Here is a 140,581-nt window from a genome sequence, read left to right as displayed (position 1 = left end):
TTAAATTTTAATTGCTACTGCTGATTTTGTTCCCTAACATTTATAAGCAATTCTCACTCCCATTGATGTACGCAAGGGTCCTCTTCCCACACCATGGCCAGAACTGGATGTTATCTTTTTTATTCTTGCCAATAGATGGATGATAACGCTTACCTCATAAAACTGTTGTGAGGTTTAAATGAAAAATATGATATCTGGCACATAATAAGTCCTCAATAAATATGAGCCATTTATATAGCTCTGATGTCATCCTACTATCACATATCTCAGGAAAGCCTAGAATACATGATGACCTCTAGGTTCAGGAGAATGTTTTGTTTTTTTTTTTAAGTAGACCTGGATTCCAATCCAGCCTTCCCTGACCAGTTATGTGGCTCTCAGCTAGTCATTTAACCTCTCAGAGCCTCAGTGCTTCATCTGTAAAATGGGGACAATGAGTCCTGTGTGTTCTCCATCACAAGGAAATAATAGAGCTCAAATGAATTCATGAAGGTAAAGTCACCTTCGAGACCTCATGCAGGCGTGGAGGGTTATGCTCTCAGCTCCACTGATGACCAGACACGATCTCTGGGTGATTCCCAAAAGACATTTCTTCCTTTTTTTTTTTAAAGATTTTTTTTATTTTTTTTTTATTTTGGCTGTGCTGGGTCTTAGTTAGGCACGCAGGATCTTTTAGTTGTGGCACGTGGACTTCTTAGTTGCGGCATGCATGCGGGATCTAGTTCCCCGACCAGGGATCGAACCCGGGCCCCCTGCATTGGCAGCGTGGAGTCTTACCCACTGGACCACCAGGGAAGTCCCCCAAAAGACATTTCTTAGGAGACCAGAGACCTTCACAGTCAGAGAAGAGGGAGGAGGTCTCCTGACCCTTGGTCCTCAACTCTTCAACTGGGCATTCATGCTTCACACATCCTTGAGGACAAGGCAGATACATAAATATGAGCATGGGGTCATCTTAAGGGCCGCTAAAGAATCTCCTCCTAGCCACAAATGTCGCTAATCCAGGGGATATTGTTAGATGCCTGAAATTTCACCATTAGAGACTCATGCCTCCCTGCACCATTCCCTGGGGGAGCAAGTGTACTCCCAGGACTTCAAACATTGTTTACCAAACATTTCCTGAGCATGTGCTCTGTGCCCGGCACACATGGCACCTCGTGATCAACTCTACGCTTGACACCTATCAAAGGCCATCTCTCCCTCTCTGACTCCTCTCCGTGCTTCAGACCCACATTCCCATCCGTCTACTAGAAATCTCACCCTTAATAGCCCGCAAGCACCTGAAACTCAGCGTATCGCAAAGTGAATTTATCAGCCTCCTCCCTAAACCTGCCCCTCCCTCCTCTGCTTCCCCAACTCCAGGCCTGGCCTCTTCATCCTCTGGAGGCCTTAACACCAGAAGCCTCAGCATTCACCGCTGCAGAGAGTCCCGCTCCCTCACCACCTGCAATTCACCAGTTACAGCTTATAAGTTCAGCTGCCTTCCTCAACCCCCCGCCCCACCACAGGGTGTGGTGAGAGAGGCACATTTAAGGAGGCACTGTCAGATCCTTGCTAATGACAAACCCTGAAAGTGAGAGCTTCCTTAAATCTGGCTCCCTAGGAGCCCCACCCTCTAAATTATATCAGCTCAGTTCATTTTTCACTGCGCTAAAGCAGTAGCCAATTACCTGGCCGCCCTGCCTCCCTCCTTTCCACCTCCAATGATCCTCTTCCCTGTGACCAGATTAATCTTCCCAAGTCCCAGCTTCAATCAAATCACATCCTCAAGAACCTTTCAAGATTCACCATCACCTACTGAATGAAGTATCAAGACTTACATTCAACACAGGACAGGTCTGCCACCATGCAACCAACTTCTGTTTGAATCTCTGCTGCCAAAGGCTTCCAGCTCAGAGCTGACATCTGATTGGGCCACAAATGAGCACCTGACACAAGAGCAGCTCATCCACAGGCCACCTAATAGCCTATCACATGGCTTGACACAAAAAGCTCTACAAAGAGACTATGGTTATCAGCTGAGCCAATCAAATTTCTTCTCTCAGGAGCTTGGAACAGATGGGAAAAAAAAGAGAGAGAGAGAGAACTGCCTAACTGATAGCAAAGCAGAAAAAGCAGACACAAGGAACTGAACCTGAATTATGGTTTGTTTGGGTTTTTTATAAATTTATTTATTTTATTTATTTTTGTCTGCATTGGGTCTTCATTGCTGTACATGGGCTTTCTCTATTTGCAGCGAGCAGAGGCTATTCTTTGTTGCGGTGTACATGTTTCTCATTGCAGTGGCTTCACTTGTTGCGGAGCACGGGCTCTAGGCACCCCGGCTTCAGTAGTTGTGGCACCTGGGCTCAGTAGTTGTGGCTCGTGGGCTCAGTAGTTATGGCGCACGGGCTTAGTTGCTCCGTGGCGTGTGGGATCTTCCCAGACCAGGGCTCGAACCCGTGTCCCCTCCATTGGCAGGCGGATTCTTAACCACTGCGCCACCAGGGAAGCCCCTGAATCATGTTAATAGAGTTAATGAACTCCCTCCAGCTGTGGAGGTCCTGGAGCCGTATTATACCCAGTTCAGCTAAGTTTCCCAGCCCTATGGCAACTCCTGTTGGATTTCTAAAAGAGGGCCCTTATGATGCCACTAGGGTCTTGTGTGAAGGGCAGGAAAGGGAGTAGAGGGGGAGGCCTGCCTTTCCTGACCTCGCTGTCTGGCCCAGCCTGGCCTGGCACTGGGTCCCCATCCAGCTGGTGGGAAGGCTGGATCCCACCAGCTCGGGGCAGGAGCCAGCTGTCTAGCAAGAAATGTAAAACCCAGCCCCTGCTACACAGCCCTGAGCTTGGCTATGACACTCCCAGTCCCACGGGAAAAGGGACATCTGATGTTTCTGTGCAGTTCCAAAAAGCTGGAGACATCTCGCACCCACAAATAATAATCATGATTTTCTGTAATTATTATTTGTGTATTTTGCATAATTGTCATAATTATTATCATCAGCTCATCAGCCTCCCATCCCAGCATGCTCTCCTCCTGTCCTCAGCCCTGAAATCTGATCACATGGGGCACACTTGCCTGCCTCTGACTTCCTCATGAGAGCTGGTTCATAGGGATTCCTCCAGGAGATAAGATGGGACGCGCCTGAGGGTTCTTCTGCCTTGGTTATCCTTCCAGAATATTTCTGGGCCTCGGTGCTAACTCTGTGCAGGGCCCATGCTCAGTGCTGGGGCAGAAGACAAAGGGAAATGAGAGAGGCTTGCTCACCCACTCATTCTAGTAAGAGAAATAAGGCCTCCTTGCTCTCCTGCAACCAGTGGTGAGCTGGAGCCGGCTGGTCCCAGCTCAGGAGTTCAGACTATCAGCATCCCATCCCAGCTCCACATTCCGATGTCTGTCATCCCCTGGGGGGCTTGAAACCAATCATGCTGGAAGTATTTACATCACAGAAATTTGCAAAAGGGCTTTTTTTCCAGAGAGCTAGTTATTAAACATGTATCAGCCTACCCTCAAAGCCACCCTCCACATCACAGACAGGCCGTTCTCTAAGGCTGAAATATAACAATGTCACTCTCCTCCAACGGCTCCATGTTACCCATAGGTAAGGTCCAAACCCTTCAATGTAAGGCCTCCAGAGCCCTGTGTGACCCAGTCCAGTCCGCCACTCTGGCTTCCATCCTCTCCATCTCCCCATGGCCTTCCAGATGTCTCTGTGCCCCGGAGAGGTCATCTCCAGACCCCACGCTCTCTGGCCTCCAGTCTCCAGCACACGACATTCCCACCTGAACCACACTTCCTCCCTCAGTCTTGGCTTCAAGGCGGCATCTTTCTGGGAGGCCTTCACTGATTCTTGCTTGATGCCCCCCATACCCCACTCTCATGGCAGCACATACTTTCATCATGTGTCTACCAGCAAGTGGCCCCACTAAACTACTGACAGGAGTCAAGTCTAATTTGTTCATTCTTTTACCTTCAGCATCTGACACAGAGTCCAGCCATGTTGAACTCAATAGACTCAAATTGAGTTGAATCCAATGGAATCAACACCACAGCCCGAGACAGGCTGAGGTCAGTGCCCTCACAGAGCACAAATAGAGTGCTCTGGTTGGTCAGAGAGAGCAGGATGCTTCTGATGGATAAGTCAGACAGGTGTCCTGGACATGTCCCCAAGGAGGAATGCCAGGCCACACATTAGCAGCAGGGCGGCACCCGTGCCTTCTTTTCAGTGGCACTCTCTGCATCAGCCCTCCGGTTCCCTACCTGAGACCCCTCAGTAGGGAAGCCTCAGTAATGCCTCCTTGGTTCCCTATCTGCTCCTGCTTGGCCTACAGCTTCACACTACTTAGAGTACAGGAAGCTCCACATACACACACACACACACACACACACAGATCTCCAGCTTGGCCCCAAAACTGGCTGAGGCAGAATTTCCCAGATCCCCAGAGAAAAATGGGAGCTCAAGGTGAGTTAATAAAATCAGTGTGAAAGGTGGGAAATATACTATTTCTTGCATACTTAAGTATGCAGACTGATTCCTATATCATAGCTCACATTTACTGAGAACTGTCAGGGTGCAGAGGTCCCTTAAATAAAAAATAAAAAAAAAAAAAACCTGAGTGTTTTAACATGCTAGATGAAGGTCCATACACCAGAGAAGATAGTCAGTCACCAAGCAGTTTGCTGAAGGGGAAAATTCCGGGTTTTCTTTGCCAGAAAAAGGGGAGACAGCTGGTGGTGGTTCTGTTACTGAAGGATGAAAACTTACACTCCTCTGAGGACCTGCTCACAGGTCCAAAAAAATCTCCAGTTTGGCCCAGTAAGGAGCTGGCATGTATCATGTGGTGACAACAGCCTTCAGGTTTCTTTGTTTTTTTGTTTTTTTAATTGAAGTATAGTTAATTTACCATGTTGTGTTAATTTCTGCTGTACAGCAAAGTGATTCAGTTATCCATATACACATTCTTTTTCAGATTCTTTTCCATTATGGTTTATCCCAGGATACTGAATATAGTTCCCTGTGCTATACAGTAAGACCGACCTTGTTTATCCGTTCTATATGTTATAGTTTGCACCTGCTAATCTCAAACTCCCAGTCCTTCCCTCCCCCACGCCCCCTCCCCCTTGGCAACCACAAGTCTGTTCTCTATGTCTGTGAGTCTGTTTCTGTTTTGTAGATAAGTTCATTTGTGCCACATTTTAGATTTCACATATAAGTGATATCATAATAATGGGAGATACGATTCTTATCTCTACTTTACAGATGAGGCACAATGACTCACTTGCCATCCTACCAACGCCGCTGCACCCCAGGGTCTAAGTATCCTCAGTGTAGTACCCAGGCTCTGGGGAAATATAACACTGTTGTATTTCAGCCTTAAGAGGACATCCACTCTCATCGTGGCCGTCACTCAACAATGACTCCTATGGAGACACCACTGTCCTGGCCCCCAGGGCTCCTTCAGCTCCCCTACCAGCACCCTTGGCCAGGCTGGGAACCACACAGCGCCTGGGGACCCCACCTTCTCCAAGGTCCTTCCAGGAAATACACATGAGTCTCCTCCACCCGGGCAACCCCAGACTTCCCTCACTCCCAGTAAAGATTCTCCCTTTAGTCGGGAGGAATTCCTCGCTCCCATTTTTATTTTCTCTCCCCTCTCCCACCCAGACACCCTGCTTAATCCCCTAGAGAGGCTCCAGCTTTAGGGAAACAAAACCCCAACAGAGAAGTGTCTTCCAGATGTCTCAAAACGCAAACCTCCCTAGAGGCAAGGAAGCTCAGGCCAGCTGCCTGCCTAAATGGGGGAAAGAGAGGGAAGACATCACTCTCTCTGATCGTCACCCCCACTAGAGCATGGGTGGGCACTGGAGCCCCGCTCGGGGTGGGTCCCCCAGAAGTTGGAGTCTGGCCCAGGAGCATCCCTCAGGCAGCCCCAAAGGAAGCCACTGTTCGGTGGGGATACACAGCCCAGCTGACCATTACAATGCAGAGCAGGGAGCCTTAATGGAGGTTGTGAGTGAGGATTCAGCAATTCTGTATAGAAAGGGCAGAGAAGGCTTCCAAGGGGCTTGGCTAAGCTGGGTAAGGAGGAGGAAGCACCGGCCCGGAGGGGTAAGAGGTCCAGCAGAGGGAAGAGCTAGAGGCTTGACCTCACACTGGTGTCCAAGAAAACGGTGCCATAGTGAGCCTGGGGGGAGGGGTGGGTAGAGAGGCAGATGAGGGTCAGTTGTCAGCGGCCTGCGGCTTGGGGCTTGGCCTTCATATTATAGGCATTGAGGGGTCACTGAAGGGTTTGAAGTAAGGAGGGATATGCCCAGATTTGAGTTTTGGAGAAACATTTTGGCTGCAGCGTGGGGAAAGAATGGGGGGGGGGGGTGGGCAGAGAGGCAGGGAGGTCAGATGAGAAGCTATTGCAGTGGTTCAGATGGTGGAGGCCCAAATAGAGGCCTGGGGTGAGGGTGGGGAAGAAGACTCCACACAGGCAGGCTCGGGCCAGGGCAAAGTTTCAATGCCAACTGCCACCAACTGTCCCTCTTACCTAAAGGACTATTTCTTTCAGGGCCGACAGGACGCTGTTGGCCCCGCAAGAGCAGTATGGTTGGGACAGCAACAGGATGGAACCTGAGGCTGGAGAGGGGCCTTGGGGAGGCCTGCCCAAGGTTGGGCCAGCTCCAAAGCTAGGCTGGAGGGCTGAGACCTTGAACCTGTCTCCAAGAACCCCATTCACAGAATTGCATACTCACACCATACACTACACAGCCCCACACACCCAGGCACACCCCTTTCACCCAATCCAGCAGAAGGCACATACAACAAACACTCATAACTATACCCTGAGCAAACCATAATTCAAAAAGAGTCATGTACCACAATGTTCATTGCAGCTCTATTTACAATAGCCAGGACATGGAAGCAACCTAAGTGTCCATCGACAGATGAATGGATAAAGAAGATGTGGCACATATATACAATGGAATATTACTCAGCCATAAAAAGAAACGAAATTGAGTTATTTGTAGTGAGGTGGATGGACCTAGAGTCTGTCATACAGAGTGAAGGAAGTCAGAAAGAGAAAAACAAATACCGTATGCTAACACATATATATGGAATCTAAGAAAAAAAAAAAGGTCATGAAGAACCTAGGGGCAAGGCGGGAATAAAGACACAGACCTACTAGAGAATGGACTTGAGGATAGGAGGAGGGGGAAGGATAAGCTGTGACAAAGTGAGAGAGTGGCATGGACATATACACTACCAAATGTAAAATAGATAGCTAGTGGGAAGCAACCGCATAGCACAGGGAGATCAGCTCGGTGCTTTGTGACCACCTAGAGGGGTGGGATAGGGAGGGTGGGAGGGAGACGCAAGAGGGAGGAGATATGGGGATATATGTATATGTATAACTGATTCACTTTGTTATAAAGCAGAAACTAACACACCTTTGTAAAGCAATTATACTCCAATAAAGATGGTAAAAAAAAAACAAACACTCATAACGCCTGCCTCACCCTCACCATCCCTCCTCCCACACGTGACCACCACCCACACAAACCCATTCTTCACTACATGCAGACATCATATGTTCAGTTCATTACACACCCCACGCAGACCCACACGTCACACACCAGCCACACAAAACACAGTGGACACTTCACGCGTACAAACATCAGATAGACCACTAACACACGCACATCCAGTCCACACCACCCACCCAGAGCTGAGTGAGGCCAAGGGAGCGCTGAAGTCCCAACGAACCTCGACCCCCAAAGCTGTGCGTCCACAGGACTGAGGCGGCCTGAACGAGGCACCCTTTTCTAACTCACTACAAGGCAGTATTTATTCAGGTTAAACATGGCGTTGCAGAGCTGGCTGAAATTCTCAAACCAAATAATGCCTGATAGAGTCCCGTCTATGGGAACAAACTTCGTAACCACATCTATGTAAGTAATCTCCATCCTCAGAGTGAGAGATAATGCACCTCTGATTATAAATGACAGAAAAACTCTGATATCAAAAGCAACTCTAAATATATTAAGATGTCTGTGATGCTCGGTGCAGGCGATAAATCTCGTTTTTACTATAAGCAGATCACCGTTTTTATTAACAGAATATCACTTTTACCCCCTCCACTAAATAAATGTTGAACAAATATATAAAGAATATTAATATAAAGTGTGTCAATTTAATCAGCAGCCTGGGAGCCCTCGGGGCCCCATCTGGCCCTGAGTAGCTCCTTCCCACCTACGGCCTTTCCAAGATGCTGGCAGGGAGGGGCGGTGGGCCTGGCACATGCCGCGTGGGCTCTGAGCAGCTTCTCCCAGTGAGGCTGGCTGCCCACCTGGAGGCCGACTAAAGACACTGCCTGGAGGGGCTGTGGGTTTTCTAAACCCACACTTGACTCTGTCCACGCAGAACTCGCCTGTGTGTGGTCTTTGGGGAGGCTGCACGATCAAATGGGAAGGAGAGAGAGAAAGAGGAAAAATACCTTCAAAAGCAGAGCTTCAAATCCATCATCGGTTCCCAAGGACCCCAGACCATGAGCCAGCCCTGAGACAGCCTCACATGAGACACCGGGACGCAGAGACAAATGTGTATGTGCAAAGACACGCGTGTACTCAGAGAAACACCTGCAGGCACAGAGAAAGCTCACAGAGACGGGCAGGGAGCCACACTCGTGTGTACTGACACATACATGTAGCACAAAGGCAAGAGCATGCACGTCCACGCAGGCAGAACAGGCCCAGAGGTACCTGCACCTGCCCAGAGGAGAGACATCTCCACACATGCAGGTACCCAGCACCTTCACACCGAATGTGCCTGCCCACACACAGGGATGCTTATACATGTTCGTGGACACACACGCTACAGCCCGCTCTGAATGCCTCACCCTGGGGCAGGTGGGAACAGGTACCTCTTGTAGTGCGCCCTGCTCACCACCTTCTCTCAGCCTCGAGATGGCAGGAGCCAACTCCTGTGACATCGTGGTCACGCAATGTAAATGATGCAGATCTACTCCCAGGAGGGCAAAGAGGGCCCTGACATTTGTCCATTCACTCTCAAATCCCTGCAACCAGGTAGTTCAGTGTGCATTAGGACCATCAGGGGAGATTTTTTCATTGCTGGCCCTGGGCCCTGCCCCCGGAGACTCTGACTCAATTGATCTGGGGAGGGCACCAGGCAATGGGTATGTTTTTAACACTGCCCAGGTGATTCTAGTGTGCTTCCAGGGTTGAAATTACTGGAGCATCTGATCCGGACTCTGGGGTCCTACCGGCATTCTCGTCATCCGGCAGGACTGTCCTGAGGGTGTGACGGTGTCCCTACCCCTGCCCTTCAGCTCACCTAGGAAGGCCTTGATACACTGCGTCTGACCCCCGCCCTCCCAGAGACCCTTTCCAAAGTGCCAGTGGTGCAGAGCTGAGCCGTGGTGGCCAGACGCACTCATCCACGCACTGCGGCTGCCCCCTGCTGGACAGAGCCGGCCGAGCCCAGCTGTCTCTGTGACCTGCTTCTCCCCACCAGGGCTGATCCAGGCTGAGATATGGGGGCAGCCAGGAGCACACAGTCCTGAAAAGAAGTCCACAGATCCTCAGCTCTGCGCCCTCCTGCTAAGGCCCAGCCCCCTCTCTCATCCCAGCCATCTTGGGCCTGGGTGATCACAGAGGTCCTATCCTAGGTTCATCCGCTAGTGGTAGCCAGAAATGCCCATGACCTGGGCCAGGCAGGGTAGCTGGGGCTACAGAAATGAATGAGAAAGGGGACCAAGTGAGTAGGCGTCCCATCCAGCCTCCAATCATTGACCCAGCCACCTCCTTCAAGCTGACTGTGTCTTTGTCTACTCCACATACACCCCTCACCAGTTCTCCCACTGCCTTTAGGATAAAGCCCAGGCTCCTGAACACAGCTGACCCGGCCCCTCACAGCCTGCTCCTGATGCCCAGTCTCCCTAGAAAGACTTCCACCCTAGGGCCACCTGGAAAACTCTTCCTCACACTTCCATGTAATGCTTCTGCCCCCTCCTCCAGGAAGCCTTCCCGGACCTCCTCACTCCATCGCTCCCCACTCCCATTAGATGCTTCCTCCTCTTTTTTCTGAACATTATATTACCTGCCTTTTGTAATAATCTGTTTACATGTCTGCCTCCCCCTACCAGACTGGGGATCCCCAAGGGCAGGGACCAGGGGCTTGGAGTCAATAAAAATCTGTAGAATGAATGAAGCTTTCTCCAACCTGCCCAGTCCATAGGGAGCTCTCCCCAGTCTAGCTCCACCACACAGATGGACTGAGCCCCTCACTCAGGGGCACAATCCCTAGGACAAGGAAGAAAAGAAAAATAACACAAACACAAACAAAATACTAAGTGCCAGACGTATATTCAGTTCCAAGTGCTTACAGATATTAATTCATTTAACCCTCACAACATTATCCCCATTTTATAGATGGGAAAACTAAGATACAGAGCGGTTAAGCAACTTGCCCAAACAAACAGCTGGGCTGTCCGGAGCCAGGATTTCCAGAAGCCACACTGTTCACCACACTCCCTCTCAAGGGAAGAGAATGTAGGTGGAGAAGTCGTGTCCACTCTGGCCCAGGCCTGCCCCCTGGGCCTCTTGTGAGATGCTGGGGGAAGGGGTCTTCCCAGAAGAGGCCAAGCCCAGATTCCCTCTCCAGCCGGCAGTTCTAGGGCTGTGGCTTCTTTCACTTTCTTCTTAATTTTTCTGACAAGCACAGATGTCACTGCAGCTGACAACCAGCCTGTTGATGTGAGCGGGAAGGCAGACCCAGGCTCCCATTTGTCTGGTAAGAAAACGAAACTGGACAAGAAGGAAACTGAGCTTTGGGACACCTGAGGCTCAGGCGTGGTGGCAGGAACGGGAGGGCCCCCAACAGGTGGGGAAGGGGTACAGGGATGAGATGGGAGTTCTGAGATGCCCGCAGACCCTCGGGGCCAGCCCCTGCTTTGAATTGTTCCTCCCTTCCTCCCTCCTTTCCTCCTGTCCTTCCATCCAGACTTGGTGAACAACTACCATGCGCTGGGCCTCTGCTGGCTCCTGGGACACAAGGACCAAGAGATCACTATCGTTCTCAAGAGGAACCGGCAGGGACAGACCACCAAGTCCTGTCATGGGAAGTACTTTGATGAGGTAGGGCTCTGAGGCCCAGCTGCCGGGGTTCCTATCAGCCTCCCACTTCCCAACAGTGTGAATTGCACAGGGCCCTTTAAGTCCACATCTGTAAAATGGGATGCTAACGGCACGAGCTTCGTTGGGTGCCACAAGGATTAAACAAGTTCACACATGCAACTCATCTTGAACAGTGCCTAGCCCCCAGCAAGCCCTTCTCTCCGACACACCTAGCACCCCTCGCCAGACCCCAGGAGCCTCTATGCCCCTCTGTTGTTCCTCACACCCCTCACAATCCAGAAGTGCCCCCCAGAACCCAAACCACTATCCCTCCTGTTACAAGGCCCTTTTTACCATCCACAGCAGATATTTGCATGCACCACGCATAATGTGCTCCCCTGTGAGCTCACAGCTTCTCTGCCTAAGCCCACCAGAGGAGGGTCCTGGTGATTCTGAGACCCTGGTCTTGGAAGAGGGTGAGAGTTCTGCTTGGGCTGAAATGGCTCCCTGCCCCAAACCACCACCTCACCAGTAGCTCAGGCCTGGGGTGGTGAGTGGCACCCCTGGCTGCAGAAAGCTGGCTTCTCATGTGGACAGTTCTTCCTGACAGCTGGCCTCAGGCTCTCTAGCTGCAGTGCCAAGGGTCATGTTCTGGCAGAAGGGCTGCTGGGGAGATCTGCAGAAGACATTCTCCCTGACTCAGCCCCAGCCCTGCAGCCCAGGGTCCCAGGGAGCAAAGTAACAAGTCCGAGGATTTGGGGCACATCTCTGGCCTTAGCAGGTCCCTCAAAGGTGCAACACATCGGTGAATCTGGTGTAGTGAGTGTGTCTGGTGTTGGTCTTTGTCAGAGTGTTTCTGCGTGTGCATGACTCTGTGTGTGTGTGTGTGTGTGGATCTGTACATATCTGGGGGGCGGGGGGCAGTAACTGTGTGTTTGTATCTCTGTGCTGTGTATCGGAGCTCGCGTGTCTGTGCAAAACTGCCTCCAGGTACCTGCATGAGTTCGTCTATGTGTCCCTGGACATTGTCCTGGGCTAATCCCTTTGTTATTGTCACCAACACCAGCACTGCTCTCATCCACTGATGCTCTGCGCTCTGTGCTTTACCGACATGTTTTTATTTATTCCTCATAGAAAAAGCTTCCTGACTCCCACCCTTTCCCAAGTCACATGCATAGGGGTCCCAAAGGCTAGGTCAAGCACAAATTCCATGGTGTGATCTTTGAGGTCCCTCACAATCTAACCCAAAGCGATTTCTCTAGCTGTATCTCCCGCCCTCCCCTCTTCTCAGCCTGGAACCCTCCCTCCCCTCACATCCAGGAAACTACTACTCACCTTGCAAGACCCAGAAAACATGGCTTCCTCTTGGAAGTCCTTCCTGATGGCCCTGCCACCTCCTCCAGGAAGCCTTCCCTGACTTTCCAAGAATTGGCACCTTTAGCCTGAGTGCCGTTCCTCTGATTCCCCCCTGGATGGTCATTACTTCTTACACGTCCAACTCTCCATCTGACCGGGAGCCTGATTCCCCACTGAATCTCCAGCCTGGCACAGAGTAGGTAGCTCAGGAAATGTTGGCAGAGCGTGTGATGCTTGGCTGGCTAGGGGTAAGGGAAGCAGGCTGGTGGCCCAGCTTCCACTCCCTGAGGCTTAGCCAGCTTCGCTCAAGGATGTAGCTCTGCTCTCTCCCCTGAGAGGAGAGGATCTGTGAGGGTCAAGGTGTTTGGTCCAAAGCAGGCTGTGTGAAGCTGCCCATCTGGGCACGCCATAGGAAAGAACCCAGAGCAGCACAGACCTCTGCTTGTGATCCGACTCTCCTCTGCCTTCCCCAGAACAGCTGCGCCCCCCAGACCCAAGGCCAATCCCTGAGACCAGCTGAGGCCACCGTCCACCCCACCCCCAACCCAGCAGTCAATGCATCAGAATCAAAGAGGCCTCCCTCCCAAGGGGGTGGTGCAGAGGGAGGAGGAGTGAAGGGAGGTGGGCCAAAGAGGGAATAAAAGGCCAAAGGCGTAGGAGGGAAGGGAGGGAAAGAGGGGAGGGAAGAGGAAGGGGGGCTGACCATTTGCTTCTCTTTGTCTTTGCCGGCTGATGCTTCCCCCTCATTGACAATTGCACGGCCCCCAGCCCCTCCTAATTACCATGATTAGCACTGAGCAAGCTGCCATATTTTATGACTCTCCAAAACAAAAAAATAATTAAAGCAATTACTGTCATTAACATGCTGCCCTCTTCACCACCTTCTCTGAGAGTGGGCAGGAACAGGCCCCAGGGAGTCAGGATTGGGTGCCTTCCCCTCCCCATTTTGCACCCCACCACCACCACCACCTGCCCCCTCCAGAAGCACCAGCCTAGACAGCTCCAGCTGCCAGCAAGGCTGGGAGGCCTCAAGGAAGGGCCTCAGTGGAACCCCCGCAGACTCCCTGCACATCTGGAAAAGCCAGAGCCTGGCCTCTGGGAAACCACAGAGAGGGTGTCACCCTGGGCCAGGAGCCCACCAGGCCCAGTCACCCCAAGACCTGGCCTTGTCCCTCTGCAACTCCTCAGTGCCAGCCCCCCCAGGCCCACAGGCAGGACTCCCCCAAGCCCTGTTCTCTCTGGCTCCCCAATCTCCCATCAGAGCCCAGCCCAGCCCAATGCTCCACCACTCCCCAGCTGAGTGACCTGGTCATCCAAACCTCGGAGGCTTCTATTTCCTTGTCTGTAAAACGGGCTGTCTTAGTCAGCTTGGGCTGCTATAACAAAATACCACAGACTAGGTGAATTAAACAACAGACATTTATTTCCCACAGTCCTGGAGGCTGCAAGTCCAAGATCAAGGTGCCGACAGATTCAGTTCCCTGTGAGAGCCCTCTTCCTGGCTTGCCGACGGCCGCCTTCTCACTGTGTGCTCACATGGCTTTCCTTGGTTCATGATCAAGGGGTTGGAGGGGAAAGAAAAAGGAAGCAAACTCTCTTATGTCCCTTCTTGTAAGGGCACAAATCCTATAATGGGGGCCCCACCCTTAGGTCCTCACCTAAACCTAATTACCTCCCAAAGGCCCCATTCCAAATACCACCACATTGGGGTTTAGAGCTGCAACATATGAATTTGGGGTGGGGAAGACACAATTCATAGCATGAGCTTTGAAATGTCTGTGGAACAATCCCTTCCTCGTGAATGCCTTTGAAGACTGAGTGAAACAATCAACAGGAAGCACCTTGAGCCAAGCCCAGCACATAGTAGGTCCTCAATCACCAGTGGTTGTCTTCAGTGCTGCCCTGAAGCAGAGGATGACTGGGGTAGAGCAGGAGGATTTGCTGAGGAGGCTGAGGAGAGGGCCAGGCTCCAGGCTGTGATGATTTTGTAAAACATGATGCCTGTGACCCGGGGTCATTGCCATGGCCTCCTAACTGGTCTGCCTGCTTCTGTCCCTGCCCCTTACCCTTCAATTCATTCTCAACACATAAGCCACAGTGAAACTTTTAAAACGTTGAGTCAGAGAGCACAGAGGAGTGAAAATGCTCTGTGTGATCCTATAAGGATGGATACACGTCATTATACATTTGTCCAAACCCACAGAATATGCAACATCAAGAGTGAACCCGAAAAAAAAAAAAAAAAAAAGAGTGAACCCGGATTTCCCTGGTGGCGCAGTGGTTAAGAATCTGCCTGCCAATGCAGAGGACCCGGGTTCGATCCCTGGTCCAGGAAGATCTCCATGCCGCGGAGCAACTAAGCCCGTGTGCCACAACATATAAAACCGCACTCTGGAGCCCTCGAGACACAGCTACTGAGCCCACACGCCACAACTACTGAAGCCCACACACCTAGAGCCCGTGCTCCACAACAAAAGAAGCCACCGCAATGTGAAGCCCCCGCACCGCAACAGAGTAGCCCCTGCTCGCTGCAAGTAGAGAAAAGCTCACACGCAGCAACAAAGACCCAACGCAGCCAAAAATAAATAAATAAATAATTTTTTTAAAAAAAGAGTGAACCTTAATGTAAACTATGGTGTCTGAGTGATAATGGCATGTCACTGTAGGCTCATCGATTGTAACGAATGTCCCACTCTGTTGGGGGATGTTGATAATGGGGGACGCTTGCCTGTGTGGGGGCCGGAAATATATGAGAAATCTCTGTACCTTCCTCTCAATTTTGCTGTGAACCTAAAACTGCTCCAAAAAATAAAGTCTTTAAATTGCAAAAGTAATAAATACTTAAGTTAAAAAAAAAACAAACCACAAGTCAGATCAAGTCACTTCTCTGCTCAGAATCCTGCAGTGGATCCCCATCTCACTCAGGGTAAAAACCAAAGTCCTTATGATGGTCCCTAAGGCTTTGCTCTCCTGCTCCCATCCCCCTCACTCACTCTGACTTCAAACATATCCCAAATACTCCTGCCCATCTACCTGGAACTCTTCCTCCAGGGACAGCTCACCTCCTTCAAGACTTGATTCAAGGTCTTCCCAGTGATGCAGCTCTCACTCAACTCCCCACCACACACTCCCAATCCCCTTATCCTGTTTTATTCTTTCATCTTCCCATTGTGCTTAACACCTTTTAACATGCTTTGTAATTTATTGTTTACTGTGGTCCTTGTTTATTGTCTAGCCCCAGAAGGGCAGGGATCATTGTCTATTTTGTTCTGATGTTTTCCCAGGACCTAGCTCAATGCCTGGCACATAGTAGGCACTCAGTAAATATTTGTCCAATTTAATAGAGGAACTGTAATCTTAGCCAAGGCCTGTTGTTTCCTTTGGTAGATCTAGTGGCGCCCATGGAGGGATCTGAAACAACAGAGACATCAGCGTAGCAACAGGTGAGCGATGTCCTTCAGACTGTGCAGGACAAGTCTTCAACAGCGACACCATGTGGCAGGAACAAGCAACAGGAGCAAGGGCCCTTCTTGTTTCTTCTAGGAATGGTCCTGGAAGCAGAAATGACCTCATTTTGACTGCATCAGCCATAGAGATTCCTGGGCAATTGAAACTCAGGGAGAGAATCTCAATCAGACTTTCTTCTAATATCCAGTGACACTCAGCAATTATTTAAAAACTAAAACTTTTCACTTCACATCTATTAGGATGGCTATTATTTAAATCAACAACAAAATAAGTGTTGGCAAGCAGGTGGAGAAATTGAAACCCTTGTGCATTGCTGGTGGAAAGGTAAAATGGTGCAGCTACTGTGGAAAACAGTGCAGTGGTTCCTCAAAAAATTAAGCATAGAATTATGATATGATCCAGCAATCCCTTCTCTAGGAATGTACCCCCAAAGAATTGAAAGCAGGGATTTAAACAGATATTTGTGCACCCACGTGCACAGCAGCATTATTCACAATAGTCAAAAGGTAGAAATAACCCAAGTGTCCACTGATGGATGAAAGAATAAGCAAAATATAGTATATACATGCAATGAAATATTAATAAGCCTTAAAAAGGAATGAAGGGCGCAGAGCGGTTTGGTCGTTAGCCGGAGGAGCTTCTTCCATTAGCTCGGCAACTGCAGCTCTTTACTGGGCAGCAGGAGCGGCGCGGCGGTCCGAGAAGCGGTGTAAGACTTCGGCATTGGGTGAAAGAAAATGGCCTGAACCAAGCAGACTGCTCGTAAGTCCACGGGTGGCAAAGCGCCCCGCAAACGGCTGGCCACTAAAGCGGCCGGGAAAGCGCCCCCTTTACCGACGGGATGAGAAAACCTCATCGCTACAGGGCCGGGACCCTTGCTCTTGGAGAAATCCGTCGTTACCAGAGATCCACCGAGCTTCTGATCCGGAAGCTGCCGTTCCAGAGGTTGGTGAGGGAGATCGCCCAGGATTTCAAAACCGACTTGAGGTTTCAGAGTGCCGCCATTGGTGCGCTTCAGGAGGCTAGTGAAGCGTACCTGGTGGGTTTTATTTGAAGATACTAATCTGTGTGCCATCCACGCAAAGACAGTCACCATCATGCCCAAAGACATCCAGTTGGCTCGCCGGATACGGGGAGAGAGTGCTTAAGTGAAGGAAGTTTTTATGGTGTTTTGTAGTAAATTCTGTAAAATACTTCGGTTTACTTTGTGACTTCTTCTGTAAGAAATTGTTTATAATATGCTGCATTTGTACTTAAGTCATTCCATCTTTCACTCAGGATGAATGCGAAAAGTGACTGTTCACAGACCCCAGTGATATGAGCACTGTCGCTCAGGAGTGACAAGTTGCTAATATGCAGAAGGGATGGGTGATATTTCTTGCTTCTCATGATGCATGTTTCTGTATGTTAATGACTTGGTGGGTAGCTGTTAAGGTACTAGAATTGATAAATGTGTACAGGGTCCTTTTGCAGTAAACTGGTTATGACTTGATCCAAGTGTTTACAATTGGGGCTGTTAAGTCTGACCATACATCACTGTGATAGAATGTGGGCTTTTTCAAGGGTGAAGATACAAGTCTTAACCACAGTGTAACTTACAGTTTCCTTAAAAAAAAAAAAAAAAAGTAAACCTGCAGCTATAGAATACACTATGTGCACTTATAATAGCTATTTTATATATTGTAGTGTCAACATTTTTTAATTAAATGTTTTACATTCACATGTGGTGGGGAGTCTTGTCATTAAGGTGTGTGTGATACGGAGTCCGGTTGGTTTTCTCCTAATTAGACTGTACTTGTTTTTCATACGTAGTAAAATGCTTTGCACGTTATACCTTGCATAAGTCCTCATTTTACCACATGTTAACTAATCCTCTAGCTGATAATGCAGACACTTATGGGGGATTTATTTATAAGGGCTCTAGAATATAATACAAGTTATTCACACCAGCATCATCTATTACTAATATAGTAGTTAGTGCAGCTTTTCTTTGTGTTGTGGTTGGTCTCATAACTAGGTTGAGTTTTTCTCTACCAAGAGGGAACAATACCAAACTTCTTTTCCTTGTGGAGTTTGTATTATAATAACCCTTAGGGTAAACTTGCTGTAGGGGAGGGACACACAGCTTCAGCTCATGGAACCTCTGCCGGTTAAAATGGTGTCAGCTGGTATAAGGTCCTGGGAAAAATCACTTCATAGAGATGGCTTTCCAAGTGGTTTTAAAATTTATCCTTCTATTGAAGTTTTTAGGTCAATTATGTACGTTGACTAAATTTACAAATACACTTGTTTATCCAAAAAAAAAGGAATGAAGTCCTGATACATGACTACAATCGGGATAAACCTTAAAATTATGCTAAGTGAAATAAACCAGTCACAAAAAGACAAATACAGTATGGTTCCACTTATATAAGGTATCCAGAGTATTTGAATTGAGAGAGACGGAAAGTAGAATGGTCGTCGCCAGGAAGTAGGAGGAAGGGGTAATGGGGATCTGGTGTTTAATAGGTACAGAGTTTCAGTTTGGGATGATGAAAAAGTTGTGGAGATGGAAGGTGGTGATGGCTGTACAACAATGTGAATATACTTAATGCCACTGACCTGTACACTTTAAAAGTACTGAAATGGTAATTTTTATGTTATGTAAATATATATGTATATTTTACCACAATAAAAAATTTAGTTAAAAAAAAAAAGCAGGAAAAAGCCTCCAGAAAATAAAAAGGTTAGTGTAACTCTGAGTCCAAGGAGAGGTACTTCAAAACATGGCACAGGGGTGGGTACAGCCCATCTTCCCATCCCCACATAGAGACCACCAAGCCACTGGCACCAAATGACCCTTCTCTTATTTGCCCCACTTCACCTTAGTGGAAGTTGGACTCACATTTCTTTTCGGGGTCCATCTATAATGACTCTGAGCCCCCAACACTCAAATTCCCATTGTGCAAAGCACATTCGTCTAGGAGATTCCTTTCCCCTAGTCCTATTCAAAACTTGGAAATCGGCAAAAAGATGGCTGTGAGTCCTCTCCCCATCCTGTGACTTGGCCGACAAGCCCACCTAGAGTCAGCTGACTCTCTAGGGCCTGCAGCTTTGTTTGACATTCTAATTACTATTGATCAAGGCCCATGCTCTGTAAAGTTAGATGTTCACTTGTAGAAAACTGATAAGGTGCAAATGATTTCCATCCAGAGGAGAAAATAACCCCAAAGGTTAGGGTTTTATTGCCTTATAAGATATTAACCAATTTTGTATCTAATTTAGTCATCATATTCCATCATTGTTTTTCATACGAGTTTCTCATATGCTCCTTTGAATCAGCTTTGCTCAACTCTCATTGAGTTAAATAAAATTTTGATTGTGCTCACTCTCTATTGCCTGAGATTTATGTTTACAATATTTTAAGAATTGTACCTTGGCATCTGGAGAAGCTGGATAGGTGCTCGCGTGTTCCACACACAGTCCTGGGGGGCTGCTTGTCACCTCATTGGCTGCTCCTTCTCCTGGCTCCCCTCCCCCTCTTTCTTCTTCCTCTTCTTTCCCTTCTTCTTCTCCTCCTCTTTTTTCTCTCTCCCTCTCTCCCTCCCTCCCTCTCTCTCTCTCTCTCTCTCTCTCTCTCTCTCTCTTTCCCTCTCTCTCTCTCTCTCCACCTGAAAATCCCTATTCCCCTCTGCTGCTAGCCCAGGCAATAAAACCAGGTCACATCTAGAGCAAACCACTTAAATGCGGTCATTACAAAACAGAATAATTACCATCTTGGTTTGCCTTCCTGCACCTAGATTCCTTCTTCCAGGCCTCTTCCTAGAAAAACAGGTGGTATTTGCCTTACTTGTATAAAGGATCCATCCTGGTGATGTTCTTAAAAAGGGTGGGGGGAGGGGTCTTATTCAAGGTCATGTGCGTCTCCACCGCTAGAAACCAACTTGATTTCCACAAACCAACTATCCCCAAGTGCGCTTCCTCATGAAGTTACAGAAGGAAAAGTAAAAACCCTCTTCTCCAGGTAATCTGCTACAATATTTTTAAACTGATTATTGTTGTTATAGAAAAGAGCTTTTTTCTTATTTTGTTTCCGACATCTCACAAAACTCTTTTATTTGCCATAATTAATTGTTTTGAGTTAATTTTACTGGGTTTTCTAGTGATAAAATTGGGTCTTTGGCAAATGATGATAATTTTCCCATAGCTAAATTTTGTAATCATGCTTCCCATCTCATCACATCAGCTATAATATGTGTTCTTTTCTATGATTAAAGTTTTGGGCAGCTATCAAGAAAAATGCACTGTCAAGCAAAGAGGCTAGGGACTGAGTAAGCAGCTAAAAAAAACCCACAATGGTAGTAATTTAAATGTGGGGTCATGGGACAAGGCCTGGACCAGTATCACACCTGCAAAGGAAGAGATACAGGGAAGAGAGAGTTTAGATGCTGAACCAGCAATGAGGGCAGAAACCAACATGACTCCAGGTCTGCACGCCTGAAGCTCCATCGTCCGCTTGAGTGCCCAGGTATGGTGGGTGTCCATTCTACCTTCTCGTGTCCCACAGTGATTGTTTTTAGGGATGGACACTTGATCCAGACCTATGCCAAACAGACCCTGGCGTTCCCCATTCACATGGCCCAAGTTAGTCCAATCAGACATGAAGCTCAGGAATTTTGTTGGATGGTTGGCCGAAGGGACGCCCCTCTCTCTCCCAGCATTTGGAGGAAGAAGCCTAGGAACTATTGGTACCCAACATGGAGAAACAAGCCTGAGCATCAGGATTAACAAACTCTGGATCAAACCCATCTTGAAGTTCACGCTATCTTTGGACTTTCACATCACATAAAAACTACACCTTCCTTTTACTGGGTAAGCCAGTTTGTGCTGGGTCTTCTGTTACTTGCTATATAAAGAGTCCCAACTGATCTACCAGGAAATTGACAGTATTTTTAATAGCTACTATAATTCTCTCACAGTGTATTCATCTGAAAAGAGGTGTGACGGAGAAAAGTAATTAGAATTCTCAGTTTACAAACATTGCCTAAAATGTGAATTCAAGAGAGAAATTAGCAGATATTTTAATTGTCTACTCCATCTCCACATTCTCACACTTAATTTCTCTGCTCTCTAAATATATTAATTAACATTTTCATACTTTCCAGTTTACAATGCAACTTCACACACTGACTCATCTGGTTCCCATGATAAACAAGAGAGATGGGCGGTAACAGCAAGGCCTCATTTTGTGTAGCACTCAACAGTTTGCAAGGTGCTCTCTCTTAGTTTATTTTGTGTGATACTCACATGGTAGCTCTTGCAAGTTCTCGACTCCAGGAAAACTGATGTACTTGTAGTTCTCTTGGCCCACAGAAAACTGTTTCACATTTCCGTGTCTTCACCAGTGTCACTCAGTCAATATGGTCCTTCCCACCTTGCTCACCAGGTGAACTGCTATTCATACTTAAAAACCCATTTCAGATAGGGCGCATGGTGTCTCTCTCCCCTGAAAGATGGGCAGGTGGTGTTGTCCTCAAGAAGTGTATTGCCTTTGCCAGATTTGTCGAGGTCAGCCAGCTGGTTGTTGGGATAGAATGGGGGCTCTGGCCAACTGTTTTGTAGTTTGAGGTAAACTTCATCCATCACCAAAGGAAAGACAGCCTCTCTACCAGCCCCCTGGCCATAAGAACCCGCTGCAAGTTTGGCCAGATTTACTCTGTTATATGGAGGGAGAAGGGTCAATATCAGCCTTAGCCTTGGGACATTTTTATTGGTTTTATGCTACTGGTCATCAGGCCAACCCAGTCTTTAGGCCTTCAAACAGGCCTCAAAGATACTTACAAATAAACCTCAGGCTTCTCAAATTGGTCTCAGAGACCCTCACCTGCATCCTCAGACCTGCCTCAGATGCGACTCTTCTATGGGCACAGATCAGAGCACAGACCTGTATCAGGAAACCCCTTCCTCCAACCTCAGATGTTCCCTCAAAGACACCCTCCCAAGAGAGCCAGGACCCAGCTCCCACTGCCCACACCCCTGCTGGAGGTCTGTCTGGGGCCTGCAGGACTCTGTCCAGGAGCGCATCTGTGGGTCTGAAGCCCTGACTGGGGAAGACTAAGGCTGCTGGTGGTCGTCATGGTGACCAGCTAGATTTCCTAACTCAGAGTAGGTGGGACACTCGGCTTTCCTTGTCTTATTGCCGCGCTAGTGATTCTAGTAACCAGAGTGGTCCTCTTCACAGAATCAGGAGTCAGAGGGCAGAAGGGATGGGGAGAAAGCTGCCCCAGTGTAGGACAGAAAGAGTCACTTGAGGGGTGGGGGGGGTGGGATGGAGATGAAGGAAGCAAAAGAGGTCTCCCAGGCCCTTTCTCTGAAGCTATGAGGCCTGTTTTCCCAGGGCTGTGGCACCAGGGCCCAGTACTTACAGGATCAGGTTGTAAATGTCAGTGTGAAATCTACTTCCTGTGTCGTCAGCAGTCAGGTCCACACCTGCGGGTGAGCTGGCGTTGCCACACTGAACACCTCCACTTCCCCAACTTGCTCCTCCTCCAGGGCTCCCCAGCTCACAGGAGGGTCCCACATCCCTTTGACCACCCAACCTGAGGTCCTCAGCTCAGCCTGGACCAATGCCACCCCAACCAGGCTGGACTCTTCCTTTCCCTCCTACCAGCCTCCAGAATCAGTCTCCCAGAAATCACCTCTGAGCATATCAATCTGCTTTGGAACTTGCAGTGGATCTCCACTGCCCATGAGATAAAGTCCAACGAAGCTCCTCGTCCCACACTTCACAACCTGGCTGCCTCTGACCTCTCCAGAGTCCTCGGCTTGCACACACCGTACTTTCTGGCCAGATTCAGCCACGTCCACCTCTCACCTCCAGACCTTTGCTCCTGCCAGACCCCTGGCCTGGCTGCCTTTGCACTCTGCCTTTGCTGGTTTCACAAAGCCCTTCTCCGATGGTGAGCCCACCATGACTACCCGCCCCCCCTTGGATCCTGAAGCATTTTCACCATTTCTACAAAAAAAAAACAAGGGTCCTATGATAGGCGATAAGGACTCTGAGTGATTCACTGCTGAGTTTCCCCGAATGAAGTCATTCATTCGGTCATCGTGTGTTTGTGGAGCGCCTACCACACTCCTGGTTCTGTCTGGGGCCGGGGCACCGCCGTGATCAAAACAGGATGGGACTCATACTGTCCCGGGGGCGTTAATTCCCAAGTGAATCCTGGCTTCTGCAGAGACCTTAGCTTCTTTCACGGATGCCTCTCCAGATTCGGTGTCCAGCACCCCAGGAATCCAAAGCAGCCATTCCCTACCCCTGTTTGCTCATCCACACAATCGCCTGCCATCTGAATGTACAGAGCAGGTGTGCACACAGGCACCTGGGCATGGGGTCCTGGGGGCAGGGGATGGGGTGGTGAGGGCTGTATGTAAACGTGTGCGGGGCCGTCCGGGGTGCACAGTGGTGCTGGGCGGCCGCCGCCCTCCACGCCGCCTGTCTGCGCATCTCACTCAGCCCCCCGGACCTAATGGCTCCCAGCACACTGTGCTCCTGCTGCTTAATTTTGCTGAACACCGAGTTCCAACCCCGTGTTAACTGGTTTTGCTCCAGCCTTTTGTGCCTCCCATTAAATGAGGAAATGCCACCCATAAAATTTTAATTTTAAAAGCCAACTTGTTTGTTTTATGTTAAAATTCCCCAGGCAGCTCCAGCAGAGGGAAACAGACACGTTTTCATTTCATTAAAGCAACTTGAGTGAAGATAAAAAAAGAAGCTGAAAAATTAGATTTAAAAACAGAGCAAGAAGCATTTAAGGAAAATGAATGAAAAATGAGCTGCCGCGGAGGGCGGCGGGGATCAGGCTCCACTTCTGCCCGCCTGCGCCCCTGCAGGGAGATGGCGGAGCCAAAGACGGAGTCGGACAGCCTTGGCTGGCGCCCCCAAAAGGCCAGACTGTGGACTCCCTCCTCCTTGAAAGTTGCAAAGTGCTGCTCACTGTCTGATGAGTACCATTAGGAAGTCAGTGACATCTGCTTCAGCCACCAAAGCAGAATTTCCAGGTTCTGTGTCCTAGAGGAAGCAGGCTAGAGGGACTCCACCACTGGGCCAGCAGCATCCTCTTCCTCAAGGACAAACTGCATGATGGTTAAGCCAACTGGGTGGTCCTGGCTCTACCACTTACCAGCTGCATAATGGAGGGCAAGTGGCCTCAGTTTTCTCATCTGTAAAATGGGAATCATAATGTTACTTGGGGTTCATAGCGGGTGTTGTGAGGATTAAACAGGTTAATACACTGAAAACACTTAAAACAGAGGCTGGTATGCAGTAAGTGTTTAATTAATGGTAGCTTTTACTACTCTCATCCTGCCGCTACTCTTCCACTCCCTGCTCCCTTCCTCATCTACACATCCCCTCACCACTCAAAGGTCCTTTTAATGATGTCCCTGAGCTAAAGACAGCTAAGAGAGACTGGGGTGGGGGGCGGCGGGGGCGGGTGGAGAGGTCTGATGAAAGATTGGGAAACCCCATTCCATGACAATTCTTTTTTTTTTTTTCCGATTTATTTATTTTTGGCTGTGTTGGTCTTCACTGCTGCGTGCAGGCTTTCTCAAGATGCGGCAAGTGGGGCCTGCTCTTCGTTGCGGTGCACGGGCTTCTCATTGCAGTGGCTTCTCTTGTTGCAGAGCACAGGCTCTAGGTGTGCAGGCTTCAGTAGTTGTGGTACACGGGCTCAGTAGTTGTGGCTTGCGGGCTCTAGAGCGCAGGCTCAGTAGTTGTGGCGCACAGGCTTAGTTGCTCCGCGGCATGTGGGATCTTCTCGGACCAGGGCTCAAACCGGTGTCCCCTATATTGGCAGGCAGATTCTTAACCACTGTGCCACCAGGGAAGCCCCTATGGCAATTCTTGTGGGCAAAACCAATTCATTAAAATGTTATTATAATCCTATCAAGGGAAGCCAGGCTCCCTGGGTTCAAAGTCCAGCTCCACCACTTACCAGCTGTGTGTTCTTGGGCAAGAGTCTCCTGGGCCTCAGTCTCTGCATTAATAAAATGGGAACAATAAGTGGATCAGCCACACGTTGTCATGGAAATCTACTAAAGCAAGCTCTATGGAGTGTCCAGCACTGCTAAATGCCCAGTAAATGGCCGATGTTCTGCATCAGGTCTGGGGGTCCGAGGCTGTGGAGGTGGAGAAGGCGCAGCTGGGCAGGTGGTACCATAATAGTGACCTCACCTCCCTGTTCACGGCTGTAGCCATGGAGTCATTATTAATAGCGCTCCCTTTCATTCTCTAAAGTGTTCTAATCTGGATGACTAATTATATGGTCATCCTACTCCAAATCCCCCACACCAGTGAGGGGGGGCTCAGAGCTTGCCCCCCGGGGTTCTGGGGAAAAGGTCCTGACCCGTGACCTGTTTTCTGCCTGACTACAGAGTCCTAACCCGGAGCCCTAACCTCACACTTGGCTCAGGCTAAAGAAGCTCATTACCTCAGTCAGCGTGATGAAGAGTCAGGGTGGGGAGAGGCTGGGGAAAGGCCAAGGGTGCCCGGAAGGTGCTGGGAATGGAGGCTGGGATTCCGGGCCTCCTCTCTGCCGCTGAGGGCAACTTACGCAACTCCTGATGCTCAACTTCCTCTTCTCTCCAGGGAAGCTGGGGGTGGAGGGATTAGCCACAGCACTACCCTTACCAACAGTTGCAAAGATCAAATCAACCAGTGAATGGATGTGAAAGTATTTTGTAAACTGTGAAGTGTTGCTCACTTTTGACCATTGGAAAGTCAGTGACATCTACTTCAGCCACCAAAGCAGAATTTCCAGGTTCTCTTCCTGGAGGTGACCAGAGATGGGGACAGAGAGGGTCACAAAGGGGCACAAATGGGGAAGGGGTGATCTGGCCGGTGCCTTGGCACGCAGAAGTCCTGTAACTCACAGCCTGTGTCCTGCAGAGTCTGACCCACTACCCACAGGCCCCCAATACCTGCCCAGGGCCCTCTGGCCCCCTCAGAGACCCATTTTCCAGGCAGCAGCAACGGCTACCAGCAAGCTCCATCCCTCTGTCTGTGGGAGCTACCTTCTCAGAAAAGCTCAGAGAGGACATCTTAGTGGCTGCAAAGTGGCACCCTTTTTATTCTAGGCAGAATTCTTTTCCCGTAGTTCCCAAATGGTACACCAAGGAACACCTCCCTACTCCCACTCCCCACCCCTGGCAGGATTTAATGACAGTTCTGAGAGAGTAGGACCCAGTGGGTGGGGCTCCAGGCTCACTCTTGCCCCCTCCCCTTTCCCCTCCTCCCCCCTCCCCCCCTTCTTGCTCTCTTGAACCAGAGTAGCTCTATTTTACATACTCTTTCCAAGGTTTTGCTTGCACAAAAATTTCCACCGTTAAAATACTTTTTCTGCTCCTCCTCTTCTCTTTCTTCTTTCCTGAACCGTTCAGTCCGAAAACCATCAGGGGCAGCAGAGCAAGGGAGACATCTGCATGGGGGTGGGAGAACCACGGCGGACAGGAGGGGGGTGTCACAGCCGGGTGAGGAGGGGTCCACGTTGTGGGAGGCAGCCTGGCACAGGGTGTCAGAGCCCCAGCGGGGTGGGGAGAGTGTCTATCCTAAAGGGACAGCCTGGCCTGGAGTGTCTGAACACAAACGGGGTGAGGGGGCAGCCCGGGGTGGGGGTCAGAGCCTGATCAGGGTGAGTAGGGCAGCCATGTGGGGCAGATGGGCCCAGCGTGGGAAATCAGAGGCCAAGCTGGATGAGGAGGGGGATAGGCTGGGATCCTAAGGCAGTGTGAGGAGGGGGTCTAAATGGAGGGGGCAGTAACCCTCCCTGGGGACTCAGAGTCTGAAACAGGGCAGTTCAGAAAGAGGAGGGACAACCCAGATCACCACCACTCAAGCCTCCTTCTCCCCCTGCCCAAATCTATTCTAAAGCCAAGGAGGACCTGGAGCCCTTCCCAAATCAACTGAAGTTATCAAATACTCACTGAGCACTGGTGATGTGCTGGACAGCATGCTGGGTGCTGGAGGAGAGAGCCAGGACGGAGCACGACAGCCCAGAGGGCAGGATGGCTTGGAGCCCACCATCATAGGACAGGAGTGATGGGAGCACCTGGGGGACAGGGGGGCAGCAGGACCTCTCAGGGGCATCAGGAACTGTCCAGAGAAGAGGCAAGCTGAGCGGTGAAGGAAGATGACTTTGCCAAGTGGGCCGGGATGGGGGCAGCAATGACTCTGGACCTCGATTTCTCCCCCTGCCCATCCTCACCTGCCCAGGTTCAACCCATGCCCAAGGGCCAGAGCCACCAAGAACCTCACAAGAGGCCTTTCCATCCTGGGACCCCAAGGACTACACCCTAGGCACAGGCCCTTCGGGATAGACAGGGAGCTTCCGGGGCCGCCTCACTTTTGTCCACAGCTCACTTAACCTGGGGGCTCGCCTTGATGGGAAGGTCCCCCCTCTGCTTTCTTTTCTGAGGTTCAACATCTCTCATCATTGAGACATTCTGCCTGGTGCTTAACTTGAGTCCCTCTTGCTTTCTTTATTAAGAAAAATGGCTCGCTGAGGCCCTTCCCCAATACTGCTGAAACACTGATAAAATCTGTCCCAGGAGGTGGGGGGAAGCTGACCAGGTCAGTGAGTTGAGGGATGCACCAAAACCCTCCCTCAGGCACAGGCTCCGCTCCCAGTCCTTATTTTTTTCTCAAAAGCCCTAAGCTACGATCCTTCCTTTGGGGGCCCCTCTGTCCTTCCCACACCTAGGTGAGATCCCCACTCATGCACCCCGAGCACAACAGTCCTTAGCCTGACTCCTCAAAGGGCCCTTTCGGCAGAGAAATGCTGGCAGGGTCCCACTCCAGGTGGTCCCTTCCATTTGGGCTTCAAGGTGGTCCGGCCCAGCCTCGAAAAGGAACGGTTGGACTCCATATGACCTGACTTTCATGCTTCAAACGGCCCCAGGAGAGGTCGAGGCTGGACCCCAGAAAGGACTTCCTTTGGTTGAGATGTGGCAATAAGGTTCTCGTGCCCCGCCTCCCTGCGGTCACCACGAGGGGGCGCCACAGCCCAGCCCACGGGCTGTGTTATCAGAGGCCCGGCGGTGTCGCCGAGGAGGCAGGGAGGGTCTGGCGGGCCCCGGGGGCGCTGGGGTGCGGGGCCGTAGAGAAGCTGCTGAAGGAGCCAGAAACACCTGGTCGGAGGTGACACGCCCGCGCCGCGCGGCCGGGACTCGGGAAAGGGAGTGGCAGCGGGTTTTGCCTAGTCATCGCCTGCGAAGACTCGCGTCACCTCTGATGTCAGGGCTTCCAGAGGCTTCGTTCCAGTTCCGGGCTCCAGGAAAGCGCGTCGCGGGGCGCAGAGGTTACACAACTTCCCCCAAGGTCGCGTCGGAAAGGACCCGCAGGGCCGAAATTCGAACCCGCCTCAGCGGGCACGTACCCGCCTGCGCGGTCCGCAGGTGGCCGGGCCCCGCGTAGCATCCTTCCCAAACCCACCGCACAGCCCGCGCCGGCCTTGGCCTGGCTTCCTTCTTTCTCGTCTCTCAAATGGTTTTTCATGGTAAGATCTCCTTGGCAGCCTTATAATAAAAAAGAGCCTCCCTGAAACCACCAGTGTTTTTAAATGAATTCAGGTCCCAAATTCCCGGAGTACGGCGGGGAGGCGGAAGGTGACGGAAAGTCTTTCAGCGTGAAAGTTAGACGTCAAGGGCGCGGGGCCCTCCCCCGACCTCCAGAGCTGGCGCTGCGGAGACACGAGGGCCCTCACGCGTCTCAGGAAGTGTCTCCTTTTGAAAACGCACCGGTCCTTGTGCTCTGAGTGTTTGGAGTCCGGTCCATTATGAGAAATCTCCTTTTGAGGATGGACATAGTCAAATCCAGATGTTGGCCTCGCAGAACAAAAAGCTCCCTCCAAACTCTCTTCATGAAGAAACAGGTTCTCATCCTTTGAAGGAATAACATCTCTTGATAAGTGGAATTTTTTTCCCCCAGCCAAGAACCTTCTGCCCTGAATTTGTTAAAACCGGTTTAATAGCCTATCTCTGTTCCATTTCTGATGCCAGGATGGCAGTGACAAGGTGGAATGTCACCAGCTGCAAGATTCAATAGATTGAGTATGGCTTCACTGAAGAGAAGGCTGTATTTTTTTTTTAATATACATCATTTATTTAGATAGATTTCTTTTAGTTCAAGACATACATTCTAATAGGGCAAATGTAAGATGAAATACAGATTGTCAGAACAACTTCCCAAATTGTACACTTCATTTTGCTGATTCAAAAATGCTTGAATAACAACTTTTCAGAAAGAAGGATGCGTTGTTCACTAAGTGTACACACTGATTGTAAGACAATCCCAGTTTCAGTAATATTCATTTCTTAAAGTACATCTTAAAATAGGGGAAATATAGACTACATATTTGTTGACTACAATATGTGTATATATAGCCAACAAGGATGTTTTATCAGTAAGGTCTAGTATTTTTGCTGAAACTGAGAGCTCGAAGCAGGAATCCTTTCCTAATCCTTCTTGCATACCACCAGTGACAGGATGCTCACTACCTCTGAACACAATCCTTTTCATTGTGGGACAGTTCTGTCAGAGTTGGTTCTCAGTGCCTTGTCATCTCCGCGTTCTGCCCTTGGAGCAGGCAGGGTTATTGGTGCTCCCTTCTCTGCCCCCCGAGTCTCTCTTCTCTGAAGTCAGGATCCCCAATTCCTCACTATCCTTTGCCCTCCACAAATTGGCCTCTGGTCTCTCCCTGTCCCCTCAAAGGTATGGCAACCAGAATTGAACCCAACCTTCCAGCTATCACCTCCCTCATCCTCAATCTATACCGCCAAAGATGCAGCCTGAGATCACATTAGTTTGGGGGCAGCCATCTTAACATGGGATTATATTGAACCTTCAGCCAAAACCTTTTTCATGAAAAATCTTTTCATTTTACATCCATGCCCATTCCATTTTACTTCAGGGAGTTTAGTCTATCATTTCACTTTACATTTGTAATTTTTAAGATCCTCCCCACAAACTGCAGAAACTTCAGGCCCTACAGAACCTTCTCTTATTGCTTTCCCCATTTTATAGATGAAGAAAAATGCGGCACAGAGATGTCAAGCAAGTTACCCAAGGTGGCAGGGCCAGGAGGTGGTGAAGTTGGGATTCAAACTCTTAACCCCCTCAAATGAACCAACAAGGGCTTGAGGAGTTTTCCCAGGGGATTCATGTCTTTAAATGCAGTACTGGGTTATGTTTCAATTTCTGTATTTTAATCAGTTAAGAAATACTTTGTATTGGGACTTCTCTGGCAGTCCAGTGGTTAGGATTCTGAACTTCCACTGCAGGGGGCACAGGTTGGATCCCTGGTCCAGGAACTAAGATCCCACATGCGGTGCAGTGCAGCCAAAAAAACAAACAAACATTGTATTAATTGTTTAAAGGGCATTGCTTGACTGAGAGATTGAGTGCTTGGCAAACGGTGATTCGCAGTTACTCAGTCCTTTTATCACTTAGCTGAACACTGCCAGCCCCTGGCGTAGCTTTGCCTATGAAACAATTTTAAATTATTTTTATTATAATAACAAATTTATAGTCTATACCCATCATAGATCACTGGTTAAAGACAAAAATCCTAAAAAAACAAAATTTGATGCTGAAATACAAGTTAATTGGGAAAAAAAGTTAACGAAAATATTTCTGTAAATTCCTCCTATCTACACACTGCTTACATCTGATCATAATTTTCACACGTTATTTGATAAATACTGTTGGGACCGCCAAGAATCCACCAGGATAACTAAATTGGGTCCCTACCTTACACCCGTGCCAAAATTAATTCCAACCTATTTTATTTTATTTATTTTTTTGGCTGTGCCACGCAGCTTACAGGATCTCACTTCCCCGACTGAGGGACTGAACCCAGGCCATGGCAGTGAAAGCTGGAATCCTAACCACTAGGCCACCAGGGAACTCCCTCCAACAGATTTTTTTTTTAACTATACATAAAAAAAAGAAACCATATATGTGTCAGAAAAAAATGGGCGTATTTGTGTCATAATCTTAAGAATGGAGGCCTTCTTACGTATCACAGAAAAACCCCAAACCATACAAGAAAATGATCTGTTTCTCTACATAAAATTGAAAATTTTTCCTGAGTTAAGAAAAAAGAGGGCTTCCCTGGTGGCGCAGTGGTTGAGAATCTGCCTGCCAATGCAGGGGACATGGGTTCGAGCCCTGGTCTGGGAAGATCCCACATGTCGCGGAGCAACTGCGCCCGTGAGCCACAACTACTGAGCCTGCGCGTCTGGAGCCTGTGCTCCGCAACAAGAGAGGCCGCGACAGTGAGAGGCCCGCGCACCGCGATGAGGAGTGGCCCCCGCTTGCCACAACTAGAGAAAAGCCCTCGCACGGAAATGAAGACCCAACACAGCCAAAAATAAAAATAAAGAAATAAAGAAATTTAAAAAAAAAAAAGAAAAAAGAAACACATACAAAGTCAAATGACAGCTGGATAGGAAAGGAAAATATTTGAAATCTATCGCAAAGAGCTAATTTCCCTTATCTTTAAAGAGCTCCTGTGATTCAGTAAGGATAAAAGACCAATAATTCAATAGAAAAATAGGCAAAGGACGTAAACAACTAGTCAGCCCCCAAAATGCAAATTGGTCTCAAATGTAAGAAAAAAGAAACTTCATCCTCACTTACAGTAAGTGAAATACAATGAGATACCATTTTGCATCCACCAGGTTGGCAAAGATCAAAACGTCTGGTGACCACGGTGGGGCAAGGATATGGTGACATGGGCCGTTTTCATCATTGCTGGTGGGAAGGTAATGGTACGATTTCTATGAAGAGCAATTTAGCAGTATTCTTCTAAAGGTCAGCGCTCACATGCCCTCTCTTATGGGTTGAATTGTGTCCCCCCACCAAATTCACATGTTAAAGTCCTAACCCTCAGTACCTCAGAATGTGACCCTATTTGGAAATCAGGACATTACGGATAGAATTAGTTAAGATGAGGTCATACTGGAGTGGAGAGGGGTCCTCATCCAACATGACTGTTATCCTTATAAAAAGGAGAAATGTGGACATAGACACACACACACAAGGAGAATACCATGTGAACATCAAGGCTGAGATGAGGTAATGCAGCTACAAGCCAAGGGACACCAAAAAGTGCCAGCAAACCACCAGGAGCCATGGAAGAGACCTGGAACAGAGTCTCCCTGACAGTTCTCAGAAGGAGCCAACCTGGCCCCACCTGATCTCAGACTTCCAGCCTCCAGAACTGTGAAATAATAAATTTCTGTTGCTCAACCATTCAGTTTGTAGTACTTTGTTACAGCAGCCCTAGCAAACTAAGACACTCTTTGACCCAGCAAGATGAATTCATCCTACTATGTATTTGTGCAGTTGCAAAGTGGTGAGCAGATGCGGGTCTACTTGCAGTGTTGTTTGTAATAGCTAAAGGTCAGAAACAACCTAAATGTCTTATCAGTCACAAAGTGCCTAAATAAATTATGGAATTATCTCAAAGGTCTATTAGGAAGTGAGAAAAGCAAGGTGCAGCTGGTTGTAGAGAGGGCCTCGTTTGTATAAAAATAAAGAGAAACAAAGCAGAATGTACATGAGCAAATATTTGCTTGTGGCTGCATAGATTCTATCTGGAAAGATACACAAGAAATTGCTAACTTCAGTTGTTCCTGGAGAACAGAAACACTTTAAGGACCATGGAAAGGAGATTTTGGTTCTACTCAAAACACACCTGTACCTTTTGAACCTTTTACATTGTTTATGTAACACCTGTTCAAAAAAAAAAAATCTGTGTATAACATCAAGATGCCTCTAGTACTTCAAAAACCAACAGGAAAAAGAGAAAATATAGCCATTTTACTTTTCATCTTTTGGAAATAACAGCTAATAACAGTAATATTCATACCTGAAATGGGTTATTTGAGGAGATATCTTCTCTCTTATCTCTTCGTTTAGAAACAAAGCACAAAATGTGTTTTGAAAATAACCAAATAAATCACAAAAATGAAGCACAAGATGCCAAAATTCTAAACTCCCATGTATTGAAAGCAAATCTGTTTTTTAATTCATAGCATGTAGTTAAATTTCAATCTATAATGACAATTTCAGCATACATTCAGTCTCCAAATCAAGCCTAACAAGATATTTTCAATTCATTTGTCTATAAATCTTAATTTTCCTCATAAAATTAATTTAAATTCTATTAAACAGTTGGCATTATTTATTAAATAGGAAAGGGTCAAAAGTAGCCTTTAAAATAACAAATCTTATGAAATATACACTTTCTAATACAACCTTTGGAATCAGACTGATCTAAAATAAAATAAATTTTCTCAAAATATCTTCTTACCTTGCAAAAAAATTATCTTCTTTATTCGAAAAAGGGTTTGTGAGGTCATTGATCTCTGTAAAAACAATTGGAGTGTTCAAACATGTTGAGAAATACAACCTGGGCTCATCCTGTATGTTTGTGCAAGCTGCGAACTGTACAACTCCAGGGGGCGCCATTGAGATCATAATCCAAATTGTGCCGTGCACTGCCTGTGCAACCCGGCATATCAATCCTGTGCCTACTGAAAATGTTGGGGGTCGTGGAAGGCTTTTGGGGAGGAGAGGGTAGATGTCAAAGGTGGGGTCACATAGATTGGGAGGCCAGAATCTCATGCATACAGCCTCCCATCTCTCCAGGTTGACCTCCCTTGTGGAGGCGCTGGCAACAGAAATATCCTGAGTTTTCTCTGAGCCTTACAGCCTTGGTTTTCCTAAGGTTGGTGGCGGGAGGACCATCTTCCAGGGCCTACAATCATCTCCTTGGCCTGTACAACTCAAAGTCCTCTTTAATCACTTAGCAGCTGAGAAGCAAGGCCAGATGAAGGGACCCCACCATACCCTTCATTTTACTCCTACCCTAAAGGAGGCAGAGGTGGCTAGCGCAAGAGGAGAGGTGGAGGCGGCTGAACCTGAAATGACATTCAGGACATTTGGCCTCCAGGACCAGCTCTACCACTGCCTTTCTGTGTGATCTTGGCAAATCTGTAAGCCTTTCTGGGCTTCTGCCTCCCTGTTTGCAAAATGAAGAGGATTATTGCCATTCTTTCTCTGTCTCTTGGAAAAACACACAAAAGAAAAGAGAAAAACACAAAGCAATGATTTCACAGGGAATGCATAGAAATTCAAGCATTCCAATTATTATCATTAAACATCAAGAATTTGTCAGGAGGCTCTGAGCAGCTATAAAACCTCAAGCAAATCTCAAGACCTCCCTGGGCCTTCGTTTTACCATGTGCCAAGTGGCAAAGCTTGAATTAGATCAGCAGTTTGCTGACCTTTTCACCACTAAGAGTCTATTTTATTATTTCCAAACCATCGCCACAGACCTCACATTTTGTAAGATTTTATCCCCTAAGCTGTATTTAGGTAATTATTGTATACTTAAGAAATATTAAGTAATTATTGTTATCATTATAAAGGATATTTTTGGTTGTGAGTGACAGAATTTATGGGCTTACATAGGCAAAGAGTCTACAACTAGGAATAGCTTCAGGCAAGGCTCGATCCAGCAGCTGTTACAGAGGACCAGTGTTCTTCTAGTCTCTTGGCTCTGCCTCCTCTGAAGTGTCACAAGGTGGCTTCCAGAAACTCTTGGGACTACTTGCTTTTCTCACTTGTGATTGGCAAGAAACAGAGAGCTTGCTGCCCGGTTAACATAAAGAAAAGACACAGAATTGAGACTCATTAACCTGGTTAGCCTGATTTGGGCCATGTACCCTTTCCTGACCAATTACCAAACCTGAAGGATAAGATGTATTGATTTGCTTAAGCCAGTTAGGCCCCACTACTGGAATGGGGTCATTTCTGACCAGATCACATGGCTGGGAAATTCCCAGCACTAATAGGAAGGGGGAATCGGACGAAGGGTGCTGAAGAGACACCAGCAAGTTTCCTGTGGTGTGTTTATCAACCAGCGATATCTCAAACAGCCCTTCAGAACTTCTGACCAGCATGTGAGCTGCACATTAGTGACCTCCAGGATCTTGTGAACTAGTCTCAATGACAACCCCATCTGTGGATGGCCACACTGACCACGTGAGTCGACGTCAGCCCAGCTGTGGTTAGACTTGGCCCAGATGCAAGTTCACCCATGAAGCTTCTAGTTCTCTACTCCCACCCAGCCTTTCAGACATGGCTCAGCTGGAGGCCCAGGTGAACCTCAGACTCCCCAGTTCCCAGGCCTATGCCTGCCCTTTTCAGATACAAGAGGACATCTGTGAGCTGGATTTGGCAAAGAGGAAGCAACAGAGATGTCCACAGCAAAACATAACTGGAACCCCGGCTGCCTCGTTCACTGACTCACCACAGATTTACCAACATCTGTGCCAGGTCGTGTCCCAGGGACCCGCCTTCAAGGAGTCACAGTGAGGTGGGGAGACAGTGGTGCCCCAGACCATTACAGTTCAGTGTGGAAACACAGTGAGGCGGGCAGCAGCGGGACAGGGGCAGGCCCCTCCCCATCTCGGGCCAGAGGGCATGAATGTCCACCCCAGTAAGGTCAGCAGCAGGACCACTTCAGCCCAGCCTGGACTCTCCTGGCCCGAGGGAAGCTATCTCTGGTAGCTTCAAGGATCTCACCAAAGTTGTGCCCCCCCAGTACAGACTGGGGAGTGTTCAACCCCAGGACTGGGGACCCAAGGTTCTGCATACCATCAGGGCCTTGCAGGATTCTCTCAGGCCCCTTCAGCGCAGTGGCTTTGGGGCTGGGGAGGAGTGGGAGTGGGGATAGGGAGACAAGCCAACTCACCCTTTTGCCTGCCTTCAGACCCCGCCTCTTCCTAAATCTTCAAAACCAGGTAGGATTCACTGGCTAAGCAAGCACACAGCGAGGCCAAAGGGGTCCCCTGCCACTGCTCTCTCCAACAGACACCTGAGATTCTACTTCTCCTTTGAGTAAGGCATTGCCCTTATCAGGTCCTCAAGTTAAGTCACCAGTATTTCTGAGCACCTGTGTGGGTCTGATCTCCCTGTCTCTGGCAAATGGGGCCAGGGATGCCTGGGATGGAGAAAGCCTGGCTAGTCCCATTCTCAACTTTGCCGAAATTAACTTGCCACGTGGCCAGAGGCAAGTCCCTTTCCTGCTCTGTCTCTCCATCTATAAAATGAAGGTTCTGGGATAATCAGTCTCTATGGGGCTTTCCAGCTCTAACAGTCCAGAATGTGAGCATTCAAGGTTCAGCAAAGAACAGGGAGCAGGGGTGGCTGAACTGGGGGAAGAGGGCGCGCCATCTGGCCAGGACCTCATAGACCAAAAGGATATATAGAGATATAGATATATCTATAGATATAGATATATAGATATATAGGATATATAGATATATACCAATAGAAATGAACAAAGCCATCTGACCTTCTTACCTACAAGGCCCATGAAATTATATACATATTTTTTAAATAAACTTTTTAATTTTGGAATTAATTTTCAATTTACAAAAGAGTTGTAAAGATAGTAGAGAAAGTTCCCGCATACCCCCGCATAGTTTCAGTTTCCCCTAATGTGATCATCTCATACCACTGTGGTACCTTTGTCAAAGCAAAAAAAAAAAGAAAAAAATTGGTACATCTCTATTAACTAAAATCCAGACCTTATTTGGATTTTACCAGCTTTTCCATTAATGCTCTCTCTGTTCCAGGATCCAACCAGGAACTACACTGCATCCACCCGGCGTGTCTCTTCATGTCCTCTGGTCTGCTTCTGTCTTTCCGTGCTTTTCGTGACCCTTTCAGTTTTGAGGAGTCCTGATCAAGTATTTTGTAGAATGGCCTTCAATGAGAGTTTGTCTGAGGTTTTTCTCTGGGGTTACGGGTTTGGGGAAGAATACCACAGGGATGAATTGCCCTCCTCATCACATACTGTTGGGGGCACATGATAGCCACTTGACTTATCATGGGGTGGTGGTAACCATGATCACTCGGTCAAGGTGGTGTCTGCCAGGTGTCTCCACCATACACTTCCTATTGTTCCCTTTCCCTACTCTGTGATTTAGAAGCAAGTCACTAAGCCCAGGGCACATTCAAAGGAAGAGGAGAGGATAATTAGCCTGGAGAAGGGAGAACCTACATGTGTTATTTGTAAGATTTGTCTCTACCCTGGCCCCACCCAGCTAGTTATTTATTCAACAATTTATTTCTACCAGTACCAACTCAGGGATATGGATTTTATACTTTGGGTTACTATCTAATACTCCATTATCTATTTTATTGCTCTAATTGTTGCAGCTTTGGCCATTGGGAGCTTTTGGCTCCCGAGTCCGTTTGACACACTCCTACCCTTTTGAGTTTGGGGCACTTCCTAACTCTGGCACCACAAGACACTCCAAGCTCACTTTTATCCCTGTCCCAGCCCCAGAATCAGCCGTTTCTCCGAGGAAGTAATATATTTTTAAAACAAACCCTCCAATTATCTTGTCAGTAGCCCAAATGTACTGCACTGCATTTGAATACACGATGAAAGAGTTCATTTGTTCAACTGAATTTTAAAACATACTTCAATATTTATAGCTCCTAGTGTGACAAGTCCTTTTTTTTTTTTTTTTTTTTTTGGCCATGCTGTGTGACATGTGGGACCTTAGTTCCCTGACCAGGGATCGAATCCACACCCCCTGCAGTGGAAGCGCAGAGTCTTAACCTCTAGACCTCCAGGGAAGTCCGACAAGTCTTTTTAAAATATATTAGGAGCCTCAAAACATGGGAGGGATCTGGCCCTTTCTCCATTTCCAGGAGGGCTTGTGGAACTGAACCTCTGCGGCCACACTGCTAAGGCTTGGGGACAGCCTGCCCACACTTCCTACAGTGGTGATCTAGCTCCTGTGTCCTTCCCAGTCTGAGCTGCCCGGTGGAGCTACCAAAGTCCTAGGTAATTCCTGGGACCTTTCTCTCTCCAGCCTCTCCTCGTCCCCCCGCCCAGGGGGCGACCAGTCCTGGAGCTCTGCAGACCCCACTCAGGCTAGCCAGGTGCAAGCAGGTGGCAGGAGAGCAGGAAGGCTCCAGGAAGGAAGTTGGCAAGCCCAGCCACTGAGACGGGCGTTCAAGGGATGGGGGGGGGGGGGAAGCGGGTGGGGGGTGGGGAGCGGGTGGGCTGAGCACATTAGATCCAGAGGGCTCCTGGGGATTCGGGCCAAAGTTTGCAAAATCCAGCTAGAAGTGGAGCAGGGTTTCCCCAGAGCAGTCCTGGGTTCTGCAGAAGACAGTCAGCTTCTCAGGAAAGAGCCGCCTTCATGAGCCGGAAGAGAGCGAGACCGCGGCTCACTCTGGGAGGACACGGAGCTGTGTGACTCATCGCCCAGTCCTGCTGGCTCCCTCTGGCACAGTGCTGGCCAGCACAGGGCCTGGGAGTACGGGCGGAGTCCCAGCCGGGTCCTGGCCCAGGAGGCGGTCCAGGCTGGCAATCACAATCCGGCACGTAGGGTCATAGGCAGGGTGCTGTGGGAGCACCGAGGAGGAAGCAACTCAGCACCAAAGGAGTCTGGGCAGGCCTCACAGAGGAGGTGACATCATCAAAAAGAGGAATAGAATTGGCCAGGCAGCAGTAGGGAGGGAAGAAGGGGAGGGCACTCCCGGGGCTGAGACAGGAGATGCAAAGGCACGGAAGTGTCTGCAAGGCGCTGGCACAGTGCCTGCCGCCCAGCAAGTACTCCATAAATGCAAGGCATTATCGCTGTGGTTGACTTATCATCATTATGATTATTAACCTGGACTCATTACTTAATATTTTTACTACCGTAAAGGTAGTTACTACAATGAATGAATGTCTAAATATACTGCACTTTTCACTGAATTTTTCCCAACTATAAAAGGGGCTGTTCTGAAGATTACGTCTACAGTACACACAGCACTGGGCAGGAGTAGTGGTGAGCACGTGTGCTGGCACAACGGAAGGAGCCTCGTTTTCCCCCTCTCCTGGAGGCCAGCCCCTGGGGGTCCTGTGCCTGGGAGACACAGAAGAAGAGGTATTTGGGGGTCTTTAAAGATGACCAGACAACAAAGCAGGGACTTGGCTAGGTGGGATCATTGGTGGTTTCAAAAGCGACAAAGGTGGCACCTGGTGCCCTGGAATGGGAGCTCCTGGTCCTGGCTGCAAGTCTTTCCAGCGGGGACAAGGCAGGTTGTACTTGCCCTTCTATCCTGGCAAGGTCCTTATTTCAGAAAAAATTGTACCTGGCCCTGGATGGGGCCCCAGCTCTGTGTACCTGCTCCAGTCACGGTGTACCTGTTGAGTGTTCCTGTCTCAATGCGAATAGTGCCTGCCTGGGTGTACCTGTCTTGATAACTATGGCTCTGCCTCCAGCCGTGTGTGTGGACCAACGCCTGTGTCCCGTACTGTACCTTCGGCGTACTTAGTTAGGTCTGAAAGTACGCGGCTGTACCTGTGCCTGTATCGCCGTACACTAGGTCTGCCTGTGCCTAACTCGGTGCGCGTACCTGGTTCAGCCTGGGCTTACCTTATGCCTGCGGGCCATGCACTCCTGCCCTGCAGATCTCCTCGCCGCGGGAGGCTAGAGGTTCACGGAAAGGACAGCTGCCCGCGCCCCTGCCCGGATTCCTGGCCAGGCCTGGCGCTCTCGGGCTGCGGGGGCGGGGCCTGAGGCCGGGGCGAGGTGGGGAGGGATGGGGCGGGGCGGGGGCGGGGCGCGGGGCGGAGCAGGAAGGGGCGATGGCCGCTCCGCCCCCTGCCGCTCGGGCCGGCTCTCGCCCCCCCCGCCCGGCTTCCGCGTCATGGTCCCGAGCGCCACCTCCTCCCCCACCCGCCCCATATAAAAGCGCCGCCGGCCTGGCCCCCGGGACTCGGCCCCATGGAGATGCCGCCGGCCGCGGCAGGCGCACTGAAAGGTGAGGCGCGCGCGACGGGGAGGGGGCGCGGGTGCGGGCTTAGGGGGCGGGCGGAGGAGCGGATGGGAAGGGCTTTGGCCGGGACTGACCTGAGCGGGAGGGACGTGGGGCCGGTCAGCTCCGGCCTCCCCTACCCCCAGGATCCTCCCAACTTAGTCCAAGTCGGAAGATCCTGGGGGTAGGGAGACCGAGGTCCGGAGGGGGAATAGAGCGCTCGCGAGGCTCTGGGCCGGGACACCCTCAGCGTCACCGAGCCCGGAGGCCAACCAGAGTTTCCCAGCAACTTTTCTCTCTGGTGGGTCGCCCCGGAAACTTCCCCTCCCCCGGTCCGGGAGTCCGGCCACGGGCCCCTCGCCTCCTGGCCTGGGCTCCGAGCACAGGGCAGGCGGGCGAGAGGAGGCGATGGCTTCAACGGGGAAGCCCCCCCCCCCCAGCGCAGTTCCAACCCAGTGGGTTTCCATCTGAGAGCCCCGCCCCGCAGCTGTCGGGGCGCGGCGAGGTCCTCGGAGGCCTCCCAAGACCTCTGGGTCCCCTGGGTTGACGAGGGGCTGGGGGGTGGGGTGGGAGGAGTCGTCAGACTGCCTAAGTTAAAATCCTTGCGCCATCAGCTAACAGCTGGATGACCTAGAGCAAGTTCTTAACGTCTGTGGCTCAGTTTCCTCCTTTGTATTAAGGGAATGATGCTCCCTAGCTGAGAGGGCTTTTGAGAGGATAACAGAGGTAACGCGGAAGATGGCTTTACATTTTGCAAACTGCCACCAATCCGCGTGTTCTCATCCTGTTGGATGGGGCGGGGTCAGGAGAGGGGTGAGAGAGAGAGAGCCATTCCCCATCCCTAACCCTCGTGGTTGTCATACAGGAGCTGTGACAAATGCTTTCCACCAGTCCGAGCTGTGAGTGGCCGGTGGAGAGAGAGGCCCACCCAGGAAGCCACCCCACCATGAGTCTGTGGGAGCTTGAAGACAGCCACAGCTGCCAAGGGACCCCCAGGCCGGCCCAGGAGTCCACGGCTGAGGAGGCAAGGACTGCAGAGCTGCAGATGAAGGTTGACTTCTTCCGGAAGCTGGGCTACTCATCTGCTGAGATCCACAGTGTCCTGCAGAAGCTGGGGGTCCAGGCAGACACCAACACTGTGCTGGGCGAGCTGGTGAAACATGGGTCAGCGGCCGAGCGGGAGCGCCAGGCATCGCCGGACCCCTGCCCTCAGCTGCCTCTGGTCCCCCGGGGTGGGGGCAACCCCAAGGCCCCCATCCTGGAGCCCTCTCCCCCCGAGGAGGACAAGGAGGGCAGTGACCTGAGGCCCGTGGTCATCGATGGGAGCAACGTGGCTATGAGGTACATATCACTTCTGTGGCCAAGACTGTGGCTGGGAATAGTGGCCGTGTGTCTCTGCACCTGTGGTAGAGAGGATTTCAGGAAGGAGTTTGACCGCTTCTCCAGACTGGTCTAGAGGAAGCCCTTTATGGATGCCCTACTGTGTGCCAGGAGGGTCCCTTAATCCTCGGGGCTTCTTGGAAGTGGGTTTTAGGGATGTTTGAGGGAGCTCAGAGTGTTGCTCAGGGTCACACGACTGGTAAGTGCCGGAGCAAAGATTCGAACTCAGGTCCTTCTGTCTCCAGAGCTACCTTATGCTCTTCAGGAGGGATCAGACTGTGGGCTCCAGCTTACTACATAGGAGCCTTCTTTCCTCCTCCATGAGATGGGACTAACCCACCCCTCAGGTGGTGGTTGTGAGGAGTGAATGCACAGAACCTGGAGAGAAGTAAGGGCTCATTAATCAGTAGTAGTTGTTGTTATTGTTACTATTATTCAGAGTCTGGGACTGCTGAGGCCTTGTCCCAGACCTGGGCTCCCATGGAAGCGGGCCCCGCTACTGAGGTCTTTGTAGCTGTGACCAAGAGTAACCTCGAGGATCTGGCTCTACATCAGGGGTGTGGGTGGGTAGCTTGATGCTTTGGCTCCAGGGGAGCAGTGACTTGGGTCACTTCTGCTGGAGCCCCCTGTGCTGGACTGGGCTCTGAGGGCTCCCCGGGGGGCAGAGCCAGGACTCAGCCCCTGTAACCATCCCACCTCTCCCCTAGGCAGGCTCAGCCTGGGGGGGGGTGGGGGGGCGGGGGGCGGTGGGAGGGCTGCCGCCGACCCCAGGGAGCCCAGACTTCCCTTCCATCCAGGCCCTGCCCTCTGGCCCTGCTTTCTCCCAGTCCTTTCAAGGCAGGCTGGTGAGTCAGGGTTGGGTGGATGGTTCACAAGGAAAAGTTCCTGTGGGTGTGGAGGGGGAGATCCCAGACACAGGTGTGGAGTGGGAAGGGCTCCTTCCCTGGCTTCCCTGAGGTCTCTCAGGTGGGCTGCCTAAGGCCTCTCTATGCCTTTGCCCCTCTGCCCCTGGCCCACCTGGCCCAGCTCAGCTGTCTGGCTGGTCCTGGCCCAGCTCAGCAGGTGCGCAGGTGGCCCTCTTCCAGCCACTTTTGGGTCAGTCTTTCCATCTCTGAAACGGACTGAGCCTAGGTGGAAATTGAGGAAAGCTGGCATCCACAGGCCAGCGGCTGCTGGTCACAACATGTGCTTTGAGAGTTAGGGGAGCCCTCTCAGGCTCCAGCAGTGTTTGGCTGGGATCAGTCAGCGACTCCCTCCTCTAGGGGCGTGGGCCGGAGCGCTGAGCCCCGGGGGCAGCCATGTGCTGTGTGTGTTTGTGTCCCGGCAGAAGGAGGAGGGGCCTGGGCGGGAGGAGGGGCAGGTGGTGCAGTGGGTGGCCAGAGGCCGAGCCGCAGGGGTTTTCTGAGCTGGGGCAGTAGCAGGAGGGGAATTCCAGCCTCAAACTTCCTGTCTCAGCTGCTGCAGGGTTCCTGCCCTTCTGCCCCCTCCCGCCCAGGGCAGGCGGGCCAGCCCCTGCCATATGCAAATCGTGGGGAAATTCACCTCTGTTTCCTTCTAAGGGAATTTTTCTCCACTAGCTGGGCCCAGCCCAGGCAGATCTTTTCACCTGGGTAGCCTGCCTTTTGGCCCTGCCCTCTGCCCTAGGGCGGGAGCCGCTGAGCTGGAGTCTCCTACAGAATCGCACATCTTAACCAGTGTCTCGTTAGACAGGCTGAGAGGCCCTGACCTTCTGGGCCGACAGGACGGTGGTGTGGGATGGGAGGATGTCTGGTTTTCCTGTGCCAGCACATCTTCCTCCACAGCAGCGGAGGGGGACTAAAGTTAGCTGTAGAGAGACACTCCTGGCTTGGGAGGGCAGGATCTGGGCTTGACTCGAGAGACTAGAACATGTGTTCTACTTCTCCCAAGACTAAGGCTCTGACTACCTGCTTAAGGGATATTCTGGGGGCTAGGGCGGCTGAGAGCAGACTTGTCCCCAGCCAGGGTTTCTGATGCCCAGAAGCAGTACACTGTCCTGGAAGCCCCGGTGTCCCATGAGGTCCCAGGGCTTGCAGGTGCTGGCCTGGGATGGGGCATGTGCAGGTACACACGTGTGTATAGAAGGAGGCAGGTAAATGCATGTGCAAACTGCGTACCTGAGACAGGGATCCAAGGCAGAGATGATCCCATCCCCACATTTCTGGGGAGACAGAAGGCCTAGGGCAGGGGGAAGCACTGGGCATTGCGAAGGCAGACCTGGGACCTGACCCATCCTGCCAGGTCAGGGAAGGCTTCTCAGAGGCAGTGACACCTCACCTGGTCCTGACAGAGGAGAGAAGTTTGCCAGATGCATGGTTTTCCCTGTTCCCAGCCTGCCCCACCCTCTGAACAGTTTGTTCAAACTCAAGTTTGGGAGCTTTTTTTTCTTTCCTAAATAAACCTCAGCTCTTCTGTTAGGGGCAGGAAGGCAATCCAGTACCCCCAGATGTGGGTTCAAGTTCTGCCTCTTACACAGTAGCCAGGGAACCTTCGATGAGTCTCAGAGCCTTGTAAGGATGAAGCAGGGAGGTGTGAGATGTACCTGGCCTCTAGCAGGTGCTTGGTACCCGCCCATCCCCGCTCCGGGCCTGCTGTCAGGGTTGGCACTTGTCTTTGTACTGTCTTAGCATCAGTACCCGTGGTGGCTATGAGCACAGCCTCTGGGTCTGCGTTTCGGTTGGACCACTGCTACTGTGTGATGCTGGCAACTGGTTGCCCTCTGTGGACCAGTTTCCACACCTGAATAAAAGGGCAAGTGGGACTTCCCTGGTGGTCCAGTGGTTAAGACTGCGCACTTCCAATGCAGGGGGCTCGGGTTCAATCCCTGGTCGGTGAACTAAGATCCCACATGACATGCAGCACAGCAAAAAAAAACTGGGGGTGGGGGGGCCAGGGCCCTTTAATGATAGTACCCTCCTCAGAGACTTGCTGGTGATTCAGTATTGAGCATGGAGATCAGGGCCTGCCTCACAGCTCTCAGTAAATGTTAACTTTTATTATAAGCAGGCCAGCGGATGGCAGGGAGGCCCCACCCGGTGGGGATGAGCCCTGCCTTCGGGCTGGACTTTGCCTCACCTACAGTTTACGGAGACCTTCAGCCCTGGGAGCCCCCCACCTCACTCCCAGACAGCCTCCGTGCCCGCCAGCTGCCCTACCTCCCTTTCTACTTCTCTTGGGGCTCCAGCTATTACCGCCCCCAAGCCAGCCACAGGATGTGGTCGGCCATGGAGTTGCCTCTTTTGCGTAACGCTTATTCTGTTTTATGTGCCAAATATGAGAGTCTGAGTTGTACGCTGAGGGGCAGGGACTGTCGGGGTGAGAGCCCCAGCTGACCCCTTCCAGCCCCCTAGCCTGGTCCTGGAGCCCTGCCATGATACCCAGTATCACCTGGGAGCCCCCTTCCATTCCCTGGAAGCCAGCTGGAACCTCCACTTTGTTGGACTGTCTTTGGCCTCAAGAAAACAGGAACGTTGTCCCACTGACATGGGCCCTTCTTAAGGAGGCTGCAGACCACCCGGCCCATTTTTCAGACAGAGAAGCTGAGCCAGAGCAACCTCAGGGCTTGCTTCTTGACCCAGCCACATTTGGATGGGGTGAGGTCTGGTCCACGGCAGGGGGATGTCCCATTTCCCAGCTCTCCTGCTGGCAGAGTCCCCAGAGTCTTCCAGACCATCTTTTTGCCTCGGGTCATGCCTTCTCCAAAAGGGCAAGAAGAGAACAGGGAGTCCAGGCGTTTTGGGGAATTGGCAGTCGGAGGAAAAGCAGTTCCTTTCACTTTCAGAACGAAAGACCTCACAGCTGCCTCCTGCCCTGTGTCCCTCGCCGTCCTCAGTCCCAGCCCCTGCGGTTTGAGCAGGATTGAACTGTAATCCAACTTTAATCCGGAGCAATCTGGTTTCTCCTTCCCAGCACCCACCCTCAGCCCTGCTGAGCCGGCGAGGGAGGGGTGGTGACTCAGTCAGCCTGTGTACATCTGTGTCTCCATGGTCCCAGTGCCTTTCCCCCACCCCCAGGTGTGTTGTAAGCGGCCTGACCCTTCCCCATGTGGGGAGTGGGTGCTGCCAGATTCCTGGGCGTCTCCTCACTGTCAGGAGACGGAACCTCAGGGAAAGCCCCGGGTCTGGCCATCCCGGGTAGTGTGGGAACCAGCAGGGAATACAGGCCCTAGGCCCCCGGCCAGAAGGCGGGGGGCTGAGCCCAGCGGCTCCACCGGCCCGGGCAGGGGCTGGAGTGCCACCCATCTCCCTCCTGTGCGGGCCTGGAAGCAGCAGGCCGACCCCATCCTCCTCTCCTCCCCAGCCACGGGAACAAGGAGGTCTTCTCTTGCCGGGGTATCCTCCTGGCAGTGAACTGGTTTCTGGAGCGGGGCCACACAGACATCACAGTGTTTGTACCATCTTGGAGGAAAGAGCAGCCTCGGCCCGATGTGCCCATCACAGGTGAGTGGCACCTCTGAACGGACATGGTCTCCCTGCCCCAGGAGCCCCGATCCTCCTCAGTAGAGAGCCTTTGGGTGTGAGCAACAGCTTCTAGGCCCCAAGCAGGGACCAGCATTCTTTTCCTGGCTTTTGCTGTCCTCAGCATCCCTGCTCTGAACAGCGGTCCTTAGAGATCACCTTGGGCAACCTCTGCCTCCGGGTCCTGGGCACCTCCCTCACCTAATGGTGGCATGCTCTTACCATGTCCCCAGCGGCACAGGGGCAGCGTGGTGTGGCGGCTAGGCCCCTGGGCTCTAGAATCCTGGCTCAGTCCCTTCTGGCTCTGAGCCACTTGCCCCTGATCTGAGACGTGGAATGGGGTGAGGATTTGATAAACTCGCAGGGTTGGTTGTGAGGATCACATGGGTTAATACACGTAAGTGCTCAGAAGAACACCTGGTACATACATAGCAAGTGCCAGCTGCTACCGTTGCTCTTACATGAGCCCCCAATCTTTGGGAGGAGAACCTGAGTTTATTTCCCTGGAAGTCTTGAGATCTGGGGGCAGGCTGGCTGGGGCCGCCGGCTCCAAGAAAAGCAGCCCCTTCTGTGTGGGTCCTTCTGTCCTGGTTGAGACACTCCTCTGGCCCCAGCTCAAGCTGCGGCTCATTCCTAGATCCCTCGAGAACAGGCTGGGCGCGACCACGCCTAGTGTCCAGGAGGGGGAAGGAGGCAGCCCAGCTCTACTGAGGAGCCTTCCCTGAGCAGGACCTGCTAGACTGTTCCCTGGGGTTCTTGGTCTTTAGGCAGCAAACTAGGCGCCAGGCCCAGCGAGGGGCTGGGCCGCAGCAGTGGCCTCTGCAGAGCCTCTTCCTGTTCCCGCGACCCTGGGGGAACCTTGAGAGCCCTGTGTCTGGCAACCGGGGGGTCAGGGAGCCCTGCGAGCTGGGCCCTGACCTGCGCCCCTGCTGCCTCCCAGACCAGCATATCCTGCGGGACCTGGAGAAGAAGAAGATCCTGGTGTTCACGCCGTCGAGGCGCGTGGGCGGCAAGCGCGTGGTCTGCTATGACGACCGCTTCATCGTGAAGCTGGCCTTCGAGTCCGACGGCATCGTGGTCTCTAATGACACTTACCGGGACCTCCAGGGCGAGCGGCAGGAGTGGAAGCGCTTCATCGAGGAGCGGCTGCTCATGTACTCCTTCGTCAATGACAAGTACGTTCCGGCCACCGCAGGGAGGTGCCTGTGGGAAGGATGGAGCTGGGGCAGCTCTGCTGCGGGGCGGTGGCCTTGGGCCCAGGCAGCAGGCCTCATGTGGGAAGGGTCAGGCTGGGACCAGACTGGGGCTTTCTAATTTGGGGGATGGAGAAGGAGCAGGAGCATGTGGGACAGGATGTGGTCAGTGCTTCCAAGAGAGCACCTCCACTTCCCAGCACCGAAGCTCTGACCAGAGGCCAGTGGATGCAGCTTTAGATTCAGATGTTCGGCCTCAGCGAGCTCCCAGTAGGAGAGTCGCCCTAAAGGCGCCCATGGCTGCGGCCTTCTGGACTGGGACCTCCTCCACTCCCTTGGGACAGTACCCCCTAGAGCCCAGGGATGTTGTGCTGGGCAGACACCAGTTTTAGGAGCTGCCTTCCTCTCCGTGCTAGCGAGGCTTACTGTCCTGCCCTCTCCTCGGCCCTGGGAATTCCCCCTTCATGTCTCACACCTCCTCCGCAGGTTCATGCCCCCTGATGACCCCTTGGGCCGTCACGGGCCGAGCCTGGACAACTTCCTGCGTAAGAAGCCACTCATGGCCGAGCACAGGAAGCAACCGTGTCCCTATGGTAAGACCCCCCAGCTCCACCCTCCAGGGCCCTCCTCACGCCATCCCCTTCCTCTCTTGCCTAAGTCGGCCTGCGCCCCATGTTCTTTCTCTCGGGGACCCCCAACCCCATGTTTCCTGTGCTACCCCCTTCCGTCTCCCACCCCCTGGTTCTAGAGCCCCCCGGCTGAGAGCCCTCCTTAATTCTCTCCCAGGGAGGAAATGCACCTATGGGATAAAGTGCCGATTCTTCCACCCCGAGCGGCCAAGCCGGCCCCAGCGCTCCGTGGCTGACGAGCTCCGTGCCAACGCCCTCCTCTCGCCCCCCAGGCCGCCAAGCAAGGAGAAAAGTGGCCGGCGGCCTTCACCTTCCTCTCAGCCCGGCTCTCTGCCAGCAGAGCATGAGCAGTGCAGCCCGGATGGGAAGAAGCTGGGGGCCCAGTCATCCCCGGGAACCCACGGGGAAGGCCTGACACAGACCTTCACCCCGGCAGGCAGGAGCCTCCCACCTAGTGGGGGCAGTGGCAGCAGCTTTGGGCCCTCAGACTGGTTCCCACAGACCCTGGACTCTCTCCCGTATACCTCCCAGGATTGCCTGGACTCGGGCATTGGCTCCCTGGAGAGCCAGATGTCAGAACTCTGGGGGATTCGAGGAGGCGGCCCTGCTGAGCCGGGCCCACCTCGGGGCCCTTACGCCGGCTACCGCCCCTATGGGGCCGAGCTCCCCGCCACTCCGGCCTTCTCTGCCTTCAGCCGGACCATGGGTGCTGGCCACTTCAGCGTCCCTGCTGACTACGCACCCCCGCCGGCTGCCTTTCCACCTCGAGAGTACTGGTCTGAGCCATACCAGCTGCCCCCACCCACCCCAGTCCTGCAGGAGCCCCGGGTGACGGGCCCAGGGGCTGACAGGGGCCCCTGGGGCGGGGCAGGCAGCCTGGCCAAGGAGCGAGCCAGCGTGTACACCAAGCTGTGTGGCGTCTTCCCCCCGCACCTGGTGGAGGCCGTGATGGGGCGCTTCCCGCAGCTCCTGGACCCCCAGCAGCTAGCCGCTGAGATCCTCTCCTACAAGTCCCAGCACCTCAGTGAGTAAGCTGGCCAGCCGCCCGGGCAGCACCTCCGGCCTCCAAGGGCTGCCAGGCTGGGCTTTGGGCCTTCGAGCAGGCCAGCCCCGGCCCCGGCCCCAGCCTAGAGGCTGGACAGAGGGAGGATTCAAGTAGGGAAGAGAACCCACAAACCAAAGATACTGTAGGATTGGTTCTGGCACCCCTAGGCGTCTGCCCAAGGGGTCAGGAGCGATCACCCTGTTGATGCACATTGTATCTGTAGTTTAAGGAGACGCTGCCAGTAACGGCTGTCAGTCCGTGGCTGAGGCCCAAACCCTCCTTCTCTCAGAGGGCGGGGAGGGAGGCAGCGGGGAGCAGAGGCCTGGGCTGGGGGCCCTCTGCACGGCCCCCCACCTCCGCCCCGTCCCTGGGATGCCGGCCTTGGCCGGCTCGTTGGGCACCGTGTGCCCGCCCTCCGTGGGCCCTCCTCTAAGCCAATGAGGCCTCGTCCGTGCTCTAGCGGGCACGGGGCTTCATGTTAGTAAGCAAGATGCTTCTTAATAACCCACTTCCGTCCCACTCTGTGCTCCTATCCCATCGCCCCTGCAGGGTTAAGGGCACTCTGCCCCACCCTCTCCTCCTCCCCCCTTCCTCTGTATTCAGAGCCATCTCGCCCTTCCCCAAGGGGGGACGCGTGTATGTGTGTGTACAGGTGTAAATGTTAAATATTTTAACTGGAAAGCCCTTGCCTCTCTTCACACATCAATAAAGTACAATGTGAGCCCCTCTAAGAGGTGATGGTCTTTGTTGCTTCCGGGTGGGGCCAGCTCCTGGTGATGGAAAGTCAGCAGGTGGGCACCCCGGATCTGCCTCCACACCAGCTCCCTGACCCTTCTCTGGAAGGAGGGTTTTCTGAGTTCTACCGAGAGTGCTCTGTCCCTTGGGGTAGAGGCGTCCTTCCTGAGGCCTTGGGTCAGGCCTTGAGAGGGGGCGGCCGTGGACACACGGGCAGAGTGTCAGGAAGCAGAAGCATGAAGCTTGGAGTCCTGAGGCTGCAGCGTGGGGAAGGGGTGCTGTTGCGGGAGAGTAGGGGGATGGATCAGGCCGGCCCCTCCGTCTGCCCCGTGACCAGAGCTGAGCGTTCCAGGAGAGCTTGTAGAGTGGGCCTAAGGGCTCAGCTCTGTCCCGTCCTCCCAGATCTTGCCCTGCTTCAGGCCCGGAGTGGAGTCGGGGGCACTGGGGTGGAATCAGCCTGGAGAGGCCCTGCCAGGGTAACCTCCAAGCAGGAGGTTAGGGGTCCCTGGCCCCAAACACAAGAACAGGTTCTGCCACCACGAATGTCACCTGGGGCAAGTGACTACCCCTCTGGGTCTCAGTTTCCGCATCTATGAAGTGGGGATGATGATGGCACCTACCTTACAGGGCTGTACCTTACGGGAGGATGTGAGATCATCCATGTTGTGTTCAGCTCCACCCACCATCTCAACCTTCCTATCGGCCCCTGGAAGGAAAAGGCCAGGCAGGAATACACAATTTTTTTTTTTTAATAAATTTATTTATTTATTTTTGGCTGTGTTGGGTCTTCGTTGCTGTGCCCAGGCTTTCTCTAGCTGTGGCGAGCGGGGGCTACTCTTCGTTGCCGTGCGCGGGCTTCTCATTGTGGTGGCTTCTCTTGTTGCGGAGCAGGGGCTCTAGGCACCCGGGCTTCTGTAGTTGTGGCACGCGGGCTCAGTAGTTGTGGCTCGTGGGCTCTAGAGCACAGGCTCAGTAGCTGTGGCGCATGGGCTTAGTTGCTCCGCGGCATGTGGGATCTTCTCGGACCAGGGCTCAAACCGGTGTCCCCTGCATTGGCAGGCGGATTCTTAACCACTGCGCCACCAGGGAAGTCCTACACGATTTTTTTTTTCAGATAAAAATGAGGTTTAAATGTTAAATATTTTAAGTGAAAAGCTGGACAGTCAGATGATCCCCAGACACCATCAGCAATGGAAAAAATAGTTTTAAGAATTATATCTTTGAACATTTCACCATTTGTACTTTTTATTTGTGAAGCTTTTATTGTATCTATTTTTTTCTAGAAACTGCCTTCCCACAGGACGGCTGTGCAGCATGTTGTAGGAAAGGCCGCCCCGGTGATCTCCCTGCACATTAGGGTCCCCCCGCCCCCCGCCAGTTGCTCTTGGCCCAGAACGCTCTGTAGAAGCCTGCACTTCAGGCGGGAATGCACGCGCACGATGTGACAGGGACCTGCCGCGAACGTTACTTCCAAGCCCCCATGTCGCGCTCTTCCAGGCGCTGTGTGCCTGCCGCGTCCAGCCGCCTCGGGACACTTTACCTGCACCAGGAAATGTCGCTGCCTCATTTATAAAATAGTTTTTCCAGTCGAGAACTGTATTCCAGATTAAAGGCTATTTATGGGCCTTTGTGTTTATAGACAGGAAGCTAAAATACCGGACTGTCCAGTTCATTATCAGCCGCTGATGAAGCTGAGTGACTTGCCCGAGGTCCCACAGAGGACAGACTCAGGCAGGGCCTCTGCTTCGGGTCCCCTGGCCCCACAAACCTGAGGAAGGGAGGGACCCAGACACTAGTTCGCAGCGACTCTTGGGCCCCTGAGGGGGGTGGAGATGGAGGGGGTGCCCTCAGCCCTGCCCCTCACGGCCACGTGGAGTTCCATCTGCATGGGGACCCTCCAGCAGGCGGGCTGGCCTGACCACCCCACCGCCCTGCTCACGGCAGGTGTGCCAGCAGTCCCACCCATGTGGCCCCTCTCTGCACACCACGGGGCGGGGAGGGTCGTGAAGGCCGTGAGGCCCCAAGGGAGGCCCGGAAGGGAAGGAGAAGTAGGGTGCCTTCACCCCTCTGCCCATCCCACCAGCCTGCTCTCCATGAACGTGAAGGCTCACACTTGGTTCCGGACCAGAGCTGAACTCTTGGTCATTCACTGCTTCTGCTTTGTGGGGAGGGGAGGAAGAGGCAGATTCCACAGGCAGGTGGGCAGTGGAGAGGCGGCAGTGGGCAGCAGGTCCGGGCTTGCTGTGGTACCGCCTGGCCTTGCCGGCTCGCCGGCAGGCACGGACAAGGGCAGCAGAGCCCACACGGCAGGTGCGAGCTGGGGCCGGGCTCGTGGAGGACTGAGTCAGTTCGGTGCCCTGTCATCTTTGCTTTTCCCAGCAGCTTCAGCCTGGCTGGGCTGGCCGTCCAGGGCTCGTAGCCTCCCCTCCAGGCCTCTTTCTCAATCTGGCTTCCGGGCAGAACTGCTCAGAGGCTGCCAGGCCCAATGCCCAGCGTGTTTCTTTCCCATGACTTGGGTTTTAATCCTCACCACCTCCTGCCCCACCCGCTGAAGCATCTTTATTCACGAGGCCTCAGCGTCCCCACCTGTGACAGGGACATGATGGTCCCTGCTTCTCCCTAGATTTGACAAGAGGACACCTCAGTGTGGCTGGTGGCAGCACAGGAGGAAGCAGCCCTGGGTTCGGGTCCCCCTCACTGGCTGTGTGGCCCTCACGGGGCCTGGGCTTCCTGGCCTACCTCACAACATGGTTGGAAAGTGTGAGAGAAAGACAAGTATCACGTGATATTGCTTATCTGTGGAATCTAAAAAAATGGTACAAATGAACTTATTTACAAAACAGAAATAGAGTCACAGCTGTAGAAAACAAACTTATGGTTACCAAGGGGGAAGGGGTGTTGGGGGGGGATGAACTGGGAGATCGGGATGGACATGTACTCACTACTGTATATAAAACAGATAACTAATAAGAACCTGCTGTACAGCACAGGGAACTCTACTCAGTACTCTGTAATGACCTATAGGGGAAAAGAATCTAAAAAAGAGCGGATATATGTACATGTATAACTGAGTCACTTTGCTGTACACCTGAAACTAACACAACATTGTAAATCAACGATACTCCAATAAAAATTTTTTTAAATAATAAAAGAAAATAGAAATACTTGGGGGAAAAAAAAGTGTGAAGGAGAGAGTGGCAGGGCCAGAACGTGACCCTGAGACAGGATCTCAAGCCACTGAGGTGCCGGAGGGGATCAAGCTCCAGTCACTGCCCTGCCGGCTCTTTCCTCCTTTTGTTTTCCTGGTTCCAGGGGCTAAGAAGCCAATGGGGAAACGGGAGTATGCAAATCCCTGCATTGGGAAATGACCCTGGGGCGCTCACAGAGGATGGCCTCCTGCCAGCCCTTCCCCCAACCCCCCTAGGCCCCTACACCCCACCCTGGGGCTCTCACCAGCAGGGGCCTGACCCTGGGTCTTCTTGCAAGTTCTGTCCTGCACTCAGGTTAACCACACTGGGGCGCAGGATGACTACGGAAACCTTGGCCTCCCTGGCAGAGAACTGGATGCAATTCCCTGCCTGGAGGTCCCCGCCCCCTCTGTCCCCATCGCACCACGCCAGCCTGACGAAACACTACAGTCCCTAAAGATCTGAGGGCCTAACCTAGGAGCAGGAGAGCTTTGGGGCTCCAGGAGAGCAGCTCCTGGGCAACCTCCACCCCAGTGCTGCTAACACCCCAAACAGCACTGGTCTCCTGCAGGGTGGTATGGGGGAGTGGCTGGGAGAGGCCACCAGTCACCATCCAGCTGCCACTTCCTCCCTCTTCCCACGCTCTGTGCCCTCCCTCCTCCCCCCAGGTCCCCTGGAAAAGCCAGACTGTGTCTCCACTACACAGAAGGGCAAGCCCCCTGCCCTGAAGGAGGTGCTGGGCAGGTCTCTATGAGAAACAGACTGAGCGAGCCACAGAGAAACTGGGATTCAAGGGGACACAAATCTAGAGTTGGGGGAGGGGTAGTGCCATCAGCCCAAGCCCTGGGCCCAGCTGGTCTCCAGGGGTTCCTGCCCCTAAAGAAGGCAGTTCCGGGATCCTAGCACTTTTGCCCCAGGGATCCTCAAACCTCTGGCTCATTTTTTTCCCCTAGACCATATAGCAGGGTGGGTAGAGGGTGGTGAGTAAGAGCCTGTTCTGGGGGCCTCCTAGTTCATGGAAAGGGTGTGGGAGATTTGGCTGAAAGGGACAGGAAGTAGGGCCCTACAATTAAGGAAAATGAAGCATTCCCAGGCCATGGTATGTAAATCCTTCCGGCTAGTTCCTGGAGGGGGAGGAGGCCCCAGGCTGTCAGTCTGGGGTGTGGCCTCAAAGCCCGACTCAAGGCCGCTGCTGGTGATCTTAAACTGCTCACCCATTTAAGAAATGGCTGCAAAACTAGGTGGGAGAAATGGAGTGGGCAACCCACTCACCGCACAAGGTTAGGCTTGTTGCTAGGAGGCAGGTCACTGGGAAGGGTCCAAAGGCTCTGATTCTGGCTGCTCTCCAGAGAAGAGCCTCACTAAAGGCCAGGGGCGCTGTGGTGCTCTGCCTGCCACCTGCTGGCACCTCCTGGTAAGGACTGCCTGGGGAGCAGGGGGCCTGCTTAGCCCACAGGGCTGCCAGCCCAGGCCTGAGCACAGGGCCTAGAAACTGGGATGCTTGGCAGGATCCGAAAACACAAATCTAAAGAGAAAAATATGGAAAGTAAGTGCTAAGGCAAAAACAGGGAATTCTCAGTGGTCTTTGCAGCTCCACCTGGAAAGCAACACCAGAGGTCACAGTCCGCCCTACAAAGTTTAGAGTTCCAGAAAATTCCAACTGTTCTGGGTAACAAATTACCCAAGAAAAATTCTCAGGAACTGGAAGAATAGGGAGGAAAGGAAAAGGAGAAAGAAATACTTGTATTCTTTTTTTTTTTTTTTGGCTGCACTGGGTCCTCACTGCTGAGCGCGGGCTTTCTCTAGTTGCGGCAAGCGGGGGCTCCTCTTCTTTGCGGTGAGCAGGCTTCTCACTGCGGTGGCCTCTCCTGCTATGGAACACGGGCTCTAGGTCGCGCAGGCTTCAGTAGTTGCGGCTCACGGGCTTAGTTGTTCCGCAGCATGTGGGATCTTCCCAGACCAGGGATTGAACCTGTGTCTCCTGCATTGGCAGGCAGATTCTTAACCACTGCGCCACCAGGGAAGTCCCTGTATTCCTATTTTTAAAGTGATATGGAAGATAAAGTCACAGTGAGTTCTACGTATTTCAACCCTTTGGCTCAGCCATCCCACCGCTAAGCACTGTGTTTGCAAAAGGATGTGTGTAATGCACCACAACACTGTCTGAAACAGCAAAAGATGGGAAATAACATTAACACTATCAGTAGAGGACTGGGTTAGATAGATTTTGGTAACAAATGTAATGGAGTATTAGGTAGCCAACAGAAACGAGGCCGCTGCATTTACAGAACATTTTCTAAGCTATATTACTAGCTGAAAACAGTATGCTCCCATTTCGGTAATAGACACACATAGGTGTGCATGTTGCTCACGTATGTGCAAGGTTCTTCTGGAAGGATACACAGGAAACTGTCTCCGGGAAGGACAACTGGGAGCAGAGGGGCAGGTGGACTGACTTTTCATTGACCGCACTTCAGTATCATTTGAATATATGCCACTTGCATGTACTACTTATTCAAATTAGATATTTTAAAGCACCCTTGGGTAGAGAAATAAGTTATGGGGGTGGGGATGGGGATCTGAGGAGGGCTGTATTGGCCAGGGGTCTCTAATGTTTATTCTTTTTTTTTTTTTGGCACCACGCGGATTATGGCATCTTCGTTCCCCAACCAGGGATCAATCCCTGGCCCACAGCAATGCAAGCGCGGAGTCCTAACCACGAGACCGCCAGGGAGTTCCCAGCTAATGTTTATTCTTGTACACGAACAGTGAAAAGTTGGTGCACACCTACCCCCAACATGTGTATGTTGTTAAACCACGATAACTGCCATTCTGGAAGATTAAAATGGTTGACTGCTTGTGGTTCAACCTAATATTTATTTACAAATTATCTTACATGTACTAATGAATGAATATTTCTGCATATTATATAACACAAAATGAGGAACTAAGTAAGGCTGAGCCAGAAAGTAAATATAAACCAAAGGCCTGCCGTGTTCTTCCCAGCCCCCAACCCCTCCCCTTGGAGACCAGCACCCTTTGAAGCGGGGATGAGAATCAACTCCGCCACAGCCCATCTCAGCGAGGAAAATTGTTACTCCACAGAGGCGGTTTTTCAAAGGGAAAATTGCTTCAAATCATGAAGCTTACCACTTATAAAATTCAGGCCTGATAACGTTAATTTGGATTAACACAGGAATGGGAACCTCAGCCCCTTCTTCTTCGTATCTCTGCACCTTCCAGGCACATCGCCCTCGCAGGGACTCAGTACGACCCCAGCCTGGGAGAAGTAAATGTGTGCAGAGGGCCATCCTGCTCCCTCTCCACGCCGCACCCAAACCCAGTGTAGCGTCCCCAGCCGGGCTTCTGATGTGAGTTCTTAAGTGTAATGATGCCTCAGTAATTTGGAGAAAGGCTAAGGGGCAGAGGAGTCAGAATAAAAGCAAAAACTAAGTCACACAGTGTTTCAAAACAACATACTTACTGCTCTCAAGCTTAGGCCATTTAATACTTGTTTCAGTTCCCTTACTGAGCACACAGGTCAAGAAGTCAAGAATACTCTCTTTAGAATACATACTTACAGGGTACTTACATTACCCCAGCACCCAAAGGCTCAATCTTGGAGTCGGAAATAATGCTAACGCCTGCTTCCTCCTCTTTTCACAGCAAGGGATTTTCTTCTAAGCAAAGAGAATAAACTCCATTATAGGGTAAACGTTTAACCTAATTATGGATCAATTTCCTACAGCACTCCGAAGGCCCCCAAGATGGGGACGGCAGCTTCAACAAGCCATGCTCTCAACCCTCATTAGCCCTGTCCAAATTCACAACACTTCCCTCGGTCCCTCCCCTAGGCCCCAAATAGCTTCTCACCTCCTGCTTTGTGGGTTGTTCCTGTTCTCCGTGTTCAACTTTTAGGGTCTGATGGTGTTTAGAGCACTTTGAGCTATTTCCTCATCTCCTGGAAAAGGGTACTTGAGATTCCCTAGGAAGCTCTATACAGGCACCATCCTCCCAGGATAAGACATGAAGTGCCTGGATTTTTTTTTTAGTATCTTGTAACTACCAAAATGAGCAAAGGACAACCTATTCCCATCTTAGAGATGAGAAGGTTAAAGACTGGAAGCCAAGCACTATTCCAAACCCAACCAAGTTGGTGAAGGCAGTACCTTCTCAGTGGTCCTGGCAGCCGTTCCAGGGCAGGGGTCACTGGTGGCGGTGGCTAAGATGGGAGGACACAGGCCACCCAGCAGACCACCTCCACCAAGTGTCACAGATGGGAACTGCGAGGGCAACTGCCACTTAAATACACGTGTTCCTCCGCTAGGACGGTTGTTCCTCTAATCAATAACTTGATCAAGGTCATAACCTTATCCTCTTTTAAACTCAAGCAAACTTAAGCTTAGCTGATAGCCAAAGTTGCAAATATCACAAGTATGGTAGGCAGGGATCTCCCGGCACTTTTTCCTAAACCAGCCCAACGTAGGGAACCTAAGTGATCTCTCAAGACTCTTGTATCTCCAGTATGTCTGGCCAACTTACAAGAAAGTTGTGAGGTCTCCTAATCAATGATTAAACTTTATAGAGAAAATATGTATAAAGCAAGCCATGTCTCTAACCGTGATTATACATACATAGAGGTATTCATATACATAGATATGCTTTTAATAATATATCTTTTTAAGAGTAGTCCTACTCTATCTCTAGCAAAAGTCAAACTGTGAGAGTCAGAAATATCTTCAGGTTTGCTGTATGCTGTCCTCAGAGTTAAGGAAACCACCAGGATCCCATCCTTCCCTCCCGGGAAAGGAGACTGACAAAAAAGGATACAGAAAGCTTCTGGTTTCCATTGTTTTTAGTTTTGTTTTGTTTTTAAGGAACAATCTATATAAGAAACTACTTCCTTTAAAAAATCCCTGAAGTTCTGCTACCAAAGACATAGGCAAAGACATCTAAATAGCCACAGAGTCAAAAAAAAAAAAAAAAAAAAGTTTATTTGAGAACAAGAGGAAGCTTTTGCACATCTGACAAGGTAGACGTGTTTGGATAACAGACGCCATCCGTATTTCAGCTCTACCAATATTGCCACAAATGGAACATATTTTTTCTAACAAAGATACGGACATAGTAAAGGACTATGACTAAATAGAGTCAAAGGAAAGGTGAGGCCCCACAGCTTATCCCTTAGACTGATTCATGACACAGGATTTAAATCGAACAATCCAGTCTCCTAATGCAGTGGTTCTCAACTTGGTTTCTTATCAGAATGCCAGGGAATCTTCGAAAGAATATCCCCAATACGAGGCTGTACCCGAGTCAGAGTCCTGGGGAGTGGGACCCGGGCACTGGTATTTTTGTAAGCATCCCAGGTGATTCCAATGTGCAGCCAAGGTGGATGGCCGCTGCTCCAGAGGCAGGTAACAACCGTCAACGGGTTCCTCAGCCCATCCACCCTGAAAGGAAGGGGCATTTGCTGGGCATCGCAGCCTCTCGGTGATCCTGTCATTCACTTTGCTCAAGGACTCCAGGCGTTATCAGCTTTGGGTACAATTTAGAGCCTTTCCATTTGCCTTAGTGATTTTTAGAGCAATATTTAATCAGGCAAATACCATCAAAGAGAGAAAAGATGGAAAAAGAAACTTCCGTAAGGCATGTTACGAATAAGTAAGTGAAAAAACAATCTCAAGTTTAAAAGTGAAGGATGAGAAGTCAAAGCCTGTGAAATTTTATTTATACAAAAGAATAAAAATACCTATTTTAAAAGGACTGATTTAAACTTATGTTTTTCAGCTTTTCCTGTTCCTTGAACATGAAACTGCTTCCAACTCAAAAAGATTTAAGATAGGTAATTATTAAACAAACACTCTTTACCTTCCCTCTGCAAAAAAACAGAAAGCCAAGTCCCCATTTTATTTATGGTAAACCAAATTATTTTCAGTTAAGAATATTGGCAACTGCACGAAACAGATTATCAGATATGTCAGCAGGAAGGTATGAGCTGTACAATGGCATTACAAAAAGTCCCAAAAGAAAATAAGATGGTAAAAACAATCATAGAAAAATGATAAAACACAAACAAAATAAGAAAACGCCAGATATTTACAGCCTCCCTCTGAAATGTGACTTGTTCTACGTTCAGCATAAAACAAACCTAGAGAACATTTCTCGATGCGCATCACAGATGAAGCTGGTGCCGGCCAGTTTGCCGGGGGAGACACTGGTTCCAAGAAGGGAGAAATGCAGTTAGCAACTTGCTGGGATTAAAACAATGTCTTGGGTCTTCCTGCAATTGTTACTGAAAATGACACAAAGTAAATGCTCCGATACGGTCATACAGAAATGACTTGTTTGTCACCACATTTCAGAACAAACTACTCAAGAGTCACAGGCACCGGGTCTGGGAAAGCAGAGATGGATGGCCACGCAGCCAGGTGAGGGGTGTTTATCTTTGTGAGGTCGGAGGAGGGAAGCAGGGCTCTATAGCCTGGACGCTTCTGCACTAATGAGTCTTCTAATAATCCTGAAGAGAGAAAAACAAAAGTCCCAACTTATTCTCAGCAGAACATTGATAAATTCTCACCAACAACCCTGCTAGGCTATTGCTCTGTAGCCAAAGGTTCTATTTCAAATATGACAGACAATATTTCACATCGAAAATGGCTTGTCTTCTGAGTCCACAAAGGGACAGAAACATCAATTCTGCCTTATTAGACCTGAGAACTCACCAGTTAGAGGCATGGGGGTGGTGAGGAGGGGTAGTATTAACAGTTCATTATTTGATCAAAGGGAATTTTTCTTCAGTAAAAAATGTGTGAGCCTTTCTCTCTCCAAAATATAAAGAAAGTACACAAACCTAAAAGTCAAAGTGCATCCAGATGGATACCCCAGACTTTAAAACAAGAACTGTGACCCCAGATTAGGAACACTCAAGCTCTGAAGACAAATACGTTTTTCTAACCATCTACAAAAATCACCAGCCTCTCTCAAATGGTCTGGCTGATACTTACAGCTCGTGGTTTTTTGTTTAACTTCAGATCAATCCTGTGATAGGAAAGATAAAAGATATTTGCATTTTAATTTACAGAAAACGGGTCCAAGAATCAGCTACTGCATAGGGCACAAGCTATAACAAAGACTATTTGGTTAAGTAAAATCCACATTCTTCATTAGACTATGTCATATTTAGTTGTTTACCCAGATATTATTAAGCAAGTATTTATTAAAAACATGAGCAGATACTCTTGCCACAAGGTAAACTTAGATGACTCAAAAAGAAATACACTATAGCAGTTATAAAAGTCGTACAATTTTTTAAGATTATTCCAAAATTACACGTTAAAGAGCTTGGATTAAGAGGGCATGCTCTACGTTAATGTGTTAGCTCTGCAACTATGTTGCTGATAATCACTGAGACACCTAGTGATTAAGAACAGGAAAGAGACTAGGAGTTTGTATTCCTGGACATGAAACACAAAAGAAATTCAACAAATTTCAATTTTTAAATCTTTCCAGAGCAAAATATCAAGATCTTAAACTATCAATCTCCTTATGAAGCAAAGCCAGGATATCAATTTAAATATGAATCAAAGTAAAGGTTATCTATTTTTAAAGAAATTAAAATGCATAAAAGTGAAGTTTACTTAATTTTGCTTAAGTTATTAAATAAAATGTTACCTCCATCACGTTTTTCTGTTTTTAAAAAAAACTTCCCAGCCTAACCTAATATACATACCTACAATTAAACAGATAAACTATGGGTTAGAAAGGTCTCAAAAAGGCATATTTGTCTCTACACACTAAACAACACAGCACAAATACTAATTCAAATCAAACTTACTCAAAGTCATAATCAAACATGCCAGACGGGCTGAGGGGCAGCATTTGAAAGGAAGAAAGCAATAGAAATTAATATCCTAATTGAATAAATTAGTTGATTAGCCACCCTAGCAAGATTTGTAGAAACAAAATCACTTTTAAGAATCTTAAGCCACAAAGTTTCAAACATCAAAGCACCAAAGATTCTGTGGTTGGGAGATTCCCTTCCCTCAATGGATTTCATATCAGAAGAACAGACTATAAAAAGAAAAGTTATTTCATTAGAAAACTAGATACCTGCAGGCCTTCTATTAACTGCCAGATTCAGAGTTAGAACTTTTAAAATATTTAATTATAATGAAAAATAAACACGGCATTTAGAAGAAATAGAGAACAAAGGGTTTAGTCACATAATGAAAAGTGCTTTGAAGACAGTACCAACAACTCAGCATAATATACTTTCACTAAAATGAAAGATAAAAATATCATACATTTTTGAAAATAAAAAACACTTTGCAATTTCTAACTCGGGTTTTATATTTAAGCATGTCCAAACATGGTACTCCTTTTCTCTGCATTCATGCTAGAAGCCAAGGGTTGAATCAGAGTCTAATTCCAAAAACCACAGAGGCATATTACTCTGCCCCTGAACTGGTGAGGGCAGTTAACGGTTTATGTCAGGGCTACAATTATGGAACGCCGAAGTCTGCAGTGCACCTATTGAAACAAAGGGAAGTTGACATCCACAAGCACCCAAGCCGTAAGGGTCCAGATGGGAGCAGCCTAGAGGAGAAGGCCGTTTTGGGCCATCACCGCTAACAGACCATGTGGGCTGGGCAGACCTCCAAAGCAAACGTTAACCAGGGGCACGACACCAGCTCCTTAGCTGGCTCCAGAGCCTTTCAGACTGTAGACAGAAGGTAAAACAATATGCAAAACGGCTGTATTTCCTCCTAACCAATGTTTGCAAGAGTGAAGCTGGAAGAAAGCTTAACTTCAATAACCTTTATGCAACAGTTTCACTTAGGACATTTGGGAAAAGTATACAGTAAGTGTACAAACCAGGAACGGTCAGAAATTTAACTTTCAGCCTAACTTAACTTTGTTCAGAAATTAAAGAAGTAGACTGTACCTACTTCATGAAAACGTCACAAACTACCTAGAATTCTAGAGCTTGATACAGTATCAAAAACCTGTAAGAGCAGCTATAGGTTATACTGATTTCAACTTTTTTCTTTAAAGACACTGGGACTTATCATTCAGATATCACGTAAAATATAAGACTTTAGAATCTTGTGATCATTTATGAATGCTAAAAATTATTTGATAGATTTTTATATTCCTAAAGAGGACAAATTCAAAGTTCTTCCTTTTTTGCTAGGGTACTTATTTATATTTATTTCCACTTTGCTTTACTCATCACTAAACAGTGTCTTACACATGGTGGGTATTCAGACTTTTGTTGAAATAATTTACTGTTGACTTTTATCTGGCAATATGGGGTGTGGTACATTGAAGGAGAAATGACACTGTACTGGGAGCAAAGTTACAAACATGTGTAGACAAAGTGCTCCCCCGCCCCTGTCCCCCAATCTGTCAGACCCACTAAGACATTAGTCAGGGGTGAGGGGTTTGGGCCAAACACAATTCCTGACTAAAGATGGCAGGAATCTGAGAAGGTGTGCTAAACCTATTTTCTCCAGAAAGGAGGCAAATCAGCTCCACTATCCTCCCTCGGGGCAGGTGAGTCCCTAAGGCCAACGGAGAAACCCAGCAGGATACTGAACCTGGGGAACGACAAAAGGATCCTGCTTTCCAAACAGAAAGCCCCATTGTGAAGGCAATAACTAATATCAAATATCTTTTTAAATCCTAGTATTTTTCTGGAAGGAGTTAGTTCCTAGGGCCAGGAGAGGAAAGGGTAGGAAATGCTGTTACTATGGAAATCTACCAGCAATCTGCAAGAAGAAAGTTAAGTTCAATGCCTAATTCCCTTTTATCAGCTGATCGTATCATTAAGGAAAATAAGGTATTGCCTGAAATAAACAATAGCTATCAATAGAGTCTAGTGTACCAGGGATGGAGAAAGTGTCCCAGAAACTTTCAAGGAATTTACCCCTCCTCTAGATACTCTGAAATAGGAAAATAATTATCCCATTTAAAATGACACTGGTGTAAACTTAATGAAAGCAACACAGAGCATGACCTTTTTATTTTGACAATTTAAAAAAATATTTTTAAGAGTATGGATCTCTGCTGTTTATGATAAACTAGCGTCAGTCCTGTCACAGTGATTAAATAAGCTGTAGCCTTACCAAAAAAAAAAAAGAAAAGAGAGAGAGAGATGCAATTTTTGCTCTCTCTTACTGCACTTATGAGATTGGCGTGGTGATTTCTGGTTTGCAGAAAAATGTTAAGCTGCAGTCCTTAGTCACTATCTGGAGGATATACTATTTCTGGGTCTAAAAACCACCACCACCATTGACAAGAAAAACTCTTAAAAGAATTAAAGAATCAGTTGATGCCAAGGAGGCTTAAACCCGTTAGTTAATTCTGTATTATCCCTGCATGCCACATCTGGCAAAGGTAACAATTGTAATATCCTGGGTGCCTGAGGGAATGTTCTATGGGACAACCCAGCCCAGAAGCAAACTGATTGGCACAGGGAAGCCCACCCATTCCTTGCACACCCCCTTTCATCTCCTCAGCATGCAGCTCCTAAGAGGAGCAGGACAAACGCCAACCTGGTGGATATCTGGTTTTCATACCTCCCAGAAGAAGGTTTGAGGCCATTCCTTCCTCTAGAAACTACTGCATTACCCTCTCTGAGTTCAGCTGTATAATTTCCAATTATCTGAGCTCACGGGCCCCGGCATTATCATATAAACCCCAAGCAGAGTGAATGCTAAAATCCTCTCTGGGTGGCACCTGACCTCTCTGTCCACTGATGTGATTCCTATCTCATTAGGCACTGCAAAAAAAACACAGTGAACAAACATTATCTAGGAGGGTGCTCTCGTATCTTATAGCCCTTATATTGTTCCTCTGATACCAAAATCAGCATTTTACAAAGATATATAAAAATAGAGAAATCATAAGCAATCAAAAAACTTGTATTTAAAAAGCATAAAGCCACTATCAGATCAGTTCTGTCCATCCTCCAGGGAATAAGAATAGGCAGGGGTCAGGATTAGGAGCAAAAGACTTATCCCACTTTTCAGCTTCCCAACACATGCTAGTGGCATCTTCCAAACACTAGTACACAGATTCCATTTCTATTTCCCTTTTTCTCTTCTGAAAGGATTTCAAATTCACTGTATTAAACAAAAGTTTTATGGAATCAAATTCTTCTACACTAGAAACACTTGAGAAGGATGTCTTCCTTCACAGTTACTCTAATGCCCACTAATTCCTCCCTTAGAGAAAAATTAGCCTGTTTCACCTGGACCAAATGAATTTCTTCCCATCAGCAACAGAAAGACCACACCAATCCTGAAGAATGTTTATTCTATTAAAGTCCCTTCACAGCAATGGTCACGGAAGCTCTAAGTGGGTGGGGATAGGGTGGGGGCAGAGGGGGTGGGGAAAGGTGGTCCCTACCACTGACCTGTGCCGGTTTTTATTCTTTCGTTTTTTATGGCTGCTATGATGACTCCCTGAGGAAGTAGAAGAAGCAGCCTTCTGAGGTTTCACTCCCTGCACAGATCCATCCAGATCCTCAGGGTCCTCCTGGCTGGGCTCATTTTCCTGATTGTGGAAGTCTGGAGAAGTATCACTTTCCGTCCCACTTCCTGGCTCCCCTGGAGGGAATAAACACAAGTCCCCCAAAGCATCATCAGTACTCCTCAGGCAGTTTGTCCATCAGTCAGGAAAGATTTTTTGAGCACTAACACATAGAAAAGGACTTGTTTCCTACCCTCAAGGACCATATGTTCTAACTGACAGGAAGATACATACAGTCAAAGTTATCAGAGTTCCTGAGAAACTTGTAATCTGAAACAATGTAACCAGAGGCAACAGACCTAAAGACAGCTGGGAGACTGGACCATACAACCAAGATAACCTCGCTACATAAAGGTTATTTAAACAAGAATATGCTAATGGGATTAATAATTACACAAGAAGCATTATCAAAAACATTACATAGGTCTTCGGGAGGTGAGAGATGACCTTGGGAAAACATCCTACAGCTGGCCCTGATTCCTTCCCCAGACCACATGGGAATCCTGACTTTCCATCAAGAAAAAGGGCCCAGGAGGAGAAGAGCCCCATTACCTAAGTTACTCTGAGAAGCCTTAAGAACATTATTTTAAAAGTGGTAGTAATACCCTTCAGCTGACAGATATTCCCAATTTTATTTATTTATTTACTTTTAACATCTTTATTGGAGTATAATTGCTTTACAATGGTGTGTTAGTTTCTGCTTTATAACAAAGTGAATCAGCTATATGTATACATGTATCTCCATATCTCCTCCCTCTTTCGTCTCCCTCCCACCCTCCCCATCCCACCCCTCTAGGTGGTCACAAAGCACCGAGCTGATGTCCCTGTGCTATGCGGCTGCTTCCCACTAGCTATCTATTTTACATTTGGTAGTGTATATATGTCCATGCCACTCACTTCGTCCCAGCTTACCCTTCCCCCTCCCCGTGTCCTCAAGTCCATTCTCTACGTCTGCGTCTTTATTCCTGTCCTGCCCCTAGGTTCTTCAGAACCAGTTTTTTTTTCTTAGATTCCTTATATATGTGTTAGCATACAGTATTTGTTTTTCTCTTTCTGACTCACTTCACTCTGTATGACAGACTCTAGGTCCATCCACCTCACTACAAATAACTCAGTTTCGTTTCTCTTTATGGCTGAGTAATATTCCTTTGTATATATGTGTATGTGCCACATCTTCTTTATCCATTCAACTGTCGATAGACACTTAGGTTGCTTCCATGTCCTGGCTATTGTAAATTGAGCTGCAATGAACATTGTGGTACATGACTCTTTTTGAATTATGGTTTTCTAAGGGTATATGCCCAGTAGTGGGATTGCTGGGTCGTATGGTAGTTCTATTTTTAGTTTTTTAAGGAACCTCCATACTGTTCTCCATAGTGGCTGTATCAATTTACATTCCCACCAACAGTGCAAGAGGGTTCCCCTTTCTCCACACCCTCTCCAGCATTTACTGTTTGTACGTATTCCCAATTTTAAAACATCCCTCAGATATATTAAATAAGCAAGTTCAAGAACAATTTGCATAAATACGTTTTTAAGAAAAATTACATGTATTTTGGTAAATGTATACTTTTTCTTCCTGAAAGGAATTTCTTGAAACTCTTAATACAAAAGGATGGGGGAGGAGAAGACTTTCACTTTCCTGAACTGTTGAAGAATCCTAAATGTGTACATACATTACCCGTTTCTAAAAATTGTCAAAAGGGGTTATGTGGACAGCAGAACCAGGGGACCACCTTTCTTCTTTTTATGTCTTTGTATTACAAACTACTGGGAAGAGATTTCAAATTGAGTAGCACATGGATATGAGAGCTAAAAGAGGCAATCCCAAAAAAGCAGAAGAGAGAAACAGAAGCAGATCTCAGCAATCATGAAACCCTATTTTTGAACACTTCGTGAAAACAACAGAAGAAGGAGCTCTAAAACTAGGAAGCTAGAAAAAGTATACTGACCAACCCTGTCCTGAGGTTCAGGAAAACTGATTTCATATAAAAATTAGCACAAGAACTTCAAAACTTACTACACAAAGTTGGGGAACCAAGACTGCATGGTACGAGCGTAAGAACAGACATACAGGTCAAGGGAACAGAATTCAGAGTCCAGGTATAAATCCTTACATTTATGGTCAACTGATTTTCAACAAGAATGACAAGACAATTCAATGAAAAAAGAATCGTCTTTTGACAAATGGTGCTAAGATAACTGGATATCCACATGCAAAAGAATGAAACTGGAACCCTATCTCACACCATATACAAAAATTAACTCAAAATGGATCAGAGAGCTAAATGTAGGAGCTATAAATCTCTTAGACTCTACTGGATTAGGCAATGGTTTCTTAGATAAGACCACAAAAGCAAGCATGACAAAAGAAAAAATATGTAAAGTGAACTATATCATGTATGTAAAACTCTTGAACTGCAAATATCACCCAAAAAGCAAAACAACCCACAGGGGTGAGGTGAGAGCAAAATGGGCAAAGGGGGTCAGCTATATGGTGACAGATGGAAACTAAACTTTTGGTGGTGAGAACACTGTAGTATATACAGAAGTCAAAATATAATGTTGTACATATCAAACTTATATGTTATAAACCAATGCTAACTAGAAAAAAAAAGAAAAAAAAAATCACAACCCACAGAATGGGAGAAAATATTTGCAAATCATATATCTGATAAAGACTTGTATCCAGAATACATAAAGAACTCTTAGAACTCAAAAATAAAAAGACAAAAAAAAAAAATTTAAAACATCAGCAATGGATTTGAATAGACATTTCTCAAAAGAAGATATACAAACGGGCAATAAGCACAGGAAAAGATGCACAACATCATTAGCCATTAGGGAAATGCAAATCAAAACTACAATGAGATAGCACTGCCTACCCACTAGGGTAACTATAATGGAAAGACAAACAGTAACAAGTGTTGGTGAAGATGTGGAGAAACTAGAACCTTCAAACACTGCTGATGGGAATATAAATTGTACAGCCAATTTGGAAGACAGTTTGGCAGTTCCTCAAAAGATTAAACACTGAGTTAACAAATCACCAGCAATTCCACTCCTGAGTATATATCCAAGAGAAATGATAACATGTTCACACAAAACCGGTCATAAATGTTCACAGAAGTATTATTCACAGCAGCAAAATGTCCATCAACTGATGAATGCATAAATAAAATGTGGTATATCCATGCAATGGAATATAGGCACAGCTCGGAGACATTGTGGATTTGGTTCTGGACCACCACAATAAAGCGAGTATCAAAATAACGTGAGTTACACAAATTTTTTGGTTTCCCAGTGCATATAAAAGTTATGTTAACACTATACTGTAGTCTATTAAGTGTGCAACAGCATTATGTCTAAAAAAATGTACATACCTTAATTTAAAAATATATTATTGCTAAAAAATGCTAACCATCATCTGACAGCACAGGGTTGCCACAAACATTCAATTTGTAAAAAATGCAGTATCTGCAAAGTGCAATAAAACAAAGTATGCCTGTAATATTCAGCATTAAAAAGAAATGCAGTACTAATAAATGTTCTGTTTGGGAGTTTTTAAGTGTGATTATAGTGTAAAGGGCCTATCATTTATATAACTACAATATGATCCAGTAACCCCACTTACGGGTATTTATCCAAAAGAACTGAAATCAGGATCTTGAAGAGATATCTGTACTCCCATGTTCATTGCAGCATTATTCAATAGCCCAAATATGGAAACGACTTAAATGTCCGTCAATAGATGAACGGATAAAGAAACTGTGGTAGGGTTTCCCTGGTGGTGCAGTGGTTAAGAATCTGCCTACCAATGCAGGGGACACGGGTTCGAGCTCTGGTCTGGGAAGATCCCACATGCCGTGGAGCAACTAAGTCCGTGTGCCACAGCTACTGAGCCTGCAAGCCACAACTACTGAGCCCAAGTGCCACAACTACTGAAGCCCATGCGCCTAGAGCCCATGCTCGCAACAAGAGAAGCCACTGCAATGAGAAGCCAACGCACCGCAACAAAGAGTAGCCCCCGCTCGCCGCAACTAAAAGAAAGCCCATGTGCAGCAACAAGGACCCAACGCAGCCAAAAATAAAATAAATAAATAAATGTATTAAAAAAAAAAAAAGAAGGGCTTCCCTGGTGGCGCAGTGGTTGAGAGTCTGCCTGCCAATGCAGGGGACACGGGTTCGAGCCCTGGTCTGGGAAGATCCCACATGCCGCGGAGCAGCTGGGCCCGTGAGCCACAACTACTGAGCCTGAGCGTCTGGAGCCTCTGCTCCACAACAAGAGAGGCCGCGATAGTGAGAGGCCCGCGCACTGCGATGAAGAGTGGCCCCCGCTCGCCGCAACTGGAGAAAGCCCTCACACAGAAACGAAGACCCAACACAGCCAAAAATAAACATAATAAATAAATAATAAATAAAAATTAAAAAAAAAAAAAGAAAGAAAATGTGGTATATACATAACAATGGAATATATTATTCAGCCTTAAAAAGAAGGAAATCCTGTCATATGCCACAACATGGATGAACCTGGAGGACATTATGCTACGTGAAATAAGCCAGCCACAGAAAAACAAATACTGCATGATTCCACTTCTATGAGGTATCTAAAACAGTCAAACTCACAGAAGCAGAAAGTAGAATGGTGGTTGCCAGTGGCTGGGGGGAGGGGGGAGGGGAGAGTTGCTGTTTGATGAGTATAAAGTTTCAGTCATGCAAGACAATTAAGTCCTAGAGATCTGCAGTGCAACTCTGTACAGTTAAGACTATCGTATTGTGCACTTAAAAATCTGTAGGTCTGGACTCCCATGGTGGTGCAGTGGTTAAGAATCCACCTGCCAATGCAGGGGACACGGGTTCGAGCCCTGGTCTGGGAAGATCCCACATGCCGTGGAGCAACCAAGCCCATGCGCCACAACTACTGAGCCTGCGCCCTAGAGCCTGCAAACCACAACTACTGAGCCCGCACGCTGCAACTACTGAAGCCTGTGCGCCTAGAGCCCATGTTCCACAGCAAGAGAAGCCACTGCAATGAGAAGCCCACGCACCACAATGAAGAGTAGCCCCCGCTCGCCGCAACTAGAGAAAGCCCGCGCACAGCAACGAAGACCCAACACAGTCAAAAATAAATTAAAAATTAAAAAAAAAAATCTGTAGATCTTATGTTTAGTGTTCTTGCCACAATTTAAAAACTATCATTTGGCAATACATACTGAAAGGGACTTCCCTGGTGGTGCAGTGGTTGAGAATCCGCCTGCCAATACAGGGGACACGGGTTTGATCCCTGGTCCGGGAAGAGCCCACATGCTGCGGAGCAACTGAGCCCGTGTGCCACAACTACTGAGTCTGTGCACTAGAGCCCACGAGCCGCAACTACTGAGCCCGTGTGCCGCAACTACTGAGGCCCGCATGCCTAGAGCCCGTGCTCTGCAACAAGAGAAGCTCGCGCACCGCAACGAAGAGTAGCCCCTGCTCGCCGCGACTAGAGAAAGCCCACATGCAGCAACAAAGACCCAACGCAGCCAAAAATAAATTTTAAAAAAATTAAAAAAAAACCCAACATACTAGAATATGTATACAAGAAACGGGGATAGATTTCTGAGATTTTTCAACATAATACAGGGGCTGGAGGTGAGGGTAGGTAGGGTGTGGATAGGACAGGACTGGCCACAGTGTGATGATTTGGGGGCCATGTGATGGGTACACAGGGATTCATTGTTTTGTCTGCATTTGCGTAGATCCAAAATTCACTCTAATGAAAGAGTTTAAACGTAATCTTTTCCCCCCTTATTTTACCCCAATGTATCTGTAATGGGCCCTCCCAAGATATGCTTTTAAGAATGGGAATGGCAAGACTCTTTTTGGAAAGTCCAGGGTGTTTTCCGACACCAACAACCAATTCCCTGATTCCCCAGACACCAACACTTGAATTTAATTCTGACACTAACTACTGGAGTCAGGGCAGAACCCACAATTTAAGGGCTCAGTCCCACAAGAGTGCCCCCTACTTCAGACACCAGTCACCAGTCCTGGGCCTCCCAGACATCCAACAGACCAGCCATAAATCAGGGGTACGACAACCCCCTCCTCAGGGTCAATAATTTGCTAGAATCAGGAACATGCTTTATTACAAAGGATACAACTCAGAAACAGGCAAATGGAAGAGGCACACAGGGCAAGGTATGGGGAGCGGCGTGGAGCTTCCTTGCCTTCTCTGGGCTGGGAACCTTCCCAGCACTGCACCATGTTCACCAACAGAAACTCCATCATTTAGGGGTTTTTATGGAGGTTTCATTATGCAGGCATGACTAATTAAGTCACTAGCCATTGGTGATGAGCACAATCTCCAGTTCCCTTCCCCTCCCTGGAGGTTTCAGGGTTAAGGCTGAAAGTTCCAAACTTCTAGTCAAGGACTGGTCTTTTGGGTGACCAGCCCCCATCTGATGCTATCTGTGGGCGAGGGAGGGGCTGTGAACACGGCCACCAGTCATCTCATTAGCATACAAAAGACTACTCTTTTGCATGCTAGTCATTCTTTATTTTTTTTAAAAATTTTTTTATGTATTTATTTATTTATTTATGGCTACGTTGGGTCTTCATTGCTGTGCACGGGCTTTCTCTAGTTGAGGCGAGTGGGGTCTACTCTTTGTTGCGGTGCGCGGGCTTCTCATTGCGGTGGCTTCTCTTGTTGCGGAGCACAGGCTCTAGGCAAGTGGGCTTCAGTAGTTGTGGCTCGCGGGCTCAGTAGCTGTGGCGCACGGGCTTAGTTGCTCCGCAGCTTGTGGAATCTTCCTGGACCAGGGCTCGAACCCGTGTCCTCTGCATCGGCAGGCGGATTCTTAACCACTGTGCCACCAGGGAAGTCCCATGCTAGTCATTCTTAATATTCTGGAGAGTCCAAGAGTTTTAGGAGCTGTGTGCCAGGAAAGGGGACAAAGACCAAATATACATTTCCCTTCATACGACAGAAAGTAACTGGGCTATATTTATGAAAATCATTCTTTGACACAGTAGTGCCACTTCTGGGACACTGTCATACAGAAATTAAAATTCCACTGCAAAAAAGCATATGGGTACAAGGATGTTTACTGTGACACTGTTCATAGTGGGGGAAAAGGGAGATGATGGGAATATTCATCAACAGAGGAGGAACAACCAGACTAGGGGATATTTTCTGGCTTTTAAAAAGAATGTGGGACTTCATGTGGCACAGTGGTTAAGAATCCGCCTGCCAATGGAGGGGACACGGGTTCAATCCCTGGTCCGGGAAGATCCCGCATGCCGCGAAGCAACTAAGCCCATGCGCCACAACTACTGAGCCTGCGCCCTAGAGCCCGCAAGCCACAACTACTGAGCCCGCACGCCACAACTACTGAAGCCCGCATGCCTAGAGCCCGTGCTCCGCAACAAGAGAAGCCACCACAGTGAGAAGCCTGCGCACTGCGACGAAGAGTAGCCCCCATGCTCCACAACTAGAGAGAAGCCTGTGCGCCACAATGAAGAGTCTGCACACTGCAACAAAAAAGATTCTGCATGCCGCAATAAAGATCTCACGTGTGGCAACTAAGACCCGACGCAGCCAAATAAAGAAAGAAAGAAATAGGGCTTCCCTGGTGGCGCAGTGGTTAAGAATCCGCCTACCAATGCAGGGGACACGGGTTCGAGCCCTGGTCCGGGAAGATCCCACATGCTGCAGAGCAACTAAGTCCGTGCACCACAACTACTGAGCCCGTGTGCCACAACTACTGAAGCCCACATGCCCAGAGCCCGTGCTCCTCAACAAGAGAAGCCACTGCAATGAGAAGCCCGCGCACCACAACGAAGAGTAGCCCCCGCTCGCCGCAACCAGAGAAAGCCCACACACGGCAACAAAGACCCAATGCAGCCAAAAATAAAAATAAATAAAATAAATAAATTTATAAAAAATAAATAAATAAGACTGCAAGATGCTAACAACAGCTGACACAGACAGTCCTTACCATAAGCCAGGCACTGCTGTACACACTTCAAATATATTAATACATACAACCCTCACAAAAGGGTTAAAAAGTTAAAAAAAAGAAATCTAACGAAATATAAACAGATGAGTCTAAGATGGAAATGTACGGTCAGGACAGCCTTCCTCTGCCGTACTCAGTCCTATTTATTCAGATAAAAACTGTCATCTCTGAAAATGCAAATGGTGGAGGCACTAGTTGGGGAAGGAGCAGGCTTCCAGGGCATGCAGTCACAAAAGCTTTGGATCACAGACAGGATTGCAGAAGGGACACAGGACTAACTGAGGAGGGGCTGGGCACAGGGGAGAGAAGGGTTAGCTAAAAAGGTGGGAAACAAGTAAGGAAGGCAAGTTAGATACGGCAAATTCTGTCTGTGTTGCAATTCTACTCAAAGACACTGGGGAGCAAAACCAACTATTCACTCATTTGGGGCCAGTTGCTATGGGAGTTCTGAGTAAATGGATGGAGGAATTGGTCATAGTCTATAAAGTGGGGACACGTGTACACACGCACACATACAAACACAAACAAAGCAGCGTAAATCAAATCAAAGCCCTATGAACAGAGTCCAGGCAGTAACCGACGTCCCAAAGGGCTGATACGGATACTAAGTATTATGCGAGTCAGAGAAGAAAGAGCGGATTATTCAGGAAAAGCTTCACTGAGGGGGTGGAATTTAAACCGGACCTTGAAAAATGAGAGCCAAAATAAGTACAAAAAGTAGCACATGCAAAAAAGTGCAGAGGTGAGAAAACACAAGGTATTTGGGACAAATAAGTCAAACAACACCTTTTAAACAGAGAGCTTGAGAAATGACAGGTGAAATGGAATGACAGGTTGAGCGGAGTCATAACTGTCAGACTAGGGGATCTAACACAGGGGACGATACGAGGGGATGTTAAGAAAACTGACTTGTTGCTTAATCTTTCTGAGCCTGTTTCCCCGTCTGTAAAATAGGAATTCTTTCTCTCACGTGCTGAGCACCTCTTATGGACGAGACATTGGGCTAGATGCTTGGGGCTACAGCCATGTTCCCTATCCTCAAGAAGTAGCTTTAGAGATTAAATGAGATAATGTAAAGTGTTTGCTTACTGTCCGGAACACAGTAAGTGTTCAAATCTCAACATCTTTGAGATCTACAAACACATAAGTCAAATTCCAAGCAATCAGTCAGGGTTATTTGCAGTAAAACAGCTGCTAGCCGGACATAACAAGATGAAGGCATCCAGAATTTCGGAACAGGGAAGTAACACCAAACAACTAACGTGTATTGAGTTCTCTGTGCAAACCCGTGTTTTAAGATTAGGCTAGAAGTGGTTTATAAGAGGGACTGGAGCTGGGGAGACTAGATTAAACGCTGTTAATGTACAAAGTGAGAGCACAAAGTAATAATCATTGCCTTCCTCGGCTCATGGAAGCAGAAGAGAAGGGATAGCAAGAGGACTGGGTTACAACATATCAAGGTACAGCAGCAAGTCGGTCAATCGATTGCTGCTGCCACCATGAAAAGACACACGTGTTTGCCTCTCACTGACATAAAACTGAGCAACTCATTCTTAGAGCAAGTAACGTCAAATTTTAAGTTAAATACATCTACAAATGAGATGCTCTACTTAAAGGACTAGCTACTGAACAGTGCCGCGGCAGTGACTTCTGACCAGCACGAAACGTTTAAAGGCAGAAAGGAAGACACCCAGAACAATGCTCATGCAGCTGTCCACTTACCTGTGCAATGATGCAGATGCTGGAGGGGTTTGCTTTGACGAAAGCTTCAGAGAAGCCCAGTAAAACCAACAGGTGAGACTGCTGATCCTTTACAGGAAACTGGATAAAATCTGCCTGCTTTGTTTTTCTTTTACTTTATTCTTTTTAGAAAAATATACAATGCCTCACTAATTAGCATAAAATTCCCCTTTGGGACCATGCTAATCCAGTCTCATTCTAGTGTAGGTACATAAGAAGCCAGAGGAAGCAAAAGTAGTCCCTTTTTTGAGGAAAATTTCAGAACAGTTCAAAAATAAATGCCAGAAGTGCAAAACTCCAAAATCTTTGAGATCTGAGAATATACAAGTACAAATTCTAAGAGAAAGGGATGTTTTCTTCATTGCCACCAAAGATCAAAAACACAGGAGTCATTCCATAAGATCTGTTATACAAAAATTCTGAGACAACGGAAAGACTCTGTACAAAGGAAAAAAGAGTGAAAGGCAAAGCAGACCATTCCTCATTCCTCTCTTGGAATTAAAGTTTGGATCTTTTGGGGACCCTCAAGCCTTGAACTTGGTCCAAGCAGTCCTAGCAGAAGCAAACATAGGTCTTCTCTGGAAGACAGCACCTTCATCCCAGCTGTCAAATTATTCTACAAATACTTTTAACTATAGTGAACAGAAGTACACAAAGACAACCAACAAGCACACAGGGAAATTAGATTTCATGAGTGATACAACAGCAGAAACAACAAACAGAAAGAGGCTCTTAAAGACTTCAGAAACTGAAATTAAATACAGATTACAGAAAACCTATGCTTGTTATACTTAAAGAAGTAGGGACTTCACTGATGGCGCAGTGGTTGAGAATCTGCCTGCCAATGCAGGGGACATGGGTTTGAGCCCTGGTCTGGTAAGATCCCACATGCCGCGGGGCAACTAAGCCCATGCGCCACAACTACTGACCCTGTGCTCTAGAGCCCGCGAGCCACAACTACTGAGCCCGTGTGCCACAAATACTGAAGCTGCGCACCTAGAGCCCAAGCTGTGCAACAAGAGAAGCCACTGCAATGAGAAGCCCACGCACCACAACTAAGAGTAGCCCCCACTTGCCACAACTAGAGAAAGCCCGCACGCAGCAACTAAGACCCAACAACAAAGACCCAATGCGGCCAAAAATAAATAAATAAATAAATTTATTTTAAAAAAGTAAAAGGCAAGTTTGAAAACAACTGCAAAGAAAGGTACTAAAAAATCACATAGCAGGGGCTTCCCTGGTGGTGCAGTGGTTGGGAATCCACCTGCCAATGCAGGGGAGACGGGTTTGAGCCCTGGTCTGGGAGGATCCCACATGCCGTGGACCAGCTAGGCCTGTGAGCCACGGCTGCTGGGCCTGTGCTCTGGAGCACGCAAGCCACAACTACTGAGCCCACGTGCCACAACTGGTGGGGCCCTCGCACCTAGAGCCCATGCTCCGCAACGAAGAGTGGCCCCCGCTCACCACAGCTGGAGAAAGCCCACGCACAGCAACGAGGACCCAACGCAGCCAAAAATAAATAAATAAATTTAAATATATATATATATATATATATATATATATATATATAAATCACATAGCAGATTTTTTAAGTAGTTAAGTAGAATTTCTGGAAATTAAAAATGTAGTAATAGGACTTCTCTGTTGGTCCAGTGGTTAAGACTCCACACTTCTAATGCAGCGGGTGAGGGTTGATCCCCAGCTGGGGAACTAAGATCCCACATGCCACGCAGCATGGCCAAAAAATTTTTTTTTAAAGTATAATAAAAGATTTAAAAATCAAGGGACGGTTTAACAGTAAATCAGACTCAACTGAAAAGAGAATTAGTGAATGGGCAGGTCAGAAAAACAATTACCCATAATGCAGCACAGAGACAAAAAAGAAGATATAGAAAAGATAATAAAAGACATAAAGGATGAAATGAGAGAGAAGGTTTAACTTACATTTAACCAGAGTACCAGGAGAAGAGAGAGAGCATGGAGCAAACACAGTATCTGAAGAGGTAACAGCTGGGAATTTTCCAGAACTGATAAAAAATACCAAACCATAGTTTCATGAAGTCCAATGAAACCCAAGCTAGATAAATTAAAAGAATGAAATCCAATAAAATAAATTTAAAATGAGATTAAGTAAAGCAAAGAGGAACAGAAGAAGAAAGTAAGCTGGATGTAGTACTAAGATTCATTCCCCAAACACATGCTATAAATTCCTATTTGCTTTCTAGAGAGGAACCCCAAATTTGGCTTTAAGCATTTTAGCACCCATAGAAAGAGGGAAACAGTCAATTACCAAGTTTTCAGTAAAAACCAACTAGTCGTTCAGGGAAAACAACTATTCCTAAAGGAGATAATAATTAGTAATGATAAACATTTGCAACATCCTCTTACAATAACACAGTGACACATTTTACAGGACCAAAATGTTACTAAGTGCAACTTTATAGGGAAAACCAAGGAATACCAATATGATATATTCCAGAAATGGGGCTCAATCCAGGGGGAAGATCTTAGGGGAATGGATGGCGTCCACATGCTCCAGAAAATCTTCAATACATCAGTATTTGTCTCAAGTCAAGCTGCTGAAAGCAGTGGCTTTAGGAGTCTTCCCGACCAGTATCTAGGCACACCCCTTCTGTGTGGGTAATTAGGTACAGAGCCATATACTAAACTATTCGCTAAGCCTGGGGCAGGATAATAGGCTCTTGTGAAAACTGAGGAGTCAGACATCATTCCATCACAGCTCATAGGAGTAAGGTCCAGAATGTTCTTAACCAGTCTTGTTACTCCACAAAGCAGATGAAATGGCTCTACATTCTAGAAGTGGTATTAATAGAGAAGAAATAAGATTTAACTGACAGTCATAATGAAAGAAAAAATCAAAAGGACTTGGTCCAACTGATTAGGCTGGCAGAAAGGAGTCAAAGCTGCCTACAAAGTTTTGAAGGACAGAGAACAGAAGTACTGTGAAACAAAACAACTAGGCAGACACATTTTGAAGGAAAGAGAACAGCTCAGTTTTAGACAAAATATTTGAGTCTGACCATCTGAGTGGAAATGTCTAGAAGACATTTTCTAGAATTTTCTAGAAATGCATGACTAAAGCTCAGGAAAGGAGTTAGGGATAGGGCTAAAAATTCAGAAATCTGTACATAGAGATAATAATTGAAGTCACTGAGTAGTTCTAATTCCCATACTACCAAAATCCCTTCTCCGCAAACCAATGCCCTGGTAATGCAAACAAGAGAACTTGATCCCACAACAAGATATGCCATGTGAAAATACCCACCAGCCACAATACAAAAAGCAGGGTGTGTTTCAGAGTGACCCGACCCACAGGGAGAGCATCCAATACAGCTACATAGAGTCTGATACAGAAAGATAAACCTGCAGTTCTAAGTCCCATCACTAGAAATTAGAAAGGAGTTAGACTGTATGGCTTACATACAGAGAATGATACAATTTCTCTACAAAGTAAATACTACCTGCTCTCCATTTTAAATTTAAGAACACACAGGTACATTCTGTTCATAGGATCAGAATTTCCTAAGAATTATTAAATTGGGTGCATGAGGATTTATTAGATATGTCTGAAATTTTCCATGATAAAAGGGTTTTTTTAACTTTAAAAAATTCCCTAAGACTCAACAGGAGTGAAGACATATCTCTGTGTCTTTGAACAGGTGAAGTCAACCTTCATGTGACTGAAAAGGCAGGATGGACACGGTAGTTTCTTCCCCCAAAGAAAGACAGAATTAAGGATACCCAAAAGGGTTCCTAACTTCTAGAAAGAAGAGGCAAGAACAAGAGATGCAGTCTTCAGATACACCATTGGATAGGAATTAAATATAGGGGCGATGGTAGCTTAAAAATAAACTGATGAAAAAGTAAAAAGATAAACTTACTCTTTTCAATGAGCTGGTCCTGAACTCCTGCCAATGCACTTACTGCCTAAAAGAAAAAACCACCAGTTACTATAAAAATTATCACAGATCTCAGGAGAGCACTCACAGACAGAAAGGAAAGAGACAACCAACTCACAGACGGACAGGAAAGAGAAAACTTGCAGAAACTTAACGGAGGTCTTCCTTAACAATGGGCCACAGAAAGATCCCCCCGCCTCACTTACAGCTGCTGAAGTAACTGAGGATTTACTGAAGAGCCGCTCTGCTTCCTTAAACTTCCGGTTCCTTCTATCGTTTTTGCTATTGGAGTTTCTAAAACACACACAAGAAACTCATTATAAGCACCAAGCTATGTCTGTGGCTCAAGCTGAGGACGCACCAGGACAAATGTAAGGAACTCTTTTTTTTTTAAATTACCAAGTTCCATACAGAAATGCCTCCACACCACTTGGATTGACCAAAATGACCTTCAGGCTGAATGCCTATGTAGACAGCAATGTTTTCCAATGGATGGTATGTGGTCCACTGTGACACATGAGATTACTTTAGCTTTAGGTTCACAATTATTTTCATTTAATATATATTTATTTTAATGCCTATTATTAAAAACATCTAGCACAGACTAGTGCCATGAAGTATCTCTGTTAAATAATCTTAGTTTAAAAAACTTAAAGGGCTTCCCTGGTGGCACAGTGGATAAGAATCTGCCTGCCAATGCAGGGGACACGGGTTCAATCCCTGGTCTGGGAAGATCCCACATGCTGTGGAGCAATTGAACCCATGCACCACAACTACTGAGCCTGCGCTCTAGAGCCCGCGAACCACAACTACGCGTGCCACAACTACTGAAGGCTGCGTGCCTAGAGCCCGTGCTCTGCAACAAGAGAAGCCACTGCAATGAGAGGCCCGCGCACCACAACAAAGAGTAGCCCCCGCTCACCGCAACTAGAGAAAGCCCGCGTGCAGCAACGAAGACCCAACACAGCCAAAAATAAATTTAAAAAATAAATAAATAAAACTTAAAGAAAGAACCAGAGTTCCTTAGTGAAATGACTGATACCAGGTCTGAGACAGGAAAAGGACAAGGATGGGACCTCCTTGGTGGCGCAGTTGTTAAGAATCCACCTGCCAATGCAGGGGACACGGGTTCGAGCCCTGGTCCGGGAAGATCCCACATGCCGCGGAGCAACTAAGCCCATGCGCCACAACTACTAAGCCTGCTCTCTAGAGCCCGCGAGCCACAACTACTGAGCCCACACGCCACAACTACCGAAGCCCAAGCACCTAGAGCCCGTGCTCTGCAAGGAGAGATGCCTCCACAATGAGAAGCCCGCGCACCACAACAAAGAGTAGCCCCCACTCGCAGCGACTAGAGAAAAGCCCGCGCGCAGCAACGAAGACCCAACGCAGTCAAAAATAAATAAATAAAATAAATAAAGTTACTAAAAAATTTTTTTTTAAAAAAAAGGACAAAGAAATCAGCCTGAGGAGGCTCCCTCTGGCCACGTTTGGGACAAACTAAGCATCAAAAAGGATAATGATGGGTGTGTTAGCATTGTGAAAAGTCAGTAAGCTAAACACTTATGATCTGTGCACTTCTTTGTATAGATTTCAATAAATTAATTTACACTAAAAAATAAAATATACCTTTACAAAGTGACAGTACTAGATCCCAATACGCTGTTGTTTTTTTTTAAATCCATGCATCTACAGTGATTCTAAAGAGAGAGAAAGAGAGAACGAAAGGGAAAGAAGATAAAAAGGGAAGACTCTTCTTTCAGAATGCCAGTAATAAATGTAAAAGGAACAGTAAAATTAGAATCATTTTGCAACCTCCATTATAATAATTAATTCAGATATTCAACAATGGATACTAAAACCAGTGACAAAAATTGGGGGGAGCAGTATAATCACACTGCCTAAAAAGTGTAACCTCCAGGGACTTCCCTAGTGGTCCAGTAGTAAAGAATCCACCTTACAACGCAGGGGACGTGGGCTCGATCCCTGGTCAGGGAACTAAGATCCCACATGCCGTGGGGCAACTAAGCCTGCGTGTTAAAACTACTGAGCTCGCACACCTCAGCTAGAGAGCCCTTGTGCCACAAACTACAGAGTCCATGCACCCTGGAGCCCGCGCGTGCCACAACTAGAAAGAGAAAAACCTGCACACCACAACTAGAGAGAAGCCCACACGCCGCAATGAAGAGTCCGAGCACCGCCATGAAAGATACCGCGTGCCGCAACTAAGACCCGACACAGCCAAAGATAAATAAAATAAATAAATAAATAAAAAATAAATCTTAAAAAATAAAAATAAATAAAATGTATAACCTCTGAAATTACTTGTTAATTACAAAGAGAAAAAATAACTTTTATAATGGTGAAATCATACGATCAAACTTAGCGGCACCAATAATGGGGTAATCTGTCATTATGTGCCTCCTGATAAAACAGAGGTAAACAACAAGAGGTACACAAATCACTAATGCAACATTTTTGCCAAAAATATTTAAAGGATCTCTCATGAAGTCACTATAAGAAAAACCTGGAATTGGGACACTCTACAAGACAATGTCATAAACAATCTTACCACCAAAAAGGGTGGGAAGCTCCTAAATTAAGAGACTAAGGAGACACAACAGCCAAATGCAATGCACAAACACTCACTAGTTCAAAACAAGGTAGCAATGCATTTTAGGAACAATTAGGGAAATATGAATAAAGACTGTATATTACATAATATTATTAACGTAGTGCTAATTTTCCAGGCATGATAATTGTTGGTTACGTAAGAAAGATGTTCTTATTCTTAGGAGGTACCTGCTGACATAATTTGGGGCAAATGTCATGATATCTGCTTTTAACTTTTAAATGGTTTAGCAAAAAATGTATATACATATATATATGGGAGAAAGGGGAGATATAACTACAAAGGGGTAGCATGAGGGAGATCTTTGTGATGATGGAAAAGTTCTGTATCTTGATTGCAGTGGTAGTTACAGGAATCTACCCACATGATAAAATGACAGAACTACATATACACATTATACCAATGTCAATTTCCTGGTTTTGCTATTGTACTATATGGTTACATAAAACCCAACCACTGGAGAAAACTGTGCTGTTTTTGCAACTCCCTGTGTATCTATAATGATTTCAAATTTTAAAAAAATTTTAAGTGTAGATATAGGGGTGTGTGTTAATACACATTACAGAAAGGGAAAAAAGAGAGGAAAGCAAATGTGGTAACAAGTTAACTGGTGAATGCTAGTGAAGGGTATCAAGAAATCACGAACTATTCTTTCAATTTTTCTCTAGATTTGAAAATTTTCAAAAAATTTAGAAAGTTTTCAAGAATAATATTACTAAATAAACCGTGGTACAGTTGGCACACAGGTATGGCAAATCTTGTGAGGGTGGGACTCGTGACTGATTAAAATGTAGAAAACACTGATAGCTGTGCTGGTGTGTACGGTATTATATGCTGTATCTCATTTAAGCCTCACACAACCCTGTGCCACTGGCCAGATTTCCTCTACTATACAGATGTAGGATTTGTTCCGGATTACTCAGTGAGGCAGTGGCTGAGCCAGAGTCCAAGCTCAAGTGCAGACCTCTGTCCACCCCACTTTACTACTGTCTCCCTGCCAAGTCACTACCAACAACATACACAGCCCTAAACACAAATATTACTAGGGCACAACACAAACACTACAGGCTTCTGACACTCACTTTTGGTTGGTCAGATACCGATCCCAGCCACGAATAATGTTGCCATACATCTGAGTGTCTTCCAGGTAGCTTCCTTCAAAAGCATAGATCTGTCTCTCCAAGTTTGCCAGTGTTTCCTGAGAGATGAAAAACAAGGAAGTGGTTAATGCCTTCTACATGCAAGCATTAAGCCTAACCAAACTGAAATCTGGATATCAGACTTATAAACTCAAGTTCAACTATACAGAGCCAGCCTTGTGGAAAGAAGGATGACATGGGCAGGGGCAGGTTGTTTCAGACTAAGACAGTCTAGATCCATCTTGTTGGATCCCTCTAAGAATAAAATGGAATGGAAAGAGCCTGTCCCCATTAAAATGTACACCCATGCCGAAGTTTGCATGTACTCAGGGGCTTCGTGGAAACCCAGCTGTCAAGAACCTGGGCGGAAGAAGAACGTGAGCAGTCTCCACTCCCACGCATAAAAGATACTGCTACCGTGAGAGGGAAGGGTGATCAGCCTTCCAGCGCCAACTCGCTCCCCTCCCTGCAGGCTCCGAAAGGCCGCCTGCACTGGGCTGCGGTTGCTATGGAAACCTGGAAGGGCAGCTTCAGGTAAGATGGGCCTCCCGGTGCCCAAGCCAAAACGCAAGGGGAGGGAGGGCTTAGCCACCAGGGTGCAAGGGGTCCCGGGTGCGTGTCACAATTCCTAATTCCCTAGACTGAGTCCGCTTCCCCTCGCCTGTCACCTTCTAAGATGTTCCCAAATACATCACAACCCTGCCCATCAAAAACCGCATCCAACTCCTAGTCCCCAAAAGGACACGCGCCCCTCCATCTTCCAAAGGCCTGTCTGGATGTGTGGGTCCCCTTCCCACGGCCTGCCTGGATGTGTGGGTCCCCCTCCCACACCTGTCTCCTACCCCACCTCCCAAAGCCCACTGGCAAGCCCGAACCAATCTCCTACAGCCTGCCGACAAGCCCGGTCCCCACCCCTCAAAGATCGTGGACCCGCCCGCCCTCGCCCACCCCGCAGAGCTCATGGACACTCTCCTCTCCAGGGCTCCCGCACGGAAGCCCCCACCCCCTGGCGCCATCCTTCCTCCACGCCCCCACCTGCCTAGTCCCCCTCCCCCTCCCCGGCTCCGCGCCCCGCCCCCGGCCCCGGCTCCCTGCTCCGGATGAGCACGGCCGGGAGGCCGAGGCGCCGGCGGGCCGCGACATGCGCAGCCGTCCTCAGGCCGCCGGACTCCCGGCCGTTGCGCTGCGCTGCCTCGGCGAAGTAACGAGCGGCGCGGCGGGGCCGGGTCCTGGAGGCGGAGGCAGGCACAGGGCCCCCACCCGGGCGCCCCCGGTGCCAGCCCTCACCGCCAGCTCCTGCTTCCGCTTCACGAGCTCCGCCAGCTCCCGCCGGGTGTCCGGGATCTGCGGCGGCGCCGCCTTGTTGTGCATCGCCATGTTGTGCCGAGGCGGGCGGTGGCGGCACCAGGCTGGGGGCGGTCCTTGCGCGCCGCCGCCCGCCAGGGGGCGCCCGCCGCCACACTGCGCCTGCGCTCGCGGCTTCCAGAGGCTCGCGGTGCCGCGCTGAGCTCCAGCCCGCGGGCTCGCGCGCGCTCTGCCAGGAGGACCTCAGTGTTGGCCTCTGCTCTTGGTCCTGGCCGAGTTTCTGAACCACAAATTCACCGTGTCCAAAATCAGACCTCTCCGAAGTCTCCTCAGTGAATGACTTTCATTGTCCGACGAATTGCCCAAGTCAGTAACATGGGTGCCATCCTCACCCTCCTTCACCCCCTTAATCCGATCCAAAACCAAGTCGAGCCAAGTGGACTTGACTCCAGAAGAGCCCGCAAATCTATTTTCTTTTGTCTGCCACCTCCCTCATTCATCCAGGCTCTCCTTATTTTTTGATACATTATTCCAACAGCCTCCTGTTTCCACCCTAGCTCATTTAATCCATTATCCACAGTGGTGCCAGGATTATTTGTTTTTGGAAAGCAAATGTGGTGTCACTCCCTTGGTTAAAACCTTTTCATGGCTTCCCATTGCCCTTTAGGGAGACAAGTATGTGTGGTAGTTAAGGACACATACGATCCAGAACTACCTTGTTCAAAATCCTACCTCTACCATTGATACGCTGTGTCACCCTGGGCAGGTAGCTAAATTTCACTTGTCTCAACTTCCTCATCTATAAAATAGAGGTTATAATAGTGCCCACCTAATACAATTGCTGTGAGAAGTAAATCACTTAATGTAAGGGGCTTGGCAAGTAATAAGGACTATGTAAGTAAAATCAGTAAGTCTAATACCATTAACTTTGTATTCACCTGCCCCCTGCTTACTTCTGCAATCTCTGATCTCTCCATTTTTCAGTGTTCTGCAATTTCACTGGGAATCTAGGTAGGATTTTTTTTTTTCATCTTTCTTGCTTGCTTGCTTTCCTTCTTTCTTGCATTCTTCTTTCTTTTTTTTTTTTTTTTTTCCCCTCCCACCTTGCTTTGAAATTCTTTGTTTCTTCAATCCGTGGATTTGTACTTTCAACAGGTCTGGGAAATTCACAGCTATCTTTCTTCAGATATGCCTCTGCCTCATTGTCTCTCTCCTTCTGTAACTTAGATTAAACATAAGAATCCTTTATTTTTTTTTACCCACTGTTTTTTCCATCCTTTTGTCTCTGCCGCATTCTGGATTTCTTCTGTGTGTTGAGCTTGTAAACTGGGGTCTTGCTAAATTCCTTTATTAATTGCAGGGGTTTTTTTTGTAGATTCCTTGGGACTTTTAATGTAGACAATCTGCAAATAGTGAGATTTATTTCTTTTTCCTTCCAGTCTGTGTGCTTATTATGTCCTTTTCTTGCCTTACTGTGCTGGCTAGACTTCCAGTACTACGTTGAATAAGAATGGCCAGAGAAGATATCCTTGACTTGTTACTTATCCTAAGAGGAAGGTATTCAGTCTTATCAGGTTGAGGAAGTTCCCCTCTATTCCTGCTTTACTGAGAGTTTTTATCATGAATGGGTGTTGAATTTTGTCAAATGCTTTTTCTGTATCAATTGACATGGTCATATGATTTTTATTCCTTAGCTTCTTTATTTTTTTATTTTTATTTATTTATTATTTTTGGCTGCGTTGGGTCTTCATTGCTACTCTTCGTTGTGCTGCGCGGGCTTCTCATTGCAGTGCCTCCTCTTGTTGCGGAGCACGGGCTCTAGAGCGCAGGCTCAGTAGTTGTGGCTCAGTAGTTTGTTTTTGTTTTGTTTTGTTTTGTACTGTTCGGTCTGGTTTTGGTATCAAAATAATAATGGCCTTATAAAATGAGTTGAGAGGTGTTCCCTGCTTTTCTAATTTCTGGAGATGGTATAGAATGGTGCTAATTCTTCTTGTAATGATTGGTAGCATTCTTCAATGAAACCATCACCATCTGGGCCTGGATATTATTTGGGGGGAAGTCTTTTAATTACAAATTCAATTTTTAAAAATAGTTATAAGATTATTCAGATGATCTATTTCATATCAGGTGAATTTTTGTAGCTTATGGTTTTGGGGGAATTGATCCATTTCCTCTAAGTTGTTAAATTTATGTGCATGAATAATTTCTTTTGACCTATCTTCCAGTTCACTAATTCTCCCTGAAGCTTCTGTTAAAGGGATTTATTGATGGATTTAGTTATTGTATTTTTCATTTCTAAAAAGGTTCTAGTTGATCTTTTAAATAACTCCCATTTCACTTGTTGCCATTTCTTGTTCCCTGTGGGTATTTTTAAGTTTGTCATTTATTTGTTTGAAAATAGCAACTATGAACGTTTTATAGTACCTTGTAATTCAAGTATCTGAAGTCTTTGACAATCAGTTTCTGTTACCCGTTATTTCTGTTGGTGAGAACCTTTTCTTGTATGCTTTTAAAAAAATAATTGTATCTTTGCAGAAAAATATGTGGAAATAACTGGAGAGGAGATAAAATGTCCCTTCCTCCAAAAAGTAATTTCATTTATTTATATCAGACACCTGGAGGCACTAATAGTACAGGGTCGTTTTCTTCTTTTTTTCTTCTTTTTTCTTTTTTTTCTTTGTATTTAGTACAGGGTCATCTTAAGCCAAGTTCAAGGCTTGATGTTTTCTGAGCTCCAGCCTGCAAATCCCTGGGAGGATTCAATTTCTGTTCCACTCTTATTCTGAAAGGTATAGCTCTCTGGCATGCCAGCTTTTTGTGGGAAACATGTTCTATTAGACTCATTGTATGTGGGCTTTGGGTTTTGATTTTTGTCCCATTCAATCCAGGGTAAGGTCTGATTTGCTAGAATCAAATATGGTTTCTCTTTATATCAAATGTGGTTTCCAGGCATCTGTGCTCCATTTCTCTCTGGATTATTGTTATCTTCACTTTTGGCCTGGTAACTCTCTACTTACTTGTCAGTTCTTGGATGCCTTCAGAAATTTTTTAATTTATATTTTATCCAGATATTTTAGCTGTTTTCAGCAGGAGGATTCATAAAAATAACTTAGTCAGTCATTAATAGAAACCAGAAGTCTCAATCACCCTCTTTCCCCCATTGAACTTCAAGTGCTTCCAAAGCCTCATTTATCACCTTAGGCATTTCTGAGTGCTAGTCTCTGTCTAGAAATATTTGCCTGTTTTGGCATCTGCAAAATGTAATGATAATAGAAGCCTGCCTCATAAGGTTATGAGGAGGAAATGAGTTAATGTATGCATTTGTGCAACATGTAAAATGCTCAGAACTGTGCCTTGTACGTAGAAAGTGTTCCTAGACATTGGCCAGTTTTATTAGAGGTCTCAGTACATGCATTCTTAGGCTCCCAATGATTAAATATTTGTCGATTTTTCTGAATCAACATGATGATTTCCAACTAGTTCTGACTATGACTAGGTGAGGTGAGGATTTGCCTAAGCCACACCCTACCCGTGAAAGTCCCACTCACTAGGATTTTCTTGAACATCCTGTGAATCAGGAAGTCTCATGAACCAGCTGTCTCTTCCCTCCTCAAAACTCTCCACGAAGCTCCACTGGGGAGGTGAGAGGGAACAATTCAGATGAAAGATCATTGAACCAGGACTGAGGCCATTTCCATCCTAGCTCTACCACTGCCTTGCTGAGGGAAACTCAGGTAAACAATTTTATAGAATCCTTTCCACATATTCCACTCCAGTCCTGTGGTCCCCTGGCCTGCTCAGTCTGAAACGATGTCCTCCTCTACTACTGGCTCAAAAATCTACCTATTCGGGCTTCCCTGGTGGCGCAGTGGTTGAGAATCTGCCTGCCAATGCAGGGGACACGGGTTCGAGCCCTGGTCTGGGAAGATCCCACATGCCGTGGAGCAACTAGGCCCGTGAGCCACAACTACTGAGCCTGCGCGTCTGGAGCCTCTGCTCCGCAACAAGAGAGGCCGCGATAGTGAGAGGCCTGCGCACCGCGATGAAGAGTGGCCCCCGCTCGCCACGACTAGAGAAAGCCCTCGCACAGAAACGAAGACCCAGCACAGCCATAAATAAATAAATTAATTAATAAATTTAAAAAAATCTACCTAGTCTCTAAGGCATACTTCAAATACCATCTCTTCTCAGCCACACAAAAGAATGAAATAATGCCATTTGCAGCAACATGGATGGACCTAGAGATTATCATACTAAGTGAAGTAAGCCAGACAGAGAAAAACAAATATCATGTAACACCGCTTATATGTGGAATCTAAAAAAAAATGCAAATAAACTTATTTTACAAAACAGAAAGAGACCCACAGGTATAGAAAACAAATTTATGGTTCCTAAAAGGGAAAGGGTGGAGGGAGGGATAAGTTAGGAGGTTGGGATTAACATATACGCACTACTATATATAAAATAGATAACCAACAAGGACCTACTGTATAGCACAGGGAACTATACTCAATATTTTATAATAACCTATAAGGGAACAGAATCTGAAAAAATATATATATATGTGTGTGTGTGTGTGTGTGTGTGTGTGTGTGTATAACTGAATCACTGTGCTGTACACCTGAAACTAACATACTGTAAATCAACTCTATTTCAATAAGATACAAATAAAAACTAAACACAAATACCATCTCTTGCAAAAGGTGCAGCGCACCTCCAAATTACTGCTCCGTTTCTCACAGCTGTAAACCAATTGCTAGCATAGTAAGTTTATGTAACCATTGATTGATTGGATTAATTCACTTTAACTTTAGAGTAAATATGAACAAATCAACTGTCTTTTGAAATTGTTTCCGGGACTTCCCTGGTGGCACAGTGGTTAAGAGTCTGCCTGCCAACGCAGGGGACACAGGTCCCATCCCTGGCCCGGGAAGATCCCACATGCCGCGGAGCAACTAAGCCTGTGTGCCACAACTACTGAGCCTGCACTTTAGAGCCCACGAGCCACAACTACTGAAGCCCATGAGCCTAGAGCCCATGCTCTGCAACGAGAAGCCACCACAGTGAGAAGCCCACGCACCGCAAGGAAGAGTAGCCCCCGCTCGCCGCAACTAGAGAAAGTCCACACGCAGCAACGGAGACCCAGCGTAGCCAAAAATAAATTAATTAATTAATTAAAAATAAATAAATAAATAAATCAAGTAGCCCTTTCACTTGATATAAACTCACACACCCAGGAACACTGTGGGATCAGAACATTCTTTCACAAGCAGGCATTACTGGCATGTTATGTGCATGTCACAGGCTCTGATGAACGTGGCATCATTTCATTCCTCACATCCACTACTAATTTCCACAAAGGGAAGGATGTTAAAAAATATAACCATCTGTGCACCATATCAAATCATAAATAAATATATTTATATTTATGTATGTTCTAAGCCTTTAAAAACCAAGCTGTATTGTATTTTGGCATTTCAATACAATAACATAAAAAATTTTTTTTCAGTTATCTGAATTGATTACTCTGCTTTCCCTTATCATCAGGATATAATAAAAGTATTTAAAAGTTAGATCACCAGTTGCTCTTAATGAGCTATCCTTTGTCAATGTCAGAAAGAGGGAATGAGAAAATGACTGGGAAGAGGCTCCTGGGGAAAATCTGAAGATTCTGTCCCATACCTCGGCAGAACTGTGGGCCACCACAGAGGATTTGGGGGAGGGGCTCAGAAGCAAAGGGCTGTTTTGCAGATCGCTTGATTTTAACAGCTATGACTTGCAGACAAGATAGCCAGGGTGGAGGAAGGGTGGGTAATAAAGCAATTGCAAATAGCTAAAATGAACATCAGTTTCTAAGCAATGAATTAATTCAAGAAGAAAGTTTTAGGATTTTGTCAACTTCAAATGAGAAGTCTGCTGGTGATATTTGGCTTTGGAGATGAGTAGTATCTTTTCTTTCCCTCTTAAAAAGAAAAAAAGTGTGTGTGGGCGGGGAACACCGGCCCATATATCAATGTTTGGCATGAAGAATCTCTTAATCCAGGAAGCAAAAGTCTACTACACAACTAGGACCTTTTATTGAAGATGTAGGCAAGGACTTGCCTGGTGGCGCAGTGGTTAAGAATCCGCCTGCCAATTCAGGGGACACGGGTTCGAGCTCTGGTCTGGGAAGATTCCATATGCTGTAGAGCAACTAAGCCCGTGCGCCACAACGACTGAGCCCGAGCTCTAGAGCCCTCGTGCCACAACTACTGAAGCCCGCGCGCCTAGAGCCCGTGCTCCACAAAAAGAGAAGCCACCGCTATGAGAAGCCTGCACACCGCAACGAAGAGGGTAGACCCCCACTCACCACAACTAGAGAAAGCCCGCGTGTAGCAACAAAGACCCACCCAACGCAGCCAAAAACAAATAAATAAATTTATTTTTTAAAAAAATGTAGGCAAAGTGGTCATCTATCACAGTGTTCAGCAGGATGGTGCTTGAAGCCAAGCCTAAGGCTGCCAGGAAGCAGTAGTTACACAAATTGAACACGGAGGCCCTGGAGTGAGATGCCAGATTAGCGCCTCATCCCAGGAAGAGAAAACCATCAGCCTGGATCAAGAGAAAAGCTCATCAAAACACAACATTTTAGACATGCACGTATGTAATATGTGCTTCCAGGGGCCAGGGCACGTTGGGTGAGGATGCTAATTGCTCTTACATTGTTTCTTCCCTCATGTAACCTTTCACCTAATTAACCTTATTAAGTGTTCACTCTTCAAAGGGGATCTTTTTTCTTTTTCTTGCCATGACACACAGGTTGTGGGATCTTAGTTCACTGGGAAGGGATCAAACCCGTGCCCCCTGCAGTGGAAGTGTGAGTCTTAACCACTGGACCTCCAAGGAATTCCCCAAAGGGGAATCTTTTCATTTCTTTTGAATAAACATTAGTCAGCAGCCCTTCCCCACACTAGTCAACATTTAACCCTGAGTACATCTAAGTATGTGAGACCTTAGTGGAAAAACAATGGTAAGGAAGACCATCTAATAATGTCATTAGTTTCCACCCAAGAGGAACAGTTAGCAGGAGCACTGACTTGCATCATCTCTCCTTCCTCCCATCCCACCCCCCATCACCACCTGAGGGTGAAAGAGCAGGGACAGGGGTCAACTGGTATGAGGCCCACTATGTATAACCTGCCCCAACTCTTGACTATTCTGGGAAGGAAAACCCCTTCACTGCCAACTCAGAAAGCACTGCTGCTTCAACAGGACCACCGTTTACTCGCTGAAATTTGTAGATCTGGATCCCAGTGCAGGGTGAGTCCTATCACCCCCAGGGCACCCTCCACAACTGTCTACTTTTACCTCCAAAATATTGATACAAAGATTTCTTTAGCAGCAAATATACCTATGAACACAAGGTCCTCTGTGCTAGGAAAGAAGTACTCTTTGAAAGGGGGCTATATTTACAAGTTTTATTATTTTTTATTCCAAAAATACATATAAATGAAAACCTGCTCTTCAAATGCAGGGAGGCCTTTGCCTATAATGCAGTATTACATTTACATCACAAAACATTCTCATAGGAAAATCAATATGCAACTCTTTCACACACAATTTTTTAAATATATACATATACACAAACACACACACACACACACACACACACACACACACAAAATAGATGTAAGCAGTTATGACTTTTCTACTTACACATATTCCTCTGGTGGAAAATTAGGAAATTGGGCAATTCCCAATTGCCCAGGTAAATACAACCTCTCCGAACGTTTTTTTAAAAAGATGAAAACATGTAAACCACACAACACATACACATTGTTAGAATAAAGCAAAGACCCTGCCACATAAATGACAGTGCGTTTCTCAAAGAAGGAAGAATGGAGATAACCTCTAAATAAAAATGCAAAGTTGAAGATCAAAATTGTTCTGTACATGCTCCATGGAGAAATCAGAGTTCTCTCACAAGAAACAAATCCACGACCCATTTCAGCCTCTTGTGACATGTTATCAGCACCCACTGGTAGTGGCCATGACCTTCCTGTACAGTCATGAGCTTAAGCAGGCTCCACAAAGCATCCGTTTAAGTCCAACAGTCAATAATGAGGTCATGTGGTAAATCTCCCCCACCCCCCAGCCCACCCCCAAACAACGAAGTGCAAAATCAATTTCTATGACTCAAGAGCTCAACCAGGTCAAAGCTTTGGTATACTCTGGAGGCTGTTTTGGTGATAACCAAAGCTGAATAAGATTCTCTGTTCAGGGCTTTGCCCCCAAGACAAAAACAAACCCGGTCCACAAAGCTTAACAACGATATAAATAAAGTAACTGTACAAAGAAAGCAAGCCACAATTCCCCTTCAACCAGGGCTTTATAGTTTCCTGCACAGTAGTTCTGAAAGCACCAACTCAAGCCACGATGCTTCTACTAAAACACGATGTGTTGGTGAGACTGTTCAGAAAACAAATGCCCACGGCATGTGGCTGACGTGCCACAGAAGAAAGTTCAACCGAACACAAGTCAGTTTTCTTACACTGAAACGTAAGCTGGTCAGCAACAGAAGAAAGACTTAAGGCAATAAGAGGCGTTACAGAGAGCACGGCGGTGCCCTTTGAGTCAATCCCAAAGCTTTCGCAGAGAGAAAAGGTCTCTCGAGAGTTTGGCTTGTTTTCCAGTTTGCTAGCTGTCAGATACTTCCTCCTCCTCCTCGTCATCCTCGTCTTCCTTCCTGTCTACTTCAGAGGTGTCAGAGGATTCGTGGAGCAGAACATACTCTCTGCTGCTGAACCCAAATTTAAGGACATCCTTTTCCTTCAGTTCGTAGTATCTCTGGGGCTCAATTCGCTTGTTGTTCAGGAACGTTCCATTGCCTGAGCCAAGGTCAATGATGTAGGGCTTCACCCTGCGGCCAACTGTCCCATCAGCACGGGTATATTCCACAAGCCTAGCAGAGATAAAGGAGAGAAACCTGTGAGTGAAATCCTGCCTCAGATCATCCAGCTCTTTGCTAACACGGTCTAGATGATGTAAATAACCTGGCTTAGACACAGTTCAAGTTCAAACTCTAGGAAGTCAAGGGAAAGGCATGGCCATGGATTCAGAAATTGGGAGCAAGTAGAAATGGTGAGAACTGGTCACTAGGCGGGGAGGATTCATGGTAGATCAAAGCTTAAAATGCAGAATCCAAGGCCTCTTGCCATGGTTAAGAAATACATTTTTTGCATCTTTTTTGACACTTTTTGCATTGTTTATAATCAATATAGTGCTTCTTTTACCTATATTTCAACATATTTTAGCTTCTGTCCCAATGAGAATACACCAGTGGATTTGGACTTCAGAGTCAAGGGAACAGATGAGATGATCAAAATTGTTCAAATCAAAACTGATTTGAGCCAGAGTTCTACTACAGTGATCATTTATTAGGCAAGCCACTTGGCTTTGCTGAGCTTCATATTCTCATGTCAAATGGGGTATTAATACCTGTCCTCGCCTCCCCACTGGATTGTTGTGAACATCCAACAATAACAGATGTACTACAGAAACTGTCAAGATACAGATTCAGCTAACATACGCCAGGCACTCTCAGCTTTATTTCCATTTAACCCTCATAACAGCCCTGCGAGGTAGGTAGAAACCGAGGCCCAGAAGACTGGCTCGCCCCAAGTCAGACACCTGGTAAGTGGCAGTGGCAGGATTCAAAATCTGGATTTCTGACACCAAGTTCCAGCCTGTTATACAAATGTAAGCAATTATTTGTATAAAGTGATTATTCGTTAGATGAATAATACTCCTTAAGACTAATACTAGATACGAGGGGTATGGGCTTCTTGTGCACACACAGGCACACAGACCTCAGTAATCCTAACTAACCGAGACGCCGGGCTTCTGCTGGCACTTCAGTTTCCCTCTGCAGATGTACACTTACCGGTACTGAAAGACGGCGTGCTGCTTTGAACAGGAGGGGTGATCGATGGGAATGTCTGCGATGCGGCGGTGTCGGCCCAGGAGGTAAGCGCTCTGTCGGTGGATGTACATCACTGGAAGCACCTCATCATTTTTAAAGGGGTAGAGACGCCACCGTTTTTTGGGGATACGTGCTTCCGGGGGCTCGCTGTATTTAATGACTACACCCCGAAAGGTGTTGGTGTCCTCAAGAAGTGCCCCAGAAAGTTCAAAGCTTGGCTTTTCTTTAACAGGCACTTCTTTGTCTTTGTTGTTGCTGCCAGGGCCAGGCTGAGGAAGTGAGTCCTGAGATGCGTTACCGCCGGCTTCGTTCTTCTGGCGGTGCTCCCGGCGCCGGGCGTTGTGAAACTCCCGCTCAGATTCCTGCGCCTGTAGGTTCTGGGCATCTCGATCCCGTCCCTGAGGCTGCCCGCTGCCAGGCCTCTCGACCGAGCTTCTCCTCTGGTGGGAATGGCCACGGTGTCTGTCTCGGTCACTGTTCCTAGCTCGCCTGTGTTCCTGTCCTGAGGGTTCTCGGTGTGGCCGATCCTCCCGGCCTCTCCGCGGATGATCCTCACGTTCCTGAAATTCAAACAGATTCAGGAAGGTAAAGGCAGTCCACAGTCTATGAATACAGCTGCAGTCAAAAAGTCATTTGTGCTTTGGACTTTGGCATTCAGAGCAAAATGTCCCACAGAAATAAGGTTACCAGTGGTGGTCATGTCCCCTTGCAAGGCCACCACACAGAACAGGTGTCCTAGGCTGCGGCCCAGCTATAGAGCTAACGGTGCACACCCATGTTCAGAGCCCAAGAAACAAGAACACCTATAGGCAAACTTAGAGGGACATGCATACAGAATCAGAACTAACAGAGAGAGTTAAGTAGTCACATACAAGATAATTACGTAAAAAAAAAAAAGCTAGCTTTCTCTTATGCCCAAAAGGAAAATGTAATAGTAATTTTAAAAGATCTGATTTCAATACCTAGAATAAAATTAAGAAATATGCAAGACATATAAGAAACATATAGTGCTCGCTTCAGCAGCACATATACTAAAATTGGAACGACACGGAGAAGATTAGCATGGCCCCTGTGCAAGGATGACACGCAAATTCGTGAAGCGTTCCATATTTTTAAATTTGTGGGTTTTCTTCTCCTGTTTTTCTGCCTTGTGTCAATTTTATTATTAGTGTAGCCATAAGAACTCAAGAGGAGTAGCAACAGTACCATGACAGATTTATCCTGAAAAAAATAAACAAGCAGTTAATTTTTAAACATTAAAAAAAAAAAAAAAAAAGAAACCTATAAAAATTTACTACAGTTGACCCTTGAATAATGAGGGGGTTAGGGGCACAGGGGCACGAACACTCCAACTAGTTGTAGTCGGCCCTCTGTATACCTGGTTCCTCTGTATTCAAGGGTCCGAATCCACAGATTCAACCAACAGGGGACATGGAGCACTGCAGTATCTACTATTGAAAAAAAATGTGCATATAAGTGGACCAGTGCAACTCAAACCCATGTTGTTCAAGGGTCAACTGTAACAGATATATTTTTTAAAGATCTGAAAAAAATGAAGAAACACATGATGGTTTCTTAAAAAAGACTCAGCATTGAAAATCAGCACAGGAGAAAATGGGCAAAGGATATTAACAAGGAATTATCAGAACAAATAAATATTTAATGAACACACGAAGATAGGCTTACCCTGATTAATCTAATAACTAAAGCATTAGAGTTCAAGGGGGGCGCCCGCACACTATGAGCAAGGCTTCCCCTCCTGGAAAGGGGTAGAGAGGAAACCCTGAGCACCAGGACTGAGACCTTGCCTCCACTCCCCCGCCAACCCCACCCCCGGCCTCAAGGCCTTCTCCCTACCATACATATAGGGGTCAAGTAGGGGTCTGCTTGCTCAGAGCAGGACCCAGTTTTCCTAGACTTCCAAGCCTCCAGAGACAAGTATCAAGAGGCAGGGAGCCTCAGACACCCCACCCTCCTACCCCAAGACATTCACAAGTTTGCCACCACCATCTGCCTTGAGTTCACCAGAACTCATCTCATTATGCCCTTTATCCCTGATTAAATGAGTCACTGTAAGAAGTCACAGATTCCAGGTCATCACCTCTACCTCCCTTGTACTCTAATCCCCATAAGGCTCTGTCCATCAAGGATTCTGTCCCCAAATCTGTCCCCTTCTTCAACTCCTGAAGCTGTTGTTGCACTACGCCCCCTGGAATGGAGAGCTCGGCAAAACTGATCTACATCCTCCACGTTTTCCCGGATGGTTCCCAACTCCTTTCGCTCTAACAGAACCCTGGCTCTGCCCTGAGCACACTGCTCCCCTGCAGCTCCTCAAATGGTGGCTGTTTTTCTCCCTCTGACCTCCCCCAACTCCCACCATCTCTGGGTCTGGACATACGGCAGGTGTCGTCCTTGCTTCTCACTGCCAATTCCAGAACACGCCCCACCCTTTTCTTTCTCCCTAAAAAACCCAGCTGTGGGGACTTCCCTGGTGGTCCAGTGGTAAAGAATCCGCCTTGTAATGCAGGGGACATGGGTTCGATCCCTGGTCAGGGAACTAAGATCCCACATGCCGCGGGGCAACTAAGCCCGTGTGCCACAACTACTGAGCTCGCACACCTCAACTAGAGCCCGCCTGCCGCAAACTACAGAGCCCACGCACTCTGGAACCTGAGCGCCACAACTACAGAGCCCATGTACCCTGGAGCCTGCGTGCCACAACTAGAGAGGAGCCTGTGCACCACAATGAAGATCCCACATGCCTCAACAAAGATCCCGCATGCCGCAACTAAGACCCAATGCAGCCAAAAATAAATAAAATAAATAAATTAATTTTTTAAAAAACCAAATCTTTAAAAAACAAAAAACCCAGCTGTGAATCTCACGTAAGACCACTGTCACCATTACTCTCAGTGCTGCTGTCATTTACTAATCCTGAGTCACTTCCCCTCACTTTGTGCCAGTTTTACTTCCAGCTCAAGTCATCCTCTCCAGCATTACTCTTGGTGATTTCGATAACGTGCTGGCATCTCTATTCTTTGCATTTCTCTCTTCCCATTATCTTATTTGTCTCCTCCCTTCTCTTCAGCCACTAACCCCCATGGTTATACACGGACCTTTTCATTTCCAAAACTGCAACCCCTCTATAATTTCAATTTTAAGCAGTCCTCCTTCTGCCCATCTTTCCAGCTCACACTTTACCCAACTCTAACAATCCTTATCCCAATAAGACTCATCCAAGCCTTTGATCCTCTTACCTTTGCACAGTCCCTCGCTCTCTTCCCTTCCTAACTTAAATTCCATGGTCAAGCAGTATGATCACTCCCATGCGGAGATATTCAAATCCTTTGCCCCTATGCCATTCTGTTGCACTGTCCTGGCAAAACCACAATCAGCATTAAGCACAGCAAAGTGGCTAGAGAAAAGACACAAACCATTCTGAATGGTCCTACCTTAGAAGCATGACCCCAAGTCTCCTTAATGATGCCCAGCGACCATCCTACATTTTCTTGATCTATTCATTCTCCCAGATGACTGTTTTACCCCTTCTCTGTCCTCAAATCTCCTACATGGTCTTCCCCATCCCTTATTTACTCAGAAGGGATTTTCTACATCTACCCACCCATCAGTATCTGTACGCATATACTCTGTCTTCCCTTCCTGTGACCATAAGGAAACTATCTGTGCTTCTACCTAAAGCCAGTTCCTACATCTGGGAGCTTCCCTCTCAACCAGAATATCACTCCAGTGATTCTCACCTCTCTTGTGCATAATCTACTTCTCCATTCTGCACTGGATCATTCCCATCAGCACAGGCACCTGCTCTTCTCTAGAACTCATTTCCCATGTCAGCTTCCACCCTATTTCTTCACTCCTCTTTGAGTAAAACTCCTCAAAACAGTTTGGTTTTAATCGGTCTCCAATTCTTCTCCCATCTTCTTCTGAACCCTCCAATTAGGCTTCACCCTTACTACTCCACTAAAATTGCTGGTCAAGGTCACCAATGACCTCCATGTTGCTAAATCCAATGGGCAATTCTGTCTTCGTTTCCAAAAAGTGTATACCAGGCAAAATTAGTAGACACTATGGAGAGAATATGACAAATTACAAAACCAGATAACACAAAATAACTAAGATTTCAACATATACTCTCAATTATTGATAAGTCAAGTAGGATAATATATATTTTTTAATGAACATCTTTGCATAGAATACACACACACAAACACACACACACACACCTCCCCCAAAACATAAAGGAAAAGAAGATAACATAAGTATAACAGAGCCTTGAAGTATAAATATCAAACTATTAAACTGGCTGCTTCTGGGGAGTGAGGTGATCTTTTTGTTTGTGGGGAGGGGTGCGATTTTGAGGCTAATGAGAGAAGTAACCATACACTACATAAACCATACTCTCACTTTCTATTTTACAGAATTCTGTGTTATGATGAACAAGTAAATGATAAGTTTATTTTTTTCTGAGGTTTCCACAATCCTGTTCCCCTCCTTTTTTTTTTTAATTGAAGTATAGTTGATTTACAATATTGTGTTAGTTTCAGGCGTATAGCAAAGTGATTCAGTTATACATATACACACACCCACACACGTATATTTTTTTTCAGATTCTTTTCCGTTATAGGTTATTACAAGATATTGAATATAATTCCTGTGCTAGATAAATTTATTTTTTTAATGGTGGCTGAGTGGTGCAGAAGAGAATATCTATAAGTACAAGTCATGCTTAAGTCAGAGGCCGTGTGCACTCTTACAATCCAGGTGAAAGTCACTGACTTTCAGCTGCCTGTCAAGCCCTCAAACCCTTTTGCTCGAGAGCCATTTCCAAGTTTCTAGCTGATTAACACAATGAAATCAGCTTTTTAAGAGATAATTTGAGGTCAGGAGGGAAGTTAGCATAGAAAAGCAAACTAAGACACTTCAAAATAACAATAATCACAAAACAGTTCCATGCTACAAGCCCCAGGATTCACTGTAAAGTGCTGATTTAGAAACCAGAGGTAAAGAACTGCAAGTTGAAAACGTCAAACATATATATATATATATATAAATCAGGGAGTAAAATGGTGGTTACTAGGAGATGGGGGGCGAGAGGATACGACTGATGGTATTTAAGGGTACAAACTTGTAACAAGTAGTAAATAAGCCATAGAGATCTAATGCACAGTATAATGAATATAGACAGTAATACTGCACTATAATGATATAACGTGGTAAATATTGCTTCAATGGCAATCATATTACAATATATAAATGTATCCAAGTAACACAGCTTTGCACCTTAAATCAACAAAATGTAACATGCCAAAATTATTAAATCAAAAAAGTAGCAGGCTTCCCTGGTGGCGCAGTGGTTGAGAGTCCGCCTGCCAATGCAGGGGACACGGGTTCGAGCCCTGATCTGGGAAGATCCCACATGCCACAGAGCAACTGGGTCCGTGAGCCACAACTGCTGAGCCTGCGCGTCTGGAGCCTGTGCTCCGCAACAAGAGAGGCCGCGACAGTGAGAGGCCCGCGCACCGCGATGAAGAGTGGCCCCCGCTCACCGCAACTGGAGAAAGCCCTCGCACAGAAACGAAGACCCAACACAGTCAAAAATAAATTAAAAAAAAAAAAAAAAAAAGCAGCAAGTTGTACATAAACACACACACACAAAACTACAAGTGGTTTGAGAGGTTCGATCTGGGTACTATGGTTCCAGTGGCTGCATTCTGAGATAGCCAAGGTGGTGCCTGACCAACTCATACAACAGACCATCAAGACTGTCTGGCTTTGTATCTTTTTAGGTAGCAGAAAGTTGGCCCACAGTCTCTCAAATTCATAAGAAAATCCATTTTCTTAATGCCAGCGTCTCTATTTACACTTTGTAACAAAGAACTTCTTTAAAAAGAAGACTGAATGCTTGTCCATCAGGACCGAGGGCAAGGCACGAGAGTCTGCTCTCGCTACTCTTATTCCACAATAGTGCTGGAAGTCCCAGACAGTGCAGCAAGAGAAAATAAAACGCACACACACTGTAAAGGAAGAAATAAAACTGTGCCTATTTGCAGATATTATTATCTATGTGGAAAATCCCAAGTAATCTACCAAAAACCTCCTAAAATAAATGAATGAGTTCAGTAAGGTCACAGGATGTAAGATAAACATACAAAAATCAATTATATTTCTATGTACTAGCAATGAACAAGTAAACAATGAAATTTGAAATATCACTTACAGTCACTAAAAAAAATTACTTAAGTGTAAATCTAACAAAACACGCATGGGACTTGTACACTGAAAACTACAAACACTGATGAAAGAAATCAAAGAGCTAAATAAACGGAGACACACCTATGTTCATGGACTAGAAGACTCAATATAATAATAATAATTTTAAAAACCCAACTCACCCCAAAATACAAGTTTAACACTATTCCAATCAAAGTCCTAACAAGATTTTTTTTAATAGATATAAACAAGATTGTTCCCACCTTATAGTAAAACAAACTTAAAATAGAACAGAGACTTACATGAAAAACATTAAGGAAAAAACAAATCTTCAGGATCTAGGGCCAGGGAAAAAATTCTTAGACATGACACCAAAAGCATAATCTACGAAAAGAAAAACAGATAAGCTGGACTCCATCTAAATTAAAAACTTTTGCTCTGAGAAAAATCCTGTTAAGAGAATGACCAGACAAGATACAGACTGGAAGAAAATACTGGCAAACCACTCACCCCAAAAGGCCTAGTATCTAAGAATATTAAAAAAGAACTCTTAAAACTCAATAGTAAAAAAACCCAAATAATCCATCTAGAAAATAGGCAAAAGATCTGAAGACACATGTCACCTGAGAGGAAATACAGATGGCAAATAAGCACATGAAAAGACGTTCAATATCATTAGCCACTAGGTAAATGCAAATTAAGATCACAATACTGCTATCCCACCTGTAAGAATGGTTAAAATAAAAAAATGGTGCCAGTACCAAATGCTGGATCACTCACATGACAGGTGGAAATGTAAAATGGTACAGCCACTGTTATGGACTGAATCGTGCCCCCAAATTTATATGTTGAAGTCCCAACCTCCACATCTTAGAATGTAGCCAAATTTTTTGTAGATAAGCTCTTTGAAGAACTGATTTGAGTTAAAATGAGTGAGACCCTAACCCAATACGGCTGATGTGGTTAAAGGAGGAGCTAGGAGCCAGGGATAGGAGCACGGAGGGAAAGGCTATGTGAGGGCACAGTGGAGAAGGCAAGCCAAGGAGAGAGGCCTCAGGAGAAACAAAACTGCTGAAACTTTGATCTTGGACTTCTAGCCTCTAGAACTGTGTGAAAATTATAGGCTCCGTTGTTTAAGGCAGCCAGTCTGTGGAATTTTGTTATGGAAGAACTGGCAAACTAACACAGCACTCTGGAAAACAGTTTGGCAATTTCTTTAAAAAATTAAACACACAACTACTATACCATCCAGCAGTTGCACTCCCAGGCATTTGTCCCAGAGAAAAGAAAACTTATGTTCACACAAACACCTGCCCACAAATGTTTACATAGCAGCCTTATGTCTAATAGCCAAAAAACTGGTAACAACCCAGATGTTCTTTAATGGGCAAATCGTTAAATCCATACCACTGAATACGACTCAGCAATAAAAAGGAATGAACTACGGAGAGAGGCAACAACTGAATGAATCGCTGAAGAATTTTGCTGAGTGAAAAAAGCCAATCCCTAAAGGCTTGTACTGTGAGATTCCATTTACACAGCATGCTTGAAGTGACAAAATTATAGAAATGGAGAAGAGATTAGAAGCTGCCAGGAGTTGAGGGGTAAGGATGGGAGGGAACTGGGTGTGACTATAAAAGGACTACATGAGGGATCCTTGTGATGGAAATGTTTTGTTCCTTGACTGCACTGATGTCAACGTTTTGACTGTGATACTGTTCTATAATTCTGTAAGATGTTACCATTGGGAGAAACAGCCACTTCTTTATTATTTCTTACAACTGCATGTGAATCAACAATTACCTCAAAATAAAAGGTTTAACTTAACAAAGCAAGCAGGAAAAAAAAAAAACCCCAGCTTTTAGAAAAGCCCATCGCAAGTACAGGTGAACACATACACAACACTCTTTAGCTACGATGGGACAGGCTCTAGGTTTGGAGCCAGTATGAAAACATCTCAATCCACTTACCTGCTTTACTTTGACTGTTGAGTGGTGAGGACTTCGGCTTCTCTTACTCCGGGGAGACTTGCTTCTTCTCCCTGAGGACTTGTTTTTCTTTTTGGCTGGAGACCTGTTCAGAGAATGATACATGCAGATTTTATCTCAGTTTTCATTCCCTAATACAAATTAGCTTCAAGTATCAGGCTTACCTACTAATACAAACACCACATTTGTGAAGGTCTCTGCTGATCACACTAAAGGAGTAAGGAGCTTCACTTTTCTAGCCCTAATGTCTTCCACATACATAACTGCCTACTGGAACTTCTCACATAGATGACATAGCTCTAGATTCCCATCCCCTCAAGAAACTTTCCTCTGTCTCTGCCATCTGGGTAACTGGTGCCACCATCCACCCTGTTCCTCAGGCCAAAAACCTAGAAGTCACCCTTGATTCTTTTTCTCCTCACCACCAGCAGCCCCCCACGCTCCTCTCCCACACAATCACACTCACTCAATCAATCAATCAGCAAGTCCTCTGGCTCTACTCCTCCCTCTCCCACCTCATTCCAACCACTCTCCTTGATCCCTGTACTGGATCCACCCCCACCCCCACCCCCATTTCTAGAAGGAACACAATTGATTCCACTTCAAGTTCTTTGCACAGGCTATTCCCTCTGCCCAGATCTTTACAAGGTTGGATTATTCTTACCATTCAGGTCTCAGGTCAAATGGTGGACTTTTCAGAGAGTGGTTCAGGAAGAACCATTTCCCTCTACCCTCTCACTATCACATTACTGTTTTAACCTACCCCTAATACTTGTTACTAACTGAAACTATTTTTTTAAATTTAATTTGCTTGTTATTTTGTCTCAGAGCTAGAGCACGGTCAGTTTCACCAGGGTAGAGATCATCTATGGTGTTCATCCTTGCCGCCCCAGAACCTAGGACGGTCTTCTTTTTTCTACATATACACATGTATATTTTTAAAAGTGTTACATAGATATTTTCCCACATTATTTTATAACCGACGATGGTCTTTAGCATATAATAGGTACTCAGTAAAACTACGTCGAATGAATTAATAAATGAACGAGTCTAACAAGAGACAATTTTTTCCACAGAATATCAGACAGATCGCCTAGGCCCTCGATATGTAAACTTCTTGGGGCAGATAACTGAAAAGATAACTCCCGCACTCCATTTGCAGGCAAATGGGGAAAATCTTTCATTTCAACTTAAACGATCATTGCTTAACGAACAACTTAAACTGGACCATACCCGGTGAAATGCTGGGTACCCAGAAATGGAGGAGCGAGATCCTGTCCAGCAGGCATTAGGCGCTTAACGCCCAGCTATAAGGCAAGTGACAGGTACCAGAGTAAACGTTCCTTAACACAAGCACAACCGGTCACTACTATCGCCTCAGGATTAAGTCCAAGCTGCAGCGCTCAGCGTTCAAGGTGTGTTTCTGGCTCTAGCCCTGTCCTCCTTTCTCAATGAACCCGACCAAAGGTCCACCCCGGGCTGCTGCTCACTTACCGGCTACCTCCTCGGGCTCGGTTCCCGCGGTGACTCGGGCGGCCCGACTCGCCGGCCGGTGGGGACGGGCTACCGCCGGAGGAGTCCGGGCGGCGGTGCACGGGAGGCACGGATTCCGGGCTGAGGCGCTCCTGCTTCACCACCACCGCTGCCGCCACCATGTCGCCGTCCCGGTGCCTTCGTCGGCTCCCCCGATCCCGCTCGCTCTTCACCTCCTTCATACTAGGAGACCTACGGAGCCAAGGAAAAAGATGTCCGAAGCACTCCTATCCCCGAAGGAAATGACGGACCTGACTCTAGGACTTCCGCTTCCGAGTGCACGCTCTCCCAGAAACCCTCGCGGCGGAGATAACGCGATACGATTCCGGAGTGGGCGGGGCCTTAGTGACCCGGATCGAGAGGCGGGAGATTTAAGTTTCAAAAGCAAACTTTTGGGAAAAAGCTACTCTCAAGGATGTTTGTTGCCCTGTTATAGTAATTACGGAGCACAGAGACAACCTACATCCCAGCGATAGGAAAGATGTTATGTCACCATTCGCAATGCTATTTACAAACTACATGACAAATGGAAAAAACCCTGACTTGTTAAACGAAAGAAGCAAGATACAAAATTGTGTGTAGTGTGTGATTACATTTACGTTTGGGAATACCAAGGAAAGAAGAAGAGAAGGAAATGCAATCACAGATGGTAGCCCGTGGGCAAATCATTAGTATTTCCCCTCTGTTCTTGCGCTTTCTGTTATGTTGTCATTTCTCCATTTAATTAAAAGCAAATACTTTTTAAAACCCGGCAACTTCAGATGCCTTCCTCTGGGAATCTTCCCCAACCCTTCGCTGAGGAGTCAGATGATTCCCACTTTGCAGATGACAAAATTGAGGGTCAACGAAGGTGATCTGCACCTAATTCAAATCACGGGCTAGACGCAGCACAGGAATTCAGAACTGATGTTTTCCCTGCTTCCAAGAGTACCAAGACGACCCGGTGAGCAAGTGGCCTGCTAAGCTACGCTAAGAGATCTTTCCGCGAAGGCTGAGCAGAAACTCTCGCGCTGCTGGCCCCGCCCCGCCCCGCCCCGAAGCCCCGCCCAGGCTATGGGGGCGGAGGGGAGGTTTCCATGGCGACGGCAAACAAGGCCTTGACTGGAGGGCCACAGCTGGGCTACTACTCCCGCCGCCGCCATGATTCCCCCCGCGGACTCTCTGCTCAAGTATGACACCCCGGTGTTGGTGAGCCGGAACAGGGAGAAACGGAGCCCCAAAGTAAGGACGGGTCTCAGAAGGTGGGGGAGCACGAAGCTCCGATGGGGAAAGACCGATCCCTGCCTTGAGGATCGGGAGTCCCGAGGGACAGAGGCTGCAGTGACTAGGAGTAAAGGGAATTGGGACCGGAGAAGGAGGGTGGGAGAGCTGTACAAGAAGCCCAGATGTTGGGTGACCCCAAAGGGCAGATTTAGGATGGGGAAGAAAGTCACAGGGAGATGGATAGGGCTCACCTTTTTTCACGGTAGCCCCAATAATAGATCTGTATTTTCCCAAGAATAGATCTGGGAGTGATTGCCCCATCACTAGAGCAGAGGCCTGAGCAGCTGTGCCAGAAACATTTCTTCAAGAAGATACAAGCATCAGGTTGGGGTGGAACCAAAGATTCTTTGTGGCCTCCTTCAGCTCTGAAACATAACTTCAGCTGAGAAGACGGGGGAAAGGGAGCTGGGAAGAGGGGAGGGATGTGCAGGAGAGCTGGAGCAACCCAGGGGGCCAGGGTGTGTGGAGCTGAGTGTCTGAATCACCTCCTGCCCCAACTTGTCCCTCCCTCTCAGGCTCGGCCACTGAAAGTCAGCCCTCAGCAGCCCGGACCCTCAGGTCCCGTCCCACAGCCACCAAAGACCAAGCTCCCCTCAACTTCCTGTGTCCCAGATCCTACAAAGCAGGCAGAAGAAATCTTGAATGCCATCCTGCCCCCGAGGTAAAAAAGCAGTGGCTGGGAGGAGGCCCAGGCTTTTGCATCCCTGAACTTGGGGATGTGAGAGGAGGCACCTTGTCTCTGTTTTTCACTGAGATTTCCTCCCAGCATCCTAGAGTTTCTAGAGCTTGCACTTGGCTAGATCCTGGGAATGTGGGTAGCGGGGAGACCTCTTCTCTATCTACTATCATTTCCTGAGTGCTGTCACCCAGGCTTATGGCTTTAAACATCACTTATATGCTGATTGCTCCCACAGGTCTTTCTGCAGCCCTGTCCTCTCCCCTAAACTCCAGACCTATATATTCTACTACTTCCTCATTACCTTCATGAAGATGTCTAATAGACATCTCAAACTCAACGTGTCCAAACTAAATCACAATGTCTTCCTTCCCCCAACCAGCTCATTCTCAGTCTTCTCCTTTCCACTAGGGGCGCAGGCCACCTTTCATTCCCTTTGATCTCTCACATCACGTGTCCTGTCCTTCATCACATTCTTTTGGCTTTCCCTTCAAATTATTTTCCAAATCTGACTGCTTTTTACGCTGCTTCCACCATCTATTTTTTTTTTAATTTATTTATTTGGTTGCGCTGGGTCTTAGTTGCGGCAGGCGGGCTCCTCAGTTGTGGCATGCGAACTCCCAGTTGCGGCATGCATGTGGGATCCAGCTCCCAGGGATTGAACCCGGGCCCCCTGCCTTAGGAGTGCGGAGTCCTGAGTCCTCCTCTAGGAGGCCTTCCTTCAGACTCCCTTCTAAAAGGAGAGCTCCCTTCTTCACCATCCCCTCACCCTGCTTCTTTCTTCTGCAGCCACAATGATCATTGTGATCACAATGCCTTTCAACTGTTTTATTTATTTATTTATTTATTTATTTATTTATGGCTGTGTTGGGTCTTCGTTTCTGTGCGAGGGCTTTCTCTAGTTGCGGCAAGTGGGGGCCACTCTTCATCGCGGTGCGCGGGCCTCTCACTATCGCAGCCTCTCTTGTTGCGGAGCACAGACTCTAGATCAACTGTTTTTATGTAATAAGTTGACAGCAGTTTTTAAAGTTATGATGGAGAGGGGAAACAGTAAAAGCCAGACTGCAATCTCCTCTGAAATGGAGGTCAAAGGAGGGGAGGGTGTTTTTCATTTGCTTCCCTTTCAACAATGCATGGAATCCTCTCCCGCATGGTGGTTCTGCCCTCAGGCCCCCACCTTGTGATTCCAGAACGTGGCTGTGTCTCTAACACAAGGTTTGCTACGGGGGGCCCGTATAGGTACACACCCCCAATACATACATTCACCTCTTTCTGGTTTTAGTATATGTGCGGCTGAAGCGAGCACCATTCACCTCTTTCTGGCTGGCACAAGGTTTATAGTCCCCTGTGTCTCCTACCCACAAGTCGGTGGGAATTTCCGCTGGGCCTTCCGTTCAGATCAAGCAACAACCACCATCAATCTGCCCTCAACATGTTAGGAGTGTAAGATCTGGACCGTGGATGACGACTTCACAGAGGGTCGTGGGAGAATGAAGATAGCCTAGCCCCAAGATAGGGGCCCCGTGGAGGTGGCACAGTGGGTGTGGCTTTGGAGCCACACACTCATCAAGGGAGAAAGAGATGGAGGATTCTGGTGGGTCGGGGACAGAGCTGCCCCTCACTGCTCTCAGGCAGAGAGCGCAAAGGGCCACCTCTGCCCACATCCTGAGGACCCTGTCTGCTGGATGGGGTTCGCTCAGCCTGGCTGTGTCTATCCCGCAGGGAGTGGGTGGAGGACACGCAGCTATGGATCCAGCAGGTGTCCAGCACCCCCAGCACCAGGATGGATGTGGTGCACCTCCAGGAGCAGCTGGACCTGAAGCTGCAGCAGCGGCAGGCCCGGGAGACCGGCATCTGCCCGGTGCGCCGGGAGCTGTACTCGCAGTGTTTCGGTGAGCGGTCCTCGAGGGAAGCTACACCACCCTTTGCTGCCTCCTTCCCTTCCCTTCGCACAGACCCAGGCCCTGAGTCCCCCGCAGCTGAAGCCTGCCCCATCCTGGAATGTCTGTCTCCCCCCACCTGCCCCACCCAGGAACTGCTAACTGTGCCCTCTTCCCCCTCCCAGCCCACCTCTCTTACCAGCCCCCCACCCCCCCTTGTCAGTCACCGTGTTCCTGACGACCTGCTGCATCTTAGTTCCCCAACCAGGGATTGAACACGCACCCTCTGCAGTGGAAGTGTGGGACCACCAGGGAAGTCCCAATATGTTAGTTTTTTAATCAGAAAAATTTAATGTTCTATATTTATATCCATCCATCAACATTAGGCCTTGGTCCAGAAAAATATTTCAGGGTGATTTGTTGTGACCCGACAGACGCAGGGATTTGAGATCTCCCTCCTCGGGTGCTGGTGTCAGATGACTGGGCCTCCGTCTAGTCTCACCAGCCCGTGTGGACTCGGACATGCAAACCGCATCCAAACCCTGAGGCAGCTGCACGGGGCTAGCAGGCTCCCTTCAGTCTGAGTGTGATTCTGGTTTGCCCTCCCAGTCAGCATGTATGGAGGAGATGGGTGGGCAAGCTCTAGACCCTGCTGTTTCCAGCCCCAAACCAGTCCAGCCAAGGGGGCATATAAGAGTTTCCAGCTGCTTTAAAACAGCCACCATGTTTATACTGAAAAAGTCAGAATTCTTTGAATAGCACCCAGTTGCTGCCTAACGGTGGAAGAGAGGGCCCCCACGGCTGCAGACAAGCCTGGGCTCTTGTCTGCCTCTGCACTGGCCAAACCAGGCTTGCTGATGGCCTGTACTCCCAAGTGCCAAGTTCAGAGCAGTGGCTGCATGGGAAGACCCCTCCCTGAGGCCTGTCTCCAAGTGAGGAGGACATACCCTAGTGCCCTTCCGACTTCCGAGTAAGAAGGTGGTTCGCAGTAGGTGCGGTGCATCTCCCCTCCTGCCTGCCTTCTCCGACCCCGCCATGTGTGTGCCTTGGCAGATGAGCTGATCCGCGAGGTTACCATCAACTGTGCAGAGCGAGGGCTGCTGCTGCTGCGAGTCCGGGACGAGATCCGCATGACCATCGCTGCCTACCAGACCCTGTATGAGAGCAGCGTGGCATTTGGCATGAGGAAGGCGCTGCAGGCCGAGCAGGGGAAGTCAGACATGGAGAGGAAAGTGAGTGGGTTCACCAGGAGACTTTGGCCCTCTTCGACTCTTCTGTCAATCTCAGGGCCACAGCTTGTCATTCCAGCACCAAATTCCGGCCTCCTAGGTGCTCTCCCATCACCTTAGTGAGGACCCTTTGGTTCAGTGTCCCGGCCAGTCCGGCCGCGGCAGAGTTGTCTCCCCTTGGACATGCCCTGCCAGTCACCGACCTCCCACTGGGTGGCAGTACAGACCCTGGCGATGCCTTGGGTTGGACAGCTGTGTCCCAGGTCCCCTCCACCCAGGCACTCACATCACCCCGTCCACTTGGCGACGTCCCAGCATGACTGGGGATCTGTCCTCAGATTGCAGAATTAGAAACGGAAAAGCGAGATTTGGAGAGGCAAGTGAACGAACAGAAGGCAAAAGGTGAGGCCATCGAGAAGCGCGAGAGTGAGAGGAGACAGGTGGAGGAGAAGAGGCACAACGAAGAGATTCAGTTCTTGAAGCGGACTAATCAGCAGCTGAAGGTAATCGATGCCAGGCCCAGGTGGAGCTGCTGCCACCCCCATCCCTGCCCCTGGCCCTGCCAGCCAAGCAGGCCAAGCATTTTGTTCCATGTCCTACACTGACTTTCAATACTGCCAAGGAGTAAAGGAAGCTGACTTTCGGGGAGAGGTGAGGGATCATTACCCAGATTCTCTGTCCATCTCCATCTGGCTCTGAAGAGAGGCTGTATTCTCAGCTCTGAACCCCCATGACAGACACCTCAGCTGGCTCTCCAGTGGAGGATTTTTTTTTCCCCTTGGATAAAAGCTGCCTATCGTCTGGGAGAGGTGGCTATGTCAAGAAGCGGGACGTCTGTCCCATGGCAGCTGGCACTTTGGAGACTTCTTAGAGTGGGCTGGGTCTCTCCAGCCGGCTTTCATGGGAGAGCTTTCCTACCTGCAGTTCCGAGGCCCTGCATTTGGGGCGGGCAGGGAAGGCCCTTTGAGAGGGAAGAACCATTTCAAATCAGGAACCTTCCCGAGGTGTGTGGTCAGAGGAACTCAGCTGTAGGTGCTTTTCATCAAAGCCCTTTTGCTGATGGTATACTTTTATCCAACTGAGCTGAAGGGAGGGAGGGGGACTAGTGAAAAGGGCTGGGCAGGGGGCCAGGCTTCTGAAGCTCCAGGTTCTCTGTCTGATCCAAAGGTTCTCAGAGGGTTGGGCCCCAAACCAGCATCATCCTCATCACCGCAACTTTCAGAAATACAAATCACTGGGCCCAGCCCAGAGCTACTGAATCAGAAACTTTGGGGTTGGGGTCCAGCAAGCCATTCTAACAAGGTCTCCAGGTGATTTTTTTTTTTTAACTTTTTATTATGAGAATTTTGAAACACAAAGTAGAATAATGCAATACACATCCATGTGCCCATTACAGAACTTCAATTGTCATCATTTTGCTAATCTTGCAGAAACAAGTGTTAATTATAATGAGATAAAACAGGATTCAAACTTCGTGGAAAAGAGTAAAATATACTTTTTTTTTTACCAACAAATGGTGAAGGTGGGCAGAATCACTGCATGGTGCGACAGTCTCCATTCTGATGTTTGCCAAAGTTTGAGAACCACTGCTCTAGATATATGGCCTATTGACGTTTAGTGGCTGTCTCCCATGGCCCTGGCCAGGAGGGGCCCCTAGATGTATCTCCTTTTCCTCCCTAGTTTCATAGAAGCTTACATTCTTGCGATTGGCAGGCTTGTTGGTACTACAAGCCAAGGCCAGGCATTTGAGATAAAGAAGGGCTTGAGTTAATTGCTAGCGGAGGATGACACAGATTTTCTTGTTGCTGAGTTTAACAAAACAAACTTTCACAGCCAGATGTGAATCTGTTTACTTAGCAGTCTCTGAAGCTGCCTCCCTTATCTGCCATATTCTTTTATCATAAGCTCAAGTTCCTCAGTTCCTCCTATGGTATTGGCGGCAAGAGCAAAGCAGAATACCTTGGCATCTTTCTAACATTTACAAGCAACCTTGGAATCCCCAGGGTGAAGGACTCTTTAGAAGTGAGTTATTTTTATTGGCTCAAAGCTGCACTGCAAATAAAGCAGTGTTTGCAGTCCGCAGGATAGACCTACTTAGAGATCTGTTCACACACCATGACAGTGAATTATTTTACTGGCTGCCAGAGGAGCAGAGTAAATAACTCCCGAGTGTCTGAAGCTTTACATACAAGATGGACAGCTCCCTACTCACTGGTGGCAATTTTCTCTAATTGGGTATCAGGTTGTCTCAGTGGCTGAAAATCTGCTGTTTCCCAAACCTCTTGTCCCAGCACAGAGCTCCCAGGCTCCCAAACCAGAGAGCCAAATGTTTAACTTAGCAGACATACTCAGGCTTGAAATCTGAGCCTTGAAAAACCACTATTTCAACAACTTTTATTCAATTTCCTTTTCAATGCCTTATATTATACACTGAGCAGCTATTGTATGGAAACCAGGACAGCTCTGATTTCTCCTAATGCAGCAAGACTGAATGCCAAGCCAGAGACCAGCTAATCTAGAAAATATGGAGTTGGGAATGAAGGGAAAAACACTTGGAGTGGCAGCATTTGGATTATTCTTCCTGGAGACTTTTATCACCTCCCAGCTATGTGTGTTAGGCTGCAAGTTTCAAATATTAACGGAGTTTGTTTTTGTTTTTCAGGCCCAACTGGAAGGCATTATTGCACCAAAGAAGTGATAATTTCCATATGGGTCTCAGCAAGCACTACTACGCAATCATAAGCCCTTTGTAATAAAAAGCTTCCTGAGTGAAGCCACACCCCTCCCCTAATCCCACCTACGTATTTGTCAGAAGCCACACCACCGTCCCAGTGTTGTGCAACACCTACGGTCTGGCAGCCAGGCTCCAGGCTGGACAACAGAAGGCGGTGTGGTCCAGGAAGTCTCTGTACGTGGCCAACCTTGGGATTTGCCAACTCCAACAGTGAGACTCAGAATTCACCCCTTTTGGCTGTATCCCTCTCAGGTGGAGCAGCTCCTTTCTCACTGTCACTCCATACTATCACTTATTTCCAGCCACACAAAGCTGCTTCTCTGCCCTGCAATTCATCTTGTCCCTTAATCCGGGCTCCTCTGGCCTCAGTCTTGCCCTTATTTGATATCTTTTCATCATCCCTACTCCAGTGCAGTTCTAGTACCTCATTTTGGAGTTTTCGGTTTATACCGTATCATCTTATTGCTGCTTGCCAAGTCAATGGACCCCATCCTCCTTAGTTTTGGACTGCCTGGGTAGGAGGCAATGGCAGGGTCAAACCCATGGGTTTCAAGACAGTAAACATGTGCTGGAAAGAAATACAGGTCACGGTGTCCACTGTGAGCTGCCTGGACCTTGGCTCCTCCCCCAGCACTGATTTGTTCACCTTGCTCTGCAGACAATCAAAACCCAACCCTACAGCCTGACTAGCCCAAACCTCACTCTCAGTTCTAATTATTCATGACGGCCATGGCCTGTAGGCAACTGCATTTTACTATTCCTCATAAGCTACTCAGTTTGGAGGTTCAGGGGTCTTCTGATTTCATAGACCCAGAAGACTAAATTAGTGACATAAATCCTTGATTCAGGGCATACCAGCAGCTCAAGGAGTGCCATCACTCAGTCAAACTTCACAACTAGCATGACTAAGAAGGCACTAATGTCTCCCCCGGTCAGAAGGCCTCAAGTGCTCAGTGTTCCCTTGGAGAGGTGCTCGGGTCTGATACCCGTCCCGGCTAGGGCTTCCAGGCTCACTGGATGAACTGCAGTCCAACAAGAACAGCTGTGTTCCACTGAGTCAAACAAGCCCTCTACACTCTAATCTCAAATTTGAAGTCACAGCTTTTACCCTCATCCAGGTGTCCCAAGGAATTAATCCTAAGATTCCACTAAAGTGGCCTGTCTGTGCTCTGTCATCTTCATGGGAAAGAACTGTGGTCACTGAGATGTGCTAGTCCCAGGACTCCTTGATAGTACAGCACTCATGTCCTGTTAGGTTCCCCTAGCAGACTCAATGATGGACAACACAAGTTGCTGTGGCTTTTTCTTCGTATTTTAAAGTCTAGGCTCTGCACATGACATCCCTAAAATTTTCTTTTTACAGTTCTATTCCAAAGAGCTTCTGTTCTAAATTGCTCATTGCCAGTACAAAAGAAATACCACACTCCACATTTTCTAGACCTCAGGCCTGTTTCTGTCAGATATCTCCATACGCTTGAGGAACTCACAGGGCTAATTCAAGTGTCAGAAGTTCCAGTGATCTGAGTTCCAGCCCCATCACTGAGATCCTTGCGGGTGAGGGGCTTATCTTTATTTTCACTAGCACTGGTGAATGGTTTCAACTGTCAAATCTCAGAACAGATGCATCCACGGCCTTCGAAATGCCAACTGGGCATGAAGAAAATGAACAGAGTTTCTAACTGCGTATTTTTGTAGAATTTAATAAACAACTTTTAAAACGTTACTGCTTATGTTTCAATTTCTAGTGTCTGTGTTTCTGCCCCTCTGAGTCACTGATCTTCTTTTTGTTCCTGTTCCTATTTTTCACGTTGTGTGTTTCGTAGTAGCGTACACCGACTTTTCTGGATCGTTGCTGCCGTGCTTCTCGCCTCCGCTGTAAAAAATGGCGCACACACACAAAGAGGGAAAAAAAAACCAATCAAACACTGGAAGTCATAAAACAGGCCCCTTTGTTTCTCTGTGTTCTATTCCCACGCTGCTCCCACAACTACTGGAAGCAGCGCCAACGAAGGAGAGTTCACCTCACAGACCCAAGTCTGCACTTCCATCGTAACCTGTGACCACTCCAAGTTACAGACTGTCATTTGGTCCAACCCTCATCCAACGCTTGAATCTTGTCTCCTGAGCTCCTGACAAGCGGTCCTCTGGTCTAAGGCTGATCACTCTGATAACAAGCTCTCCACCTCCGAAGAGGGCCCCCTCCAGCTCTGGAGGGCCCAGTTACAGAGCTGAACTTCACAGAAGGCGGTGATCTGTCTGCCTACACAGCTCTGCTCACGTGTCATTTCCCTGAGGCCACATAAACCCAGCGGACTCTTCCAAACAGTAGTCCACGTGCTTGAGGATAGTGATCGGGAATTCCTAAAACAAGACAGAAACTCAAGGACCTTCAGGCAGCAGCTCACTCCTTGGTCCTGTTTCACTGACCTCAACTAGGTCACTTAAGACTGGGGTTTCTTGATTTCAACTCTAGACCGTTAGTTTCTGAAAGAGTGAGTCTTAAGAAATGGACTTCCCCTCTCTACACCTGGGTGATGTTTCAGACCAAAGCACATACTTCCTTAGATGTAAGCGTCCTGCGAGTTTTGTTTGACTGCTCCTCTTCCCTCTGTGCCTTCCTCTTCTTTCCCTTTTTGGTAGGTGCTGGAAACGAAACACAAGCACACACAGAGGAAAGAAACAGGAATTTGTTATTCAAAATGTGTCTGAATCCTAAGGTGGGAATGAGCTTGATGTGCTGGAGGAGGAAGGCAGAGGCCGGTGGGAAGGGAGTGTGGGGAGCAGAGCAGAGTAAAGCAGGACGAGGCTGGAGGCTGCCAGACCTGGGGGCGCTGAGTGGCCTTGGCGGGGTTTGCGTTTGTCTTGAAAACACACTCAATATAGGAGCTAGTAGTCCAACCACATAAAGAATAAATACATGAACCATCCTCCCCCCAGAAAAAAATTTGTCTTTGGACCCACCCTTAGATTACAATGTTAATAATGTACTTTTTTTAGAAGAATTTTCCCAAATCACCCATTTAACCCCAAGACATGTGCAGAATAAAAAGAAGAAAAGCGAATTTGTGTGATAAACAGTAAGTGGAACCAGGGTTACCTGCCAGATATGATAAATATCTGTGTGGATGACAGTACAAGAGATACTTTGGAGATTAAACTTAGATTCCCCAACGTTCTAAAGATGCAAATCACATCTACATGATTTTAATCATTTAACTGTACCTGTATCTTCTACATCTTCTTCAACTGTTCTTCTCTGTTCTTCGGATTTTGCAAAAACCACTTTACTCAGTCCCTTGGATATTCTGAAAGGGGAAGAATAGAGTAATGAAGCCGTCCAACATTCCCCCCACTGCCCACACAGGCGCTGACGCAGGGACCGTGACAAGCTCGCAGATTAACGAAACCCCGCTCCCCTTCACGTGGTTAACACCATCGGTAGAAGCAACATTGTTTTGGCGGCTCCTGGGCATATGTAAAAGACAGAACTATCAATACTAAGCTTCTCATACTTCAGGCAGTTGAATTTGAAAAACGTACAGATCACTTCTAAAAAACGGCAATACCCTCCCCTGCCCTACAAAAACCACTGCTCCAATCCTCATGGCAAGTTTCTGGGAAAGGAATGAGCAAACTGCAATTCGTGAGAAGATGAGGACGCTACCTGACTGCTGAAAACTTCTTAGCTTTGGCTTTGTTTAAAAACCTCTGGTACTTAGCAATCTTTTCATCCAGGGCTTGAATAACGGCCTTGGTGCTGTTTCCCGCGTGTTCTTCCTGGGACTCTGCGTAAGACTCTTCCTCTTCGTCTCCTTGGTGTTCCTCTTCTTCCTCCTCCTCCTCCCTCTCCGCAGAAAGGCTCTCCAGCTCTTCGTCAATATCGGACATCTCCAGAGGAACGAGGTCATCCCCAGAAAACTGAGGCAGGACGTTGATTTTGCCAAAGTTCTGCCGGACCCGCGCCAGAATCTGCTGCATTTCTGAATCGGCGCCACCGTGACCGGGCTCCTCTTTTTCCTTCTCAATGATGGATTCCGACTCCTCACCTACAGTTTCTGTGACTTCCTCTGCTGGGTTGTTCTGGGTTGTTTCTGTGGCAACTTCCAAAGATGAGGAGGATGGAAGCTAGTCAGGCCGAAAAGGGGTGGGGTGGGGTGGGGAGAGAAATGGAATCAGAAAATGAAAACTGAGTTTGTTTCTTTTTTTAATTTTATTTTATATTGGAGTATAGTTGATTAACAATGTTGTGTTAGTTTCAGGTGTACAGCACAGTGATTCAGTTATACATACATATGTATCTATTCTTTTTCAGTTCTTTCCTCATTTAGGTTATTACAGAATATTGAGCAGAGTTCCCTGCTGAATTTCTGAACTTACACACCCTGCTCTCAAATGAGGCAGTCCTCTTCTCAGGACTAAGGGCAAGTATCGAAAACAGGCACATCTGAGTCGTACTGTTAATCTATTTTAAGTCAATGTGCATTAAACCCTGAAGCCAGCACGGAAGGATCAGAGGAATACAGCTACAGTCCCAAAGGATGCGCCAACCCTAAGAGTATTTAGCCATCAAAACCAGTCAACTCTACACTGTAGACAGGGGAGGTTCCCTACACTGTTCCTGGGGACTGCAAGGAATGGGGGTTGCTGAGAAAGCACATCCCAAATGAGCACACACCTTAGGACTTCCCTGGCCGTCCAGTGGTTAAGACTCCGTGCTCCCAATGCAGCGGGCACGGGTTCAATCCCTGGTCATAGAACTAAGATCCCACACACAGCACGGCCAAAAAAAAAAGTGTAATTCCAAATGAGCACACACCGTAACAGAAGAATGAAGGTCCAGCTGAATGCTGAGGGCGAACGCAGCGCTAGTTTAGAAAGTGTGAGGGCAGAGGACAGGCGCTGAGGAGGCACCTCGAAGGAAGGAAGGGTGTGAGGAAAGAGGAGGGAACCTCCTCGGAGTTCAGAACGAGCCCTGAGGCGGCCAACACTCAAAGGCCAGGCCTAGCCAGGCCTGTTTCGGGGAAGGGGCGGAGGGAGCGTGGGCTGGCGGCTGACGCCATTGTGCACTCACAGCTGAGGCGCGGAACTCAAGGGATTTTCCAAAGGCAAAGGGGGCTGCGCGAAGCACTAACTGCATCGGGAATCCATGAAATTCAGGAAATTATACAAAACTCGTATGTACGTTTCCGCACATTTTTCTGGTAAGGTGGTTTTTAGCCTTCGGATTCTCAAGGGGGTTGCTGCCACCACCAAAAAGAGGAAAGGAGGAGAGTCACGGAGCGGGGGCGGGGGACGACGGACACTGACTATCTCAACTTAACGACCAGACGTGGAGGAAGAGTTAGAGCAAGGCCGCCGTTCCCGCACAGGGCCACACGGGCGCAGAGGCGGCCTCCTTGGGTCAGAGGCCTCGGCCACGTGGCCCGCCCGCGACGTCCTCCCGGAGCCACGACACACCAGGCTCGCTCCGCCTCGGGTGCGCTGCTCCCCACGCCTGCAACGCTCGTCTCTCGTGACACCTGCGGAGCTCCTGCCTCCCATCACTAGGGCCCCCCCTAAAAGGCCACTTCCTCAGAGGCCGTCCCTGACCACCCCACGTACGAGGCACTGCTCTGTCTCCCACAAACCCCTAACACTGCTTTAGCCTCCCTCACAGCAATCAGTACGTTACATCCATATCTGTTTACTACGTGTCTCCCTGTAGGACAATAAAAGTGCGCATTTGGTCCTTGACCCCCAGTTCCTGGCACAAGAACTCCTAAAACCCTTGGAATCTCCCAGGTTAAGACAGGGGTGTCTTGCTTTTGTTATTCGTAATAAGCCCCTCTCCCCCAAAGTTATGCTAATGAGATGACTGTGGTGGGACCTAGCTTCAGACTGGGGGCTGGTCACCGGAGAGCCCAAGCACTTGCTGAGAGGGCTGGAGGTTGAGTTCAATCACCAGTGGCTGATGACCTAGTCAAACGTGCCTACGTAATGAAGGCTGAACTTACACACCTTGCATACAAACCCTTAAGGACGGATGGGCTCTGGGGAGCTTCTGGGTTGGTGAACACAATGACGTGCTGGGAGGGTGGCCTGCCTGGAGAGGGCATGGAAACTCCACACCACCATCTACCCCATACTTTGCCCTATGCACCTCTTCCATTTGGCTGTTCCTGACTTGTATCTTTTGTAATAAACCGGTAGTCATAAGCAAACCACTTTCCTGAGTTCCGTGAGTCCTTTCAGCAAATTATCAAACCTGGGAACCTCTGAATTTGTAGCCAGCTGGGTAGAAGTGTGGGTAGCCTGAGAACCCCATCTGCAGCTGGCATCTGAAGTTGGGGTAGTCTTGTGGGATTCAGCCCTTAACCTGTGGGGTCTGCACTAACTCTGGCAGTTACTGGACACCCAGTTGGTGTCAGAGGCTTGCATAACGGGTATGGAAGAATGAAAGCTATTTGGTATCAGAAAACACCAAATACTCCTCCACTGGCATGTGTATGCGTGCGTGTGCACGTGTGTGTGTGTACGTGCAGAAGGGCAGGGCCTCGTCCCGCAGTACTGGTTGTTTGGTGGTTTTAGTGGGGAGAAGGGAAAAGGTTGAGTAACATCAGTTTCAGATATGTTGATTTTGAAATGTTGGAGAAAATATTCAACTGGAAATTTATAGCTGACAATGGAAACTCTGGGAATGGAGCCCAGTGAGAGAAAACCAGGGAAATATGGACCCAAAAGACTAGCATGGAAGCAGAACTTAAAGCCACTTCTTCAAGATACTTGGCTGAGCTCTGAAAAAGACCCTAGAAATAGAAAGGCAAAGTGCCAAAGTTGGAGCCCTGAGCAGTCCACTGCCGGGGGGAGGGACATGCAACAGTAGGGAAGCTTTTCAATCTAGCCCAGAGGCCCCAAACCTAAGACTTTCCCTGAGCATCCACTGTACCACTCTCCTTTCCCACCTGACCACGAGCTTCTTGAGGGCAAGGACCATGTTAATTATTCCTATGCTCCCAGTTCCTGGCACATGGCTGGGCGTAATGTCTATGAAACAAAAGAATCTTGGAAATGCCTGTTCTTCAAGCAGAAGAAAAGACACAAAAACCACAAGAGCACTCACATTGAATAAGCCCTCCTTTTTCAAGGCCCTGAAAACTGGCATTTATACTCAGGCTTCTATCATACATCTACTTCCTGGTCACCCCCCCAACCAGGTCACAGCAGTGGCACCCTGGGATGGGAGACACTGCAGCTGAAAGTTCTACCCTAAAGGAAGAAGACGGTGGTCCAAAGACACACCACCCCCAGGTCACTAACCATGCTTCCTGAGAGAGGGGTCCACCCTTTTCTTACCTGGGGGGCTACAGGGGACTCTGCATTGGGCGGCTTGACAAAGAAAGGAATCCGGCCCCTCTGCCAGTCATTGAGGACCATCTTCCCCACAGTTCGCAGGTCAGGCTCTCCACCCTGAAATGTCGCAGGAAGAGGCCCAATTAAATTCAAACAACACAACCACCTCCTGGTTTGGAAGCATGGCGGCGGTCCCAGTTGGCACCATCTACCTGCCCAGTTTCGCACTTCATACTGCTCACACATGCATATAAAAAAGGTCCACACCACACACGCACACACCTGCAGCACGTCCCAGTCTGAATTCTCGCAAATCCTGGCTTACCTTCAGTAACTTCCCCGTCCGGAAAGCTAGCTTCTCAAGAAAGTCCTCAGCGTTCTCCCAAGAATCAATTTTGTATGTCTTGCTGATATATTCTGGCTTTGCTCGTTCAAGTACAGCACCAATGTGGTCTTCAGGAGTCTTAATTTTTTCAACTTGAACCTAAATGTTCATAGGAAAGCTCTTGCTTACAAACTTGATTATGGAAGGAGTGAAGTTCCTAGTGTTCTCTGTAACCATATCTGAAAACAGATTTCAATGCCTCAAAGCAAGCGGGGCCTGGCAGGAGCTTGTCCTGGCGGTGGCGAGATGCAGTTGGCTGAAAGGAGTGCCATGGAAAGCCGACCACAGCCGCGGAGCCCAGAACTCAGCTCTAACCCCGGCTCACCACAAACTGACGGTGTGACTTCCGCAAGTAGTTTAAACTGGAACCCTTCGTGCTACTGACTTGCAGAAATGGTTAAAAGTCCACCCATCCCAGGACACAAAGAGAAGGGAATAGTTTAAGAAAGAAGGGGAGGAACCGCACAGGATGTATAGCCAGAAGCACTGGTTAAGGTTAAGTGGAACCATTTAAAGCTCTCGGTCGTCTTCAGAAACAAGTGAGGAAATGACCGAGTTCCAAAATGACTCAACCCATAAACCCATGAAGATGAATTATCACTAAACATAAACAGGCCCTACTTCCCTTTGGAGCCCGTGTGTAAACGACAAACTCTTTTGTGGGATGACATTGACCAGATATGCCCACGGTTCCACTAACTCCTCAAACAGGCTTAAGTGGAATGGAGAGACTGCCCTGTTCAGTGTCATGTTCCTCAAGTTTGGTCAGACAGGCTGACCCCAAACTGTCTGCTGAATGAGTAAAAAGCAAAGGTATCCAGAGTTCCCCACAGAGCGCTGGCCCCAAAAGGCAAACAAAGAGCCTCTCGGGACCACAATACTCACCACTCCTTTCAGCACAATGTCCGTCTCTGAGTCCTCAGAGGGGTAAACCACACCGGGACAGTCGATAAGGAATATCCGGCGCATCAAGGTAATATACTGCCAGACCTAAAAAGCAGAGACTTCCCCAGGTCAATCCCTGAAAGCGATTTCACAAACCCCTGATGCTCAAGAAACTAGAGAGGGGGGTAGGGGTCAGAGAGGAGCAACCTGCTGGGTAATGAAGCTCCAAAGCCCCTCCTCTCTTTGGGCCGCGCATGAGGCACTTCCACGAGGCATAAACTATCGTTTCCAACAGCTAAGGGTCTAAAAATAATGCAGAGGCAGGATCTCCATCTAGTATTGTGCAATAATGTCCAGTAAAGCTTTTTCTGATTTTTAAAAGTACTCCTGGAAGATTAATACTGCTTGGCCCCTGTTCCTTTCAGCAGAACCATGGTGCTTCCCAAATACCCTGTGTTCCAGGGTAGGACCCCCAACCAACAGAATCTACCCTAAAATTGAGTTTTCTTTCTTAACCCAGGCACCAAATATTCTTGGGTTAGTTTTGTTTATCAAAGCAGAAGGTTGGAGTGACAATTTAAAACAGACTCAAGTGGCACATACCAAACCATGCCAAAGCCAGGCAGTGGCACACAAAGTACTCTTAGCCTTATCAAAACGGGCAGAAACAGCTCCAGGACATTGCCAACTATTATATGGAGGCTAAACTCCCAATGGTGATCTTCATCCAAGAGAAGCAGATAGACATCTCCATGTCCTGAATTATCACCCTCCATGGAAATAAAATAAGTCAAAGTAAATAAGACCCCCTCGAGCCAGACATACCTTTGTTTCACCTGCAATGGGGGCCACATTGCAAACTTTCTTGGAGCGCAGTGTGTTTATGACAGAGCTCTTGCCAACATTTGGATAGCCAATGAACCCCACGCTGATCTGTTTCTTGTCAGTGTGCAACTGTTCAAAAAAAAAGAATACACACCACATACACGCAGAGTGAACATCCCATGGGACAAACAGGTTGTGTTACTTTGCTACCATAAAGAATACAGTACAAAACTATTGCTACGACTTGATTTAAAACCCAGACACACCCCACCTGCACAGTCTGCGTGGGCTGCATACACATACTCATTAATAAATCAGAGGTGAGTCAGCTAGCTCCTCGGTCACTCATGTGCAATTATTCTTGAATGTTTTAAGGTTAAAAGTATGTAGGTTGAGAAACAAAGGAAGAAATAGCTTGTTAGTCATCAGTTTAGAAGAACACCATCCACTGATAAAATGTCTTCAGGAAAGAGAACCTCAGCAGATGCAGCAACCGGCAATCCCAAGACCCATCCCTCCTCTTCTCTGCACAACATATTTTGCATTTTCACTGCTAAAACTAAACAACAAAAGAAAAGAAAGGCAGCTTCAAAAGCTAGATCACTGGGTGAAAGTCTCAAAGAGGCAGAGCTCAGGAAGAGTCTACAAACGGGTGGGGACTTCTGACTAGAGACGGTGGACTGCACACCCCTGCCCACCTCACTCCCTCCACGAACTCCACCGGAACCACAGCCGTGGGAATTAACACACACACACCCATAGAGCCAAACATATAAAACCAAAGCATGCGCTGGAGATGAGACAGAACAAACTAATGTGTGATGTTAACAGAAGACCAGCAGTTAAAAAGTAGTATCTAACTTGGCCCACTACAAAATATGAAAGCTACGTGGCTACAAAGGTAGAAAAACTAAAAATGCAGCAAATATACTGCCAATGAATCACGAAAGACCTTGGGAATCAGCAGTACAGACCCCTCTAAGGGTGGGACTGAAATCCAGAAGACTGACCAGTGGACCGTCTGTAGAAATAGTCACACCTCTCCTTCCCCTCCCTCGCCTGGCATGGGTGCCCAACTTCTCTACCCCAGAGCCTTAGGAGAGATAATGACTCTTTTGAAACCCTGCATGTCTGAAAATATCTTTAATTTTCAGACCTGAAAGGGACTCTAGATTTAGAGATAACAGTAATTGAAAGCAAGTGTTCCCAGAGTGATTAGTTGAAAGTCTAAATATTGAATAGTACAACCCCAGGCTCCTACTCCCACTGAGTTCCCAGAACCCTGGCAGCCAGGTCTATATACGCCCAAGCTGGAGACAGGAAGACTCCTTTCTAGGGAAACTCACAGGCCCAGGAGTAAAGACCTACAGACGGGACTTCCCTGGCGGTCCAGTGGTTGGGACACCACGCTTCCACTGCAGGGTACACGGGCTCGATCCCCGGTTGGGGAACTAAGATCCCACATGCCGTGCAGTGCGGCCAAAACAAAAAACAAACAAAAAACCCACCCTACAGACACTGACATCTAGAGTGTCCCCCAACAAAATACTGGGTTTCTGCCCAGTCACCTACAGTGAAATCTCTCATTCAACAAGCCCACCCCCTGCATAAAGTCTATTTAGCCTTTTTTTGGTGGCTCACTCTTAAATGAGTGGAGAACCAAGAATAACCAGACATCTGAAGTGTGACTCTAGTAGAAAAGACAGAAAAACAGCAACTTGGAGGAAACAGTGTCAATGTAGGAAAATGTAGAGGAAAATTTCCAAATACCACTATCATTGTTCTCAGAGACAGAGAAGCCAGTGCATCCGTGAAACAAGAACAGGCTATAAAAGGGAGCAGGGCAATTCATAAACAAGAGCTTTCAGAAATTACAAATTAAAAGTGAGAGGCAAAATAAATCTTGCGATAGAACAGCTAAATGATCAAGTCAAGGAAACTTCCCAGAAAATAGGGTAAAATGTCATAAATGTACTGAAACAAAGAAAAGATAAGAAAATTCAAGAATTGGGACTTCCCTGGCAGTCCACTGGTTAGGACTCTGCGCTTCCACTGCAGGGGGCACGGGTTCCATCCCTGGTAAGGAAACTAAGATCCCACAAGCCGCGAGGCGAGGCCAGAAAAAAAAGAATGCAAATTCAAGAATTAAACCAGGAGATAAAACCAAATTCCTGAACAAGAACAGAGATGAATGGGGGGCATGGCGTGGGGTGGTTTCCAAAAAACAGTATAGGACAAATAACAGACTAAAAGTCCCATCCATGCCTAGCTCACTGAACAATAAAAGACCCACCTTAAAGCACATCGTTGGGACATTGTAAAACAGGAATTTTTTTCAAAAAAGATCTCAGCCACAAAGGATTAGGAGTCAGAACGGTCTCAGATTTCTCAATGGCAACATCGGAAGCCAGAAAACAATGCAATGTGGTGTCTTCAACATTCTAAGAAGAAATGGTGTGAGGGTAGTATGAAGAAATTTACAGAATGCAAGGTCTCAAAAAATGTTCCTTCTAAGCACTCCTTTTCAGAAGGCTTTTGGAAAACATGTTCCATCAAAAGGAAGGAGCAGGACTTCCCTGGTGGTGCAGTGGTTAAGAATCCGCCTGCCAATGCAGGGACACAGGTTTGAGCCCTGGTCGGGGAAGATCCCACATGCCGCGGAGCAACTAAGCCCGTGCGCCACAACTACTGAGCCTGTGCTCTAGAGCCCGAGAGCCACAACCACTGAGCCTGCGTGCCACAACTACTGAAGCCCACGTGCCTAGAGCTCGTGCTCCACAGTAAGAGAAGCCACCGCTATGAGAAGCCCGCGCACCGCAACGAAGAGTAGCCCCAGCTCGCCACAACTAGAGAAAGCACAGCAACGAAGACCCAACACAGCCAAAAATAAATAAATACGTAAATTTAAAAAAAACAAACACAAAAACAAAAAAGGAAGGAGTAAACCAAGAAAGAAAAGGGATCCAGTGAACAAGGAGGACACAGGGAACAGCCACGGGAATCCCGCATTCGGATGACGGGGACAGGAGACCCCAGGAAGACCCAGCAGCAGCCCGGGGAGCAGCCGGTGCACCTGCAGGGGAGGCGCCAGACGCTCTGAAAGATCCCGCGCTACCAGAGGATTTGGTGATATGTCGGTGACAAATAAAACGGAGCTAAGTAACACCAGATAAAACAGAGGGTCCTATTAGAAAGGAAGTACAGTCATAGCACCGTGGATCAGCAAGGACTGACACTTCAGTCACAATAACCTAAACACTCAATGAGTAACAGTTTAGCCAAATGTCGTACAAGGACAGAGGGAGTGGAGAGGGAGGACGGGGGTAAGAAATCTAACCCTCATTTTCCATAGTAGGAACTTAACAAATACGTAAAACTGAGGGGGGTGTGAGATGAAGAAACAGATTCATAAGCATATATAAAAAATATGGAAAAAATACCAGAAGTAACAGCTACGAGTTGGACGAGCTCCTTCTGGGAAGTGGGGAAGGGTGGGACAGAGGACAGGTGTCCTTTGTTAGAAGCCAGGTAAGATTAAATGAACACACAAATACAAAGTTGCAGGTACAGAACATGAAGCTTCGAGAACGTGTGCTTTCAGGGCCTCCCTGAGGAACCAGCACCTGACCAGGGATCCGAGGCTGGAGTTCGGCAGGGTGCCTCCCAGGCAGAGGGAAGAGAAATGCACAGCCCGGGAGCCCAGAGTGGGGACACAGTGTGGGGAGGGGGCCCGTCGTCATCACCGAGCAGAGGGTGGACCATCCGGTGCCAGGGACACGGCAGAAAGGGAAGCGACGTTTGTCAGGGATGGGGGTACAGGCTGAGCTAGAGAGTATTTCAGAATCCCTTGTAATCCTGAGGCTCTGTGAGTGTTCACATCTCCAGAACACACTGTCCTCACTACCAAGAAGATGTGGAAGGTGAGGCTGGTAACTCTGACACACCCTGGGAAGAGAAATTCTCACACAAACCCACAGCTGTCCAACTGCAGGGGGGACAGGTCAGGCCGCAATACCTTTCCAAACTGCCGCAGAAGCTGAATAAATGCTCCTTTGCCAAAGGGGTTAGTAAGACTTGCGTGGAAAGCAAGTGTCGGGTAATCTTGGGAGAGGATGGCAACCCATCGTTTCTAAAGGGAGAAAAGAAAAGAAGTTGGTAAACTGTGAGCTGTTTATTTACAACATAGGAAGAACCAGAGCTTGAATAACAGGACGGTACTTCAAATACACAGTTGTCTAAGGAAAATGTTAGCTGTAATTCTTTGAAATATTTTTTTCAAGTATGACTGTTGACGCTTTGTCTTTTTTTTTTTTTTTAATTTATTTATTTTTGGCTGCATTGGGTCTTTGTTGCTGCGCAGGGGCTTTCTCTACTTGTGGTGAGCGGGGGCTACTCTTCGTTGCGGTGCGCAGCCTTCTCATCACGGTGGCTTCTCTTGTCACAGAGCACGGGCTCTAGGCCCATGGGCTTCAGTAGTTGTGGCATGCAGGCTCAGTAGTTGTGGCACACGGGCGTAGCTGCTCCGCGGCACGTGGGATCTTCCCAGACCAGGGCTTGAACCTGTGTCCCCTACATCGGCAGGCAGATTCTTGACCACTGCGCCACCAGGGAAGCCTGTCTTTTGTCTTATAAACACAAAACAATATTCCAAAAATGCTTTCATTGCTACTAAATGCAACTAATGTTAACATAATGTGAAACAGACCTGGGGCCTCGGCAGCCGCCCCTTCTGAAGGGCGCACACCGTTCATCCTATGGGCACTGCAGCTGTCCCACTGCCAACCACCAAGGGTCAAAGGTAACTGCCCAGGACTTCCCTGGTGGTGCAGTGGGTAAGAATCCGCCTGCCAATGCAGGGGACATGGGTTTGAGCCCTGGTCCGGGAAGATCCCACATGCCGCGGAGCCACTAAGCCCATGCACCACAACTACTGAGCCTGCGAGCCACAACTACTGAGCCCACATGCCACAACTACTGGAGCCCGCGCGCCTAGAGCCCATGCTCTGCGACAAGAGAAGCCACCGTGATGAGAAGCATGCGCGCCACAATGAAGAGCAGCCCCTGCTCACCACAACTAGAGAAAGCCTGCGCACAGCAACGAAGACCCAACGCAGCCAGAAATAAATGAATAAATTAAAAAAATTAAAAAAAAAGGTAACTGCCCATCATCAATGAAGCCCATTTTAGTTTTGTTTTCGATGAGAACACTTGAATGACTACACCCTCAATAGTGCAACACCTTAACTGCTGCCCCAAATCCTAGAGACCACGACACTGACTTATTCATGGGTAACTCAGAGCCTGCACAAGCCGTGTGGCCTTGGTCATCTGTTTTGCATTAGCAACTGTACTTACCGTTGCCCAGGTTGGAACAAGGTCACATTTGTTAAGAACAAAAATGAGGTGTTTCCAGGGTTTCTCCTTTTTCAAGTAAGTCTCAATGTGAGGGGAACGGGTACCCATTGGATCTCTAGCATCAAGAACTTGAACTACAACATCTGATGAATCTATCACCTGCAAATTCAAAGAGGCAAAAGTGACTTGCTACAGGAGTACAAGGGCAAAATGAAAGAGAGAAGACATTTAAGGGAACCTGGGAAAAATAAAGCAACAATAGAGATAACCTCTCAACAGTCTTATGAGGAGAGCAGGTGGTAGCTAATCTCAAAGCCCAGGGATCAGTACTCGAAAAATTGTTTTCATCCTGTGGGTATCTGAAACTTGTTGAATTCCAAATAGAACTAGCTTGGATGAAACCGGTCTATTTCACGACTGCTATGCATTAGTGAGTAGAACCATTTACTTCTTCTTTTTTAAAAAAATATTTTATTTATTTGGTTGCACTGGGTCTTAGCTGCGGCTCGAGGGCTCCTTAGCTGCAACAGGCTCCTTAGTTGTGGCATGCAAACTCTTAGCTGCTGCATGCATGTGGGCTCTAGTTTCCTGACCAGGGATTGAACCCAGGCCCCCTGCACTGGGAGTGCAGAGTCCTATCCACTGCACCACCAGGGTAGTCCCTCATTTACTTCTTAGACCTCTAAGTTTCCATGTTATAGGTTTTGAGTATTTTACAAAAAAACTAAAAAAGTTTGTTTGCTTTCATGGTACTAGTTTCCTATCAAGTTACTATTTGATTATGTGACTATGCTTGAAAGTCTTCGTTACCGAGAATATTATTTGAGTGTGGACCTAAAACTCAGCCGGCTGAAGAGAACTAGACCAGGACTCAGGAGACACAAAGCCTCTTGCACTAACTACCTGGGTAAGCTGGGGAAGGTATTCAAGCTTTCTAGACTTGAATTCTCATCTGTAAAATGAGAGGGCTGGACTAAGTAACTCAGAAATTCTCATGCAGCTCTAACCATGTATAATGAATCTCAACAAGAATATCATTTAGCAGGTAATCCAAAGAAATATTAACAGAGAATATGTTAATCTATGCAATGTGGTTGTTACTATTATATGAGTAATAAAAAAATGCAGTTATCTAGAACAATGGTAGTATGTGCACGGCCATATCCATCCTGGAGGTGGAATTTGTATTGACAGAGCTTCAATAGATCCAAGTCAGTTTTCTCATATAAGATCATGAAAGCCAAAGGAACCATTCAGTGAGATAGAATTTAAAGTCTTACCTTGTAGAGTTCACCCCATATTCTTTTAGACTGTCCCTTTTTATATATCTCTTCTTGGGCTTCATTTCTAAATAAGAAAAGACCCAAAGTGAGCAAATGAAGCACTATAAAGATTACAAGGATGTTTCAGGGAAAAAACCATGTGCCAAGGGAAAGCGGTATCAAAACTAGTATCAACATCACTAATTATTAGAGAAATGCAAATCAAAACTACAATGAGGTATCACCTCACTCCGGTCAGAATGGCCATCATTAAAAAATCTATAAACAATAAATGCTGGAGAGGGTGTGGAGAAAAGAGAAGCCTCCTACACCGTTGGTGGGAATGTAGATTGGTACAGCCACTATGGAGAACAGTATGGAGGTCCCTTAAAAAACTAAAAATAGAGCTACCATATGACCCAGCAATCCCACTCCTAGGCATATATCCAGAGAAAACCATAATTCGAAAGGAAGCATGCACCCCGATGTTCACTGCAGCTCTATTTACAATAGCCAGGACGCGGAAGCAACCTAAACGTTCATCGACAGAGGAATGGATAAAGAAGATGTGGTACACATATAGAATGGAATATCACTCAGCCATAAAAAGGAATGAAATAGTGCCATTTGCAGAGACATGGATGGACCTAGAGATTGTCATACAGACTGAAGTAAGTCAGAAAGAGAAAGACAAATATCGTATAATATCGTTTATATGTGGACTCTAGAAAAATGGTACAGACGAACTTATTTGCAAAGCGGAAATAGAGTCACAGGTGTAGAAAACAAACCTATGGTTACCAACGGGGGAAGGGGGGGTAGGATGAACTGGGAGATTGCGATTGACATATATACACTACTATGTATAAAACAGATAACTAATGAGAACCTACTGTACAGCACAGGGAACTCTACTCAACGCTCTGTGGTGACCTAAACGGGATGGAAATCTAAAAGAGTAGATATATGTATATGTATAACTGATTCACTTTGTTGTACAGCAGAAACTAATACAACATTGTAAAGCAACTATACTCCAATAAAAATTAAAACAAAACAAAAAAAAAACAACTAGCTGTAGACGGACCAAAATTAGACTTAATTTAAAAAATGACTATATCCAAATGCCCATCGACAGATGAATAAAAATAAATGTCGCGTATACATAACGGAATACTGTTCAGCAATACAAACAAATAAAGTACTGATACACGATACAACATGGATGACCTTGAAGACCTTATGCTAATGAAATAAGCCAGATACAAAAGGACAAATACCGTACAAGTGCACTTACATGAAGTACTATTTAAGAGAGAAGTTAAACTCATAAGAGACAGAGAACAGAATGGTGGTTGCCAGGGGCTGAGGAGAGGGGGGAATGGGGAATCAGTGCTGGATGGGTACAGAGTTTCAGTTTGGAATGATGTGAAAAAATTCTAGCAGTGGATAGTGGTAATGGTTGCATAGCCATGTGAATGTACTTAATGCCACTAAATTGGATGCTTAAAAATGATTAAAATGGGACTTCCCTGGTGGCGCAGTGGTTAACAATCCGCCTGCCAATGCAGGGGACACGGGTTCCAGTCCTGGTCCAGGAAGATCCCACATGCCACAGAGCAACTAAGCCCGTGAGCCACAATGACTGAGCCTGTGCTCTAGAGCCTGCAAGCCACAACTACTGAGCCCGTGTGCCACAACTACTGAAACCCACACACCTAGAGCCCGTGCTCTGCAACAAGAGAAGCCACTGCAATGAGAAGCTCAAGCACCGCAATGAAGAGTAGCCCCTGGTCGCCACAACCAAAGAAAGCCTGCACGCAGCAAAGAAGACCCAACACAGCCAAAAATAAATAAATAATTTTTAAAAAAGATTAAAATGGTAAATTTTGTTATGTATATTTTACCACAATAAATTTAATTAAAAAAACAAAAGCAACTATAATTAGGCAGTCCGTCACAGAGAATTATGAAAAGGAATCTGAATCATAATCCACACTCCACAGCTCCCACGAAGAGTGAAACTTTCCTGATAAGGTTGAGAATCTGCTTATTTATTAGCCTCAAAGACATTTACCCAATGTCCCTGGAACAAAAATAGTTTTGTTTCTCCCCCACTGCCGACTGTACCCTTTGGAGGTGGAAAAAACTCAAATCAGCGGACGCATACAAAGTCCAAATAGTTCTAAGAATAAATGAACTCGCTGCCTCTTTTTGCTTGGCCTCGAGCGGCTTGACTTGACCTCTAGGAGGCCCAGGGCTAGCGATGGACTGAGGACAGCACCAAGGTAGTGGCACTGCAGGCAGGGGACAGCACCTCTCCGCTAGGGCACCTCAGGAACACATGAGGGAGAACCAGGAGAACAAAACTGGTAAACCCTTTCTGGAGGGTAATAAGGCAGCCGCCTATCAAAAAACTGCATATTCTTCGATGTCATTTCCCCTTAGAATTTATCCTTGCGGAACAATTAAGGATGAGAAAGAATTAGTCACATTGATGTTTTACCCTAGAGTTGTTTACCATAGGGGAAAACTTTGAACAGCATAAATGTCTAACCATGGGACTGGCCACAACAAAAACCTACTCTGACATGAAACATTATATTGCTGTTGACTAAGAACTGACATGGAAATATATTCTTAATAATTTAGAAAAATGTATTAAAATAAAAGCAAGTTAAAATACAGTCTTAAAGTACTGTACTTATAAATAAAAACGTCCAGAATAATGTATATATATACATATATATCCTTAACTGACCCTTGACCTTTTGGGTATGAACCCCTATGAAAGTATGATCAAAGTTATGGATCCTTCTTCTCCTCCCCTTCTCTAAAAACAACAAAACTCACTTCTTTTATGCATGTACATAAATTTTCCATATTCTCTTCAGAGGGTCACAGAAACCTCAAAGGATATCAATGAGCTCCCCCCACCCCCAGTGGTCCAGAGTAAACCCTGATATTCACCAAAATATTAACAATGCTTAACATAAGTAGTGGAATTATGAGTGCTTATTTTCTTTTTGTTGTATTTCCAATTTAACTATATTTTAAAAATTTGTCTATGATAGAATATACTGTTATTATTATGAAGAAAGTGTTATTTATTTTTATTTGGGGGGGAATTAAGAGACCAATAGTAAACAAGCCACCTTAAATTATCTTCAGTCTGGCCCCAACCAGTTTCACTAATTTTTCTAGTCTAAGGGAAGATCTCCATCTATGAGATAAATCACCGAGCTTCTGGCAGGTAAATAACTGTAAAGAAGATGTCTATTGCAGAAGAGCAAATGAGGAGATGTGCATGAACTTTAAAACTGTACCTCACACCAGTATCTTCAGCTACCAAGTCACGATCCTTCCCCTGGTCATAGCTCTCAGTGGACATTTCTGCATTTTCTATAAGTGACTGCATATCACCTGCAAATAAATTTGGTCGCTTCCTCTGTGCTTTAGGGCCAAATGTAGTTTCAAAGCTTTCAGTATCAAGGATGTGCACCTTTGAGTTCTAAAGAGAAAGGAGAATTATAGGTAACACTAAGCAAAGCACTGAGAAAAAGCAAAAAGTTCAAAACCTATCTGGGAAAGGCTTTCTACTTTCATTTTTGCAAAGCTCAACCCATACCAAAATCTACAACACGAATGCAGCCTGACTTCAAAACAGAAATCCTTATTTAAATAGCAAACGCACTTGTTCCCCTCTTCTGAAAGCTTTCCTGGAGAAATACAAAATACAAATAGTCAAAGCAAATATGAATAGTTGTGTGTAAGACTTGCCAAAAACTCTGCTTTATTTCATTTATCATAAACTTTAGTCAAATGTAATTACGGCTACAACGCTGAAAATTAACTTTTTTCTGACCTTTGTTTTTTTTTTAGCTTTCAAACAAGTGCATAAAATTCGCCAAATTCACAGATTTTTGTCAAGGACGATCATGCTCACATTTGTGTTTTTTTTTTAAACCAACTGTAAATGCCAACTTTTTCTTGGAAGTTAATTTCTTCCATGGCTAAAAGGAATTGCTTTGTTTTGTAAGATGCATTTTAGTTTCAGATAACATTTTCCCTAATTTAGGTAACGTTTTTATTAAATGCACATGCGAAGTCTTCAGATGAAAAACATCTAGCAAAAGTCCAAAATAAGAGTTTAGATGTGATAAAAGGAACCTGATCCTAACTAGAACTTGACGTGCCTGTAAAGGAGTTACGGGCAGAGGAATTTTTGAATCAGGATGAAAGTCAGACTCTGAGTTAGGATCTATCACGTAACAGTATGTTAACAGCCGGCAGAGAATAATATCCTCAAAAAAAACAAACACCCTCTGCCCCCCAGTACAGGCTCCTCTGTAAGCACCAGCTACAAAACGCGGAAGAGAGAACAACCCAGTGGCTTCTGAACTTGACAGACACCTCTTCAACTCCTAAAGATCCTTAAGCTATTATCAGAGTCTCTAACCCATCTCTCAGTTTAGTTTTACTCACTACGCTCCAACAAGGGAACATCCCCGAACAGAACAGTCGCGTTTTACATTAGAACTAGGTTCTAATGTCACTGGGAAAATTATGATCAAAATTATCCTTGAAAATCTCTCAACCTATAACGTACACTATACCTGGATCTGTGTCTATAAACCTGCACCTTAGTAAGTACAAGGTAGTAGTATGTCTATACACTAAAATACAGAGACAATATAAGTTAAAGTATTTCCACTGTAGTACTGCTACAGAAACATAGTAATTGTAATGCACATACAGGTGAACGTGTAAAAGTTAAAAGCGTATCTGATTTGACTCCACCGTGCAGCAAATCTCAGAATCAGATTTCATAACGAGTAGTAGATATTGCACTAAAAATAAAACAGGTAAAGTTTCTTCAAGGACAGAGCAGAAAACTCATCAGTTACTCTGAGTACCCGTCTGCACCAAAATACAAACTGCTGCAGCTGTGGGCCCTTCATTCTATGTATCAGACATTTAAGCACTGAATTTTAGAAGCACTGAACAACTGCCATGGGCAACAAAGCAATAAATCCATAATAGAACTTCTCTGTTCTTCTCATAAACAGGATTCAATAGTTTGTTAAAAGATGGCTTTAGGGAGGACAGAGAGAACAAAGGAAATGAGCAACTTGTCTGTGGTTCATGAATTACACTCACGTGTTTCCCTGAAAGAAAACAGTCACTCCACTAATAGGTGCCATTCTTCTAGTCTGTCATAAAACAAAGCATAATTGACAAAACCTGAGGCAATAACCAGGCCTTGGGTTTTACTTTGTTCTGCAAGTAAACACTTTTCTTTGAACTGTTTAATCCATGTATGCATGTCAGTGTTTTCTTCCCCTCCTCATGCTGGAACTGAAGCTCTGTGCTGTACTTATGTACATTTTTGGGAGTTACTATTCAAAGCAAGTAAAAATGTGCAGGCAGGCATTAGGCCATTTCTTTGGTTCCGTGTGAAACTAATTCCACTCAAGCCAGATTCAGTCTTTACTGCACTTCTAACTTCAATGATTAACAACCAATCTGACTGGCACCCTTTCCTTCAGCTGAAAAGACTCTCTAAGGAGCTCCCAGAAGCTGAAAGTCTCCCTCCCACCAACCCAATCCTAATTCTATGCTTCCCCAAAGTTTGATGGAACTACCACTTAAACAAGTTTGCTTACCAAAAACATTTAAAAGCAGTATTGATAATAGCCATGATCTCTTTAGGTCTAAGTAAGTGGTGGCCTAAGTGCTCGCCATGTGCCAAGAGCCTTAATGGATATTTCATCTGCATCCAGTCACCCGAGGAGGGGGTCACCTTGACTTACCAGTCGGGGAAGTGAAAGCTCGCAGAGAACCCTAACTAAGGCTGCAGGTAAGGGACAGAGCAAAGATTAAAATTCAGGCCTGACTCCCAAGCCTGTGCTTTGGTCCACTATTGCCACTGAACTTCTCCGACAGAATTCGGTTCATGCTAAAGGTGAGACCCCTAACAAAGGTGAAAGGGGACGTCTCAGAAAGCTTATCAGTACTGCTTCAGGCACTATTCTCTATGGAAAAACAAGAGGAAAGTACGGTAGAGAGGGATCTGTGTGGTTTGCCGGGGACATCCTCCATCTTACATGAGGCCGGATTCGATCATGGAGAAGAGACATGGGTAACTTGCTTTGCTTCATGACAACTTTGTACGGATCCTTCAAGACTATGTCCATTTCCTCTTGAAATTTTTGTAGCGATGACTGCTTAATCACACGTGTATTTCCTGTTTTACAAAAGAATGTTGCTGTTTAATAAATAGCTCCTTACAACTTCCGCCTCCATCTTCCCAGGGACACGGTGAAAGGTAAGATTTTATTTATTTTTATTTTTATTTTTTTATTTTTTTAACACCTTTATTGGAGTATAATTGCTTTACATTGGTGTGTTAGTTTCTGCTTTATAACAAAGTGAATCAGTTATACATATACATATGTTCCCATATCTCTTCCCTCTTGCGTCTCCCTCCCTCCCACCCCTCTAGGTGGTCACAAAACACCAAGCTGATCTCCCTGTGCTATAAAGGTAAGATTTTAAATTGCCCTCACTCACCCAAACACCTGACACATACATCCCACGTAGCCATTTTCAAACTTAAAAGAAGGAAAAAACCAGAAACCAAAAAACAAAGAAACTGCCTCTCCTGCACTCATACACTAAGAACTAATCCACCAACCCAGACACACAAAGGGTTTCAATAGTTTTCCAAGTCCAATTTCCTGACTGGATGAAACTGAAAAATAAACATCACTGAATGGAACTGAGATTTGACAAATGTCCTACTTCCTGCTAGATCTGGCAAAGAAATTTGGAGCCAATCACAGCTGATCAGTTAGCATACTCAGAGAATCCCAAAGCACAGCACCTAAGAGTCATAGCATTGGTTTTTAGGGTTATAAGGGTTTGAAGGCACTATTAATCAACAAAGCCCTCCAAGGGAACAAAATGAAACTATATAACACTGCTTGGAGAACACCTTGGAAGTGAGAGATTGTATTCACTGAACAGCGCATTGCAGCACAAATGCCAAACTCAAGGTGAAGACGACCACGCTGGCGGGGATGGTGACGATGACAGCGGTTAAAGCTTCTATTGTACTACTTGCCGGACACTATTCTAGGCACTTTACATAAGAGTATTTATGCATTTCATTACCACAACAGTCCTACGAAATAGGTGCTGTTTTTATCTTCATTTTACAGATGGAGAAACTGATGAGCAATCTTAAGAACCTGACCATGGTCCCAGAAATGGCAGACCTAGGCCTCAAACCCAGGAGGTCTGGATCTAGTGTCACCGGACCTTGCCACCATGCTAAAGGCCTCTTGAAGGAGTTCTCTCAGACACTTTTCTGTGCTGCAGTTTCCTAGGGGGTACCAATCCCACCAAGAGACGTAAAAGATGTGCAAAGGTAGTTGCCATCTGCCCCCCAGAACAGAGGCCAAACAGCAGGCAAAGAATGCGGTCTGACCATCTGATGTGCCCACACAGCTGGCAGTGGCTGAGGGAAAGGCTGAAAAGCCCCGACAGAGATGAAGGTGGAGTTTCCAAAGGAAGAAATCCTGCTTCCCCAAGGCCTCTGGAGATACGCTATTCATTCCTGGGAAGGACCAAAGAGAGATCCTTTCATTGTCACTCAGTCCAAATACAACCCCACTAAGAAAAAGTGTTTCAGAGGAACTTTAGGCTAAAGGCACAAACACACCTGCAAGGCACCTCTCAAAGTCACCTCTCCAGGTGACTGGAAATTAGGAGAGGAGCGTTCTAATGAATGCTAGTCATTAAGGATGATCTCATCTGTCTAAGAGGTTCACTCACGGTGAACAATGATGGGCTCTTTTCAAAAAGAAGTCATTTACGGAAGGCACCGCCACGTCTTTTCTCTGCACTTTTCCCACGGTGGGGACTTCTTATCTCATCCCTTTCTCATACTGTCCTTGGCAGTTCCCCTCACCCCAGATACCTGCCTTTTATTATTATTATTTTTTAATTTATTTATTTATTTTTGGCTGCATTGGGTCTTTGTTGCTGCGCGCGGGCTTTCTCTAGTTGCAGAGAGCGGGGGCTACTCTTCACTACAGTGTGCCAGCTTCTCATTGCGGTGGCTTCTCTTGTTGCGGAGCACAGGCTCTAAGGCATGCGGGCTTCAGTAGTTGTGGCACGAGGGCTTCAGTAGTTGTGGCACACGAGCTTAGTTGCTCTGCGGCATGTGGGGTCTTCCCAGACCAGGAATCGAACCCGTGTCCCCTGCATTGGCAAGCGGATTCTTAGCCACTGCACCACCAGGGAAGCCCCCAGATACCTGCCTTTTAGATACCTGAACATTCTACCCTTTTCCATACAGCACACATTTTCTAGGGTAAAAGTAGCAGAGGACAACACTCACCAAACCACTTAATGTTCGGCTCCACTCTCGCCACTGTGCCAGAAGCCACCGTTGACTGATACTGCAGAGGCTTAATCACTTTACCACGGCTGTTCCTGAATTGAGGAAATAACAGATTTGGGTTGACAACAGAAGAAAGGCTACAGCAAAGCTGGGTTTACAGAATACGCTTTCCATCAAAAGGACCTCTTTTTTTTTTTTCTCCTTCCAGTTTTAAGTGATCATGAAATACAGATTTTGGTAAACAAAAAGTACTTTTACATTCAAAACAGATTGCCCCAAAGCCACTTAACCTTTCGCAACAGAGCACGTAATGATTTTTGCTCGATGAATAACAACTAATGACCGTGTTTAAAAATCTGTTTACTGTTTGTTTGCTTTAAAAAAGAAAACCGCATACTTGAGTCTTTTTTGGATAATTATTTGAAGGCTGGTTTAAATGAATTTTAAGTAGAGGGTGATTTATGCTGGAACTCGAAATTCTAAAACAAACTGCAGAGTAGGTGACTAAGGCAGATTAAGTTCATTGACATTTGTGTTTTAGACACATCTTTTAGAATCCAATTACCAAACAAATTGAATAAGACCAAACAAATTGAATAAGACCAGGTCGCAAAATGCCACACTCAGCAAGCCCCTGTGGTAGAGGCTGCCTCAGCAGAACTGAGTTGTGATGAGTTTCCAAGTGCCACAATGTTGTGATCTAAAGTTTGTCATTAAAAAAACAAGTTTTCTGGCCGCTTTCATGACACCATCCTACGTGCTTTGTTAAAGAAAAGCAGATTTCTATCTGACAGATATGTACCTCGAGATTTAACATGCCATTTGTGGAGGCCGAGGCTGTGAGGAACAAGGCTGTTGTAGAGTACAGTGACACAATCACTATTTCAACCCCTACTACGCATGTCTTTAACCCAAAATTCAGTTTATCATATAAAACGGTATTTGAAAATACACTACTCCTATCTGGGGAAAGTGGGGGTGGGAATATCAAAGGCTTAACAGGTGTCAGCTACAAGTCAAGGGCAGGAAGGGAAGAGGAGAGGACACCAGCGCCCACGCTCACCTGCGCTCCTTCTGCCTGTACATATTCAGGCGTCGGATTGTGGCCCGGTCCCTCATGTTTTGGCCTCCTGCTCCCTGAACTCGATCTAGGAAACACAGAAGTGGAATGCACACTGTTTGATAGCCAACAAGTCTAAGTATAGCCATTGCTTCAAACACACCAACTAGTTCACTCAAAGCAGGCAAGCTGCCACCTCACCGCAAAATCTCCACTTTCTCCACGTGTTGCTCCAACAAAATCATTCCTGGAAGCTACATGGTATGACAAAGTTGACCTAATCTGGAACCCTCCGTAGGACTGTGTTTGAAAATGATAGTAGGTAATATTTCTGAGCACTAATTATGGCACTGTGCTATCCACATTACAGGCATCATCTCATGTAATCCATACAACAATCCTACCAAGAGGGATGCATTATTCCCATTCTGCAGGTTAAGACACTGAGGCACAGTGGGCAAGCATCTTGTACAAAGATTTTTTGTACAAGAGCCAGAATTTGAACAAAAGCATCAGATCACCATCTGTGCTCTTAACCACTAAGACACCTACCTCTGGGTCTCAGTTTAACAAATACTGAGTGCCTGCTACAGGCAAAGCATCACGAAGACTACGATTCTGGCACATAAGTGTTCCTAACGTACCAGTTTCTTAATTTCCTAAAGTTTGATCTTAGTTTTACCAACAGCAAAATAGGTAGTAATTCTTGCCTTACATCTCAGAGAGAAAGAGAAGGACAAATTAGCATAGTAATACCGGCTTAGCTTCTCATTTGGGGATGCCTTTAAGTCATCTGTCTTGAAGTCATGCAATAGAAAACAGGCAGAAATCACAGGACTGGTGGCTCTACTGCTCACTACGTGTGCCAGCTGTGACAAGCTACTTCTCCTATTTTGGCTCAGTCTCTTCACCTATAACACCATGATCTCTAAGGGCCTCTTCAGGTCTAACACTGTCAGATCCCAGTCTACACAAACTGAATAATTTATCAGCGGTCCAGGTAAAACATTCAACATTAATTAAAATCAAAAACTTTAGGCCATATTTTAATATGTTTTATTAACTAAACCCAAATGGAAGGGACTCCCCCAAAGGCTATCTTGTTCATTCTGTGGTGGAACCTCAACAAAACTCATACACATCTTTAAAAACATCTTTTGTTTTTGAAGTATGAAAGTTTTTTTTTTGTAAGTATGAAACGATCATACTTATCTGTAGCATTTTCTATGCACTTTACCGGATGGGATGACTCCAAGAGCCAAATCTACTAGCCCTTTCCCATTTAAATGGTCAAAGCTAAGGTGGTAGGCAAGTGTGGCCAAGTGTAAAGGGCCAGCTGGGTCAGCCTACATCACTTTTAGTCTGACTTTATCTAATTTATAGTACTTCTAGTAATTCCTTGAGCTGGAGAGCTGGACTCATACAAGACTGAACTATTTGGGGGGAGGGGCTTCAACACCTGACACACACAGGGACCCAAGAAGAGGTCAAATTTAAGTGTCCCTTCCAACTCAGAGCTTCCCAGTCTCTGCACCTCACAATTGGAGATGCCCCAAGGCTGCCAGGCCTGAGTGTTCACTTTCCCGGCTTTAGACCTGGTGCCTGGCATCTAGTCTTGACAGGCGACCAAGACTAAGCCCTCCTCAGGGCCTATGAACAAGTAATCATCTTCTCCCTTCTCATCCCCAAAGGCCACTCTGCTTGAGGTCACTCCAAGCAAGGCCACCCGGTGTCTCTCCCTCCAAGCTTCCTCCAAGCCCCACCCTCCGCGAGCCCCGCCGCCCGTACCGGGATTTGTGCTGGCTTTAGAGGGGTTGATGGTGCTCCGTCCTTTGTACTTGGGCTTCACCATCTTGCCGACGGGACGGGGACCGGAGCGTTGGGTCCGGCCTACGTGGGGTAAAAGATCTCGTAACTTCCCAAGCCGGGCTGAAACAACCCGCCCGAACCACGCTGGACCGCGTGCACGAGACTACGTCACTTCCGCTCGCATCCCTTCCTTCCCCTGCGCGACTTCCTGCGAACGCGAGGCGCGCGCCGCCGCACTCCAGGCTCCGCCGCACTCCAGGCTCCGCCCCCGCCCCGGCCTCTTAGACGTCGCCCTGCGTCGAGCCCCGCCCCTCTCCTCCCTAGCAACCACCAAGCTGCCCTCCGTAGCAACCGCCCAGTTACCCTGGACGCCCGGCCTAGAACTCCTAGTTGGGTCCACCCACAAATGTAGATGCCTCTTCCCAGGCCAAAGACAGAAGATTAAGTTCAATTATCTTCTGAATTTGTCCTCTAAGCCCTTCCAAAAGTGGCCGACTACACAGCAGCCAAATACCAATGAGATCTTGTCACCCTTCTGAAAACTCCAACAGCGTTATCATCACTCTCAGCCTTAAAGGAGAGAGAGAGAGAGAGAGGCAGAGAAGCTGAAACTCCTTGCTATCCCTACAGAATTTTCAATGATCTGGTCCCTGCCTATTTATTTGACCTCATTTGTACCTTCCACTCTCTGGTTATTCTGATATTTACACTGGATATTCCTTCTGCCTGAATCATCATTTCCCTAAACCTTGCATAGATAGTTCCTTCTGGTCATTCAGTTCTCAGCTCAAATGTCATCTACAGGTAGGGCTGCAAAATTTAGCAGATAAAAAACACAGGATGCCCATGGGACTTCCCTGGCGGTCCAGTGTTTAAGAATCCGTGCTTCCACTGCAGGGTCCCAGAGTTCGATCCCCGGTCGGGGAACTAAGATCCCACATGCTGTGCTGTGCGGCCAAACAAACAAACAAAAAAACCAGGATGCCCAGTTATATTTGAATTTCAGATAAACAATGGAATAAGTTTTAGTATAAATATTATATGTCCCATGTAATATTTGGGACATATTTATACTAAAAAAAATTCATTGTTTATGTGAAATTCAAATTTGATTGGGCATCCTGTATTTTACCCAGCAACCCTTCCTCCTGGGGGAAGTCTTTCCTGTCTAATCTGTCTAAATCACAATCTCCCATTCTTTGGCAGTTACTCTGTTACAGTATTCTGTTTTATTTACTTCATGGCATTTATTACTAGCTGAAATTATGTTATTTACAAGTTTATCAGCTGCTTCCCCCAAAACTAGAATGTAAGCTTCTTGAGAGCAGGGACCTTGAAAGTTTGTTCACCACTGTGTCTTCAAGACTTCAAAAAGCACTTAGTAAGGGCTAAGTCCTTACTACTAAACATAGTAAGGAGTAAATAAATATTCACTGAATGAAGGAATGAATAGATGGTGTCTTACCTGGGGCTGCTGTAGAAAATACCATAGACTGAGTGGCTTAAACCACAAACATTGATTTCTCACAATTCTGGAGGCTGGGAAGTCCATGGTCAGGGTGCCCATATGGTTGGCTTCCTAGTGAGAATTCTCTTCCTGGTTTGTAGACAGCTGTCTTCTCACTGTGTCCTCACATGCTGGAGAAAGGGGGAGGGCTCTGGTGTCTTCCTCTTCCCATAAGGGCACTAATCCCATCATGGGGGCTCCATCCTCATGACCTCATCTAAACCTAATCATCTCTCCCCCCCCCAACACACACACACATACCATCACATCAGGGATTAGAATTTCAATACATGAGTTTTAGGAGGATAGATTAGTGAATAGCAGATGGGAATGTCTCTGCATTCCTGAGGGGGAATGAGGGTAGTAAGACCCAGCAGTTTCTATTTTTACTAGCCAAAGTCAAGTCTCTGGATGTCTGTGTTTCAACCAAGAAGACTCCCTCTTTTTTTGGCACTTCAAGTTGTCAGGAAGTGTCCATCACTGTGCCTTCCGGTTAGGTCAGAGAAGAGGTGGTTAGGCCAGAAGAAGGTGGATCCTGGGTGGGGTAGCTTGTTCCATAAAAACAAACAACTTGGTATAAAGTGAGGTCCTCTAATTGTGGGAGGGATGATTGGGTCTTTATCTCTCTGAGTCTGAAACAAACAAACCCCAAAACAATCTTTCTAGAGCAAAACCAGGCCGTGTCCTAGACAAGAGCGGGAAACACCTTCGGTCCCTTGAGACTCACTTTTATTGCCCCCAGGGCAAGTATCATGAGCTTAAACACAAGTTTGCTTGAACGCCCTTGACCCTGACATGGTGTTTGAGGAAGTCTCTCAGAGCTGACCAGAAGCAACTTCACACCCAGTGAGGATCCGAAGGTGTCCTCTTCTGCCTCACTCTGTCCCTTTGGTCCCCCAAACAAGGGTGCCATAGCCCACTTCCGGAGAATAGACTAGGATAATGTATTTCTGCTGCCTCAATTTGGTTCAAACCAGAATAAACACGAATGGCAAAAATCAGCCCATGAGCTCATTCAGGCTTTGATCAGTGACATAATTTCATTATGAAATTTTGAATCAGGCTGTTGTGAAGTCTTGCCAAGGAGTTTCATTTTCCCAGATGATATGGCGGGTTGTTTCTCTCCTGTTCTCATACTCAGCTTGTGTTTAACATACGAACTTTCCATCTATTTTTATAACGTGATCCATCAATTCTTTTACAGCAGTATTTGCTGATCCCAACAACCAACCTCAGTTCACCAGCAGATAAAAAGCCTCATCAAGGAAAGTCAAGCTAAAGTTATTGGTTTGGTTTGCCTGCCCTGCTTACCGCATGTGTAATATATTTTTCACACATATCCTTCCTCAAGTCATGGTGACCAGAGGAGGCATGACATACCTCCAGGCCTATAATTTCTCAGCTTTAAAACTGACATATTAATTTAACTACCTGGAAAGACTGCAGTGTGGTCATATGAATTATGGTACATGAAAGCATTGTATACCCAGTACACACCATATAGATGGGATGCTTTCTCTTTTCCTCCAGACCCAGG

The 140,581-nt window shown here is 47.1% G+C and overlaps 6 protein-coding genes and 1 pseudogene across 27 annotated transcripts; 3 read left to right on the top strand and 4 right to left on the bottom strand.

Moving 5' to 3' along the window:
• Positions 1–8,935: 8,935 nt before the first annotated feature.
• On the top strand, positions 8,936–17,564 carry LOC309621041 (histone H3.3A pseudogene; annotated as a pseudogene). Its single transcript has 3 exons — positions 8,936–8,975; positions 10,992–11,125; positions 16,681–17,564. The product of its transcript is annotated as a histone H3.3A pseudogene (transcript).
• A 5,373-nt stretch (positions 17,565–22,937) lies between these two features.
• On the bottom strand, positions 22,938–39,570 carry LOC309627501 (uncharacterized protein). 12 transcript variants are annotated; one of them, XR_014243767.1, is made up of 7 exons: positions 39,425–39,569; positions 36,585–38,405; positions 34,442–34,625; positions 33,283–33,337; positions 26,891–28,845; positions 24,904–24,945; positions 22,938–24,130 (listed from the first exon to the last, which is right to left on the bottom strand). XR_014243767.1 is itself a non-coding variant. In XM_082389518.1 (5 exons), exons 1-4 carry the CDS (start codon positions 39,440–39,442, stop codon positions 25,704–25,706), a joined length of 351 nt encoding a protein of 116 aa, XP_082245644.1. In that variant the 5' UTR covers positions 39,443–39,568; the 3' UTR covers positions 24,139–24,945; positions 25,672–25,703. The 12 variants fall into 12 exon arrangements, 5 of the variants coding, with proteins under 5 accessions (XP_082245647.1, XP_082245644.1, XP_082245646.1 ...); XR_014243769.1 differs by lacking the exon at positions 22,938–24,130 and adding an exon at positions 24,139–24,753; XR_014243771.1 differs by lacking the exons at positions 33,283–33,337; positions 34,442–34,625; positions 36,585–38,405 and adding exons at positions 25,672–25,737; positions 26,256–26,385 and having other exon boundaries at positions 26,891–27,059; positions 39,425–39,568.
• An 88-nt stretch (positions 39,571–39,658) lies between these two features.
• ZC3H12A (zinc finger CCCH-type containing 12A) lies at positions 39,659–57,307 on the top strand. 3 transcript variants are annotated; one of them, XM_082388148.1, is made up of 7 exons: positions 39,659–39,812; positions 40,672–41,147; positions 45,504–45,643; positions 46,602–46,836; positions 47,341–47,447; positions 47,641–48,507; positions 50,547–57,307. In XM_082388148.1, exons 2-7 carry the CDS (start codon positions 40,684–40,686, stop codon positions 50,618–50,620), a joined length of 1,887 nt encoding a protein of 628 aa, XP_082244274.1. In that variant the 5' UTR covers positions 39,659–39,812; positions 40,672–40,683; the 3' UTR covers positions 50,621–57,307. The 3 variants fall into 3 exon arrangements, with proteins under 3 accessions (XP_082244274.1, XP_082244276.1, XP_082244275.1); XM_082388149.1 differs by lacking the exon at positions 39,659–39,812 and adding an exon at positions 39,887–40,107; XM_082388150.1 differs by lacking the exon at positions 50,547–57,307 and having other exon boundaries at positions 47,641–49,259.
• Positions 57,308–57,424: 117 nt separating this feature from the next.
• MEAF6 (MYST/Esa1 associated factor 6) lies at positions 57,425–82,863 on the bottom strand. 7 transcript variants are annotated; one of them, XR_014243712.1, is made up of 9 exons: positions 82,708–82,863; positions 81,364–81,479; positions 77,856–77,943; positions 77,632–77,677; positions 63,874–64,066; positions 60,289–60,318; positions 60,126–60,183; positions 59,459–59,492; positions 58,161–58,971 (listed from the first exon to the last, which is right to left on the bottom strand). XR_014243712.1 is itself a non-coding variant. In XM_082389283.1 (8 exons), exons 1-8 carry the CDS (start codon positions 82,795–82,797, stop codon positions 58,963–58,965), a joined length of 606 nt encoding a protein of 201 aa, XP_082245409.1. In that variant the 5' UTR covers positions 82,798–82,863; the 3' UTR covers positions 58,161–58,962. The 7 variants fall into 7 exon arrangements, 5 of the variants coding, with proteins under 5 accessions (XP_082245411.1, XP_082245409.1, XP_082245412.1 ...); XR_014243711.1 differs by lacking the exon at positions 60,289–60,318 and having other exon boundaries at positions 57,425–58,971; XM_082389283.1 differs by lacking the exon at positions 60,126–60,183.
• A 7,305-nt stretch (positions 82,864–90,168) lies between these two features.
• SNIP1 (Smad nuclear interacting protein 1) lies at positions 90,169–102,695 on the bottom strand. Its single transcript, XM_082388896.1, has 4 exons — positions 102,397–102,695; positions 100,885–100,987; positions 92,648–93,246; positions 90,169–91,666 (listed from the first exon to the last, which is right to left on the bottom strand). Exons 1-4 carry the CDS (start codon positions 102,615–102,617, stop codon positions 91,402–91,404), a joined length of 1,188 nt encoding a protein of 395 aa, XP_082245022.1. The 5' UTR covers positions 102,618–102,695; the 3' UTR covers positions 90,169–91,401.
• A 790-nt stretch (positions 102,696–103,485) lies between these two features.
• On the top strand, positions 103,486–111,940 carry DNALI1 (dynein axonemal light intermediate chain 1). Its single transcript, XM_082389230.1, has 6 exons — positions 103,486–103,656; positions 104,214–104,359; positions 106,097–106,266; positions 107,308–107,486; positions 107,822–107,986; positions 110,146–111,940. The coding sequence occupies exons 1-6, from the start codon at positions 103,576–103,578 to the stop codon at positions 110,179–110,181; spliced, it is 777 nt and encodes a 258-aa protein (XP_082245356.1). The 5' UTR covers positions 103,486–103,575; the 3' UTR covers positions 110,182–111,940.
• Positions 111,902–137,789, bottom strand: GNL2 (G protein nucleolar 2). 2 transcript variants are annotated; one of them, XM_082387834.1, is made up of 16 exons: positions 137,517–137,789; positions 135,732–135,816; positions 134,666–134,760; positions 132,366–132,505; positions 129,585–129,769; positions 126,277–126,343; positions 124,997–125,155; positions 123,657–123,770; positions 119,642–119,770; positions 118,817–118,921; positions 117,872–118,030; positions 117,550–117,663; positions 113,882–114,342; positions 113,440–113,522; positions 112,775–112,860; positions 111,902–112,090 (listed from the first exon to the last, which is right to left on the bottom strand). In XM_082387834.1, the coding sequence occupies exons 1-16, from the start codon at positions 137,578–137,580 to the stop codon at positions 111,959–111,961; spliced, it is 2,178 nt and encodes a 725-aa protein (XP_082243960.1). In that variant the 5' UTR covers positions 137,581–137,789; the 3' UTR covers positions 111,902–111,958. The 2 variants fall into 2 exon arrangements, with proteins under 2 accessions (XP_082243960.1, XP_082243961.1); XM_082387835.1 differs by lacking the exon at positions 123,657–123,770 and having other exon boundaries at positions 137,517–137,726.
• Between the last annotated feature and the right edge of the window lie 2,792 nt (positions 137,790–140,581).

The sequence above is a fragment of the Balaenoptera borealis genome, assembly GCF_965194805.1.
Source record: "Balaenoptera borealis genome assembly, chromosome: 1".
Classification (NCBI taxonomy): Eukaryota; Metazoa; Chordata; class Mammalia; order Artiodactyla; family Balaenopteridae; genus Balaenoptera; species Balaenoptera borealis.
Note: the sequence above shows the minus strand (reverse complement) of the source record. Positions and strands in the feature narration are given on the sequence as shown.

What these genes read in the sequence shown, in the direction of transcription:
- GNL2 (XM_082387834.1), bottom strand. Translation starts at nt 137,580, where the DNA reads ATGGTGAAGCCCAAGTACAAAGGACGGAGCACCATCAACCCCTCTAAA. An exon ending in GCCGAACATTAAGTGGTTTG is followed by an intron (nt 132,506 to 134,665) that starts GTGAGTGTTGTC and finishes TTTGTAAAACAG; the next exon opens with GAAATACACGTGTGATTAAG. An exon ending in GGACGGGGAAGTTACTGAAG is followed by an intron (nt 117,664 to 117,871) that starts GTAAGCCAGGAT and finishes GCGACATTTCAG; the next exon opens with GGTGGAGAGCCTGACCTGCG.
- MEAF6 (XM_082389283.1), bottom strand. Translation starts at nt 82,797, where the DNA reads ATGGCGATGCACAACAAGGCGGCGCCGCCGCAGATCCCGGACACCCGG. An exon ending in CGGTATCTGACCAACCAAAA is followed by an intron (nt 77,944 to 81,363) that starts GTGAGTGTCAGA and finishes TGTGTGTTTTAG; the next exon opens with AAACTCCAATAGCAAAAACG. An exon ending in AAGAATAAAAACCGGCACAG is followed by an intron (nt 60,319 to 63,873) that starts GTCAGTGGTAGG and finishes GCTGCCCCTCAG; the next exon opens with CCCGTCTGGCATGTTTGATT.
- DNALI1 (XM_082389230.1), top strand. Translation starts at nt 103,576, where the DNA reads ATGATTCCCCCCGCGGACTCTCTGCTCAAGTATGACACCCCGGTGTTG. An exon ending in AATGCCATCCTGCCCCCGAG is followed by an intron (nt 104,360 to 106,096) that starts GTAAAAAAGCAG and finishes TCTATCCCGCAG; the next exon opens with GGAGTGGGTGGAGGACACGC. An exon ending in AGTCAGACATGGAGAGGAAA is followed by an intron (nt 107,487 to 107,821) that starts GTGAGTGGGTTC and finishes ATCTGTCCTCAG; the next exon opens with ATTGCAGAATTAGAAACGGA.
- SNIP1 (XM_082388896.1), bottom strand. Translation starts at nt 102,617, where the DNA reads ATGAAGGAGGTGAAGAGCGAGCGGGATCGGGGGAGCCGACGAAGGCAC. An exon ending in CGAGCCCGAGGAGGTAGCCG is followed by an intron (nt 100,988 to 102,396) that starts GTAAGTGAGCAG and finishes TTCTCTGAACAG; the next exon opens with GTCTCCAGCCAAAAAGAAAA. An exon ending in CAACAGTCAAAGTAAAGCAG is followed by an intron (nt 93,247 to 100,884) that starts GTAAGTGGATTG and finishes TTTGAATTTCAG; the next exon opens with GAACGTGAGGATCATCCGCG.
- ZC3H12A (XM_082388148.1), top strand. Translation starts at nt 40,684, where the DNA reads ATGCTTTCCACCAGTCCGAGCTGTGAGTGGCCGGTGGAGAGAGAGGCC. An exon ending in GGGAGCAACGTGGCTATGAG is followed by an intron (nt 41,148 to 45,503) that starts GTACATATCACT and finishes TCTCCTCCCCAG; the next exon opens with CCACGGGAACAAGGAGGTCT. An exon ending in CTACAAGTCCCAGCACCTCA is followed by an intron (nt 48,508 to 50,546) that starts GTGAGTAAGCTG and finishes ATTTTTTTCTAG; the next exon opens with AAACTGCCTTCCCACAGGAC.
- LOC309627501 (XM_082389517.1), bottom strand. An exon ending in CAGCACATCACCAGTGCTCA is followed by an intron (nt 26,386 to 26,890) that starts GTGAGTATTTGA and finishes ACCCCCATGCAG; the next exon opens with ATGTCTCCCTTGCTCTGCTG. An exon ending in CAAGCAAAACCTTGGAAAGA is followed by an intron (nt 25,738 to 26,255) that starts GTATGTAAAATA and finishes GGTCACCTCCAG; the next exon opens with GAAGAGAACCTGGAAATTCT.